The 121,896-nt window shown below is 58.1% G+C and overlaps 5 protein-coding genes across 10 annotated transcripts; 2 read left to right on the forward strand and 3 right to left on the reverse strand.

The window, feature by feature from the left end:
- Nucleotides 1–4,319: 4,319 nt before the first annotated feature.
- On the forward strand, nt 4,320–12,514 carry ZFAND2A (zinc finger AN1-type containing 2A). Of its 2 annotated transcripts, XM_061208614.1 has the most exons (7): nt 4,320–4,579; nt 5,802–5,900; nt 6,361–6,455; nt 8,066–8,197; nt 10,653–10,804; nt 11,488–11,571; nt 11,912–12,514. In XM_061208614.1, the coding sequence occupies exons 2-7, from the start codon at nt 5,846–5,848 to the stop codon at nt 11,925–11,927; spliced, it is 534 nt and encodes a 177-aa protein (XP_061064597.1). In that variant the 5' UTR covers nt 4,320–4,579; nt 5,802–5,845; the 3' UTR covers nt 11,928–12,514. The 2 variants fall into 2 exon arrangements, 1 of the variants encoding a protein (XP_061064597.1); XR_009703232.1 differs by lacking the exon at nt 11,912–12,514 and having other exon boundaries at nt 10,653–10,903; nt 11,488–11,568.
- Nucleotides 12,515–22,929: 10,415 nt separating this feature from the next.
- Nucleotides 22,930–121,678, forward strand: C13H7orf50 (chromosome 13 C7orf50 homolog). Of its 5 annotated transcripts, XM_061208024.1 has the most exons (6): nt 23,391–23,463; nt 32,359–32,459; nt 32,756–32,887; nt 113,593–113,753; nt 117,794–117,875; nt 121,019–121,678. In XM_061208024.1, the coding sequence occupies exons 3-6, from the start codon at nt 32,759–32,761 to the stop codon at nt 121,202–121,204; spliced, it is 558 nt and encodes a 185-aa protein (XP_061064007.1). In that variant the 5' UTR covers nt 23,391–23,463; nt 32,359–32,459; nt 32,756–32,758; the 3' UTR covers nt 121,205–121,678. The 5 variants fall into 5 exon arrangements, with proteins under 5 accessions (XP_061064004.1, XP_061064005.1, XP_061064003.1 ...); XM_061208021.1 differs by lacking the exons at nt 23,391–23,463; nt 32,359–32,459 and adding an exon at nt 22,930–22,998 and having other exon boundaries at nt 32,758–32,887; XM_061208022.1 differs by lacking the exons at nt 23,391–23,463; nt 32,359–32,459 and adding an exon at nt 23,017–23,204 and having other exon boundaries at nt 32,758–32,887.
- Nucleotides 59,749–61,517, reverse strand: GPER1 (G protein-coupled estrogen receptor 1). Its single transcript, XM_061209247.1, has one exon. It carries the CDS (start codon nt 61,311–61,313, stop codon nt 60,249–60,251), a length of 1,065 nt encoding a protein of 354 aa, XP_061065230.1. The 5' UTR covers nt 61,314–61,517; the 3' UTR covers nt 59,749–60,248.
- Nucleotides 71,965–72,835, reverse strand: LOC133103667 (homeobox protein OTX2-like). The gene is given in 2 exon segments (XM_061209162.1): nt 71,965–72,597; nt 72,599–72,835. Coding segments are annotated over 2 exon segments (870 nt in total).
- GPR146 (G protein-coupled receptor 146) lies at nt 79,643–91,180 on the reverse strand. The gene is made up of 2 exons (XM_061208796.1): nt 91,047–91,180; nt 79,643–81,399 (listed from the first exon to the last, which is right to left on the reverse strand). The coding sequence occupies exon 2, from the start codon at nt 81,391–81,393 to the stop codon at nt 80,398–80,400; it is 996 nt and encodes a 331-aa protein (XP_061064779.1). The 5' UTR covers nt 81,394–81,399; nt 91,047–91,180; the 3' UTR covers nt 79,643–80,397.
- Nucleotides 121,679–121,896: the final 218 nt, after the last annotated feature.

Raw genomic sequence — 121,896 nt, forward strand, 5'->3', positions numbered from 1 at the left:
TCGCCTGTTTAAGCAGCTGGACACGCAGGCGGGCAGGGAACAGGTTTCATCCTTTCTTCAGGCATAATGGCTTCTCCTGCCTGTACCCCGCTTCCTTACCACAGACACCATTCTGTCCCCTCTGCTCTTCACCCCACTTCAGCCTGCCTTGTGCCCGTACCTCTGGGGCCACTCTAAAGGCAACAGTGACCAACGTGTGACCGACATGTCACAAAACACGGACACGCAGGCTTCCCTCTGTCCCCCAGCAGCAGGAGGCAGGTGACCCATGCTCCCCCCCAGGTTCTCTCTCCTCCCTCGGCTTCCACGAGGCCTTCCTCTCATTCCCGGTCAGCTAGGCCTGCGCATCTTTCTCTGATCTTGAAACGCTGGATTTTGCTAAGGCGGACCCTCTCCTCCTCCGCGGGTGTCCTTTCCCGAGGCCATCTCGGCACTTATGGATTTAATTGCCACCTTTATGCTGTCGATTTCCAACGTTGTTTCTCCAGGCCAGACCTCTTCTCTGACTTCCACTCATGTATCCATGTGCTTATTTGCCAACTTCCCCCTTTTGTCCCATAGCAGATATGGATACATCCTAAATTGAAACATTTTTTTCCAAGTGTCAGTAAGAATGCTTTGGCTACAAAAAAAATTGTCTCAGGTTACAAGAAGTCCAGAGGCAGGGAAATTGATGGTCAGCTCAACAATGTAATCAATGACCCAGGTTCTCTCCACCTTTCTGCGCTGCCCTCTCTGTTTGACTTGATCCTTAAGCTTTGCCCTTCGTGTTAACGAGAAGGCCACTATTTTCAAGCGTCACAAAAAATTCTTCTAGAAGAGGGCTATGTCCTAATGGATGTCTCTCTTTTACTAGGAAGGAAATCTTTTCCCAGAAGCCCCTCTCCCTGGACCACATGCTGATGCCCTGACTACAAGGGGAGCAGTGAAGGTGGGTAAGGCTTCTGTGTTTCCATGGTTTCCATGGTGACTGTCATCTCTGTCACCTGGACTGCAGCCGCAGCCTCTTACCTGCTTGCCCAGCTTCTGCTCCGGCCTCTCCCCCATCTGCCTGTCTGCCACAAACTGCGGATGAACACGTTTTAAAGTACAATGTGTGCCGCCGGTATAACGTCAATGTGTTTTCTCTTCTCCATCAAGACTAGGCCCTGGGACTTCCCTGGTGGCGCAGTGGTTCAGAGTACACGCTCCCAATGCGGGGGGCTTGGGTTCAATCCCTGGTCAGGGAACTAGATCCCACATGCATGCTACAACTAAGAATTTGCACGCCACAACTAAGGAGCCCGCGAGCCGCAACTAAAGACCCAGTGCAACCAAATAAATAAATAAATAAATATTTTTAAAACCACAAAAAAGACTAGGCCCTGCAGTGACACTCATGGCTCCACGGAAGGGTCCGTCTAGACCAAAGAAATCGTTGCTCAGATTTGAGTTTTAAACCTAAACTTTTAAGAGCTCATAGCAAGCCTTAGTCTTAGAAGCAAGGCTTTCAAGGGAGAGGAAAGGGAACCATGAACCAAAGTTAGTGAGATTCACCCTTAGAGCAAGAAACCCAAGGCGATGATGTGAGAGAAATGCCCCGCAGCATAAGGAGAACATTACTTCCAGGGCTGGGGCGAGATCTGACGGGCTTTGAAAGGGAAGACGCCAAGCTTGTCATGCTGCCTGGGTCCCTGAGAATGGACCCCGGCTCATCCTGCAGCCCTCAGATGTGGGACTTGCAATGACAAACAACCTGGGCTTGGAGGGGGTACTCTGAAGGCGTGGGGCTCCCACCTGTACCTCTGGGAGAGGCACGCACCTTCTCTGTGCCAGCACAGGGAGAGTGCAGTGGATGGTGCCTGGGGTGCAGCCAGGCAGGGAGAGGACCTCAGCTGGTGCCCCAGAGCCGCAGTCCCCGCACACGAGCTAGAGGAGCTCCCCAGCCCCGCGCGCCCTGGTGTGGACGGCGGAGAGGGTCACTGAACCTGAAACCGGGGGTCAGGACAGTGCACGTGATAAGCTTGGGATGAGAGGTCACGACGGAAGTCCTGACACCGGCAGCAGGTGCTAGCACCTGACCAAAGGCTGTGGATAGGTCATCACCCGCAGAGGCCAGAGCCTCCACCCTTCACTGCCACGGGGTTACTTGCGCATCTCCGAGCCCAGGCGCCACAGAGGGAGACGGGAACGAGGGATTGTAGGAAGAAAACTTGAAATGACTGCGGTTTGAGCTGGACGGTGACCGAGGTCACCAAAGCAACCGGATCTGAACAGACCGGTGACGGGACAGGGCCCGTGTCTGCCGGCGGCAGGCGTCTGGGGCTCCAAAGGAAAGTGGAGCTCAATTTTAGAAAACTGAGAAAGTTGCAATTATTTTTTGTTCAGCTGTGTAAAGTATGTGTACTTTATACATATTGTCTCCTGCCCACCCCTCAAGGTCATGCTTAAAACTTTTCAGCAATACCCCTTTGCACTCAAAATAAAGCCCCGAATCTTTTTCATGACGCTCTGGGTCCTATGACCTGGCACCTGGCTGCGTCTCCATCCCCACCCCTGGCCGGTGGAGGTAGCAGAGGGGAGTTAGGAATGTGGACTTGGGGTGGGGTTTGAATCCTGGCTCCTCTTGGGCGTGTCCCTTGTCACCTCTGTGCCTCAGTCTCCTCGCAGGTAAAACAGGGGTCACAACAGTGAGCCGTTGGTGAAGGGCATTGTGGTCTCTTGATAGAGAATCATGTGTCTGGACACGCGCTCTGGCCTCTTCTCTCAAGTAGAACTTCTTGAGGTTTGCTAACTAAGGCTCCGAGGTCCGCCTCCCCTCCTGTCCCCCGGGTCACAGTAGTAAAAGGTCCTTCCTCCCCTTTATCGTGATGTGGTAAATTACTTAGGTGGATGGTGGTCACCTAACTTACGCTTTTGGCATCTCTCTTTGTATGAAGGCAGATGTTCAGTTAATGACAAAAACACTGCATTTAAAAATTCTGACTTGATGGTCTTTTGTTCTCACGACAGTTTGGTGTGGTCTTGGCTGGATCAGGACCAGGAACAGCAGAGGTGGGCCAAGTGCTCGCCTGTTACACCCCCGGGGTATCCACTCTCACATCTTCTCCTGACCTTCCCTGATGCTGGGTGTGAATTCTGGTTCTTCGGGTTAAAGTCAGGGTTAAAAAATAAATGGGGAAGGCAAATCATTCCCTTATAGTGGAATGCCAACTAATAAATGTAGAGGAAATGATGGAAATTTTTAAAAGCACTGTCTGGCAATGATCATAGCGATCCAGACAGAAGCGACAGATGGAGTCGAGGTTGTCAGAGGTTCGTGAAGAATAACACACACAATGGTGGAATCTCGGAATCTCTCCCTACAAGATACTAGTTAATTCACAAATGAAAAAGTGGAGAAACTTATCAAACCTCGGGATGACGATGTCGTCAAGATTAACGTTACCCACGCTGGGAGGGGTTGCAATCCTGTGCCGGCGATGAGCGCAGTACCATTTCTGTGATGTAACCACCAAGAAAGTATGACCTGAGTCTGCTCCTGAGGAAACGTGGATGTACCCTGCGTGAGAGTCACGTTATATGAATGAAAGTCTGTGATCTTTAATAAAAGCTGTCGGGGACAGGAAGACAATGAACGGGTAATTGGTGACGGGCTCCTGGAGCACAGAGGAAAGAGACATCGACGACACGGTTAGCAGAAACCTAAATGGGGTCTGCGGGTCGGACCTTAACATAGTGTCACCACTGATTTCCGGGCTGGGTGGCTGGAGTGGTCACGTAGGAAGCACACGCGGGAGTATTGGGAGCGGGGGGGGGGGGTAGGTGATGGGGCATCATGTCCACACCACGCTCTCACGTGGTCCAGAACAAGGGTAAGGAAAATGCGCACATACACGTACGCACACACGGTCGATCCTTCATGGCTGTGGTTTCCACATCTGTGAACTTGCCCACAAGCTAAAGTTCATCTGTAACTGCAAAATCAGTGCCTGTGTGCGTGAGCCGGCTGGACGCACTTCCAGCGGAGCCTCGCGCCGGGTACCGGCCGCCCGCGCCCCCACCTCCGTGGCGCCCAGCGCGGGGTATCCTCCCTCCGCACCCCGCCCAGCCCGCCCTGACCCAGCGCCCCGCTCCGGGCGCCGGCCCAGTGCGCCTGCGCAGAGCCGCCTCACCGTGACTCCTCAGCCCGAGAAGCCGGCGGACTGTTCGAGAAGAGGCGAGGAGTGGGCGGGCCGACGGGACCGCGGCAGGCGCGATTGGTCGGCCTAGCGGTGACGTCCAGGGGCGCGCCGGGAATGCCTGGCCGCGGAGGGCGCGATTGGTCGGCTCGGCGGTGACGTCGTCGGGGCGCGCCGGGGACGCCCGGACAGCGGGGGCTCTCTGACCCGGCGGCTGCGAATAAATGGCCGGGAGGTCCGGGCGGCGCGATGCTGGGCTCTCCCGCGGACTCGGACCGGCTTCGGCCGTCGCTCGGATCCTGTTTTCTTCGTCCCTTTGGCCTTTTCCCCCGCGGCTGACCGCGGACAGGGAGACAGCTCTTGGTCTCTGCCACCTTCCGCTCCTCTCCGCGGCTGCCCAGGCCTCCGACGAGGGCCAGGTACGGGGCTGGCCTGGGGGTGCCGGGCGGGGGTCGGACGGGGCCGCGAACCTCGGACGGGCAGGGCGTTAGTGTCCTAGCAGAACGGGGCTCTCACACCGCGGCTGCGGCGCCGAGAGCGCGACCACGTCGGGATTGAGTTCGGCGTCTCGTCGGTCCTGGATCGATTGATTTCCGAACGTCCGCTGGGCGTTGCTGATCCAGAATGGGCAGACCCGACCTGGGCCCTGCGCTTCGCGGAGCCGAGAGTAGGGAACGAAGCTGCAGTGGGAAGCCGAGCGAGTGGGTCCTGGGAAAGGAATTACAGAGCAGAGGAAACGCGGTTTGGGTGGGGCCAGGTGAGGGTGTTAGGAAAGGCCCTGAGTGACGCTTTAAACCGGGCCCTGAGGGCGTCAGCGGATGTCAGCTGTGGCCAGAGTATCCCAGGCACCCGGGACGCTCCCGGGAGCGGGAGAGCTGATGGGCAGGTCCGGAAGAGGCCCTGGGGACGTGAATTCTGGGAGGGACAAGAGTCTTGAGAGGTTTGGTGGGTGCTAGATCCCGGAGGGGACCCTGTGAGGCGTGCCATGCACTTCAGTTTTCTCTCAAGTGCAGTGGCATCACCGTTTGTCCACCTGTTTTCCATTGGTGAGTTAACGACTTCTCCTTCCCCTGGTCAACTCCCGGTTGATTGTCAGTAAGGAATAAATTCTGAGTAAAACTCAATGCATAAGGGAGTTAAAGAGAGCAACAGGGGACTGAGTCGAATGTCCCCGGGAGAGTGTAGTTAAGTAACGTGATTTAGCACCTGGTAACAGAGTTTTGTTTGTCAAGTATATTCAGTAGATGAAATTGCGATTTAAAGTTCACCGAGGCTGTAACTTTCCCTAGTAGCTGTGTAATTGAATATGGGACGTCTCTGTCAATATGAGTCAAAATATGGATTAATGAAAACTTAAATTGGGGTTGAGCTTGATAAACTAGGAATTAAAAGAACTGAAAAACAATCTGCCTCCTAAGGGGGTTGATCCTGAAGGAGCTTGTACTTACGCTAAAACTCCCATTTTCTCTTTGCTGAAAGACAAGAATTTGTGACACTTAGGCCCCTGCGGGAGCCCAGATGACTTGGGCATTTAATGCTCCTGCGGTGTTTGTTTACTTATGTCAGCTGTGCGATATAAACCCTGGTGACTGAAATTCAGACCATCCTTGCTTTCCTCCTAATTATTTCTAATTCTTGCAGGTGACATTTCACTCTGTCATCTGTGTTTTGGACATTTTCTCATAATGGAGTTCCCTGATTTGGGGAAGCATTGTTCAGAAAAAACTTGCAAGCAGCTAGGTAAGCACTTCTAAGAGAACATTAACAGAAAATGGGTGTCTTGTCATCTATTTGGGAGAAGAACTGGCCATTGTCTTCATTAGCTGTTGTTCTCTGGGCCTTGGCCTTTCTGGCTTTTCGGTAATGAGATGCTGGCCTGAGGTTTTGGTTCTGTACAGCTAGGTACAAGGCTGGCTGCCAGCACCGAGCGGATTTAAATGCTCTGCTTAGATACGTGGTACCACGTGAGGTGGGATCTCTTGGGAGAGGACAGCTATACCGGCTCTTCAGTGTTGCTGGCATTGCCAAATTCATGGCCCCCAATTTTTTTCTCATGTGGTACCTCGAGGATGTATTTGATAGGCGTAATATGAACTCAGCAAAGGTAAATACCTGTTTAATATGATCTATGATTCTTCTGTTCTAGTCTTTAAAACACTTTACTGTTTTTTGTGTGTTTTTTGTTCTTTTTGTTTTTTAGATTTTCTTCCGTTAGAATGTGATGCATGTAAACAAGATTTCTGTAAAGATCATTTTACCTATGCTGCACATAAATGTCCCTTTGCATTCAAGAAGGTAATGGGTCATACTTTATTCTAAAGATTCTCATCCTCACTCTCCAAAGCTGCGCTGCCCAAGACAGTGGACACTAGCCACATGTAGATAAAACTTAATTAAAATTAAATAAATCTTAAAAGTCCTGTTTCTCAGTGACGCCAGCCACGTTTCAGGTTTTCAGGAGCCATGTGTAGACAGAGCAGATGTGGAGCTTTTCCATCATTGCAGGAAGCTCTGGACGGCACAGCTCTAAAGCAACAGATTATTTTCCTGGAATCAAATTGTTGTATCTAAACCTTCAGAGCTTACTTTACATGTTAAAACACTTAGTTCCTTTTATTCAGCACACAAGGAAAAACAGCTCTGTCTTCATGGGACACAAGAAATGCAGTGCAACGCTTGATGGGGGCTCGAGTCTGGGAAGAATTGTAAATGCTTGCTTATCTGGGTACCTTTGCAGCCTTGGCGTCCTCCCTAGGTGATTCAGACAGTTCGTGGTGGAAGCTGGAAGATGGCTGTAAGGAAACAGACTTGCCTAAGTCCAGAGGTTTAAGACCTTGGGTATTGGCTTTTCAGGTGGTCCCAGCCTGAACTCACTTTGTTTTGGGTGCTTCAGGGAGCATTTTCGTGAGCTCTCCAGTCAGCACTCTGCTGCTTTCCCAGGGTGGCAGTTGGAAATGCGGGTGACAGTGCTACACCCTTTGTCCAGTGTCGGCTGGGGTCTGGCCCTTTGCTGATTCATGGGGGCGGGGGAGGGTGACTCATGTTCACCCGGCACCGGTGAACAGGCCAAACTACCTGGTCTGTTGCCTTGACCTTCCTGTGTCCCTGGATGGGGAGAGTCTGCCTAGAGGTGACTGAATGATGCTTTATTTCTTAACTTGGCCAACTTGCCAGCTGCAGGAGCACCCCTGGGTGGCTTTCCAGCTCAGTTCCCCGACAGCTGGCATCGCGATTCTGTGATTACCTGTTACTCGCCCACATGTCACCTCAGTGTTCTTGAGCTAAATTAGCTCAGCTCCTGCCCTGGCCCAGAGGGATTTTAACCGTGCTGGGTGTTCCCTCCAGAGCCCCCCCAGTGCTGGGCTTGGATGGTGGTTCTGAGCCTGAGAGCTCAGCCTGGCCGCGTGCGCCCTTGAGCTAGTCTACCCACGTGGCCACGGCGGAAGCTGCAGGGAGTGTCAGGAAGTCCCCTGGCAGGCGAAGGAGCTGAGGCTCTGCACAGCTGGAGGTTTTTCCTGGCAGCCCGACCCTCAAGGTGATTGGGCAGCTTCACTGCTCACTACACAGTGCTGGACAGATGGCCCTGCTGCCCTGAGCCTGTCCTTCTGGATTGGTTCACCAGCTTCCTTCCTGGGCTGCACTTGCCCTCTGTCTCAGGGTCGTTTCTGCGGATGGTTAATAGTCTGTTTCTTCAGTTCTCCTGGGTTCCACTTACGGCAACTGTCTTCAAGCCCTGGGGGTGCCTTGCTGCCGATCCCCCGTGCTGACCGCACTCTGCTCTCGTGGGGCTCGGATGTCAGTGTCTGTACTCTGCTTGCTTTTAAGTGTGCTGTACCACCGTGCCTTTGTGTGTGTGTGTGAGTTTTGATTGTCTGAATCTGGAATATCATATTTGTTATTTTTAGGATGTTCAGGTCCCAGTGTGCCCACTTTGTAACAGCCCTGTCCCAGTAAAAAAGGGCGAGATCCCAGATGCGGTGGTCGGCGCGCACATGGATGGAGGCTGTAAACGTCACCCTGGGAGGAAGAAAGAGGAGGTGAGGGCGGAGTCTGCGTGAGCCGCCGGGGGCTGCTTTCTCTTCAGAGGAAAGAAGGTCAATTACCCAACCCGGCTAATTAGTTTTCATAGTTTTGGTACAAAATAAAACCCTAACAATTGATCGGTGTTTTCCTGGGTTGTGAACAGCATGGGTTTTTACAGTTATATAAACATATTTCCTAAATATTAGGGTCTGTGTTAGGATTTGCTTTCGTTACAGGAATTCCTCCCAAGATGGAAAGTGAATGTGGTTTTCTAGAATCATTCTGTTAGTGTGTGGTTTTTCCTAAGCTCCGCCTAGGAAATGTCAAGGATGTGAAGTCAGACGTCGGCGCTCCTGCTTTGGCAGTGTCGGTGCTCGTTCTGAAGTCCCGCGTCTGTCCGTTTGGAGTCAGGAGCGGCCGCCTGCTCCACTGGGGCATCTGCCTCCCCCACGGGCCTGAGCTCCAGCTCGCGTTTGTCTCGTTCGCCCTGGAGTGGTGGGAGATGCCCGTCCCCACGGCGCGCTGCCCGCCGGGCTCCAGCACCCCGGCTGCGGCTCTCCTGGGCGTTCGCTGGCGTCGGTGCTTTTCCCGCTTCCGCTGCTGTTCAGGGAGTTCCCGCGAGGGCCCGGCTGTCCTCCTTGTCCCCGCGTGTGGCAGCTTCCGCCTGGCTGACCCTTCCAGACTGGGAGTCGCCGTCTCCTCTGGGCTCCCGCTCCTTGGGGCTGGGCCTCCCGGGCCGGCCTCCGTTTTCCCCTCAAGTTCCCTTTTCTCTGTGTGACCCACGTGCAGGTGGTCTTTCCCACGTCGTGGTCAGTCGTGCCCACGTGCCAGGTCCGCAGCTGACCGCGCGCGTGCGCCTCCCAGACACGCGGCCTCCTCCCGGGTCCCGCGTCACCCGCGCTGCCTCTGCTGCTGCCGATTTCTGAGCCTTTGGGGATTCTGTGTCACAAGTATGCTGCTTGTTGACCCTCCCTGCCGGTTCATAGTTCAGCCTTTTCGTGTCTGCTGAGTCCGTGACTGCTCGCCCATGTGCTTTTCCTAAAACCCTGTGGCCGTTTCGGGCTTCCCTGGCGGTCCAGTGGTTAAGACTCCGCGCTTCCACTGCAGGGGGCTCTATCCCTGCTCAGGGAACTAAGATCCCGCATGCCGCGTGGCACAGGCAAAAAAAAAAAAAAAAAAAAAAAAAGAAATTAAAATCTTGTGGCTGTTTTCTTTTTATCTTTTGCCCTTTGGGGTTCATCCTTTTTCAGAACATCTCTTTGTGGTCACTTTTATAGAACTTCAGGCGGAGTCAGAGCCGCCACCTGTGGTCACTTCTCCATCCTCAACCAGAGTCCAAGGAGACTCGGGTTGGACATGGCCCTTGGTAGGTGGCCCGTGGCAGCTGGTGTGCTCCTCGGACTGGAGACTCTCGGAGCCCCGCACGCGTCCCCAGGCCCAGCCCAGCACTGCACGCTCCCTGGGGCCTCCGGGTTTATTTGGGTGGTTTCCCTAGGATGCGGGGTGCGCCACCCCCTGCTGTCTTGGCCTTTAGAGCTTATCTCCAGGGCACTGGCTTCTGACCACCTTACCTCACGGTTTCTGTATGTTACACTAAATACAGAACAAATGCAAGTATGAAAAATTACCTGGAACAGGAGAGGGTGAAGTCTGTCCCTGAGCTTCCGTCCCAGACCCTCTGGTTGGAGCCCCCCGACCCCTTCCTGGCCCCATCTCCTCCAGCCCGTTCCTGTTGCTCACGCTTGCCCTGCCTCCGAGCCTTCCGGAAGCTCCGACCACGGCCCCGCCCATGTGCCCCTCCCCCCCCCCTGCCCCCCAGGTGACCAGGTCCTCCTCCCTCCCGGCTCCACCCGCACTCCCCACCTTGCGCTGCCCCTCCTCGTCTCCCGGGCCCCGCTGGCACCTGCACTGTTGCCACGCACTCGGGTCACTCGCCCTTCTTGGCCAGAGGGCTGCCCCCAGGCTGCCGGCCCCCCTCCTCCCTGACATTGACACCCGCACAGAGTTGGAAGTGCCTGGGAGTTTATATTACCCCGAAGACCCCGCAGTAACTAACGGCTGTGCCAGCTCCCCTGCCCCTGACGGGACACAACCTGCGCCAGCTCCCTCTAGGGCTGTGCGTGACCCCTCGTGCCTGGCCTCCTTCCCTCCTGAATGTGTCCCCGTCCCCCGCCCCCCTGTCTTGTTTCTTTTCCTGGGAGTACCCCCCCCCCAAGCATCTCGCATGAGACCCCAACTTAAAATGCCGCTTTTGTATGTACCACTTGTTAAAACCTTGCTGCCTCCTAAACTAGTATTTCCTTGTTTACCTGACAGAAAGACATCTCAGTGAAACCCCGGCGCCTTCATTCTGTTTAGCTAAGGACCGGTTCTAGTGTAAATGCCGATGGTCTTATGGGGGGGCGGGGGCTGGTTGAATGATTGCTCGGCGAGGCTGCTGGAACGCTGAAGCAACTTGTCCTTTCTCAGATTTTCACGTACCGCTGCTCAAAAGAGGGCTGCGGGCGGAAGGAGACGCTGCGCGTGGCTCGCGCCGAGGGTCGCGGCGTCTTCTGCATTCAGCACAGACACCCTCGGGACCACGGCTGCGCCCGCGGAGGCCCCCCTGCCAGCACGGCCGGGTGAGGAGAGGCCCGGCTCGGCCTGCCTGCGCTTGGGACGACCTGGACCCGTGTGGCACGCTCAGCTCTCGGTGTTGACCATTCGCTGTAGGGCTTTGGGTGAATATGATCTTAATTAAAAGTGGATTCCAAATTGAAGCCGGATTCTAGTCGTTGTTTGCTGGGACTGCAGTTCTGGAGCCGGAAGTGCCCGCTCACCGCGCGGGGCCATGGGGAGGGTCTCCCCCGGCCTCCCCCTCGCCGAGGGTGCTTCCCGTAGGCTCGGGGTCCTCTGGCTTGTGGACGCGTCACCCTGGCCTTTCACCTCCTGTGGCGTTCTCCCCGTGCACGGTGCTGTCCAGGTGTCCCCTGTGCATGAGGACACTGGTCTGTGGGGTCAGCGCATGGCGAGCGCACCCTCCCTCCAGATAGGTCCTGGGTGTCGACTCCACCCCACCTTCTGATGGGGGCAGTTCAGCCCCTTCACCGGTTATTAACAGGGAGAACCTTCCTCGGGCCGGTGGAAGCGTCTGCCCCCACCTTCCGTGGGTAGACATGGAAGCCCGAGTCACCTGTCACTTCCACTCGGCTGTTTCTCATGGTGTCTGTGCCCGAGCCGGGCTGGGGGGTGACCTCGTCCCTGCGTGCGTGGCTCTCGGCACCGGGAGGGGTTGGCTGAGCACTGACCTGACCCTTCTGCGCAGGTGCTCGGCGGCAAGGGCCTCGGATGCCGGGCCGTCGGGGGCTTCACGCGAGGGGCCGGGCGGCTGGCTGACTCGGCGCTTCAGGTACTGGTCCGGGGGGCATGCGGTGTTGCTGCTGTTGTGTCAGATGGGGCGGTTCTCTGTCCCGCCGGTGAGTGCTGAGCGGTCGTGGTGCGGCTCATGACTGGCCACCTGGAGCTCCGCGCTCCGTCACAGCCGGACGGGGTGGAGGGGGACGCGCGCCCGACCTTGGGCTTTGTCAGCCCCGGGTGCACACGCAGGTCCCTCCAGCACAGGGTGACGAGAGTGACACTTTATAGCTGGTTTCTGAAGCACTGTGTTTGGCGAATGTCTTTTATACGATCACCCGCTTCTAGTTAATCAAGACAAACCTAAGAACGTAAGCTGTTTTCTTCTCTTTCAGGTGGAGAGTAAAGTGACGATGTGACTGTTCAAACTGGCCTCTTTCCAAACGTGATTTGCACTTTGTGGCCACTTTAATGCTCTAGCACTTGCACGCTTCCCACCACGAGCAGCTCTGCCCTGAGCTGACCTGGTCACAGGGGCTTCTGTCCCTTAGCTGACCTGGTCACAGGGGCTTCTGTCCCTTGACCTCTGTCCCTTAACCCACCGACGGTGGATCTCACTGTGTCTTCCTCACGTGGCTTGTGTGGTGATCAGCCGTCTGAGCCCAGGCACGGGGGCGGGACTACACCTTCCCTGTTAGGGGTCCTTGTCCGGAGGTGGCCCCCAGCCCGCCGCTCCTGTTCCACTGAGAGAACAGCCTGTGACCCTCTGACTGCAGGCATTGGGGTGACACCGAGGGCTTTGGGGCCTGTCAGGAGAGCCGTCATCTCCCGGGACCTCAGGGAACCGGATGAAGAGAAATACCATCCCAGTCGTAACCCCGGGGCATCCAGCCGTGCGTTCCAGACATCCCACTGCTTGCGGATTAACAAAAATCCAAGCAGTTACTCTTTCTTCTTTGGTTTCATAGCCTCAAAACACAATGGTTGTGACCAGCTAGAGGGGTGGGATAGGGAGGGTGGGAGGGAGATGCAGGAGGGAGGGGGTATGGGGATGTATGTATACGTATAGCTGATTCACTTTGTTGTGTGGCAGCAACTAACACAGCATTGTAAAGCAATCATACTCCAATAACGATGTTAAATATATATATATATATACATACACACACACACACACACACATATATATAATGGTTGGGGGGTGTATTCAGTTCCCATTCAACAGGTGGGTTATCCAGCTCTTTCTACGCCCTGTCCTGTTAGTGGCGTTAGATCTGGACCCGTGGTTCTCCAGCTGCGCCAGAATCGCGCGGGGGCCTGTTAGAGCAGTGCCACCGCCCCCCACCCCACCCCAGCGGAGTTCCTGACGCTGTGGGTCTGGGGACTACGTGGACGGAGCCCTTCCTGTGGTCCAGGTCCAGTGCAGCGGTCACTGGCCACCAGGGAGCACGTGAAGCCAGCGTCCAGCGTAGCCGCAGAGCTGTTACCTTCATTCAGTTATTAGGAAACAGTGTTGAGTATGTCAAGAACATGAATATGTGAATCTGGTTTTTCAGCTGTAAATTTTATAAAATCTAAATACAGATCAGGTCTTTCTCATGTTAGGTTAATGTCCAAATTGAGACACTGGGCTTTGAAGTCAATGCCAAAAAAAAAAGTGAAATATCTCATTGTTAATAATATTTACAGGTCGAAACAGTATTTTGGATATGATTGATTAAATAAACATTAAATTGAGTTTTACCTGGTTTTGTTTTGTTTTTTAATTGTGGCTACTAGAAATTTTAAAAGTAGGTAGGTGGGGCTCACGTCATACTTCATTTTAGTGCCATTCTTGATCATCCAAACTAAAGGACAAAAGACGTGCACGTTTTATCAGGAATTATCAACTTAGGAGTCCACTTGTGTTTCTTAACCGTGATTGGAGTATTTAAGTGTATTTAAGAGCTTTCTGAGAAGTTAGTATTTTCCTTAAGGACCTGTGTGAACAGACGCTTAAGTGGCGCAGAGGGTGAAAGGTCAGGAAAGCAGTCAAGGTCACAGGCATCCTTACGGCTGCGTGGTCTCCCAGGACCTGGGCGTGTCATCGCTCCTCTGCCCGGCTGCTCAGAGAGGGTTTCCTGGACGGCCTTGCTGTGCCGGAGGGGACGTGTTTCAGAGTTTGGTGGAAGGTGCCAAGTTGCCATCCAGAAAGTCACGCCAGCTTCCTCTCCATCAGTTTCCCCACACCCTCATCAGCTGTTTCATTGGCTTAGTTTTTTCTTAATGTGATGAAAACATGGTGTCACCGTGCTTTAAAAGGGTACGTCTTACATTAGTAAAGTTAAGCATTTTCTGAGAATTGCCCATTCGAGGAGTTTAAGGGCATCAGTGGGCGTGGCCAAGGGACAGGGAAGCCACAAGTGTATTTTAAATTTTCGTAGAAAGTGCTAACATGAGGAGAAAGTTCAGAGAATTCCTTTGAGTGTCACAAGTTTGCATGCATTTTTGAGAGAAGGCTTGGCAGGAAGTCGTGTGGTTTGTGGTCACCCGTTGGGCAGGAAGGGCTCACTTCCTTGCTGCTGGGGCGCTTCAGTGGAAACGTTTGCAAGACGTGGGATGATGAGGTCGTGGCTCGGCCGCTTGATGAGTGACCTTGAGCACGTTGTGTAACCTTGGCTGTAGTTTTCTTCACCTACAAATGGCAGCCTCAGGTGGGATGGGGCGAGGCTAACAGGCACTCTAACAGGTGCCCCGAGGCGCAGGGCTCTCCAGGTGTGCAGGCTCTGTCTGGGCCTCGGTGCCCGGCGGTGGGCCCACCACTGTCCTACCGGACGAGTGGGCGTCAGGTCGGCCTTTTCAGGGAGTCCATCGCGTCTCGAGAGGGTCTGGCTCGTGGGGAGGGAGAGCCAGGGATCAGCTGAGCGTTTTCTCCCACTGGCTGGGGTCTTCACCCACGTGCAGCCCGCCCCCCCTGCCGAGGCTGCGGTCCTGCCTCTCAGTCCTGAGCAGGGCGAGGGCCCAGGCTGCCGGCCCAGTGTCTGTGACTGGTCCCCCGGCCGAGGTGGTGCGCGGCTGCGGTATCAGAAGCGCCCACAAGGTGTCACCAGAGGGCCTCCCGAGAACTGAGAGCTGTGGACTAGGGAGGACCCTCGTTCTTGCTGGAAACGGGGCCCAGGATCCTGGGAAGGACAGACTCAATCAGCCCATCAGCCCCAAGTCAGTGTTTTCAGGTCCTTCATGTTAAAAGTGATCGGGGTTGTTTTTAAATGTATCTTTAATCCGGCTTCCCCATTCATTCTTGGCAGTAATGCTACGACCAAATCTGAAAGGTAGGTTCTGAAATTAGTTCCGGAAATGTTCTTAGTTTTCCAAGTTTTAAGCTTGAGAATGAGGACCGTGGACACTTACTCAACTTGGCAAATGTCATGAGACGTGGTGTGTTTGGGGAAGGTGGTGAGAGAGGGACTAGTCTGACTTCTCTACTTGGTCCGGTGTGAACGTTCCCCAGATAAATGTTCATTTGTTTGCTTTATGTCACTGAAAGGCTGTAAGAACAGCAATCACAGTTTGCTGTACGAGGTGAGTAGATGCCCTGGAAGAGCCGAGAGGGGAGCGTCGGTGCTGCAGGAGTTGAATGTTGTGTGAAGGGCGTGTTTGCTGTTTGTCCTCAGTTTCTTCTCCTTTGACTTCTCCCTCCCTGTCGTTAGGGCGTCTGGGGGCTCCCCTAAAGCCCACATTTGTAGAATTCACGCACATCCCTATCTACATGATGAGCCGTCCTTAGAATGTGTTAAAAGCTAAGATCTTGGGCTTCCCTGGTGGCGCAGTGGTTGAGAATCTGCCTGCCAATGCAGGGGACACGGGTTCGAGCCCTGGTCTGGGAAGATCCCACATGCCGCGGAGCAACTAGGCCCGTGAGCCACAATTGCTGAGCCTGCGCGTCTGGAGCCTGTGCTCCGCAACAAGAGAGGCCGCGACAGTGAGAGGCCCGCGCGCCGCGATGAAGAGTGGCCCCTGCTTGCCGCAACTAGAGAAAGCCCTCGCACAGAAACGAAGACCCAACACAGCCATAAATAAATAAATAAATAAATAAATAAATAAATAAATAAAAAAGCTAAGATCTTGCGATAAATGCTACACAAATTACCTTTAAAAATGGTCTTTTTAAAATCCCATGCCAACGGCAGAGCAGCTGGTTACTTTCACATTCTGGAGAGTTCTTTGTCGTTCTGAACTAAACTGAAGATACTTGTACATTTATGCAGACATTGCCTGGAGAAAGAGCCATTAGCACGGTCACTGTGTCCGTCACGGTCAAGGAGAAGCTTATGGGACCCCAGGGAGAGGGAGAGCCGCCAGGCGTTGGCATACACCGTGCCCAGTTGTAAATCACTTGCTGGGTGGTGATTGGCTGCCGTTAGCTGAGTGTTTGCTTCCTCACGTCCACCTAAGCTGTGCCACCTGCACTGCCCACCACAGACACGGGCCGGGCAGGCAGCCTGCTTCCCAGGAACCAATAGCCTTCATTCCCGCAAATGATAATCAGAAGATAGAATGGGGGCTTCCCTGGTGGCGCAGTGGTTGAGAATCCGCCTGCCAATGCAGGAGACACAAGTTCGAGCCCTGGTCCCAGAAGGTCCCACATGCCGCAGAGCAACTAGGCCCACGAGCCACAACTACTGAGCCCACGCGCCACATCTACTGAAGCCCGTGCGCCTAGAGCCCTGCTCCGCAACAAGAGAAGCCACTGCAGTGAGAAGCCCGCGCACTGCAACAGAGACCCAACACAGCCAAAAATAATAAATAAATAAAATAAATTTATTAAAAAAAAAAATGGAAGAGAAAAATCCAATTTACAATGGCAATAAAGATTAAATACTTAGGAATAAACTTAAGATATATGCAAGACCTAGATGAGATAAAACTTTAAGACACTCATGAAAGACACAAAAGTAGACACAAATCAGTGGGAAAATAGTCCTTGTTCTTAGGAAGAGTCAACCTCATAAGGTGTCCATTTTGCCTAAATTAATTTTAAATCTAAGATGATCCCAATAAAAATACCAACAGGCTGTTTTCTGGAACTAGACCAGTCGATACTCGAGTTTACAGGGAAAGTCAACGTGATAGGACAGCACAGGCAGCCCTGGAAAGGGGGCCGTGAGGGCCCCTGCGGCCTCCGTGATCACGACAGTGTCCTGCTGGTGCAGGAGGAACAGGAAGGAGTGCAGAGCCCGGCCAGGTGCGTCTGGACAGAGTGTGTGAGAGGAGGCCTTCTCAGAGCACTGGGGCCAAGATGGATTCTTTCAAAGTTGGTGTTGGTTCAACTGGACAGCCATTTAGAAAAAGGTAAAATTCGACATATACCTTACATCACCCACCAAAAAGGACTCATATCAGAAATCTGAATGTAGAAAATGAAACCAAGCCAGTACTAGAAGAAAACACGGGTGGTCTCTCTGAACCTGGGTGTGGGAGGGGCTTTCTCGCTCAGGTTCGGAAGTCAGGTGAGGGGAAGGGAGGCCTTCCCGGGATGCGGAATGCTCGCATCAGGAGATGGTGTTTGCAGCGCACATCACAGATAAAGGTGGATTTCTCTAACACATAAAGAACTGGAACATTGAGGGGGAAGGACCAGAAGCCAGATAGAACGATGGGTGAAGGACGTGAACTGACCGGAAAGGGTGGATCCTTAAAGGGGTGTCTGACCTCACACGCGTTGGGAGATGCGAACGGAAACCGCACCGGGTTCCTGTTCCTCAGGTTGGATTAGCAAACATGCAAACCTGAGCAGCTCTGCTGGCCAGGCTGGGAGGCGGCAGGCACTTCCACACCCTGCTGGTGGGGATGCCAGATGGCACAGCCGTTACAGAGGACAATTTGGCAAAATCTGGCAAAATGAATGTCTACGTAGCGGTCCCACTTCTAGGACCCCAACCTGGTTTACCACCAGCAATCTTCAGAGGCACACGTGCACTGCAGCCCGGTTTACAGTTGCAGAATTGGAGGCGATCTCCACGTTTGCCCTCACGTGGACAGTGGATAAGTGACCGTGGCAGCCCCCCGCCCCCCCCCCCGCCACCACCACTGTAGGAAAGGACGGAGAGGATGTCGGTAAACCGACCGAGATTTCCAGGATTTACACTGTTGGTGTAAAGGAGTGCGTAGCATGCTACTTTTTTGGGCAAGACAGAGGGGATAAATACCCGAATACCTGCTTACTTTTGCCAGGAGAAACACAGGATAAAGCAGAAACGAATGAAACTGGGTACCTGAGTCGGGGGCGGGGGAGGGAACAATACCCTCCGGTGAGCCTTTTCCATATTCAACAAAAGCAACACAGGCACGGAGGGCCGGAGGCGCCTGGAACTGGAGAGGAACAGAAGCAGACGAACGCGGGTCTCTTTCACGTGAACAACAAAACCACGTTACAGGCGGAACACACGCTTTGTATTGTAAACACATAAAACTCACCACCCTAAGCATCTTAAAGTGGGTAATTTAGCGCCATTTAGCGCATTCACAATGTTGCAGCGCCACCACCACCATCTGGTTCCAGAACATTCTCCACCCCCAAAGGAGACCGCGTACCCATTAGCCTTCGCTCCGTTCTCCCGTCCCCCCTGCCCCCGGCGGCCACCTCCGGTCTCCATCCCGTCTCCATGGATTCGCCTGTTCTGGACGCCTCCTAGCAACAGGATCCTACTCTGTCCGGTCCTCAGGACTGGCTTCTTTGACGACGTCACCCGTTCCTGGTTCATCCTCAGGGTGACGCGTAGCAGAAGGTCACGCCTTCTGTGGCCGAGTAGCAGCCCGCCGCGTGGATGGGGCACGTTTCGTCCCTCCGTTCACCCGCTGGCGGGCGTCTGTGCACTCGCCCCTCCCCACGGGCACCGACGCCCTGAGGAGCCCCCGAGTGGAGCAGGGCGCGGCCCGGAGCTGCTGGCCGGTGGACACAGGCTTGGAGTTGACACTGGTCCCAGTGACCTGACAGCGTCCAGGTGGTAAGTGGGGTCCTGGCCCGAGCCTGTCTCACGGCAGGTCGTGTGGCCGCTCAGACTCCCTCGGGTCACCCGTCCCTAAATGCAGGTTGATGGGGGGATGCTTGCGGAATAGCCGACAGAAGCTTCCCGTCAGAGCTCCGGTCTGTGGAGCAAAGGCCACATGGCAGCCACTCGGATCTGCCCTCTGGCCAGGTGCGTCCGTTAGAAGCGGTACCTGGTCCTGGGTGGAACTGAGAGGTTGGGCCCCACAGATAGGAGTGATTTCCAGATGGGTCGTGGTGGGTGACAGTCAGCTGCGGTCAGGTGGCTAAGCAGCAGCCCCAAACCACAGCTGCCACGATTATAAGCTGTGCTGTGTCTGTCCAGACAGAGCACGGCGCTGGGCACCCGGTTTGTCCCTGTCTGCATTCCCACGGGAGGGACGGAGCGCGTGTTGGTGGGTCGGCTCAGGGCCATGTTAAGTCTCCTGCTCCCTGTTGGGTCTAATGGACGGGGACCTCACCTTCCTCTGGTCACTGTGTTGATGGTGTCAGGCCGGGCGGAGCTGGCGGAGCATGAGTGGTGTGGGCTCTGGACGCCCCCTAAGACGTGTGCATCGGAGCCCCGGGCTTTGGGTCTGCCACATCACTGAGGTTTTAGGGACTGGTGGTCTGGGGGAGTTAGAACGCCCCTACAAGGCCCGGCCCCTGCTACTGCACCTTCCACCCCCTGCTAGGAAGCTTCTTGATACCCCCATGAGCCGCCCACTCTTCTGTAACCTCCTCCCCGTGAGTGGGGCCGGCCGAGGGACTTGCTGCTAGTGAACCACATGCAGCAAAATGATGGGGTGTCCCCTCTGAAGTTAGGTTACGAGACTGTGACTCCATCATCTCTGGGCCCCTCTTGCTCGCTTGCCCCGGGGGAAGCCCATGCCGTGCTCCAAGCCGCCCTGTGGGGAGGCCCACGGGGCAGGCGACTAGGGAGGCCTCTGGCTGACGGCCAGCGAGGAGCTGACCCTCAGCCCCACAAGCCCCGAGGAGCAAATCCTCCCAGTAGCCAGGTGAGTGAGCTTGGAAATGGACCGTCCCCCAGGCCAGCCTACCCAGGAAACCACAGACCTGGCGGCCGCCTTGACCCCAGCTTTGTGGGAGCCCTTCTGGCCACGGCACAGAGCTAAGTCACGCCCATATGCCTGCCCCGCAGAGACTGTGAGCTAATAAATGTTTGTAGTTTTCAACCACTAAATTTTGTGTTAATTTTGTGCAGAAACAGAGAACGACGCAATCTTCTGTCACGAAGAAAGAGCCCCGCTGCCCTTGCTCGGCCCCTTTGGGTTGCAGGCAGCATAGATCACATTTAATGTGACCACCACCCATTTATGGGCTGGTTTTGAGTGGGGCCCAAAGCAAGAGATCCAGTTTGTAGTACAAGTGGTCCTGCACTTGGGTCACATAACCTGGAAGATCCAATAGTGCTAGAGGCACATGCGGTGAGTGAGACCCTGGCAGGGGGCGGGGTGGTCTCTGGCACAGGCCCCCAGAGTGTGGAGCAAAGCCAGGCCTCTGCTGCAGAGAATCACACATCAGGCTAAGAAGCTCCTGATGTGCTACGAGGCTTAGTAGAGACTGAGCCCCTGACCAGGGGCATCATGTTAGCACGCGACTGTGAGACCCTGGGTCAGATCCATTTTACTTGCTCCACTGGTCAAGGTCGTTTTAAGACTGCATGTCCTCCAAGCGGCATGGACCCTAAACGATGAGATGCTCGCCTGAGTTGTTTTTCAGGAACTTGGAGTCAGTTGTGTCTGGTTCCAGCTGAGCTGGTTAAGAATGGATGGGGGGACCACCGACCCTCCAATGGCCACGGTCCTTTCCATGACCTTTTGAAGTCAGAGAGCTGAAAACTCCACCCTCAAGTCCGTGCTCCCGTTTTTGAACAGTGCAGAGGCCTGTGGCTTAGTTACACCCTTGCGGAACGAGATTATCCCAGCTTTTTCCAATCACCTCTGCCCATGCTCCCCACCCTTCCCAGGCCTCAGACCGCCCTGCTTCTTTATCCCATAAATACCCTGAGCCCCTTGCCTTCAGGGAGGTGGTGCTGAGGCTTGTTCTCCCGGCTCCTTGCTTGGCTGATTTCCTGCAAACCGCAGCATCTCAGCGTTTTGGCATGCTGTGCTTCGGGCAAAATGAACCTGGTCCAGTAGTAACTGGGGCCGTCTGCCTTCAGATCCATGAAGCCACGTTGGGTGGGTGTGTCAGCAATCCAGTGCATGCTGACAATGGTGGTTTTTCTTGGTTTTCTATCACATTGTCTCCTTGTGTACATAGCTATTTCCTATTGAGCACGGGTCATGCTATATGAGCAATTATAATTTGGGGTATAGGACATTATGGTCTTCTACAAAGACTTTAACTTTTCTTCTTTCAGCAGGCTAGAGGCACCAACAGTAAACCCTGAATCACTTAAATGCAGTTTCAGAAATTGAAATGAATTCAGAATGGATTTTATGAAGTTCCTGCAAGGGCTGGTCTCTGTTCACATTCACACCAACATTGTAGCCTTTCAGGGTTTCGACCCAAAGATGGGACACTTACAAGAACCCTCCCCCTTGGCAGCCCTAAGCCCGCAAAGCTGACCAAATCTTTGTTCAGGTTCTCAGCCTTTCAGCTGTTTCTTCCGAATTGACTGACCCTTGAGTGAAAAACGGCCCCAATTGGAAGGCTCACTTCTCTGGGCTCCTCTTTCTTCCCTTGTTATTGGTCCCATAATATTTCACTGTCAAATTAGCACTCTGATGTCATCAATATATATGTATTTGTTACATATATTTTTGAACATTTTTTTAAGCTGCTCTCAATGGAAGGCTGATCTGAGTCACCTCTCCCTTTTACTGAACCAAACTTGGGTCCTCTTGCCCCGGGGGGGGGGGGGGGCAGAAAAGCCAGGCTACTGACACTGGGTTGTGGTGCAGGAAAATGCAGGATTTATTGCAGGCGCCAAGCAAGGAGGCCTGGCAGCTAGTGCTTAAAGACCTGAATTCTCCAAAGTCTTTCAGGGAAAGGTTTTTAAAGACAGGGTGAGGGAGAGGGTTGTGGGGGCATGACCAGCTCATGGACATTCTTCTGATTGGTTGGTGGTGAGGTAATCGGGAGCCAACATCATCAGCCTTCTGGTTCCAACCGGTCTGGGCTCTACATGCTCGTGGGCAGCATGCAGTTACCTTCTTCCACCTGGTGAGGTTTCAGTATCGGCAAAACAGCTCAAAGGACGTGGCTCAGAATATTATCCATAGCCCTTGAGGAGGAACCAAAGGTCCTTGACTTTAATGGCTAAACTATTATTATTTTGTCTTGCTTGACTGTTTTCCTTTCTGCATTTTCTCACTTCTCAGATTAAACTTATTCTTTGACTAAAGCTTTTCTACAGACAAGAGGCAGGCGGAGGACATTGGGCGAGTGGGGTCTGTTCCCTTCCAGGAAGGCTCCATGGAGTCCTGCGTGGTTACATCCCTACGTTACCAGAGCTAAAAATAAACGCAAAAGTAAACAATACAAGGTAAACATATTTATATTTTTATGTTCTATATTAGTTAAGCTTATGTATGGATGAGAACTTTCTATTTCAGTGGTCATGAAGCCAGTCGGAGCAGTTTGAAAACGGAATGGTTTTTCCTGGAGTCGGTAAAGTTGGACATGCTTATACCTGTGGCCCGGTCTCCATATGTGCCTTACAGAGACTCTCACATATGTGCACGAGAGAAAAGCAGGGTGTCTGTTATTCGATTAGAAACAAGTTAGTTGTCCGTAGAGAGTGGAACTAGAGACTCCTGGCTTGCTGTCGTATCTCCCACCCCCAGAACCTCCCCTTGATGGCACAACTCCGTCCAGCTGTCCCCAGATTAAAAGTCCGCCGCACCGGCTCTCCCTTCCCTCCCGTTTTCGGTGTCGAGACTATAAAATATTTCTAAGAACCGAACAACGATTTAACTCGTGGTTAGTTTCACCGGCGTGGCGTAGCCTCCGACCTCAGACACCCTCCGCGGTTGGGCCCGCGTCTGCCTTCATTCCCTCCCCAGGTGACCTAACCTGGGTTTACAGGTGTCTGCAGACACACCGCTGCATTGGCAACCTTGCGCGCAGGTGTAACGCTGGCGACCTCGCAACCCTGCGCCCACTTTTTAAGTGACAGCAGTTATAATCTACATCCTGCTTGAGACCAAGCCCCGTGGACGGACAGGCGTCGTCCGCTTTGAGTCCCGGGAACCTTGGGGAAAAACCCGCTTAGCCCGCGACCGGACGGTTGCCTGGCAACCGGCGGCTCCCGGCCCGGCGGCGCCCAGCGATGACGCCACAGGCCCGCGCCCGGCCCCGCCTCACCCCCTCGTGGCTGCCGCTCGCCATTGGTCGGCGGGGAGACGGAGGCGGGCCCCGGCCAATAGGCGGTGCCGCTCCGGTGGGCGGGACCGCGTTACCTGGGCGCCGCGTCTGCCGGAAACCGGCGTCGGCAGCCACGCGCAGGTAGGCGAGGGCGGTGGGCCGGGGGCGCCCCGCTTGGGTACGAGGCCTGCCGGGCAACCGGGGGCGCGCGGGGGGCTTGGCTGTCCTCCCGTCGGCGGCCTGAGGAGGACGCAGGGCCCCGAGCGCCGGCCGCGCCGGACCTCCCCACAGCCCCATGGGTGCCTCCCGCGTGTCCGCGCGGCTCCGGTAGAAGCAGCCCCGAGCCAGTGAGCTCGCCTGGGGTTGGGGGGAGCGGTGCTGATGAGGAAAGGAGACGTTGCTGAGCATGGCGGAGAGAAGTGAAGCGGGGCGGGGCTCCGGGCGGGGGAGGGGAGGAGAACCCTGGGGGAGGGTCCCAGAACGGGTGGGACCTAACCTGGCTTAGGTATTTCACAAGCCCTTCAGGATGCTGAGTCGGAAATGGCCTGGAGGGGCTAGGGGCGCGGCGGAGGCCAGAGACCAGTTGGAGACTTTCGAATGATCCAGGTGGGAGACGTGTTTGGACCGGGAAGGTCCACTTCTGGATGTGCTTTGGGGGTGGGGCCACCGGGGTTTACTGTGGGATGGACGGGTGTTTGAGAAAGAGGAGTTGTGGGTGACACTACGGTTTTTAGCTTGAGCTGAAATACGCATTTCACCAGCTGACCTTTTATTGAGGGGACAGACCCTGCAGGAAGATCAGGTTTGTGGAGGATGATGGGGAGTGTGGATTCGACACGTTTTAGTTTGAGACGATGTGTGTGTAGGTGATACACATGAGTTGACAGTGTAGTTGTGCGGTTCAGGGAGAAATGGGGACGTCATCAGCCTGTGGTTGGTGTTTAAAGCCACACGACTAGGTGAGATCTCGGGGGAGTGCTGAGCCCGGGGCCCTTCTGTGTCCAGGGGGCGGGGAGGTGAAGAGGTGGGAGGAAAGCGGGAGAGCGTGGTGTGTCTGGGAAACGGAGAGGAAAGGGCAGTCAAGAGGAGGGACCAGTTGTGGCAGATGCTGCTGTGAGGTCAGTTATGTCCAGTCAGTGATGAACAAAGATGAGCAGAGCCGGACTGGAGGTGATGTAAGTGATGAGGTCGCATTTTAATCAGGGGTAACTACTGCAGCAGGGGCCTTGGACTTGTGCAGGGGAGAGGGCGTTTTAAAGGGAGGGTGAGGGAGTGGCGGGGGGCAGGGGCGGCACTCTGTAGAGTGAGTTGGGAACTGGATAATTACAGTGAGCGGAAGGGGGTCGGTGGTGTGAAACCCTTCGGGGCTTGCTGACCTGGGGGGGCGGTGCTTCGGGAAGTTAGGCTCCTGCCCTCCTACAGAGGTGGGGCTGGGGACGGGGCTCTGTCTTCAGGTGTTGGCTGGATCCTTTTGGTAGCCTTGTTTTCTCAGGCAGGCGCTTTTTAGGGGGGCTAGAGTCACTGTAAAGATGTGGCCTTCAGCTGCTAGAAACTTTTCAAGTCTGTACAGGCCCAGGTTGAGGCCTGATGAAGGAGAGCTCAGAGGTGCCCGGCCAGGCTGTGATCAGAGAGTCTGTCGTTAGCAGACGGGTGTCCTTGGTGGTCGTTGGTGGTCTCAGTAAGAACCATCTGGCCAAGTCAGGTGGCAGCCTGATGGGAGAGTGGCTGGAAAGGAGGTAGGGACCGTGCCAGTGGACAGCTCCTGAGGGTTTTCGTGCAGAAAGCACCAGAAACGGGGTGGAGAGCACGTGGAATCAGGGTTTTTAGATGTGGGACCTTGTAGTTGACTCTGTAGAAGGACAGCTGATGGGGGAGGGGAATTGCTTAGAGCCATGCATGCCCCTGGCATCAGAGCGCGGCAGAGGCTCAGCCCTGCTCGGAGCAGGCACCGTTCTGCACTGTAGCACGAGGGAAGGGTGGGAGGGTCTGAGGGGAGCTTCTGGAAGCTCAGTGATCAGGAATGAACGGAGGAGGGGAGGATGTGATGGAGGTCTGAGAGCTTGAGAGGCGAGAGGAAGAGCCGGTCGTCTGGGCGCGGGGCTTGCTGGGCACCCCTGGAGGCTGGGGCTGTGCCATGTACAGTGAGACCGACCGCGTGGCCCTGGGGACTTCCCGGCCAGGCAGGAACCAGAGCTAGAGTTGGGGCTTTGCCAGGAGAGGGGCTGAGAGTGTTTGTAAAGGCGCGATTGTAATGATGGGCCGTGGAAGTGAAGTTGTGGCAAGGGGAACATGGGCGGTGAGGGGCATTGAAACGTGTAGGGTCAGGGGACTGCGGGTCCTCGTGAGGCTGGAGGATCGCTGAGCCCCAGGGCACCGAAGGGGGCTCCGTGGGTGGGATGCTGGGTGTTACGGGGTTTAGGCCACAGGAGGGAGGGGTGGGGCCAGCTAGCAGAAGAGCAGAAGCTGGAGGCCGCTCATCCGAGTGGGGACTTGGAATAGTCCTGGGTCAGGGCAGACAGGAGCGTGGCTGTGTCCTGGGCGCCCGAGCTGGGGCTCCAGGCGCTGATTCCTGTGGATTCCTTCAGGGGGCCTTCCCTGGACCTGCCGGCTCACGTCAGAGGTGACTTAGATGCACCGGGTGAGAGGGGACGTTAGGGGCTACGAGTGATACTTTCAGATTTTAAAAAAGATTTTTTCCCTGAGGCTGATTTATTGTTTTAAGGTCCTGTGGAGTTTCTTTTCAGCCCAGAGCCCGGGCAGCCTCAGCCTGTCGGTGCTGACTTGTCCTAATCAGTGACTACAGCCCAGCCCAGCGCTTTGCTGTCTTCCTCCTGTTGGTCTGACCTGGGTTGTCAGCTTTCTGCTGGTGGGGTTATTTGCTTGCTTCACTGAACATTTCTGAGCTGATATCTTAAAATGTCTTTTCTTTCTTTTTTTTTTTTTGGCTGTGCCACATGGCTTGCGGGATCTTAGTTCCCTGACCAGGGATCGAACCTGTGCTCTTGGCAATAAGAGCGCGGAGTCCTAACCACTGGACCACCAAGGAATTCCCAAAAATGTCTTTTCTTTTATTGTAGAAATTGCTGGAAAGTATAAAGGAAAAAAACCCCACTCTTATAATTCTACCCCCTAAAATGGTGGTGTTTTAATGTATTACCTTCTAGTTTTCTCCTTTGTGCACATCTGCACGTAATTGTTCTTAAAGACGAGGGTCGTGTTACACATACACAGGTTTATAGTCCATCCTTCCAGTTTACGTTGTGTCGTGAGCACCCACTCGAGTGATGGGACAGTCGAGATTACAGTTGTTCACGGGTGTGTGGGCCGGTCCCTCAGCGTGAAGGAGTCATCCATCCCTCAGTCTGCTGTTGGACAGTTACAGTGTTTTCCACTTTTTAATATTAGAGGTAGTATCATCCTTTATATCGTGTCATTCTCATCCTTACATAAATCTCTGTCTGTGATTATTTCATTGGGGTAAGTTCCTTGACAGAACCACTGGGCCAAAGCACTTGATTAAATGTTATCCAATTACCTTGAGAACGGCTGTACCGATTTATTCTCCATCAGCAGGGCATGATCATGTCCTTTTCATCATCCTCTGGCTAACGCTGAATAATGTAATTTTTAAAAATCTTTGTAAAAGACATTTCATCTATCAAATTAGCTAAGTGATGTGTGCATATGGCTAAGAAACTCAGTGGTCCTGGAACTTAACACAATCCAGCAGGCAGACTGCTCCTCAGAGGCCAGCACAGTTTCATCCTTCCACTGTTTCTACTGGAATTACTTCCATATTTCTGAATAATAGGCAAATTGGGTGACTTTTTTTGATTTACCAATTTTAGGCCCAATCTGTTGATTTTCCCCTGTTGATTTCAGTGTCCTCATCTGTGTGCCCGCCTCGTTGGTCACAAGAAGTACACGAGTTAACACATGGAAAGCACCTGGAACAGGGCCTGGCACACGGGAAGCTCTCAATCAAGGCCAGTTTTAGGGATGGTTACAATGATGATCAGCTTTAATTCCTGCCCCTCCAAGTCCTCCTGACCACCAAGTACAGGGAAATCTTAAGTTGGTGTTGCTCATAGAAATTAATCTGAGTCACTGGGATTTTTGCAGAAAGGCCTGTAAGGAAAGAAAACACAATAAAGGGTCTCGATGCTGTGACACAGCAACGCCAGGCCACCCATGATGGCCGGTGGACAGAGTGAGGGCGGGGAGGTCCCACCAGGCCGGGGGACGCAAGGAATGCCTTTGACGGCACAGGTACATTTGCTGAAATGGTGGTGGTAGGAAACCGTATTTTTCCCTGTTTATTTTTACAAACAGTACTGGGGCATTATGTGTTTTAATTTACAGCAAATAATTTGGGATTAGAGGGGTTTTTTAAAAGTATATTCACAGAGTGTGCAACCATTACCACAACCTAATTTTAGAACATGTTTCTTTTCCCAGAAGAAACCTGGTACCAATCAGTCACTCCCACTCCTCCCCTTGCCCAGCCCTAAGCAAACACTAATCTGCGTCTGTCTCTGTAATTTGCTTATTCTGAACATTTCATGTAAATGGAATTATACAGTCTGTAATGTTTTGTGACTGGCTTCTCTCAGCATGTTTCCACGGTTCATCCATGTCGTAGTAGGTGTCAGTGCTTGCTTCCTTTCTGGCTGAATAATTTGTTGTGTGGATAGAATTCAGTTGTTCATCAGTTGATAGACATTTAGGTTGTTTCCCCCTTATGGATATTATGACTTACACTGCTGGGAACAACCAAGTTCAGAGTTCATGTGGATCTGTTCATTTCACTGATTATGTACATCTATAGTTAGTACTGCGTCACATAACTGTTTGACTTCTTTTTTAAAAAAATATTTATTTATTTGGTTGTGCCGGGTCTTAGTTGTGGCAGGGGGGCTCCTTAGTTGTGGCATGCGAACTCTTAGTTGCGTCATGCACGTGGGATCTAGTTCTCTGACCAGGGATTGAACCCGGGCCCCCTGCACTGGGAGCGTGGAATGTTATCCACTGTGCCACCAGGGAAGTCCCAACTGTTTGACTTTTTGAGGAACTGCCAGACTGTTCTACAAAGTGGCTGCACCATATTCTGTCCCACCAGCAATGCTGAGTGCTCCAATTTCTCCACATTTTCACCAACATTTCCTATTATCTGTCTGATTTTAACCATCCTCGTGTGTGTGAAGTGTGTCATTTGACTTGCGTTTCCCTAATGAGGACCAATGTTGAGCTCCTTCATGGCCATTTGTATCTCTTCTTTGGGGAATTGTCTGTTCAAGTCCTTTGTCCATTTTTTTTTAATTTTTTATTTTTTTTTAAAGATTTATTTATTTTTATTTATTTATTTTTGGCAGTGTCGGGTCTTTAGTCGCGGCACATGGGATCTTCGTTGAGGCATGTGGGATCTTTTGTTGCAGCATGTGGGCTCTTCATTGCGGCGCATGGGCGTCTCTCTAGTTGTGGTGCTCGGGCTTCTCTCTAGTTGTGGCATGCGGGTTTTCTCTCTCTAGTTGTGGCGCGCAGGCTCTAGGGCGCGTGGGCTCTGTAGCTGTGGCACGTGGGTTCCAGAGCGCGTGGGCTCTGTACTTTGCGGCACGCGGGCTCTCTAGTTGGGGCACGGAAGCTCAGTAGTTGTGGTGCATGGGCTTAGTTGCCCCACAGCATATGGGATCTTAGTTCCCTGACCAGGGCTTGAACCCATGTCTCCTGCATTGTAAGGCCGATTCTTTACCACTGGACCACCAGGGAAGTCCCTGTCCATTTTTAAAGTGAGTTGTTGGCCTTTTTTGTTGAGTTATGAGTTCCTCATACATTCTAGATACAAGTGTCTTGTCAGATATGACTTGCAAACATTTTCTCCAGTCCTGTTGGTTGTCTTTTTACTTTCTTGCTGGCATCATTTATAGCACAAAATTTTCAATTTTCATAAATCCAACTTATCTTTTTTTCTTCTCCTTATGTTTTTGGTGTCGTAATGAAGAAACTGTTGCCTAATCCAAGGTCATAAAGATTTACTCCTATGTTTTCTAAGAGTTTTATAGCTTTAGCTCTACATTTAGGTTTTTGCTCCATTTTGAATAATTCTTCTATATAGTGTGAGGTAGGGGGTCCAATTTCATTCTTCTGCATGTGGATATCCCATTGTCCCAGCACCACCTGTTAAAAAGACTGTTCTTCCCCATTGAATTGTTGTGGCCCCCTTGTTGAAGACCAGCTGACCGTAAATGTAAGGAAATGTCTTTCCTACAACAAACACTCCTTGTCTCAAAGGTATGCATCACCGTCTCTTGGGACTAAAAAAGAAAGCTTTTTATAATATGGAAAAGCCTCTCCCCCCTTTTTAGCAAGTAGACTTAGTGATTAAACTTTATTTATTTATTTATTTTTGGCTGCATTGGGTCTTCGTTGCTGTGTGCGGGCTTTCTCTAGTTGCGGCGAGTGGGAGCTACTCTTCGTTGCGGTGCACGGGCTTCTCACTGCGGTGGCTTCTCTTGCTGCGCAGCACGGGCTCTAGGTGCGCGGGCTTCAGTAGTTGTGGCACATGGGCTCAGTAGTTGTGGCTCGCGGTTCTAGAGCGCACGCTCAGTAGTTGTGCACGGGCTTAGTTGCTCCGCGGCATGTGGGATCTTCCCAGACCAGGGCTCGAACCCGTGTCCCCTGCATTGGCGGGCGGATTCTTAACCACTGCGACACGAGGGAAGCCCCCTGATTAAACTTTTTAATGATAACTTTCAGAATGAATGTAGATTTAACTTTTATGGTAACCAGTGTGTAAATATTTGCTAAACTTTTCTTACTTCTCCAACAAGGTAATTGGCTGGCAGAGCCCTTTGTCTTTTCAAAACCCTGTGTCAACAGTCTCATTCTTTCAAGATGTCTTATTACACTGCTAATTGAAGCTTGCAGCTTGGGATACTTTCTTAAGATAAGGCTTAATTAAAGACCTTGGCGCCTGGCAGTTTTCTGATTGCACAGTAGTGATATTCCTTCCGTGTGCTGTCATCGGTCACGGCCCCAAAGAGGGCAGAGGGACCCTTCACCCTGGCTCCGTGTCCTTTCCGCCGTGGCCCTGTGATTGTCTGGCTTGGTTCGTGGTGCAGCTTGATACTCTGGTTCACCTTACACGTTCCTTGCTCCAGACAGGGAATCTTAAGGCAGTCTGGCTCTTTTTTATAGAGAATGGTACTTAGAACTCAAATCTGGGTTCTGGGCCCTTTCCGTTGTGATCACCCTTTTCATAATCACCGTTTCCCATAGCCCTTTCCTTCATTCCTTTTTTTTTTGCCTAGCATCATCCTCATTTTCTGACATGTTTGTCTCCCCCATCAGAACGCGAGCTGCATGTGGGTGGGCACTCTGGGCTGCGTGGTCCAGCCTGGAGCCGCTCCTGCGCCTGGTCCGCACTCTGCGGTGGAGGCGGTGACCGACGAGTGACGGAGCGCAGGGGCCTGTCTGGGGTGGGGCTGCTGGTGACTTGGGCGCGCTCCCCCCCCCCCCACCCCGCTGACATGTTGATGTCATTTGTCCGTCTGCCCCTGTGGAAAGTTTTGCTTTGGGGAAGTTAATGTCTCAGTAAGTGGTTCGGTGAGACTGATGCCTGGGTGAGAGGACCTGAGGGCAGGCAGCTCTGCTCCGGGCGCCCCTCCTGCACCTGCGCACCTTGCTCCTCTGGACGCTCCCTGGCCCGGGGCCGCCTCCAGCCCTTCACACGCTGCCTCCTCTGTCTGCCTCTGGCCCCTCAGAGGCCCCGGACGCCGCCCCGCCCCGTGGCTGCCAGCCTCGGGGGCACCTGCTCACTCAGCCCGGTTCTACTTTCTCGGCAGCGTTTATCTCTGTGTGAAAGCGCTGGCTCGTTCACTTAAATAGGTCTGGATTTCACACCAGAAGGAGGCTTCTCCGAGATCAAGGCTCTTACTTGCCTTGCTCTTTGCTCTGTGTTCAGCGTGCAGCAGTGCCTGGCACAGAACTGGCTCTCGATGAACACTTGTGGAATGAACGAGTTGCATTTTCGAGCATTTGTGGATGGAGTCCAAAATGAATTCTGGTGTCAGAGGAAGAAGGCATTGGGTTTGTGTGTCCATTCCCGTGCAGACAGCCTGGGACAGCATGTCCGAAATGAAAATACCTGTATTATAGAGACATGAGTGTGAATATTGTGGGTGTATGTAATATACATGTTACATGCTTGCATCTATATAATACATACAATACACATACATGTAAATGAAGCCAGTGGAGTGACTTTAGGATAAATAAAACAAAATACGTTCTTGTAATTTGTTAGAATAAAAGCTGATACTAGCAGGCCTTGTAGATAAAGTTTTAAAGGACTAGTATTAAAAAAATGAAGTTTTTCAAGTATAAAACCTTGATAAAAGCAAAATGAAACTGAGCTGTGGGTGTGGGAGAGTCCCTTGCAATCCCATCCCTAGATAGAAAGGGAAAGCTTTGGTTTACGTCCTTCAGACATTTGCCTGTAAGTACGTGCATAGCTTTCTCTGTTGTTATTTTCTTAAACAAATACAAAAGTGTAATACTATTCGTAGTGTTCTGTTCCATCCTGTATATGTAACGCTACCTCATTGATTTCAGTTATTGAGTGGGATTCCGTTTCCCGGTTTATGCTGACTTACTCATCCCCTGCTTGATTGACGTGTGACGAGAAGCGTGCGCGCGCGTGTGTGTGTGTGTGTGTGTGTGTGTGTGTGTGCGTGGCTTGTACGAGCTGGCCATGGCCTCTGTGCCAAAGCGCCTTCTACCTTGCACCTCGGGGTGCTCACGCTGTAGCTGCTGGGACTCCGAAACTTTCCTGTGTTTTCAGCTCCTTTTGGGCTCCATCCAAAGGGGGCGGGGGTGGGGAGGAGCCGGTCGGTTCCCGTGTCTCCCTCAGGGTGGGCCTGGGGCCCTGCGAGCGGCCTCCCCCCATTCCCAGCCCTCACGACACCCCTCGTAGGTCCCCGCAGCCAGTGCCCCTCAGGTGGAGGCCTCTGCCCTGACCCCTGCCTAGTTTCTGGTGCCGCGACCATTTCCCTTGGCTCCCATCATCCGGTCCCACAGGGGAAGCTGGGTTTGCAGTTCACGTTCACGGGCGTTCTTCTGTCCTTGTACGTAGAGTTCTAGATACTGCTGTGCTTGAGGAGGGAGATGTAATCAGAGCCTCTTGGACCTGTGTCGCTCCTTCAATGCGGCCCCGGTCGGGGCTGCTTCCACGGTCCAAGGGGGCCACCCCGGACTCATCATGGCCACCTCCAGCCACAGGTGACCGAGGGCCTAGTGACTGCATGGTGGTCACTGCCAGCCCGTGTAGGGCTGCAGCATCCCTAGTTGATGGGGAAGTATGAGTTACTCCGTAATAGTAGAAAATGAAAATAATCCCAGCTAGTCATTAATTAGGGAATAGACAAATGTTCGCAGTTTTCACTTTTGGAAAATTTGGATACTGTCACTAAAAATGCTATTTCTTTTCCTCTTTTTTTTGGTGAGGGGGCCTGCACTGCGTGGCAGGCGGGGTCTTAGTTCCCCGACCAGGGATCAAACCCGTGCCGCCTGCAGTGGAAGTGCGGAGTCCCAACCACTGGACCGCCAGGGAAGTCCCTTCTTTTACTCTTAAAAGCTTATGTTCATGTTGAGTTAGAAACAGAGTATATAATCCGTCTGTGATGGCAGCTATGTTAAATAAAACACTCAGAAAAAAGACAGGAAATCCACCACAATGGTAAGTTGTCCACAGGTGATGAAACAAGGGAGTTTGAATTTGTAACAGTGACTGTATGTTTCCCACACTTTCTGAAATAGCTTTGTATCTTTTATAACGCCCTCCCCTCTCTGTTAATTGAGAATTCTTATTTCCTGTGTCTTTATAGTTTACTTTCTCTGTTGTAGGATGGCAAAACAGAAGAGAAAAGATAGCCAAGTGACAGAGAAAAAGAACAAAAAACTGAAGAAGGCGGCAGCAAGAGAGATGCCTCTGGCACCTGCGGCCCCGCCGGGCACTGAGGGGGCCCCAGCCGAGGTAGGTGACGCGGGCGCGCTGGCCTCGCCTTGTTTCCGGACCTGGAGGGGGACTCGGTGGTCACATGGCAGGCGTCAGGGGGTGGACAGGCCCCCATGGACATGTCCGGTGCCTTTTAGAGGCAGTTGTAGGGCAAATAAGACTTGCAGTAAACTGTAGGTTGGAACCGCATGACTGCCGTTCTTCAGCCACCAGACCTCAGGTTGCTGTTGGGGTCCCCGGTGTGACAGGGTTTCGATGGCATGGTGGCCCGGTGGAGGCCTCATTTGGCCTGGCCGCAGCTGGGCCTTTGAGCCCGTCAGACAAGGGAGGGCCCTTCACATGGCACTGCGTGGGCCGTGGCCTGGGGTCTGTATTTACGAGATCACATCTAAAAGTGTTCAAGATCCGCCACAGAAACATGTGTCTACGTTTAAATTTGTTTGCTGTTACCACTCAGGTTCTGAGTGTTAATATTTTTCTTCTATATTGAGCTGACTCTGCAATTCCTAGTGTGTAGTTGATCAAAACGGCATAAGATGTTACAAATCTTGACAAGTTTTTCAACATGAAGTAAAAGTTGATGGGCGGCTCATGTCATGTGGGGCGGCTTTTCTGGGCCCTGAGTGGTGGGTGAAGGTGCCGACCGTGCATGAGGCTGACCTGGTGCGGCTTCGAGCCTGCGTCCCACGTGAGCGCCTGGTGACCCTGTGCTCGTCCTTGGTCCACGGGGAGGGAAGTGTCGTCGGAGCCGCCCGCATAGCGTGTCGAGTGACTTGGGCCGTTGTCAGACTTACCTGTGAGCATCTACCATTAATTGGCGACTAGATCAGGTCCTCGTTCGGGTCTTTCTGAAAGGAAGCGATGGAAATCCCCCGACAGGATGGGTGGTGCGTGGCTGGTGGGTTTCATCACTCTTTTTTTTTTTTTTGGCTGTGTTGGGTCTTGGTTGCTGCGCGTGGGCTTTCTCTAGTTGCGGTGAGCGGGGGCTACTCTTTGTTGCGGTGCGTGGGCTCCTCATTGCGGTCGGTGGCTTCTCTTGCTGTGGAGCACGGGCTCTAGGCGCGCGGGCTTCAGTAGTCGTGGCTCGCAGGCTCTAGAGCGCAGGCTCAGTAGCTGTGGCGCACGGGCTTAGTTGCTCCGCGGCATGTGGGATCTTCCCGGACCAGGGCTCGAACCTGTGTCCCCTGCATTGGCAGGTGGATTCTTAACCGCTGCGCCATCAGGGAAGTCCCGGTTTGCTCACTCTTACGCCCCAGTGTTTCCAGCTCTGCCTTTGTTTCAAGCCTGGGCCGTGCACGCTGCTGAGACTCGGGGCGCATGTACCCCCTTCATATAGCGGAGGGGCTGGGGCAGGAGGGCCTGTCCGTCGGCCAGCGCCTCCTCGACTGCAGGCCCAGCCGTGCCCTGGGGTGGATCCCAGGCCACCGTGCTGCGGGCTCCGTACAGGACTGCTGGTCCGACCCCCAGGACACCGGCTGGCTGGGCAGTTCTGTGCCAGGGGGATGCGTGACGGCACTCTTCCTCCGTGGTGGGTGGGCAGGTGCAGGGCCTGTGCCGAGAGAGCAGCTCCACTGGGTCCGGGGTCGTCTCCCAGCTGCCACCTCTGGGTGTCGGGGAGGAAACCAGGCCGGCACTTAGGACCGTACCTGTCCTGGGTGCCCCTTTCTCTGCCTTCTCTCTGGCCGAGAACCGCAGGTCTGTTGCCACCCGAGCCAGGGCGCCTCTCCCTGTGCAGAAGGCCCGTGCTTACAGGACCCAGGTCAGCCAGCCGGGCCGCATAGCTGGCCCCCACGTCCTGCTCTCACCCGGGCTCGTAGCCAGTCCCGTGTCCCCTGGGCCCCTTCTCGTCGTCCTCGCCATCTCTGCCACTGGAGCCCCAGTTTTGTCAGGCCTTTTTGGTTTCTAGACCCTAGAGGGAAACTGGTTTTTTAGAGCTCTTCCAGTTCCCATTCGGTGGTCTGGCCCCCAATCCCTGCAGAAGCTCCAGTACGTGTGAATTGCTTGGGCCTTTCCTGGACAGTTTCCTACTTTTTCTAGACTCCTCCAATTTCTTTAAAACGAACTCCAAGTGACAAGTCCTGGTGACTTGTAATTTTGTTATCCATCTCTCGCTTTCTGAGTGGCCGCTGCTTGCTGGCCGCTGGTCACTGGCAGGGCCCCACAGCTCTGTGGGTTCCTGATCGATGCTGGCCCAGCATACAGGTTCTGCCTGAGATGGGTAATGATTCTTAAATTCAGGCAGTTTTTTAAAAAGTGATTTTTTTTTGTTATTTAAGTACATGTTGATTAAAAGAAATGTGGAAAACAAAAGCAGGAAGAAGAATTTGGGTATGTTTCCTTCCGGTCTCTCTTGCTGCCTCGGTTTTTGGTTGGTTGGTTGGTTAGTAACTTGTGCACATGGTCCCCATGGGGTCTGTGCTCTGCAGCTTCGCCTTGGTCCCCAGGGGCGCTGGGGGGTCTCGGGTGGGTCCCTGCGCGGTTGGGGCTGGGCTCGGGGCTGGTGTCCTGAGGAAATGGAGACTGTGCTTCCTCGAGACCACATCCTGGTCTCTGCTCATCAAAATACTCTCACCCGCTCGCTCTCCGTTCTCGTGGGAAGCTGGGGAGCTGCTGTGTTAGGCCTTTTTAAAGGAGGGACCCTTCCGTCTGCAGAGGGTGGGTGGCCAGGGCCTGGAGAGCGCGTTCCCGTCGCTGGGAGCCCGTGGAAAAGTACTGCACCGTCCCCGCCCCAGCTCCTGCGCCAACCCCCGCAAGGAGCCCCAAGGAGCCTCTGTCCCCTCTTGGGCCATGGCGCTGTCCTCCCGGAAATGCCCGTCCAGGGACCCTCGGGTCCCTGTGCAGTCACTTCCCACAGCCCAGGCCCTGAGCCCGCGCCAGGAGGGCTGAAGGATCCCCGAGGGGGGATGCTTCACGCACTGGGAGCCCCACGGGGGGGGGGGGGCGCTCGGCGGGGGGGCCCCATCCCTCTCCTGTCCTGTGCCGTCCCCGCTGCCCTGGTGCTCTTGTCCACAGCGTGTGACATCTGTGCGGCTGAGCCCCCCGTCCACTTCTTGCTCCTGCTGTTGACCCGAGGGGCGCGTGGGCTGCGATAGTGGAGGAGGGGGTGGCCTGTGGTGCCCCCGAGGCGGGGACGAGTCCTCCCGGCGCTGGTTCTGTGCTGCCAGCTGCTGCTTCCGGGAGGCCCTGCCCCGCGCCTGTCCTCTTCCCTGTCCTGCTGGGGGGGGCTCGCGAGATGGGGGGTTCGAGGGCCTTTTCTCTTCCAAGGGTGGTGCTCGAGCACAGGGGTCTCGGAGTTGGCCCATGTCTGCCCGTCTGGTAGCTTCTTAACCCTCCCCGTGAGCTGGGCTTAGGGCCGGGCAGATGGGGTCCGGTTCTGTCTTCACGTCCCTGGACCCCTTCCGGAGGAGGCTCCGGCTTGACAGGGTCGGGAGGACTGGTCTTGCGAGCACGGCTGTGTGGGGGTGAGGGGTCCGCAGGCCTCGGCCCCCCACCCCGCCCTCCCTGGGGAGGTACCGCCCCAGACGCTGAGCCGGACCTGGGGGGTGGGGAGACACACCAGAGCAGCTGTCACCCTTGGAGCCAGTGACTGCCGCCTTGGACAGGGCACCTAGGCTGAGCTGGCTGCCTCCTGCTGCTGTAAATACACTCAGGCTGTCTACAGATTGGGGGGGGCGGAGTGGGGGGAGCTGGGGAGGGAGTGAGGGGAGCTGGGGGGGAGCTGGGGGGTGTGGGGGGAGCTGGGGGGGATTGGGGGGAGCCAAGGGCTGGTTAGCTCAGCTCTTGGCTCTGGGTCTCGCTAAGAAGAACCTCTTATGTCTGCAAAGCACGTTTCCGTTCACAGAAGCACTTTGACCTTGGGTTCTGGCAGCCCTGAGATGCCAGGGGCGGAGGTGTGGGTGCGCTGCCACTTCACAGGGGAGTTGGCCGGAGAGGCCCGGTCACGGGCATGGTCCCTGGGCAGCTGGTGGGGAGGAGAGGCCCTTCTTGGGTTTCCTGACTCTGGTCGTACAAGGACACGGGCTGAGGTGTCACCACGCTCCCCGGCCGCCTGGCCCAGACCATGTGGGGAGTGCGTCCGGCTCGCCCTTGGCTGTAAACGCTGACGTCCAGGGAGGAAGAGCTCCGCACGTGTTGACCAGATGGCCCTCCGCTGGTTGGAGTGACCATCTGGAGTGGGGAGTGACGCGTACTTTTGGAGGGATGGGCGCCACTTTGTGCCTTTGGAACACCGTGTGCGCCACCCCCAAGCCCCGGGCTCCCGAGGGCCCAGCGCAGCCATGTGCGTCTGTCGTGTCCTCGTGGGCCCTGCTGACACGTGACGGGGGCAGCTGGGCTGTAGGAGGCCACGCCGTGTCCTTCGTGTGGAAAGGAAGCAAAGCTCAACATGGGGCATCTTTTCTCCTGCCTTTTCAACCTGGAAAAATCAGAGGAATTACACAGGCATTAAGCCCACAAGTGCTTCAGAAACATCAGACGAGGTTGTGAACTTCATGGCCTTGAGAATTTGCTCAGCAAAATGACTTCATACCAATGGTATTTTGCCTCAAGAAATGTTTCTGGTCTGGCAGCAGACTTCTGGTCGTTAAACTAGCCGGGGTGAGGGGTTGCTGATCTTTACAGACAGCTCCCTGGGAGCCCGACTTGTTTTTCTTAGCAGAAATTCCCTTGTTCCACTGTTCTTGTTTCCTACTTTGTGAGCACTGAGTGCTCGGTGGTCAGCCCCTGGGAGCTGTAAACTGTGGACTTGCGGGGCTAAGAGGGGTTCCGAGACTGGGACCCTGAGACCATAGAGGCTCTGTGATGCCCCGAGGCCCCGTCCCTGCCTGGGGGAGCCAGCCTGCTACCCCCACCCCCCCGCTCCCCGTGTCCCCCTTTCCTTTGGACTCATCACACTGTACTCTCCATTACCTGGGTCTAAACATTTGGGTTGTTGCCAGTTTGGGGCTGTTTTGAGTGTGCTGTGTACAAGGGCCTCTGTTTTCATTTTTCTTGGGTAGATTCCTATGACTGGGAAGGATCATATGGAAGTGTGTGTTTACCTTACAAAACTGCTAAGCTGTCCTCTAAGGAGGCTGCGCCACTGTGCACCCCGCCAGCCGCGTGGAGGGTTCTCGGTGCTCCGCGTGTTTGCCACCACTTGGTGTTGTCGGCCTCTCTTGTGGGTGTAGTTGCGTCTTACTGTGTGTGTGGTTTTTCAAAACAGCTTTATTGAGGTATAATTGACAGAGAGTAGACTGTACATATTTATTTATTTTTCAATTTATAGAGGTATAGTTGATTTACGATGTTGTATTAATTTCTGCTGTATAGCAGAGTGATTCAGTTATACATATGCATTCTTTTTCATATACTTTTCCATGCTGGTTTATCCCAGGATATTGAATATAGTTCCCTGTGCTCTACAGTAGGGCCTTGTTGTTTATCCATTCTCTATATACTAGTTTGCATCTGCTGACCCCAAACTCCCAGTCCACCCCTCCCCCACCTCCCCTCCCCCTTGACAACCACAAGTCTGTTCTCTATGTCTGTGAGTCTGTTTCTGTTTTGTAGGTAAGTACATTTGTGTCGTATTTCAGATTCCACATATAAGTGATATCATATGGTATTTGTCTTTCTCTGTCTGGCTTACTTTGCTTAGTATGATAATCTCTAGGTCTTCATGTTGCTGCAAATGGCATTATTTCATTCCTTTTTATGGCTGAGTAGTATTCCACTGTATATATGTACTACATCTTTATCCATTCATCTGTCGATGGATATATAGGTTGTTTCCGTGACTTGGCTATTGTGAATAGTGCTGCTATGAACATAGGGGTGCATGTATCTTTTCGAATTAGTGTTTTTCCAGATATATGCCCAGGACTGGGATTGCTGGATCATAAGGCAACTCTATTTTTAGTTTTTTGAGGAACCTCCATACTGTTTTCCATAGTGGCTGCACTAATTTACATTCCCACCAACAGTGTAGGAGGGTTTCCTGTTCTCCACACCCTCTCCAGCATTTATTGTTTGTAGACTTTTTAATGATGGGCATTCTGACCTGTGTGAGGTGGTACCTCGTTGTGGTTTTGATTTGTGTTTCTCTAATAATAGCAGTGTTGAGCATCTTTTCATGTGCCTGTCGGCCATCTGTGTGTCGTCTTGGAGAGAGGCCCATTTAGGTCTGTGTGCCTGTGTGATGCTTCTCTTGGAGACGCAGCATTTGAAATCTGATACATGATGCCTCAGGGCCCCAGAATTCATGTCCTGGCATTACAGCGTGCACTGGGTACTATCCATCTTTTATTCTTACCAATCTGGTGGGTGAGGAGTAGAATCTGTTTTTAATTTCTATTTTCCTGATCCCTAGTGAGATGGACATTTTTCAATTAGTTATTAAGCATGTCTTCTATGAATTTCCTCATCACATCTTTCACCTATTTTTCTGTTGAATTGATTGCCTTTTGTAAAAAAGGACTTTTTGTGTGTCTAACACATGGACTTTCTCCCCATGTGTCTTTCGTCTCCTGAATTTGATGTTTCCGTGGGGCTTTCAGTTGTGTGCAGGCGAGTGTCTGTCAGTTTTGCTTTGTGGTGTCTGTTTTTGTTCTTTTTTTTGTTCCCTTAAAAAGTCCTCTCTTCCACAGTTACAAACATTTTCTTATATTTTTCTCCACTTCTTGTAGTTTTTTTTTTTAATTAATTTATTAATTTATTATTTATTTTTGGTTGCATTGGGTCTTTGTTGCTGTGTGTGGGCTTTCTCTAGTTGTGGCGAGCAGGGGCTAGTCTTCGTTGCGGTGCGCGGGCTTCTCATTGCAGTGGCTTCTCTTGTTGCGCAGCACGGGCTCTAGGCATGCGGGCTTCAGTAGTTGTGGCTCACGGGCTCAGTAGTTGTGTCTCGCGGGCTCCAGAGTGCAGGCTCAGTAGTTGTGGCGCACGGGCTTAGTTGCTCCGCAGCATGTGGGATCTTCCCGGACCAGGGCTTGAACCTGTGTCCCCTGCATTGGCAGGCGGATTCTTAACCACTGCGCCACCAGGGAAGTCCACTTGTAGTTTTTTAAATGAATTGAAATTTGTGTTATGTGAGGTAGGGATCTGACATTTTTTTTCTGTCCTTTTGATAGAACATGTTCTATCATGTTCTATGTTCTACTAATCTGTTTGTGTTCTACGAATCTGTTTTTCTTTTCTTTTTCTTTTCCTATAGTGCTTTAAAAACAATATTTATGTTTTTATTAGGTAATGCAGGACATGATACAAAATTCAAAACATTCTCCCACTAGGCCAGAGTTTTATCAGTTTCTTCTGTTTCCTCGCACTTTTATGGGTGTTAGTCTCTTTCCAGACATTTTTTTGTGCATAGCCATGTCTGTGCGTGTGTTTACACAAGTGGTAGCATGTTGTCTGTCCCGTACTCTTTCTCACTTTATATGTTATGGGTGATGCTGCTATGAACACAGGTTTTTGTGAGACGTATATTTTCTTTCTTTTTTTTTTTTAACGTCTTTATTAGAGAATAATTGCTTTACAATGTTGTGTTAGTTTCTGCTGTATAACAAAGTGAATCAGCCATATGTATACATATATCCCCTCCCTCTTGAGCCTCCCTCCCACCCTCCCTATCCCACCCCTCTAGGTCGTCACAAAGCATCAAGCTGATCTCCCTGTGCTCTGCAGCAGCTTCCCATTAGCCATCCATTTTACATTTGGTAGTGTGTATATGTCAGTGCTACTCTTTCATTTCGTCCCAGCTTCCCCTTTCCGCCCTGTGTCCTCAAGTCTGTTCTCTACGTGAGACGTATATTTTCATTTTTATATTTCTAGGAGTAGAATTATTGTGTCGTATTTTCCCCACCTCTCTGCCAAGCCCTGCTGCCCACGGTTGATTTTGGCTATGGCCCCTCTGATGGGCGTGGGGCGGTGCCCCTGGGCTTTGATTGGCGTTTCCCTTGTGACTGATGTTGGGCATCTTTTAAGCTGCTCATCGGCCGTCGTCTCTCTTTGGAGAAACGTCTGTTCAGACCCATTGTCCATTTTTGAACTGGGTCCTTTGTCTTTTTATTGCTGATTTGTAAGATCAGAAGTGTCTTAGTTTCTTGTGAATCTCTCATCCGTCTGTTTATCCAAACTGACCATGTGGAGGCTTTTTCTAAAGCAGACAGTCACGTGTCCTTTTCAGGGTAGTTCTGTTTTTTAAAGTGCTGGTTGCCAGGAGATTCAGTTCATATATTTAAGAATTGAAATGGGGATTGTTGGTGCACAGAGACGGACACAGCAACACTAACATAGGCGGAGCTCAGGAGGGTCTGGGGACTGAATTAAACGTCCAGGATTGTGATGGGAGCTGACGGGCCGGATATAAAACTAACCACTTTACAGCAACACTTCAGTACACGAACGTGTTGTGTGACCGTCCCTCTCTGTCTAGCCGCACGGCATCGTCCTCACCTGGAGGGAGACCCTGAACTTGCGGGGCGCTCCCTCCCGACCCTGCCCCAGCCCCGGTTCCCCCACGTTCTGTCTCCCTGGGTTACCTCTTCTGGGTATTTCCTGTACAGGGAGCATACAGTATGTGACCTGTGTCACACATCGTGTCTGAGTTCCCTCACTTAGCATCAGGTTTTCGAGGTTCATCCATGTGGTCGTGTGTGTCAGTGCTTCACTCCTGAATTTTCGTGGCTGGATAACATTCCTTTATGTGAACACGCTGCATTCTGTTTAGTTACCGGTCAGGCTGTGTCCGCCTGTGGCTGCTGTGAACGGTGCTTCTGGGGACATTCGTGTGCCCATTGTTGTTTAAATACCTGTTTTCAATTCCTGGGCTATAGACCCAGGAGTGAAATTGCTGGACCATATGGCAGTTCTGTACTTAACTCCTAACCACCAGACTTTTCTGCAGCATCTGCCCTGTTTTACATCTCGTTCCACTACCAGCCTCGTGTAAGAATTCCACTTTCTCCACGTCCTCGCCAGCACTGTTCTCTGTCTGATTCTCACCATCCTGCTGGGTGTGAAGTGGTGTCTTCTTGTGGTTTTGACTTGCATTTCCTCAGTGGTCAATAATGTTGGGCATCTTTTCATGTGCTGATTGGCCATTTGTATATTTTCTTGGGGCAAAGGGTTTGAATAGACATTTCTCCATTTTAAAAATTGTCTCATTTATTGAGTTGTAAGAGTTCTTTATGATTTCTGGGTACAATTCTTTTATCAGATATGTGGGTTGCAGACATTTTCTTCTGTCCATTGCCTTTTTACTTTCTCTCTCTCTTTTGTTTTTTTCTTGTTGTTTTTTGTTTGTTTGTTTGTTTGTTTTGGCTGCATGTCTTGTGGGATCTTAGTTCCCCGACCAGGGATCGAACCCAGGCCCCGGGCAGTGAAATCGCCAAGTCCTAACCACTGGACCACCGAGGGAATTCCCATCTTTTTACTTTCTTGATGTTGTCCTTCGAAACACAGACATCTTAAATTTCGATGAGTCTAATTAATCTGTTTTTTCTTTTGTTGCCCATGCTTTTGGTGTCATACATATCTAAGAAACCATTGCCAAATCCAGGATCATGGAGATTTATAGGAGAAGATGTATCTTCTTCTGTGTTTTATAGTTTTAGCTCTTACATTTTAGTCTTTGATCCATTTTGAGTTAACTTTTGTGTATGGTGTGAAGTAAGGGTCCAGCTTCATTCTTTTGCATGTGGGTGTCCGGTTGTCCCAACACCGTTTGTTGAAAATACTCTTCTTATTGAATTGTCTTAGAATTCTTGTTGGAATAGCCTATCCTTTAAAAAAGTTGTATAATATTCTGTTATCTTGTTGTACCATAATTTAAGTTGCTCCTTGCCACACTGTTTAATACTTTAGTTCTTAAAAATACGTTTTAATATCTAGTACACTAAGTACTTATTGTTTTTTGGGACAGGGTTCTGGGCCTTTGTCATATTTTCTTTTCGGTTTGAATTTTGCAATCCACTTTCAGATTTCCTGAGAAATCTTTCATAGTTTATTGAGGTTGTTTTTTTATGTCATTCAGGAAGGTTTTACGGTTTTCTCTGGAGAGATCTAACTTGTTTCTCAGAGAGTACGTGACCTGGACAGTGTCCCTATAGCACACCTGCTGTAGACTTCGTTTGTCTGTTTTCTGTGTAACATACCATTAAAATGCACCGTTGTGGTGAAGGCGGGTCTGTGCAGGACTGCAGGCCTGTTGTGATCCAGGGTGGAAGATGTCCTGGGGTTCTCGGTAGCCCTCCCCCTTCTTCCTGTCAGTCCTGACTCAGCCACGTGCTGTGCTCCTCTGCCTTCCGGGCACATTCTCTCTGCCCCAGTTCCTTTCTGAAATTGATCTTCTTGGCCTGGCCAACCTTCTGATTTTTCTTCTTCTCCCTGTTTTCTCACATTCTCCATGTTGACCCTTAACCTAACTTTTCTATAACCGATAAAACTTAGCAGCAGCTCCCTGAGATCAAATTGGGACACGTGTTCAGCAAATACATATTAAAAATCGGGATTTTGTGCTGCTAAAAACAGATTTTATTTAATGTTGTGTTAATTTATATGTTTTAACATGTAATAGGTTATGGGAGTGTTAATTATTACATCTTTTTTTCAACGATTTCTGATAACCTGCTGAGAGTTTTCTAAAGGCAGGTGAATAAGGTGAGGTGGGGAGTGGGGTAGAGGTTAGGGAGCTTCAAGGTGTCCTCCTAGATATAGTAATTTGCACTGGCTTTTTCAGCCTATACTTGTAGCCAAAAAATAGCAGGTATGTCAAATTCTACTCGTTTTTAGATGGAGCTGTGGTTAACTTACCACGTCGCTTAGTGTCAGGTTTACAGCCACATTGGTTCCTGTTTGGGTGGAAAAATCTCACGCAACATAGAAAATCTGATGGTGAGTGGCTTCTGACCTTGGAAGTAGTTGATGTTTTTCACCGATTTCCTCTGATTTGCACTAAGTAGCAGACAGCGTGTGGGTGGCTTTGGGAAGCTGAGCCTGGCCACCGGTAGCCCTTAGGTCGGATGTGTCCGCGAGGATGGTGCAGGCTTTTCTGTCCCCACACACGCCTGGAGAGCACGGGGTAAGATTCAGACTACAAACGCGATGGAAAACACACAACCCCTCCCCTCAATAAAAACCTCTCCCCAAAGAACCAGTTACGGCTTATAAACTCAGACACATCTTTTTGAATCTTTTTTATCTCAAAAGGTGAGCATTTCTCAAGAAACCAGAGACTTTAACGTGATTCGGCCAGATCATTCACTCTGAAACGTTGACTGCAGCCCAGTGTGAGACACACGTCTTACACGTGTGCACAGTGACACAGGGACGACACAGGAGCCCCGGTCCCTTGGCCAGAAGGCGTTGCTGGGGGCTGGGTGCTTGCAGCCGGTCGGGAGGCATGAGGTGGCTCCAGGGGCCCTCCCGGATCAGTCCCGCCCTCTGACCCTCCACCCGGGGGCCCTGAGCTGCGCTTCCGGCCCCTCGCCACCGCTGCCGGAGGCCACCTGAGCCCACGGGCAAACTCCCGGCCCTGTGAATGGCTCAGGCCGGAGCGGCGCCGCGGCCCATGGTTCCTAGGCGCCAGGAGCCTCCCCTCCGGCCGGCTCTTTGCTTTCCAGAAATGGTTGGTTTTGTACTTCGGTCGATGGTTTTGGTCGCCGTCCCCTCTCCCCCCTCGGCAGAGTTAGTCTAAGTCAACTCAGGATCTGGGGAGCCCCTCCTGGGGGGCATCTGGGGCTTGGCGGCCTGGGGTCTCTGTCGCAGCCAAGCGCTGCCTCCGGGGCAGGAGCCCCCAGGGACAGGCTGGCGGTGCCAGGCGTGGGGACGACGTTGACGCCCCCAGATTGGCGGTGGAGGGGCCCTGTCCTGGCCGGAGTACCCCCCACAGCCGGGAGGACACCCCCTCCTGGGCACCCCGAGTCTGAGCTGCTCCCCGGCTGCAGGGCAGCCCCTCCCCGGCCGAGGTCGCTCAGGCACTAGATCTTTCTGCCCCGAGTTCCAGGCTCTCCTGGTCTCCGACGACAGGAAGCCCTTCCCTGGGCCCGTGGCTTCACTGAGCTGCCGCCTCCCCGGGAAGGTCGGGGGCCTCTGGGCTCTTGGCCGCTGTTTGAAGGTTGCTGTGGGCACCGCCCCACACGGGGCTGATGACAGGAGGACCGCGGCATTGGGGAGCACTCAGGTGAGACCGCCCGGTGGGCAGGGGGCTGCTGCGGTCCTTCCAGGTCTTACTTCACCGCGCGTGCCCTGGAGCGTGGCGCTCCATCGTGGCGTCGGGCGGTGTTGGTGCGGACTCTTCTCGCTGTGACAGGAGCCGCGTTCTGAACGCCGGGCTGGGCCCCATGCCTGGCTGGAGGGTCCTGGACGGTTGGCCGAGGGGCTCAGCGTTCGTGTCGAGGGCCTGGGGCGCTCGCTTTTGTTAAAGAGAATTTATTTTTGAAATAACTGTAGGTTACATAGGAAGTTGCAGAAACTATAGGGAGGCCCGTGTGCCCTGTGCCCGGTTTGCCCCATTGGTAATGGACTGTGGTGTTGCAGCCAGGAGGGACATCGATGCCGCCCGCAGAGCTCACTCACATGCCATTAGTTTTGCCGGCGTGCGTGCGTTTCTGCACAGTTTTACCGCAGCTGTCATGACACAGAGCTGCTATCACCACTGGCTTCTGGGCCACTGCTCTGCAGCCCTTCACTATTCAGTGAAGGACACTCGGGTGGTTTCCAGTCTTGGCTTTACCACCAAAGTGCTGTGAACGTCCACGAACGTGTGTTCCTCTCTCTGGGGAAACCGCCCAGGAGCATAACGGCTGGTCGTGTGGTCCGTGCTCGTGTCAGTGCTCGGCAGCTACCCACCTTCGGGGCGGCCGCCCCCTTACATGCCCCCGTCGTGCGAGGGATCCAGCTTCTCTGCATCTCCACTAGTGTTTGGCGTCTCGCTGCTTTAATATTTCAGTCTTTCTGATCGCGGCGCTCGCGTTGATGAGGACGGCTGGAGTTGTCCTGGGAACTGGCAGGGGCAGAATTAAACTCTCGTTTTTGCAGAGTTTGGTGATATGTGTGCTGTCGGCCTTAACAATTCTGGATGCTGCTGGGTGGGCCGTACGGGAGAGCCTTCCCGGCCTGCTGGTGGTGCCGTGCTGCTGCGTCCATGTTCGATGTGGCCCTTGTCATCCCTGCTGTGTGACGTGCTTGTCCCCTCTTCCAGGAGCTCCTCAGGGCTGCGGCCCCAGGGCCCGTGGTCTGTTAGTAGGCTGGCCGCGAGCTTGTGTACCTCTGTCTCTAAAATGGGTTTTCTCGGCTCATTTGTTGACTCTGAACCGTTAGGGAAGAGTTGGAAACTGCTCAGCGTCCCGCTGCCGTGGAGACCCGTCGCCCTTGTCCCCTCCCCGCCCCCAAGTCCAGCTGTCCACACGTCGGTTTCTAATGCTTTAATTGCCGCTTGGTCAGCCAGGGCCATGTTTGTGAGCTTTGCTTCCTCGTGGTCAGCAGAAAATAGCTCAGCAAAACGTACTTTTAAAAAAGGAATGTTTATTATTTTTCCTGAGTTATATATACATGGCCAAATGGAAAAAAAAAAAAAAGAAATAGAAACATACAGAAGAAACCAGACAGATGAATCCTGCCACCCCGAGAGAACGCTGCGGTTTATACTTCGGGGTGTGTCCTCGGAGTCCTACAGCGGACACAGTGTCTTTTCCGTGTGTGAGGGCGCCCGCACCAGACCTGGGTGTCATAACGTCTTCCGCATTTCCTAGTGTGACAGAGAGAAAAAGGTCACTCACGGTTGTTGTGATTTCAGTTTCTTTGATTGCTACCGTGAACCATCACTTGTTTTTCTCTTGTGAGCTGCCTGTGTGTTTTTACCAGTTCTGTTACAAAGTTCACCTTTTCTGTATAGATTTGAGAAAACCCTTGTGCTGAGAGCTCTGTCCTAATGGTTCAGATATTTTTCCAGCCAAGTTATTTTTATGGCTTTTGCCCTAGACAGATAGCCCCTTGGCCGCTCCCAGGCTGCAGGGCCCCGTTGCCGGCCGCCAGGTTGGTGCCTGTGCCGGCCCTTTGGTTCCCTGGTCAGTGTAGGAAGGTGGGGGGCTCCCAGGAGCGCCAGCTGCTCCGTTTTCTGTAAGACCTGGAGGACCTCCCCCCCTGCCCCCCATCAGAACGTAGCCCGTTCGTCGCCCCCGCCCGCGACCTCCCTCTGCTGCCAGGGTGCACTGTGGTCTGGCTCCTCTCCACCGGTCTCTCACTTGGTCCAGCTGCCCGAAGACCAGCGTGGGGGGCTGCCTGGAGGTGCTCACGGGGCGCGTGTCTGAGCGAGCAGCTCGGTCTCAGGGTCCCTGACCCCGGGTAGCATCTTCTCTGGCCGCTTTTGCACTGTCTTCTCTACGGTAAAGGACGTCCTAGATCTGACCGCTTCCCCCCAAGCCCTTGCCCTCGGACCGCGCTCCTCCCAACTCTCCTCCCTGCACGCACCCTGGCCCGTGCTCCCTCCGACGTGAGCAGAGCCCAGCCTGAGAGCCTGCGTGGAGGCCTCCAGCCTCCGCCTGCCTGTCTGCCTTCCCCTCTGGCCACGGGCAGCCAGGACAGATGGCCTCTGCTGTCCCCTCCCGCAGTGCAGACCTGGGACGAGGAGGCAGGTCCTCATTCTGGCTGGTCCGGATCTCCCGCTGGTGCCCACACGTGCCCTGGAGTCCGGGAGGTCCCGTAATGTCCCCGCGGGCCACTACCCCGGCATCTAAGATCGTGGGAATGAAAGCCCCTCATCCCGGTGAGGCCTTCGTGCTGCGTGCCCTGCGCCGCTGTGCCTACTTCCTGAGTAAACAGCGTCGAAATCATGAAGGAAAGTTGAAAAAGGGAAGCTCCCCCCTCCTGCCCCCCAGTTCCGCCCTGAAAGCCCCACTCTTTCCCGCTCTGGTCCCTCTGTGAAGGCGTATCTGGCACAGGGGCCTCTTCGTGCAGGCTCAGTTTATAGTGTCATTTCCAACATCATCCTTAATTTAATTTTAAAAAACAAAGTCGTCCCCCACCTTATACAAGCAGAACACACCCACTGTGGAAAACACAGAGAACGTGGAGGCGCGCAGAGCGGTGTCGGCACGTTGACTGAGCCTGGGCCCTCCTCCCTGCCTGGCTTTCAGGTCTCCCCACCTCTCTTTAGCCCAGACGGTCTGTGACATGAGTAACGATTAAACTCTCACTGGTTTGTAGTCCTTTGGCCATTTTGGGGTCGGAACCACACTCTGACCTGGGGTCAGGCAACCCCATCCTTCTGCCGCATCCCTGGAAGCCCAGGGTTGCCCCCCCTCGTCCCCGAGGGAGGCCGGGGCCGGGACCACCCCCTTCTGTGCGAGGAGGGCCCTCACGCGGTGATGGCAGGGCTGCCTGGAGCCTGGTCTCCCGGGGGCGGGGGGTCTGCTGGGGGGTCTGCTGTGTCCTGGCGTTGGGAGGGGGCCGCAGTCACTCCCTGAACTTACACGTCACTGTGACCCCCTGGCCTGAGGTCCTGTCTCTGCTGAGATCACCTCCACTTCCCGCCGTTCACAGGAAACCACTTGGTTTATCGTTCTCGGTTAAGTGAGTTGACACCACATTTAGTTCAGGAAGCTTATTTCGTTAGAAGGTTCACTCATGATTATAAGGAATGTTAGTCACTGGATCATCAGACCACGTACTCGAGAAAGTTCTCCAGTTTTGGGTCTAAAATACCAGAATGGACAGATGAAGCTGAATATTTGTTCAGTCTTTTCAAAGTATTTTTGCAATGGAATGAAAAGCTTTCCCAGGATGGAGTGTTCACAGCTGGGAAAACAGTTGCTGCTTTGAAGATGGTTTTCCCAGGCACAGCGCTCATGTCTCCCGCTGTGAGGGGCAGAAGTGGCGTCTGGTGTAAACGTACGGCCCCTGGGGGGCTTTTGCTGGCCGAGGACGGCTGGTCTAAGCTGGGCCGACCCTGGGAACATACACTGACAGATGTTTGCCCAGATGCACACCTGAGCGCGGCTGTGGAGGTGTGGGTGTCAGGACACACCTGCATGTACCGGAGGCCCCGGCCTCTAGGTATGGATCAGCTCTGAGTGTGTGCTCAGAGGGGATGTCTTAAAAGGCAAAGGAAAGTGGCGGCTGAGGTCCTTGCTCACCACCAACGCCAGGTTTGGTCCGACGATGCTGTCTTTACGTCCTGCGCCTCTGCTGGCCTGACAGAGCCCTGCCCGTTCTTGAGGGCTTAGCACGGTGGCCACCAAAGCCAGGCGCCTCCACGCAGCAGCCTGCCTGGCCTGGAGGTGCAGGACGGCTGGAACCAGGCCCCACGTGGCACGGGGCAGGGGCTGAAGTGTGTGACTGAGGGACCTGGGTCTGGGGTGTGTATAGTGTGGTACCATGACCAGGAATGGGGCGGGTGCCAGCACAGGGCTCAGCATGCAGGAAGGGCCAAAAACTGGACACAGACGGAGGCTTACGGACAGACACGTGTCAGGGCACAGGCCAACTGCCGTGACACGGAGACCCCAAAATCCAGTGCCTTACGTAGGATGGAAATTTCACATTGTGGAGGCAAGCGGCCCGGGCTGGGGAGGCTGATTCCTGGGGTCGTCCAGGGACCCGGCTCCTCTGGCCTCGCCGTCCTGCCGCCCCTGGGCCGCTGCCCCGGTGTACGGTCAGTGGGAGCCCACCCCACGTGTGCGGTTAGTGCCGGGCGGGGGCAGACAGTGAGGGTCAGTGGCCTCATCTTCAGGAGCCGACCAGGAAGCTGCGGGCAGCCTGGGCCCGTGACCTCCAGCTGGGCAACCAGGAGCCCAGTCAGAACAGGCACCCGTTACTGGAAAGATGGGGGGTGCCGGGGAAAGTGTCCGCCTTTGTCGCCGGCCAGGGCTCGCCGCCCCACTTCCAAGTTCAGAGCAGGGCTGTGGGGTAGGACTTGGTACCGCTTGGCTCAGGTGGACAGAGGCTTACGCAGGGCGCCGGGTGGTCGTGACCTTGGGCACCACGCTTCTCTCTGACACCGTCAAGTGGAGACAGTACGGCCTGGTCACAGGGGTCGCCTAGGCTGCCGCGAGGTAACGTGCTAAATAGCTGACACGGTGCCTCGAGGACACGCTTGTATGCGGCAGCTGTGTGTGCTCTGTGGTGATGAGAACGGGAGACATATGTGTTAACGTATGTCCTTTCTGGAGGGTGGAATTAGTGTTTGTGTAGGGGCATAGAAACTGATTTGAGCAAATTTCTACATTTGTTGGGATTTAGCAGTTTTATGAATTAGTCCTCTCTTTACACTGAGTTCTGGCTGCAGGGTCAGACCCCCCAGGAGCCCCTGGCCCCCTCCCCCGCTCTGTGCTGCAGAGGAGTCACAGCCTGTGTCGGTGCCAGGAGCTCACGCGAGGGAGGGCAGGGGAGGGCAGTTTGTTTTTTAACGTAAGTAATGAATGAAAGTGTGCGTCCTGGACTTTATACCAGGAAGTCAGACTTGGTCAAGAGTCTCATCAGTAAATGGCTGATGATACAGCTGAACGCTGGAAACCAACGGACAAATGAAGGGTGACTTGTGTGACAGTGACCTTTGGGGCACGGAGCCTCCAGGTGACCACGCCTCGTCTGCTGCCGTGTCACCCTGGTGCCTGTTGACGACCCTGGAGGCTGGGGTCTCCTCCTGCTTAGGTAAGTGCGGTGAGTCCTGTTGGTCCGTGTGGGGCAGGCGGTGCTTTTCCACACGAGCTGCCCTTGCTTTTCTTTCACCTGAAAGAAAGCTGCACCCCGAGCCCTCCGGCCAGGCCGGCCGCTGGCCTCGCCCTGAGCGTCTGCTGTGTGGTCGGCACGGGGCCCTCCGCAATGGGCTCTGTTCTGGAGAGGTTAATGGAGCACCACGCCCCGGGGGACCAGAGGGGGGTTTCGAAATGTGCCTCCTGGTGGCGCGGAGGGTCCCCCAGGGCAGGCTCAGGGACCCCGTCAGCCAAGATGTGGACAGCGCACGGGGAGTGTGTGCGTGTGTGCACGTCTGCGTGAGTGTGTGCTTGCGGGTCTTTGTCATGAGGGCATGTGTGTGTGTCTGTGTCTGTGTGTGCACATGTGTGTGCAGGCACACTGGCGAGTGTGGGCTGGGCTCCGGCCCTGGCAGAGTCTGTGTTCCCCGGGCATGGGCGTGCGTTCCACCCCATCTGGCCGAGCAGGGCTCCTGGTCCTGGAGCCTGGGCTGCGTAGCCGGTACCAGGGCCCTGCCAACCATCGGGGTCTCTGGGGTGGAGGCGGGTTTTCTGAGCAGCCAGGCTGCTGGCACGCTCGTCCTCTTCTCTCTGGTCGCCCAGGTGCCCCGCGTGTCTGAAGAGGGAGTGGGAATTTGTAACTGGCAGGGAGGTTCCAAGGTTCCCGTGCGTGTAAACTGCGTTTCCCTGTAGTTTGTAAGAAAGACACTCATCCACGTGCCATTTTCTGTGTGTCTTGCTGCCCCGCGTTCTCCCCTGGCTGGAGCCCTGGGGGCCCCCAGGGACTTGGGTGGGGCTTGGGTTAAGTCAGCGTGGCGGGCTGCCCCCCCACCGCACCCCAGTGCATCTTCCCGCCCTGTCGCTCCTCTGTTCACGTGCAGCTCTTTCTTCTCAAGCTTACCCACTGAGGGGAAATTCTTTCCTTCAGACTGTATTTTGAGGCAAAAAAGAATCGCTGTCCTTTTCTCATTGAAGTTTCTAATTCTGGGTCTGGTGTTACCAGCGTCGTATCTAATTTCTAGCCTTTACTTGACCTGACTTTCAGAAACAGGTGCAGGGAGTGTGGGTTAGTGAAGGTGACCACTTTACCTGGGAAATGGTAGTGACTTTCGGTATTAAATTCTGATTTGAGCCTGGAGTTTTAAACTGAGCAGCTGTGATTTAAGTGGAAGAATTTCATTTATGGCCGCAGACAGGCATACTTTGTATGGTGGATTTCTTTCCTTCCATTTTATTTTAAAGTAAGCAAATAGGAGGTTCATACAGCTTAAAGGAAACCACACCTGGGTCGAGAAACAAAACTCAGAGCCTTTTTCATCCCCCTGCTTTTCTTTAGATTGTATCAATATCTTGTGTGATGCATCCCTAAATAATAGTTTGGTTTTGCTTGTAGTTGAACTTTACATGGTTGGAATTGCATTCTACTTTTGTATTTTGCTGCTTTTTAAAAAAATTTTATTTTATCATTGTTTGTTTATACCGCAGGTTCTTATTAGTTGTCTGTTTTATACATATTAGTGTATACGTGTCCATCCCAACCTCCCAGTTCATCCCACCACCATCCCCGCTTTCCTGTATTTTGCTTTTTTTTTTAAATAAATTTATTCATTTATTTAGGCTGCGTTGGGTCTTCCTTGAAGTGCGCAGGCTTCTCATTGCGGTGGCTTCTCTTGTTGCGGAGCACGGGCTCTAGGCGCGCGGGCTCAGTAGTTGTGGCATGCAGGCTCAGTAGTTGTGGCTCGCGGGCTCTAGAGCGCAGGCTCAGTAGTTGTGGCACATGGGCTTAGTTGCTCCACGGCATGTGGGATCTTCCCGGACCAGGGATCGAACCCGTGTCCCCTGCGTTGGCAGGAGGATTCCTAACCACTGCGCCCCCAGGGAAGCCCCTGTATTTTGCTTTTCTGACTAACGTTTATTGTAAGCGTTCTCCATGCTGTTGTTATAGCTCTAGATTGTTACTTTTTATTGGCGCAGGAACATAGTTCATCCATTAGGTCCTCTGAGTTGTTGGCAGTTATGGGTGACGCCCTCATACGTGGACACGGCTTCTCTGGGGTGTAGGCCTGGGGTGGAATTGCAAGGTCTTGGGATTTGCAGGTCTTCGTTTCTGCTGGACAAGCCCTATATGTTAGTCACCTCTTGCTGTGTAACAAATTACTGCAAAATTCTGGGGCTTCAAAGAGCCGGGCGTGGGGGTCTGGGTGGGGCCTCGCTGCGCCGTCTGGTTCAGCCCTTGGGCTGCAGCCTCACCTGAGGGCTCGACGGGGACCACCTGCTTCCACACCCCACCCTCGCTCCCCGTCAGCTCCTCGCCGGCCGTGGACCAAGGGCCTCTCCCACTGTCGGCCACAGGCTGCCCTCCGCTCCTCCCCGAAGGGTGCGTGCTCCATGGCGCCTGCTCCATCCACGTGAGGAGCCCTCTTCTCCCCCCGCGCCGCCCCGCGCTCGCCTTGGCATCTTGGCTCTCGGTGCCGCTGCCACACGCCCGACGTGTGTGGCTCCCACAGACTTTCCGCGTGCGCCACACCTGTCGCCTCGCCCCTCGGAAGACGCCCGGGTGCCTCACCGTGACCTCAGACTTAGCTGCCCGAAATCCAGGTCTCCATCTCCGCGAGCGTTCCATCCATCACCTTCCCCAGAGAAACAACGGCAACATCATTGCTCAGGCAAAAATCCTTCTCTTTATTCTTGTTAATTTTATTCTGGTAACATATGCATAACGTAATAAAATCAGCCACTTTAGCCGTTTTTCAGTGTCCAGTTCAGGGGCACTAAGTACGCTCTCACTGTTGTGCCGCCATCCCCACCGTCCGTCTCCAGAACTTTCTCGTCTTCCCGAACTGAGGCTCTGCCCCCATGAAACACGGACGCCCCTCCCCTCCCCCAGCCCTGGCCCCCAGCCTCTGCTTTCTGTCTCTGCGACCTTGACTCCCCCGGGGCCTTGTGAGTAGCACCACACGGTGTCTGTCCTTCTGGCTCGCACGTCCCACGTCTCTTCCATCCGGGAGTCCTGTTGCGTCCTGTTGACTTCAGGACGTACCCAGAGTCCCACCGCTCTCACCACGCCAAGTGCTCCCCTCCTGGTCCAAGCCCCCCGCCCCACTCGCCGCGGCGGCCTCTCCCTGCTCTCTGCGTCGCCTCCTTGGACGCGTTGGACGCATTCATCCAATTCCCCCTCCCCCGCCCCCACCCGCAGCCGCTGCTTTCGAAAAACTGTTAATGGGCGTTTCCCAGCTAGGCCTGTGGTGGCGTCACACTCCATCACTCACATCCCCTATTTAAAGCTTTCTTCCAGAAACTGGTCTGGGAGACCCCGGCCTTTCCGATTTTCCATGTCTTTAAGGGGCTGACTTTTACACATGTTGCCCAGTGCAGAGGTTACCACTGTTGTCAGGGTGGGGTGATGGGACTTCTCGGGGACCTCACTGGACTTTCTCAGCGGGACGTGCCCTGCAAGCCACTCTTCACGCCCAGGGAAGGTACGGCAGCCGCCCTGGGCAGAGTTCTGCGCTGTGGCTTCAGGGACAAGAACCGCTGCTGTTGACTCTGCGAAGGTGAAACTAGCGACCTGGAACCGTGGCTACTGTGATTTTCTTCATTTCTGGGCGGTTTACATTGTTGAGTCGGCAAAGAAAACTGTCCTGTCTGCTGAAGAGTGAATGTTCTGAGCAGGGGGTGGGGCCCACCTCCTGTCTGGTTGGCTGTGGGAGTTTGTTGTGACCTCCCTGGAAGAGCCCGAGTCTCCTGGGGGCGGGGGACCCACATGTGTCCGGGGGGGGCGGCCCGGCATGGGACCGAGGCTCCCTCCATGTAGGGGCGCAGCCCGTGCAGGAGGCCCGCGTCGTGCGGAGCCCTGTCCAGACCAGGGTGTGGCCCACCGTCTCCCGGAGCTCGGGCGGCAGGAGGTGGGTGAGTGCAGCAGTGGGGTCCAGGCAGAGGGAGGAGTGGGGGAGCAGGGACTCTGCCTGAAGGGTCCGCTCCCTCTTCAGAGACCTCGTGTCCGATGTCCACTGTCCTCGGGACCAGCCCCGTGGACAGACGGGGACGGCGCCCTTTCTAATGACTGGACTCTCCAGGACTCCCTGCAGCTGACTTCTTGTGAGAAGTTTTAGGTCGATTCCACCCACTTATAAAGGCTTAGAATTACAGTCAGGTTTTCGTCCACTTTTGTTCTCTGTTCCTTTGGCCTTTAAAACCCTTGTTCCCGGATGAGATGCCCACCCACTGGACAATGGCACAAATCAGATGAACTCAGAGCAGCTGACCTTTTCTGATGACACTGAACTGGGCGTTGAAGGCAGAGGCTCCCGCAGGTGCCCGTGGGGCGCGTGGGTCGTCCTGGGATGGAGGAGCCTTTTCTGGGCTCTCCAGGCCTCGTGGTGCTGTGTCTGCCTCGGCGCCTGGTGTTGAGGAGTCTGGGCGGGTCCTGCTCTGATGGCCGGTGCCCCCACTTCCTCGGGACCCCTGTCTTGCGGACCCGCAGCCGTTCCCTGAGGGCCTGCTGGTTGATGCAGGCTGCAGCGGGCCTTCTGGGGCCTGCAGGATGTGCCAGCGGGCAAGGTGGGCTCAGAGGCTCAGACACCTTTGACCAGAAGGCTGGTGGGCACTCAGTGGGGAGCGGGGTTGGCGCAGGTGACTCTTCCCTCCTCCTCCCCCCGTCCACTGTCCCTGGAGTCCCCCAAGCTGCGAGGCTAAGTGCCAACATCCCCTTCAGACAGGCCTCGGTGACGCCCCAGAAGGGCGCTCGGCACGCAGGTCTCCGTGATAACCATTGATGCAGGAGACGTTCAGACAGACGCCTCACCTGGCCGGAGAGGAGGCACTTCCGTGCGGCCGCCGCGCCCCGGCTCAGGAGGCGCTCTATCACAGACAGGAAGTCGCTGGTGAGGAAGTGGCACAGGAGTAGCTGGGACGTGCCTATTTCCCGGGGCTCTGAGCAGGCTGCCCCGGTGCCAGGGCCCCGGCGAGACGGCGGTCGGTCCGCGCCCCTCTGCCCTCGCGCCCTTCCTTCGTGCCGCAGAGAGCTGGGGGTGCCTGGGGAGGCGGTGGGTGAGGGATGCCCCCCGGCCCCGCCCGGGTGCTGGCCGCACTGCCAGCCCGCAGGTCCCTGGGCGCCCCATAGAGAGTCGTCACAGGGACAAAACCAGCCTTCGTGGCTTTATGAAGCGCCGGAGCATGACTTAGTAAATTCAGCTATAGTTTTTACTGAAGTCTTTTTCCCTTTATTTTTGATTTAAAAACATATCAAAAGACACCCCAGATGATTAGTTTCCCACTGTGGAAAAGAAAACTTGAATTACTAGGCAGTAAGGAAGAAGAGAGAACTTTATTGAGAACACTTGCAGTACACGTTTGCGGAAGCTTCTCGGATACCCGACGGCTTAAACCTTAACATTTTCAGGCAGTGCAGGCTGTCTCCCCTTTGTGGGCAGAAACGGACGGTGGCATCGAGTCGCGTTGCAGGGCTGCACGTCCAGCAGGGCAGGCAGCCGTGGGAGAGGACCCAGTGCTGCGCCCGGCTCTTTCCAGGGCAGCTTCACTGAGATGCAGCTTACCTACTGTCCCTGCACCCTTTCCACTTGGGAGCCACAGTGGTTCTCAGGGGCTCACAGGGCGGTATGGCCGTCATGGGTCGCTAACGAGAGACGCGTGCTTCACCCTGTCCCCGTTTGCAGCCCCTCGCCACCCCGTCCCCCGGCGCCGGGCACCCACTGCCTGCTTCCTGTCTGCGGACTTGCCAGCTCTGGCGTTGCACGCCAGCGGACTCACCCAGTGCGGTCCTTTCCTGCCTGGTTCTCACGGAGCACCGTGTGTTCAGGGCTCCCCCGTGTTGCAGCAGGTGTCAGTGCTTCATGCCCTCCCGGGGCCACGGAGCCGTGTGGACGGACCGAGTTGTATTCATCTGTCGGTGAACACCTGGGTTGTTTCCACCGCCAGCTACTGTGACGGGAGCTGCCGTGGACACTCGCGCACAGGTACTTGTTGGAGCATCTGTGCCGACCCCTGTGAGCGTGTACCCAGCATGGAACTGACACTGCACACACTTGTCCCAATTGCTTTGCCGCCTAAAGAGCTCGTGCTCCCTCTGTGTGTGTCCCCTTAGCGTGAGGGCATCACCTCACGTCCCCGCAGTGGCAGCGCGGCCCTCGGTCTCAGGGAGTCGAGCGTCCGTGTGATACCTTAGACTCCTGGGGGGTCCACTTCCACCAGCGGACCCCCCGCTTGTAGCGTTTCTTCTTCCTGGGGCCGTCCTCCCCAGGACCACATTCTGGTTTAGCTGCCCGTCTCCCGACCGTCCCTTAATTGGGAGCAGCCCTCCGCCTCCTTTGTCTCTCGTGACGTGGCGTTGTGGGTGGAGGCTGCCTCCTGTCCCTGTTTTGGACCTGGTGGTGCTTCCCCCCCCATTAGGTTCTGGCTGTGATCCCGGATTCGGACGTGGGGATGCCCTGCCTGCCCTGGGGTCCGTGTCTAGACTCCCGTTGGGTGGGCTCCTCGGAAGCCCCGAGTCGAGGGCCGTCCCGTCTCTGTGCTGTTGGTCACTGTTCCCTGCGGTAAAGCGGTCGGGCGTCCGGCTCCTGGTCCACCGAGTGCCCCTGCTTTAGCCGCGTCAGGGGTCTCGCCTGTCCCAGGCTGCGCGACAGTCGTGGGTGACGAGCCCCCAGGACCCTCCGCCGGACCAGTCAGCCGGCCTCTGCTCTGAGCAGGGCCCTTCCCGTCTAGTCACTCTCTCCTCCCTTCAGTCCTTCCTTCATTCCTGTGGGTTCTTGTATTTACTTCATTGCTCAGTTTATTTAGGTGATATTTATATGTTTGTTATCGGATGGACTCGTGGATTCTCGTTTTTCAGTGGTTGATGGTTACTTACCCGTCTAATGATCTCGATGCTCAAACTGCCCAGGTCGTCCAGTGGGAACCCTTGGGCTGGGTCCCTGTGTCCTGGTGATGTGACCCTGTCATCGTCCTGATGCTTCTCGCCTCCTGGCGGGACACCCCGTGCAGGATCCCGAGGCGCCTGCCTCCTGTGAGGGTAGGGGTGCTGGAGGCCCAGGCCTGGGCAGGGTGGGCTGGGGAAGGTACAGGCGCCCGTGGCAGCGTGTCCACACACACCCCGTCCGCGTCCAAGGTGCTCACGCCCAGCAGGCACACGCACACCACACGCCCCCGTGCACGTTCCTGCCACAGACACTGGGGCTGAAGCCCGAACTCCAGTTCCCACCCACTCCCACGGGTGCTCGCCGCCTGCCCTTCCCCCTCCCGTCTCCGCGTCCGTCAGGGCAGCGCCCTCGCTAATGTGCTCGGTCATGGTGGTTTAGGGTCCTCTCAGAGGTGCCCCCGCACCCCGGCCAAGAGGGAGGTTAGGGCCCAGCCTTCCCTCCGACGGGGTGGGTGCACAGCCCTCCCGCCAGGGCCCTCCAGGCTCGGGGCCTCCCAGGCTCGGGGGAGTGAGTTATTAAGCACAGAGGACGTTAGGAAGTCGCGTTCGGTGCTGACACCGTGCCTTCCGTGCTGGCTGCTCTCCATTTCTGTGCTCTTGGTGGGGTTCAGAGAACGTTACTGCCCAGGAGAGCGGGGTTACCAGGAAACAGCAAAGCCATCGAACGCCTTGACTTTATCTTGTGCTGCTCCAGCGAAAATCATGAAACCAGCCTCCGCTCTCAGATAAACGCTCCGAGAAGGACGTGTGTGAGCCGGCGGACGGCTGTGCGTGCTCGGAGACCGCTGGGGGCGCTGATCGTGGCTCTGCCCCCGGAGCCAGGGCTCTAGGGTCTCGGGTGAGAAGGGGCTCCGGTTCAGTAAGAACCTGTTCAGTAAGAACCCCTTTTGGTTAAGTCGGGGCCTCTGCCTTGTACCTGCCTTCCAGCGATCCCGCAGCCTGTCTTCCCCGCAACGGGCCCTCGGAGCTGTTGTGCCGCTGGTTTTGCAGATCAGGAAATGGGCTTCCAGAGCTGAGCGGCAGGTGCTGTGCGGGGGCCTGTTTGACTTGTGTCTCTGCCCACAGAGCTCTCGAGGCCTCGGTGCTTGCTGGGGTGTGTGTCAGGGGTGAGGAGGACAGGTTTGCTCTGTGATCTCAGGTGAACCAGGGACCGCGGGATGGAAGCTGCCTCTGATTAGCCAGCGGGGGGAGGGTGTTCTGTGAACACCCAGCCAGCCCACGGAGTGAGGGCTGCCCCGTCCCTGATCAACACTTTGGGGCCTCGGTCGGACGCAGTTCCCACCCAGATATCCTGATGTCAGGCACCTCTGGGGAAGGACGGGGCTGTGACCCCGGGTGGCTTTGTGTGGTTTCCGCATGGTTTGCTCCTACCTGTTGGAGACCAGGGGAAGCCGAGCACACAGGGAGGGGGCCTGGTTCCCAGCTGTGTCGTTACTGCTTAAGGTTTCCAGCGGTCAAGTCAGACTCTTGGGGCCACGCGTGCACCTCCTGGGTTTGCTGGAGGGTCAGGGACAGGCCCCGTTCACTAACACACTGTCCATGTCCCGGCCATCACCACCCTCCCAGCGGGGACGAGAGCAAGCGTGCACTTGATGGAGGCCTCAGTGCTGGGGCTCCTGCGATGGCGACTTGCGGGGCTCAGGAAACTTAATAACAGCTCTCACCTCGTAAGATGCGAGTCTGTGTGGAAGGCGCGGCTTCGGTGGGGCTTGAGCCACTGGAGACGGTGCTTGTTGAACGCAGATATTTCCTTGGGACAGATACTCTCTGTCGGAGGTTTGCACTCATCGAGAACTGTTAAAACTAAAAATGGCTCACTTCCTGTCACTTATACATTGTTCACCGACCTCCCGGCAAGGCCAGCCGCGTCCCGTCTTGGTTGTGCTTCTGGAGAGGAGGGGGCCCTGGGCAGGGCGGGGGGGCCCAGCCCTGCAGAGCCCCTAGAAGAGCGAGGCTGTGTGGTGAGTTTGCAGTAGAGATTATCCTGGTGCACAGAGAGCGTGTGGCACCCGTGTCAGGCACCGTCCAGGTGCCAGGAGCGTCCGGGGCTTGGGCCGGAGTCCCCGGAGTCCTCCGGGCAGTGAGGGCGCCTCCAGACGCTGGGGAGCTTTTTCTTGGTGAGGAAGGAGTGGTTCTGCTGCTGAGGCTCTGAGTGCCCCACCCCCCCGGCCCCTTAGGGAACTGCTCAGGTGGAGAATTTGGAAGAATCGGCCTGGCTGTACTTTATTGACAAAGACTGGACATTCCCAGACTCATTAAGTTTTCTTTTTTACGTTTTGACGAGAGGGGTCTGCGTTGTCATCGTTGTTACCGCTGCCTTCACCCCACCCTTCAGGAGGTGCACAGAGGCGTCCCTCCCCAGGCTGGCGGGAGGTGCAGGGCGCCCGGCATCCTGCTGCTTAGCCGTGGTGCCCGGTACACACACACGCACACGCACACACATGCACGCACACACGCACGCACACACACGCAGGCGCGGAAAGCGTTCCGCCCCCTTCAGTTCACGTCAGCTGCGTGAGTTCTGTTCCTCTAAAATGGCAAATTTCTGGCACGTCTGCTTTGAAACGAGGGTACTTCATCCCAGTGTCCCCCTGCTTTTCGCTCTCGTTGGCGGGTGTCAGAAACGTCTGCCGCTGATCCAGCGTGTGCGGGGGTCCGTGCCCCGTGCTCACGACCCAGACGGATGGACAGCTCTGTGTGTGAGTGGCCAGCGGGAGGGCGCCCTAGGGCGGCGCGGGGCACGGTGTCTGGCCCTTCCCGCCCCGCCCCGCCCCGCCCCCTACACGGCACTGCTGAACTTCACCTCGGCCTGCTCGGTGCTGTCCGGGACCACCGCCTTCAGGGCCGTGTGGCAGAAGCGGTTCAGGGCAGACAGGCCGGTCTTCTGCTCCAGGTAGAGCCGCAGCTTGTCTCGGAAGGTCTCCCCGAGGAAGCTGTAGACCAGGGGGTTGAGGCAGCTGTTGGAGAAGGCGGCCAGGTTGACCACGTGGCCGGCCAGCGGGTGCGCGTGGCGGGGGGAGCGCTGGCAGGGTCCGGCCCCGGGCGGTGCACGCTGCAGCAGGTGCACGCTGATGAAGACGTTCTCGGGCAGCCAGCACACGAAGAAGACCAGGACCACGGCCAGGATCATGCGCAGCGCCTTCTGCCGCCGCGGGCGAAGGCCACGGTGCCGGTGCGCCGTCACCAGGACCCTGACGATGAGTGAGTAGCAGAGGCCGATGATGGCGAAGGGGACCACGAAGCCCAGCGTGACCTCCAGCCACTGCACCTCCCTGACGTCGGCGAAGCAGAAGCAGACGTCCTCGCTGTGCCGCAGGTGCACGGCGGTGAAGGGCACCAGGGTGGCGGACACGGAGGCCATCCAGATGAGGCCGCAGCTCAGCCGCGCGCGGGGCTTGGTGCGGAACGGGCCGCAGCGCACGGCCTTGGCCAGGGCCAGGTAGCGGTCGAAGCTCATCCAGGTGAGGAAGAAGACGCTGCTGTACATGTTGACCTGCAGGAAGAGCGACATGAAGGTGCAGAGCGCGGTGATGTCGTAGTACTGCTCGTCCAGGTTGAACACCTCGATCAGCGAGTCCGCCACCAGGATGAGGTCCGCGGCCGCCAGGTTGATGAAGTACAGGTCGGGGATGGTCATCTTTTCCCGGAAGCGGATGTTCACCACCAGGATCAGGAGGTTGCCCACGAAGCCGATGGGGAAGAGGAAGATGGTGTAGAGGCAGGAGAGGACGAGCCCGATGGCGTGCTGCTGCTGCTCCGAGAGCGCGGCCGAGCTGTTGGCCAGCGTGCGGGGCAGCTCGAGGCCGGTGGAGCAGCCGTTGCAGGCGCCCGGCGGCGTCTCCATGCCGGGGCCGGGCGCCCGGAGGGACAGCCGGGCTCTCAGGCTTTGCCGCAAGGCTCCCAGAAACCGGATTTTAACGGGAACTCCATCTTGAGAAGGAAAGGTGCTGCCCTTGGAAGTGAGCCAGGCATCTGTAAAAGCGCAGCAGGTCCCAGGGGCACTTGTGCAACCGGAGGCGGAGGTCGGCGCCTGCGCTCTGGCCTGCGCTTCTGCCTGGCCTCTGGGTCTGCGGCTGTGTCCACGCCACACCCGAGCCCCTCACTCCCGGGCACCTGGGGAAGCAAGAGCAGAGGATTCAAGCTCGGCGGCTCCAGGGCTTGCTGATGACGCGGGACGGGTGCAGCACACGAGCACGCGGGGCGGGCCTGGACGTGTCCCCTCCGCTTGGAGGGCCGGCCGGCCCTGTGCTGGAGCAGGAGAGTCAAGCGCAGAACACGCCCCGTGCTCTCTCCCGAGGGCTCCCAGGGCCACTGGGTCTGAGTGGAGCTGACGGTGAGGCGTGCTCAGGCCCGCCGGACGCAGCTCGGGAGGGAGCACGGCTGGATGTTCGCGTGGAAGCCTTAGGAGGGTTGTGGTCAGGAGACGAAATAGTTTTATTTCGGCGGCTGCTGAAAGAGAACTAAGACGGGAAGGGGAAAAGCGGCCTTTTCTGGAAGGGAGTGGGCCCAGCACGCTTGGTGAGAGGTGGAGCAGAGTCTTTTTTCTTACAATAATACAGATCAAAGAAGTCTAGCATTTTTGGCTAACCCTAAGTTTGGGTGCCGAACACGGAACTGTTTTCAGAGCATGGAATGAGAGAACGTGAGAAATAAAGGTGGTCATTGTTTTAGGAAATAAGATTTGAATTTTTTTCACTGTTTTGCCAAACGATTGTAAAACCGAATGTATTTCTCTACTGCTGTGTGCAACCTAGAAACGCTGCGACTTGGAGGCTGGGGAGAGCAACCCTGCCAGACCTTTGCTTCTGACCGTCTCGCCCTGGTGGCCGCTCACGCGCTCGGCCTGACACGGGCTCTGCTCAGTGCGCTCCCCAGAGGCTCTGCGGCGTTGACCGGGGCACCCTGGGCAGGGTCTGCGGTCCCGGGCATCGCGGCTGGGGAGGGGCAAGGTGGCCCCGGCTTTGTGGGGCAGCCCCGTCAGCAGGGCCGGGGTGGAGGAGCCTTAGTGACCGCCTTGGAGAGTTTCTGCCTCACCTGGGAGGTGGCCAGGGATCGTTTTCAAAGTTGCCAGAGCAGCAGGTGCTTACTGACCTATTGCTTGAAAATAGAGTTTCCAAAAAAAAGGAGGAAAGAGATGAGTCGGGACCTTGGCGTCAGTTATTTTAAAAGGGGTCAATAACCTCTGCCTCACTGGGGTTGATAAACTGGATTTTACCAGTTGTGTCGTGTTCTTCATCTTTGGTAGGTAATCCCAGTTTGAACACCACAAGTGCCATTGTTCTCAGATTCCACCTGCGATGGTTAAAGCCTCTGTTTTTAAATTTCTCTGTAACACTGCTCAGAGTACTGGTTTTGCTCTTTAAACGTGGGGGTTTTGGAAAGTTTTGGACCGATTCTCAGGAAAGCCCAAGGCGAGCAGAGCCCTTGAGACACACCTGCCCTCCCCTGTGCTCGTTAGGTGCTGGCCGTCACTTCTTTCCTGGGTAAACGGGTCTCTGATCCTTGAGCAGTGCTGCTGTTTTCATGGTGGTCTGATGAAAAGATAAGCATGAACCTTACTGCTGACACACTTTCCTCATGGAAGTTGGCCACGAATTTACACATAGAAAGGGGAGTATAAAACAGTCAGGTATCATTTTGTTTCAGATTGCCACTGCTGGTCCAGATCTGGAAAAATGAACCACATTTTTGTCAGATCTACGAGGTGAGTATCTTTTATATATTAAATTAATCTCGGGTTGGCGGGCGTCCTCATTGAGGGAGTGAGTGAAGCGCCGCCGTCAGAGCCCTGGCGATCTTCTTGGAGTGAGAAAGATGCTTGTTTGAACAAACCAGGACGGAGCGCAGCTAGCGTTGTTTTCAGCCAGCGTCAGGGAAGACCCTTCCTGCTGAGCCACCCTCACTGAAGGTGCCCAGTCTGTGCTGCACCCAGCCGGGACGTCCAGCCCCGTCTGCCCGGCCCGTCCCCGTCCCGGCGCTGACCCGAACACAGACCCAGAGCCTGGGTCGCGCTTACCTGCGCCGCTGCCGCTGGCCACCCGCGTGTGTCCTCTGAGCAGACCCGTCCCCCGTCCCTCCGGGATGCGCTCACGGCTGGGGGGCGGCAGCGATTCTGGACTTGGGGGTGGAATCGGGACCTTCGCGGGACGCTGGAGAGGAGCGTGGAGGCTCCGGAGCCCAGCCCGTTGTCCTCGGCAGGCAGCCCGGTCGGTTGTCGGTTGGTTGGCCTCTGGCGGCCGCAGGCAGGCTTTATAGGCCCGCGGCTGGCGGGCGGGCACCTCCCACAGGTCCGGATGTAACCCCTTTTTTGCTGGGCCTTTTTCTCCCCCTCTGGCACTGAGCTCAGTCCCACCAAAGCGTCTTCAGGGAAGTTTCCAGTTGAACAGCTTTTTTTCACCCACTGATACAAACCTCTTTTTAAGTTTGAAGGGATTGTAAATGGGTTTTATCTTTTAGATAAAAATCTATCATGCTTTGTTGAAGCTTACATAATCTTGCTTGTTTTAGCAATGGACTGCCTTTAAAACTAAAACTAGATTTCCTAAGTTCGGAGAGTAGTATGTGAATTATACATAGAGAATTTCACCTAGGAGTTTCACAAGACACTTGTAGGAAGAAATGTAAACCCAACAAGTAGCAGGTATTTTCGGCAGGTGAGCTCAGAGTCGGGTAGATGCGTAGCCTCCGCTCCCCCTCCTTTTGCTCCCGAAGCCCCTGGAGGTGCCTGTCCTGCGGGTGTTGCCTAAGACCCCTCTTCCCACCGCGGCCCCCGCCCTCCCGCTGTGTGCCTGCCCTGGTGCCGGCAGGGCAGGCCTGACCCGACTTCCAGTGCCGACTGACCATGCGCCCCGCCTGCCGGCGGATGGATGTCACCATCGGCCTGGAGGGGCTGGCAAAGCCGCCGCAGGCGTCTCCGGACACGCTCAGCTCGGGGCCGAGAGCTCTGCAGGCCCTCCGTGCCCTGGCCGCCGGCGAGAGTTGCGTGGTTTTCATCAGCACTGCATTTTAATCCATCTCCTACCTTCCTCTTGGGGTCCCTTTTTTCACCTCTTTGGTTTTTGAAGCTGTGAGACTGAACTCCGAGTGGATGAATGAAGCACACGGCGTGCTATGTGAGCCCCCGCCTGGCGGGTCGGGAGTGTGGGGCGAGGGCGGGCTCCCTGAGCCCCGGGGCCGGGGCCGGCGTGCTAGAGCCTTCTGTTCTGTTCCCAGCTGAGTGCACGTGAGCTTGAAGGTGTTTTTTGAGCGATGCTGACTTAACATCCTTTCAGACACGTTTCCACAGAAGACAGTGTTGAATTTTTTATGGAAAAATACTAACGTTCAGGGTTCTTTCCAGCTGTGCTTCTAATAGGTTCGCTTTTTAAAGAATGGCGTGATCACATAAATGGGGCTGATTTGATTTTAGACCTGTTTCTGGCCAGCTGCACATGCAAGATGGCTTCAGCACTAGAAATGCTGGAGACGCCATCTTGAGAGCAGTGAGTCATGAGAAAGTACAGTTTCCCCTTGAGTTAAATAAACGACTAAAACACAACTTCAGACCCTGAAATAGCCGAGTCACGTCACTGAAGCACAGCCGCTCCCTCCTGGCGGGAGCCATGGCCGGCAGCCCCGCCTCTCGTCCGTGTGTCCCCGAACTCACCTGGGGCCGATGGTCCTGGGCCGAGTTGGGGCTGCTAGGCCACGGGCCCACTTTTCTCGTGGCCCTGGGTGGGTAAGTAATTGTCAACCCTCCTGCAGCTGGTCAGCGTGAGGGCCAGGCCACGGTGTTGGGGGGTGTCAGGCCACTGAACCCCAGTTGATGTTCACACGGGCAGGGCCCAAGAGGCCTCGTAGACGTTTTCGTGAGGCGTGAAGCCCGTCTGTACACTTTGACATCCAGCCTTGAAAGAGCGCTTATTCCGCACTGGGCAGCGTGGCGCCCACCGTCTCGGAATCCTCCGTGAGCTCCCCGTGAGGTGAGGTGGTATCCCCGTTGTATTGATGGGAAAACCGAGCTCAGAAGGAATGTCACCAGGGCCTCGGAGCTGGGACTCGGCCCGCCTGCGGGCCTCTGGGCCCGAGGTCCCCTCTCCTCGCCGGGAGCTTCCCACGTTGACCATCGGCCTGACACGTGCTCTTCTTGGTGCTGAAGTGCAGTTCTCGGGATCGTCCTGTCCATCCCCGAACTGGGTCAGTGGAGGGAACCTGATCCGATCAGCAGCTGGGTGGTGCCCCTCGCCCGCCCCTCGCCCGCCTCTCGCCCGCCTCACCCAGCGCTCTGCTCTGCGTGGGGCTGGGGGGCGGGCTGGGGGGCGGGGCGGGCCGGAAGCCGCGTCTGGCGCTCCCCTCGCTGGGCCCCTCGCGTCTCGACACAGCCGTCGGGCCCCTGTTGGTGTCGCGAGTCCCGGTCCTGCGCGTGCGCGAGTGCGTGTGCCCGACAGCTGCCGGCGTATCCGTGGCCCGGCCGTTTCCCGGAGGGCAGCCCCGTCGTGGGAAGGGTTTGCTGCTCCCCAGCCCCAGCGCAGGCGCCCATTGCGCGCACGGCCCCGCGGTATTTACGGTATTTACGACTCGAGGCAGCGGCCCAGGGCTCGGCTGGTGTTGACTCTCAGGCAGCTGGCTCCTCTGTGCCGTTGCCAGGAGCCTCCTGGACGTTTCCTTTTGGCCTTTGAGAAGGACCTGCCGGCGGCAACGGAAACAGGGGTCTGCCCTGGGAGGGGCTGTCCCGTCCCTGGGGGTTCTGGGTGGAATGCTCTAGAAGGCCAGGCTGCATGCCCAGGTCCTTGTCCCAGCCGCACGTTAGTGGCCCCAGCAGTGTCCTGGGAGGGGCGAGGAGCCCCAGGAGGTGGCTTCCCACCCCGTCAGTCCCGCTTTATCCCACACACCCTCTCCTGGAGTCAGGTGCCCCCCGCCGCCAGAGAGCCTGTGTGTTTGCTTAGCTCTTGGTTGGCTCTGGAGCTCTTTCTTTGGCTCTGTGTGTCCTGACGGGGTGCAGGATGCGGGCTGAGTGGACCAGAGCTGCGGGGACGGGGACAGGGACGGGGACAGAGGGCTGGGGGCCTCGACCTTCCAGCGGTCGGCCCCGCCCCCCCTCTAGCCAGAACAGCCCTTTGACCGTCTCGGGCTTTGTTTAAAGAAAGGCTCCTGCTGCTGAAAAGAAAGTTTGAGAGCCACCAGTTTACATTCTTGTGGCAGGTCCTAAGATGGTTCCTTTAGCCGACATACTTAGAAACGCAGCGTGAGCAAGTCCTCCAGGCTCGGCTGCCGTTGCTTCAGGGAGCCCTGCGCGCTCCGGGACTTGCTGTCGCCTCGTCTGGTTCTAAGACTGGCAAGCCGTTGGCGTCTGTTACTGTGAATTGATCGATTGAGGTCCTTTCCCTTCTGGCCTGCACTCCTGCCACAAACCATAGAGAACGGGATGGACTCTAGGAAAGGGCTCTTCTCAGGTGTTGGCACCACAGGCCGAGCAGCGGGTGGACCTGAAGGGAGGTGGGCTGCGGAGTCTGTGTGCCTGCCCCTGGGCCAGGAGGGGCCCTTCCCGGGCGCTGGGGGCACAAGGGCCGGGCTTCTGGGAGGCTGAGCGCGGTCCTGGAGGGGAGGGGCCAGGTCTGGGTAGCAGCCCCCGGACTCTGGCTGAACCTGCCTGTGGGGCACGAGCGTCCCTGGAGCCACAGGCTGAGCCCACCCCCGCCCCCCCAGCCCCCAGAGGCGGCCTGTTCTAGCCCCGCACCGTCTGTGAGCAGTCGTGACAGTGCGCGGAGACCCTAGGATGGACCCGCGTATCGAGGCTGCTCTGGACCCTGACTAACAGAGCCTGAGCACAGCTCTGCAGAGAACCCTGCCCGTCCTCAGGTCATAGCCTGCCCGCCCGGGTAAGCAGAGTCAGTACTCCGTAAGGACGATGGTGATACTGAAACACTCAACAAGGAAAATTTCACGTCCAGCATCTGGTAGTAAATGTGTCACACGAAGAAGCAGCCTTTCCACGTCGGCCCTGACGCTGCGTGTCCTGCTGATGGTCTGGGTGGGGGGCGGCTCACCCCTGACCCCCAGCTCTGTCCCTTGTGGGCGTGCTGCACGGGGTCCATGGTAGAGGTTTCATGAATATGTAAGTGACAGAGAAGTCGTAGATGTCATTATACACCTGTCTCAGCTGCGCGGCGGGCAGCACCCAGTGCGCCCCAGTGTAGAGCCTGTACTGGGGCCGTGGAGGTGTGTCAGTGCAGGTTCATCAGTCGTGACACCCGGAGAGGGACGGCTGTGCCTGTTTGGGGGCAGGAGATAAATGCGAAATTTAAAAATTCTTCGTATTTTTGTTGTGAATCTAAAAACTAAAAAAGCAAGGTCTTAATAAAAAAAAAAAAAACGAAGCTGTCAAAGGTAGAGGTTTCATAAAGCCAGAAAGATGCCTTTCCTTTGCATGTCCCTGTTCTCTGCTCAACCAAGAAAACCGTGATGTAAATGCAGTAAGACTGATGGATGTAAGCTTTGGAATAAGACTAATTACCCTCCCTTGGATTTTTATGTTTCCTGTGTTACTAGCCTTTCTGCACATACTGTCGAATAGAACACATGAGGCTTTTGAAACAGCTTTTTGCCGGTCTATCCAGCGCTCCTGGTGACGGGCCCCCGCTGTCCGCCAGGTCACGGACGGCGTGACAGGTGTGCGACGGTCACCACGGGCTCACACCCGTCGCCTTAGTGCTGGACACCTGTGCCTGTGGGTGATGTCCTCAGACCCACAGTGATGATACATTAAAAAGACAAAACCAACGTTTGTTCTTGCTGAGATCTGTGCGGGCCCCCGCTTCCTGGCAGAGCTGGAGGTCAACCAGCCACGACCGTTTAGGGCCAGGGTATGACAAGCCCATAAAGTTATTTGAGTAATGTTTTTATCTTCAAGATTCCTTCCTTGCCCTTTGGTTGGGGTATGGGAGAGATGTCGGCCAGCAGACAGGCTAGAACCTTCCACCTGGTCAGGTGTCAGCCCGCACTCACTCCCCACACCAGCCTTCAGGTGTGAGTATTGGTTTGGGCTAAGGTGTCATCCTTTTGCATAAACTGAGTTGAAAGCCAAAAAGCTCGTTTTCACTAAGCACCTTCCGGACAGCCCGGCATCCCTGTTGGCTCTCAGCACGCCGCTCTGGGTTTCTGCAGGGCCGGGAGAGTCCCCCGCCGGCCTGTGTGGCTTATGTCCGCGGGCAGGGGCTCCGACTTGAGCCCCTTCAGGGGGAAGCTGTTGCTGGCCTCCCCGGCCTGCACCTCTGCCAGAGATGCTCCGACACTCAGCAGGGCCCAGCCGCACGGCTGTCGGGAGGAGGGCGGCCGGGAGCCTGCACAGCTCTCCCCAGGCAGGGCCAGCTCCGCGAGGTTCCCAAGCGGCTCGTCCCTGGGGGAGCCTCCGTCCCTCTGCAGCTCGAGCCTGGCCTGCTGGAGGAGAGCCTTGTGGTAGGGGAGGTGGAGGGCGATGGTGGTCAGGGCGACCAGGAGCCACCAGCTGAGCGGAGGCCGCGTCCCTCTGGGTAGGAGCTGCTCGCCTGGCCCGCTGGACGCCGGCTGCAGGACGAAGGCCAGGCTGTCAGCAGGTCTGCCTGACACAGCGTGGTTTCACAGAGCTCCCCAGACGTGCCCAGCAGGGCCGCTGCCCCCGACGGCCGCCAGGCCAGCCCCTGCGGACAGGACAGAGGGCGCCACGGCAGGAACGCGAATGGCATCGCCAGCTGCACGTCCTGCGTGTTGAAGTAGCAGATGTTGGACAGAAAGGAGAGGACGGCACAGCCCAGGTTGGCCGTGGCCAGGAAGTCTGGCCAGCCAATGGCCGCGAGTGACAGCATCGTCACCAGCAGGCTGGGGCTGCGAGGTCCAGCGGGCCGTCTTCTGGGCCCCCCAGCCTGGCGAGGCCCCGGAGGAAGGTGGTCAGGTTAAAGAGCCCACGGGGACAGAGCCGCGTAGCCAAGTGCACACCTGGACGCGACACCTTGCGCGGCTACGACGTCCTCGCTGGCTGTGGACACGCGTCATGGGAGCCAGCTCTCACCGGGGGGACCTGGGCTGCCCTAAGTTAGGGACGCCCTGCGACCTCATTGAAAAGTTTTCTGGGTCCCACCCCGATTCCCGAGGAGGGTGGGCGGCCATGGGAAATGGTGGATCCCGGGCAGGTTCAAGCTGGGTCCCACTGGAGCAGGGTGGGGTACAAGAACCCCCATGACCCCCCCTCCCCCTCCCTCGGTGCTGATGGAGCGCATTCTGAGAACCACTATAGCGTGTGCGCCACAGAAGGGTTCAGTGCAAGGTTTCCAGGACGGGGTTCGAGGCTCTCCATTTCCAGCCGGTCGGTGCATCCTGCGGGTCTCATCGGGGCCTCTGCCCTCGTGGAGCGAACGAACAGCCAGAGTCCACGTTGCTTGAAGGCAGGGTGTCGCCGCCTTTGGACCCAGAGAAGTTCTGACCAGTTCTGGCCTCTCCCTGGGGATGGGGGCTCTGCTCAGGCCTGAGTCCTGGAGGGAGGGCTTGAAATAACAGTGCCCGCGGGCTCAGCCTTCCCGGCCTGGAAATCATTTTGTTTCCACGTACATGTCTCCCCTCCGCAAACTTTAACTAAATTGTTGAGGCGGGGAGAGAGCGCTGCTGTGGTTCAGAGGAAACTGAAGGCGACGAGCTGGAGACCGTTTCCACAGAACGCTGACGGTGGGCCGGCTCCAACCACGGGAAGGGCCGTGGCCAGGCGGCAGGTGCTGCGTGACTCGGCACAGGCCCTGCGTTTGCAACGGTGTTCTCAGGCACGCTGGCTGCCTGACGGCAGCCTCTGCATCCATGGGTTTGCTGTGGCCCTCCTCCTTGCTGTCTCTAGCACACGCGTGTGCTTGCACACACATGCCTGTACACGTGTGTGCAGCGCTGATGCCCTGCCTGAATGCTGCTTGCTGTGCTGGCTTTATTTTGACCCGCAGAGAGCACTGCCCACGTCCTCACCCTGCTCTCCACCCCACGCGCAGGCAGGGGGGTCTGGACCCTGGAGCCGCTCGTTCCCAGGTACGTGTCTGGCTTCCTCCGTCCGAGAGACACAGTGAATAGTGATGTTTTCCACGTGCCAGTGCTTAAGGCCGTGAGCGATTGCCAGGATGCTGGGTGACGTCAAAATTAAGATTGGTGACCAGACTGAGAGGAAATGAGTTGGCCTGTCTCTTTAATTAAGGCAAATTGGAAAAAAGATCTTGTGAACATCGACCCCAGGTCGGAAGACGGCATCAGGCTGTTCTGGTGTCCGATCTCCACGGTGGCCGGCGTTTCAGGCGTGCGCCTTGGTCCCTGCTGGTGGTGTGGGGTCAGGGCCACGCAGCTGTGGCCGTCAGCTGTCACCTGGCCTGGTGGCCGGGCAGGGGGAGGGTGTGTGTCAGAACCTGGCCCCAGCGTGCCTCCCGGGCTTCCCTCCAAGGCCGGGGCCTTCCTCGGGTGAGGGGAATCCCAGTTTTTGTGTGTGTGTGTGTGTGCTAGAACCATTTTAATATAATTATACATATCTGCCAAATCCAGGAAGAAAGGTTTATGCATATATAACTTTTCCAGTTAACATCTGCAAGCATAAACAACGATGATCTCAGTTTATAAATTCATCAGGGTCAGAGCAATTGAGCAATGTCTCTTTACTGCTAGGCTTACCAACAGCAAATTACAGATGAATTAGTGTCCTTTTGTTTCTCTTCTCTCACTCCTTGTCCAGAGACATTTTGTTGTAAAGTTTCAGTGCAGTTCATCTCCAGCCAAAGGTAATCTTTTTAGATAAGTACTCAGTTGCTCTGAATTTGCTTATAATTATAACCCATTTAATCACAGAAGAACCCCTGCAGAGGTGTTCAAGTTTGCATACAATAACAGGAGATGACAGTTTTGAAGTCTAGCACAGATTAAAAACCACAGATGTACCATTTATATAAGACACACACTGATCGTCTCTTAAACTACATACTGACTCCTTATGAACGTTATTTTTTAAATAAAGTAGTGGGTCTAGGACAATCAGTCGCACAATTCACACAGCCCTGGAAAGTTTTTCAGTGCCAGCTACCAGTTGGTCATGAAACGTGAGTGAGCTTGAGACACTGTCCATTCCTAAGATTCAACCAAGGATTGGCTGACACGTTGGAACACCTCTGCTTAAGAAGGCTATGTCCTTCCCTCCTTTCCCTCACAATTTAGTTTTGTTTGTTTATTTTTGGTGGTATTTGGTTGCACGTGGCTAGAATGCTTCCGATCACTTTGCGAATCAGTAAAACCAATGATCTAAAACTGTGATAGGATCTTAGGTATCAAACGGTTTGTACATTTCAGGTAGCTGGTTGGCAGGCCCCTCTAAGGCCTTTCATCTTTCCTTTTATGCCTCCCGCGACGTCGATCAGAAGATGAGTCTGAGCGTCATGCCATCTAACGCTTTTAACCAAGGCCTGGCTAACACTGGAACGTCCAGCTCAGTATGTTTAAAAATCACCCACAAAAAGAGGTTCTGCAGGTCCTCACAAAACCTGGAATTTCCACGAAGATGTCTGATCTTTATAATCCAAGCAGTCAGCATTGAAGTTAAGCTTCCAGGAGGCAGTTTGGTCCTTATAATCCAAGCAATCAGTGGTTGAGTTAAAACCCAAGCTTGAAGCTCCACATCCCTGGGTGGAAAGAGAAGCTGGGGACTGATTGAGATGCCTGGTGACTGCATTGGTACCCATGGGACTGAGTGTGGTCCCTGGTCCAGGAAGCTGGTGATGCATAGGGGTCAAATAAGATCCACAGTCCACGCCCCCAAAGTAGGAAGTTGAGCCAGCATATCCTTGACTATAACCTGAAGCCTGAGTATAGGTCATGGGATGGGACCTCTGCATGCAGGAAGAGGAGGTGAACAAGGGATCTGACAGTGGGGCGATGGAAGCTGGGCTCCAGATAGACACAGGAGCACTGCTGCTGGAAATGGCTGGGACTGAGGTGCTAGAGCGGGGAGGGAATTGGCCACTTGTTCCACTCTCTGAACTCACTTCCCGAGCAGGAGACGTCCTCTTTCTGGCAGGTCTCACTTTGTTTTGACCTCCATTCTGCTGCTGCTGCTGCTGTTGGCGGCACTTAGCTCTTCGATTCTTAAACCGCACCTGTACCCTGGACTTCGGGCAAGTTGGTTTTCAGCGCCGTCTCCTCCCGCATGAAAACATCTGGGTATCGGGTCTTAGCAAATAACGCTTCCAGCACATCTAGCTGCGCCCGGGTGAACGTCGTCCTCTCCCGCCGCTGCTTCCGAGGAGTGGCTGGGTAGCCCACCGAGGGGTGCAGCAAGTCCATGCCCGAAGTGGTCAGACTCAGCCCATTGACTGCGTAAGGCAGTTGCTTAAGATAAGACATCATGCTAAGGTTGTTTGGAGGCGCAAAGTCAGCCCAAATCCGGGGGACCCAGCCGGAAGGTCTCGCTTTGCCCGGGGTGGACAGATTCAGAGTCCTGGTGGGTAGGTTTGGAGCGGTGGAGCTAAGGCAAAGCAAACAAACAGAGGTGCTGGTTTACTGCTTCGGAGGACGCAGCTCTTCCACGTTCCACCACTAACTTAAGAAGAGTGAACCCCAGCTTTACGGCATCGTCTTTCTTCCCCCACGCCGTGGGCTCTCTGGCGGGGGGCCATGGACGTGGGGTCCGCAGACGGGAGTTGGTGTCCTGGCTTGGCCGCGGCTTGTTGCGCCTGGGCCACCTGGACTCTCGGGTCCTGGCCTCCCCATCTGCACGGCGGACACCCGAAGAGCCTCTTCCTAGGCTGGGTAAGCTTCGCGGACGGGAAGACCAGGCAGAGCCCCTTGCCAGGGGTGGGTGCTGGGTGCACTGGCTTCCCCATCCGGCCAGCCCACAGGGCAGGGCTCCGTTCCCTCTCCTCCCCAGGCACGTGAGCAGAGGGTAGAGTTCGTGGCTTCACATACCTTGCAGACCCAGATGGATGCCCACACCTTCCTTTGCTTTCAGAATCCGGCTCGGGGGCGAGGTGTCCTGGCGGGTGGGACCTGGGACCTGGCTCCCTGAGTCCCTGGTCTTGGGGGGCCCGCCTGGTGCAGCACGGTGGGTCTAGGGGCTCCGAGCCCTCCTCCCAGCGGGGCCCCGGCACACTCACCTGGCCAAGCGACAGCCGCCTCGCCAGCCGGGCTGACCAGCTGTCCTCGGCTCCATTTCTGGGTGTATTTGGGAAGATAACATGAAACGCTGGAGACGTTTTCTCAGGAAACTGTCCACGGTTCCGTCCCACCCACCCATTCCCACCCCCTTGTAGCCTGGGATCCACTGTAGCCTTGAGGGTCTCCCCTCCCCTTCACCCCCAAAGAGAAGGGGGGACAGGGCACAGAGAGGGGTGGATGAGCTCTCAGGAGTCGGGGCGCCCACCACGGGCAGACACGCTGGTAGCGCTTTCTGCATAGATGTGCTCCGAGCTGACGGTCATCCGCGCGAGGCGGTGCAGGCGTGATCCCGCCTTACGGCTGAGCTGTGAGTCAGAGCGATGACGCGGGGGTCGCTGGTGGCGTCCAGCCCTGCGCCTGGACTGCCGGACCCGGGAGCCGGAGGGTGTGTCAGGACGTGCCCACGTGAGGTCTGTCATCGGGGGGCGCCCGGCCTGTGAGCGCCAGGTGCCTGGCATCCTGGTGCCGGTCCTCGGCGGTCGGCGTCTGGCCTGGCCAGGTGGGGCCTGCTCTCGGCAGCCCCGCGATGCGGCCCGAGCAGGATTTGCCGTGTGGACGGACCACGGCTGGTTGGAGTGACGCTGGGTCGTTTCTGGGTTTGGGCTCTACGAGCAGAGCTGCCATCAGAATTTGTGGGTGGGTTTTCACCTGAGCGTAAGTTTCCTTTCCCCGGTGAGCGCCTGAGGGTGGGCTCGTGGGTTCGCAGGGGAAGCGTCTGAGGCACGTGAAGCCACCAGCATTCTCCCACGTGGCCGGCCACCCGCCCTCCTGCCGGGAGCCTCCCTTGGAGGCTCTTCCGTGAGGCTTGGAATTTCCCGGGAAGACGGGCCCCCGGCTTGTTCTGGTGCCAATTTCAGACCAAGGGCCAGGGCTTCTGGGGCCCTTCGCTCAGCCTTGCAAAAGGGTCACCAAGGTCCAGCCCCGGGGTCCCCGGGAGCGCCCGCGGCCTGAGCCCGGAGGATGCCGTGCCCTCCGTGGCAGCTCTTGGCCGCCGCCCCTGACACAGTCCTGAGAGGGTCTGTGAAGCGGGCCTCGCTCACCAGGATTGCCTGGGTCAGAGGGTGGGGAGACGAGCCCATCCCAGTGGTGGGGGTCCGTGTGGGGTTTGGGTGGTCCTGTGTCTACACGGAGCGGGCTCCACGTCCGGCGGGAGTGCTGCCGAGCCCCTCGGTGCTTTGTGTGCTCCTACACAGTTCTGCAGACATCTCAGGGGGTACGTAGCTACGGTAGCGCGGTGACCGTCATTTACTAACCACCCCCTCTGTGGACGCTTGCTTCTGAATCTTTGCCGTCATGGGTGCTTTTGGGTCCTGAGTGTGAACCTGTGCAGTCAGGGCCGCCCCGGTGGTTCTGTGCGTCCTTGGCTTGCCTGGACGGGGCACGGCCTCTGCCAGGCTCTCCTGCGAGCGCTTGTCACCACGCTGCCCTGTGGTCCCGTCTGACTCGGATGCTGACCTCTTGGGAACTGTCGTCTTGGGCTGCGTCTTCTGAAGGGCCGCAGCACGCTGACTTGTAACCCTGAAGGCACATGAGACGTGGTGACCGCCCCACATCCTTCGTGTCAGCCTGCTGGTGGGGGGCGGCGGGCGGGGCACGTGGCTCTCTAGCCCTTTCCACTCGGCCAGTCGCTCCCTGCCTCGTGCCCACCGGCAGGACCCGGCCTTTTAGGGCCTTCCTGGCTGCGTACGTGTCCGCTCCAGTCCCCATGCTACGCAGACTGGGGGCCGAGGGGCCGGGTGCGGCAGCGTGGCTGACACTGTGCACACGGACCCCCGGTCCCTCACGGGTCCTGCCTGGGGTGGGGGCCGTGGCTCACAAGGTGGTGACTTCCTGCTGCTTCTCCCTCCTCCCTCCTTCCCTCTGAGTGTCTGCATAGACTTTTAATTCCACTCTCACTGTCTTTTTTACGCTCAGATAGTCCCAAGCGAGGCTGAGGGGAGCCCCTGGCAGTCAGCTCCCGGTCCTGTTGACACGACCCATTCGTCTTCTAGCTCTTTCTTGCTTTCTGGTGAAGAGAGATGCCCGAGGCCACGTCTCTAAGGAACCCTGACCCTTCGAGTGACCCTCTGTAGATTTGGAAACTTCCTGTGTGCACAGGTGACGGGCAGTCCCCGCGGGTCTGGCAGCTGGCCGTCGTGATCAGGCCCCTTCCCGTTCCACCACTCGCTGTTGCCTCTTTCTCGATAAAAAGCTTTTCTAAAAAACCCCAGCATTTTTTACAAGTCCACATTATCTGACTGCTTTGCTTTCTCTTTACTTTCCTGCTGTGGCTCGGCCCCGGCATGCAGTGCTCTGCGTTAGTGACCCGACTGCTGGAGGTCAGAGGTTGGGCATGAAGTCCAGTGTCGGGCTGCCCCCGTGAAAGCCGGGCCCCATGGGCTCGGTGCCGCCGGGGGCTGTGTGTGTGCGTGTGCGTGTGCACGCGTGTGCGTGTGCGTGTGCATGCGGAGCGGCACCCATGGGCTGAGCTCACCTCCACTGCTGTGAGGGCGTGTCTTGTAAAAGCAGGATTTGCTGTGAGTTCTGAGAGCCCCGAGGCTCCTGGGCTAGAGCATCCGCACAGCCTGGCTTCTGAAGGAAAATCCGGGACGCGGGACGGGGCCTCCTCCTCCTCCGGGGTTAGCGCGTCACGCTGTTAGGAGCTGCCCGGGGCCAGTCCCGCAGGCCCGCCTGCGCGGAGAGTGAAGGGCCGCGGCGGCCACTGGAGGGCGCCCCGCGAACACGCCTGCTCGGAGGCTGGCGGTCGGTCACCCAGCCGCCCGTTATGCTGCTTAGAACCTAAAAGCGCAGTCAGTCCATCGGTGTCCTGCCTCGTGGGCTCACGTGCTGGTGAGGCCGGGCGGTTTTGCAGTGGCCCTGCCCCCTCTCCCCGTGGAACAGCTGAGAAACCCACAGGCGTGAAGGAAGCGCTGGCTTCTCAGTGTCCAGGGCGAGGAGTGTTGACAGATGGCACAGCCGTGTAAGCCCTCCGAGCAGCCCTGGCCTCGCGGGAGCCCTGAGCGAGGCCAGTGGGTGTCTGTCCCCTTGGGAGGGTTGTGTGCGTGACGTGCAGAGCGGGAGTGAGATGCTCTGTCACCGTCTGTACCGCGGCTCTGGCCCTGCAGTGACGCAGGCATGTGGGACCCGACCGCCGCTGGCCCCGTGGATGCACCACGGGCCCTCGGACGGCTCGGCGGCTGACCCACGTAGGGCTTACGGGCCCCCGCGGCCGCGGGCGTCCAGACCCATCTGGTGCAGGGTCAGCTGTGCAGGGGACAGAGGAGCCCCGGAGTAACTGAAGAGGCTGGGGTTTAAGTCATGGCAGGAAAAACCTGTTTTTGTGATACTTTCTGCTGTTTGCCAACATGTCACACACCCCTGGGAATACATACATAAGAATTCAGAAATTGGCTAATAACGATCAAATACTTTAATCTTCAAACCTGTGGGTCTTCTTCAGCAGTTTCCTCTTTCTCAGACACATATGCAGCAATTCAGGCCATCTGGGTGGATGTAACAGGTTAGAAATGAGAAAGCCCCCAAATTTCCCAACTGATTTTAAATTCAAGAACTTGATGTGTAGTTTAACTACTTAATGACTTATTCCTGGTTTATCCTTTGTCAAGTGCCTTTTTTTTTTTTAATTTATTTATTTTTGGCTGTGTTGTGTCTACCTTGCTGTGCACGGCTTTCTCTAGTTGCGGCGAGTGGGGGCTGCTTTTCATTGCGGTGCGCGGGCTTCTCATTGCACCGGCTTCTCTTGTTGCGGAGCACGGGCTCTAGGCGCGCGGGCTTCAGTAGTTGAGGGCATGCAGGCTCAGTAGTTGTGGCACGTGGGCTCAGTAGTTGTGGCTCACAGGCTCAGTAGCTGTGGCACATGGGCTTAGTTGCTCCACGGCATGTGGGATCTTCCCGGACCAGGGCTCAAACCCGTGTCCCCTGCATTGGCAGGCGGATTCTTAACCACTGCGCCCCCAGGGAAGCCCCTCAAGTGCTTTTTATAGAGGAACAAATGTTTGATATCTTGATATATCTGCCACAATTAGCAGAAAACCCAGTTTCGTACAATAAATTTTATAACCTTCATGAAATAAATTCAAGGTTAAACTCACCTTTTGGGATCTTAAATAATGAAGCATGGCAAGGTAGGTGAGCTTTCGTCTATTGACAAAAATAAGATCGTTAACTTTAAAATCATAGTCAAGAAGTGTCAGTAGCAGAATTAACGACCTTGGAACATAAACTGGAAAACTTCTGGTGTCTTGCAGATGCGTTTGGAGAATACAGGAAGGATACAGGATTGGTCAGTTAAGCAAACAGGGTTGAGGGGCGTCCCTGGGGGTCCAGCGGTTAGGACTCTACTTCCACTGCAGGGGGCACGGGTTCGAGCCCTGGTCGGGGCACTAAGATCCCACGTGCCGTGTGGCCAAAATAAATTAATTAATTAAAACACACAGAGAGATTAAAAAAAAAAGGATTGAGTGTACCATTCACCTTGGCTTTTTCCAAGTAGTTCCTCCTTCTCTTCTAAATGGCTCGAGTCTATGGCCATACCACCCCGAACCCAAAAATCAAAACGGCTCAAAAATTCCCTGCATTTTTTGGCAATGTGGCAGGAGTACTGGGAATCAAACCAAACATACTGGGACAGCAGGAAGTGACCGAGGTGAATTCCGCGTGAGATCGTCCAGCAAATGTCCACAGAAAGTAGGCTCTGTGTTGTGGCACCAGCAGCCGAGGCGAAGGTGGGCTTGTTCCTTGAGGTGTGGGGGCCCTGCGGGGGGATCCGAGATGCGGCAGGAGCAGCAGAGGGGCCTGCACGTGAGACCCCAGTACGTCCCTCTGTCACGTCTCGGGGCCCTCTGTCACCAGCAGAGGTGGACGCCGGGACGGGGGGGGGGGGGTAGGGACAGAAACGCGTGGCTGCCGCTGTCTGACACCTCCCCACCCAGGAGGCCCCCCGAGACTAGACAGCTTGCAACCAAAGCCACTGAGAAATTGATAAGAAATAAAGTGATTTCAGGCCCCCCGTGCTGTTTGGGGAAGACCAGCTGGGCTGAGCGGTGCAGGACTGCAGGCAGAGATCTGGGCGCTGGGCGTTCACCTTTTCCCAGGAGCCCTGGGAGCAAAGAACTGAAAGGGAAGCGGGGGGAGGGGCTGCCGTACCTGCCGGGACCCTGCGGGGCGCCCTCAGCACAGCCCACTGCGATCCTCATCGTCATCTTCATCTTCATCATCGATCGTTGGGGCAGCTGCTGGAGGAGCCGAGGGGATGGGGAATTTGAAGACAAATCCCACCACAGCCTGGGGCCCTGGAGGCGGCTGTGCTCTTGTCAGCGACCGGAGCCGCCCAGAGACCTCTTCAGTCCCTCCCACCCCATCCCCAGGTTTAGTGCCCAGAACCGTCCCCAGGGCCACATCGGGCGGGGCGGGGACCATCCCTAGCGTCCAGTGTGTGTCTGTGATTCTGCACAGGCTCTTCAGCCTGGAGGGGAAACAGTCTGCACGTAGAAAAGCAATGCAACTCACTCAGGGCTCAGTTTCCCAAGAGACTGGGACCAAATGGGGCGATTTCCCCGGTAGATGCCACAGAAAAGAGCCAGCCTCCTCCTCGGGGCAGCTGGGTGGTTAGAAGTGAACAGGCGTGTATTTATGTGGCAGAAGCCCAGGGGCTGGGGCAGCGCCCACCATCACATTCATCTTTCCTCAGAAAGGTACCCTCGTACCTTTGCTGCGAACTTGAAAAACGAATCTTTGTTTCTAGGGAGTTTGGGGGTTTCAGAACTGAGGGTCAGAGGGTTGTGGGGCGGTAATTTCTTCGTGAAGACTTGGGGTGGGGGAAGGGAGGCTCCTCTGAGCCCCGCCCTATCTGGTCTGCGCCGTCCGTCTGTCTGTCCCAGGAGCAGGCAGCACCCTTGTGGCCCCGGTGACGCCCGCCCGTCCAAATCCCTCTTTCCCGTCGGCAGGCCCATCGGCTTTCGGGCTAGGTTAGAAATCCTAACAGCACTTTTCTTCCTTCGGTTTATTTACTTTTGTGCACACTTTGGGGACTTGTTTAGGACGGACCCACGCTGGCCCAGCGACAGCGGACGTGACCCGGGGGCACACCTGGGGGCAGGAGAGGCCCTGTCTGACTCTTCTCCCACCACGTCCACGTGGACGCCAAGTCGCCAGCAGCCCCGGCCCCGCGAGCCCACCACCCACCCATCCCCTGAACGCGCTTCCGTGTGTCTCCTTCATTTTAATACCTTCTGACTTTCCTACCAAACATCTCTTCATAAACAACAAAACAAGAGGGAGGGGGGATGGAGTATTTTAACAATACAAAGTATAAATAGTGGCGTTAGATTTTCATCACTCATTTGAAAGCCAGACATGAGGCTGAGGGAAGCAGGCTGCTGCAGGCGTGGACCTGAAAGGCGCCGTAGGAGACAAGCACACGCCCCGCGGGCGGCCAGGTGCCCCGATGGCATAGCCCATCCTCACACCTGGCACCTGCTGCTCGGACATCATGGCCTTGGCCTGAGGGTGGCTTCTTGTGGGAGGACACGGGAAGCTCCAAGGGGACTCACCTGGTTCTGCCTGGTCTCCTGGGGAGAGGGAGGGAGGGAGCGGGTGATGCAGGGCCAGCGAGTCTCCTGGATGCCAGACCCGGGAGGGAGGGAGGGAGGGAGCGAGCGAGCGAGCAGCGGGCGCGGGGGACCCGGTCACTGCGGGCTGTGCCTTCTGCCACGCGCCGTCTGCCCCTCGGTTGGCCGAGGCCCGAGGAGCAGCGTCTACGCCATCGCCGGCTGTGCCCCCGCTTCGTCCAAGGAGCAGCTCTGGTGCCCACGTTGCAGCTTCTTCATCAGCCGCCGGAGTTTGCCGGGGAAGTTTCTGTCGATGTGGCGGTAAAGAAGCGGCACCACAGCGCTGCTGGCGAAGGCCAGGAACCTGGACAGGTCCTCGGCGAGGAGCAGCGTCCCCAGGGGGTGCCCGTCCACTGGCCTCCCCCGCGCAGCCAGGACCGTGCGCCCCAGGAGCGTCAGGTAGTGGGGCGTCCAGAGCCCGAACTGCGCGCACACGGTGGCCACCAGCAGCCTGTGCGCCGAGGGGTCCGGCTGGCCCGCATCCCGGTCGAGCGGCGTGTCCTCCTTCCGGATCCGCGTGAGGAGCACGAGCGCGTACAGCACGGCCAGGCCGGGCACCAGGTACCCGCTGAGCAGCATGATGGCGTCGGCCGCCTCCGTGTCCCGCACCTGGGAGCACTCGGCCAGCCTGGCAGCCACGTGGCTGCAGATGTAGAAGAGCAGGGAGGAGAAGCCGGTGAGCAGGGCGCCGCCCCACACGAAGCCGCACACGTGCCTGGTGTTGTAGACGCTCGACATGTAGGTGCGCGGCAGCGCCCGCTCGATGTAGCAGTCGAGGCCCAGCAGCGCCGTGGAGTACAGGGTCACCAGCGCCGCCACGTTGAACAGCACCAGCAGCGTGACGTGGACCTCGCTGCCCACGTCCCACACGGCCCAGCCGGCAGCGCCGGGGCCCAGCAGGTGTGCAGGCGCCAGGGCGCTGAGGACCAGGCCGGCCGCGGCCATGTTGGCGAAGTAGACGTCGGGCATGGTCATGCCGCCCGGGTCGTGCAGGTTGACCAGCAGCAGCAGGGCGTTGTAGCCGAGGCCGAGGGGGACGCCGACAAGCAGGTAGAGCAGCGAGAGGGCGGACAGGGCCCGCTGGACGTGCTGGCAGGGGAGCTGGTCCTCGCCGCCCGTGCCGTTGAGTGGGCAGCTCCACATGGCGGGCTGTGGGGAGAGCAGCGCGTGAGTCCTTCCCTCGACCAGACCTGGGCCCCTCCCTGCCCCCTGAACCAGCTGGGACGGCCAGAAACTGTGCTGCATGCGTGTTTTCTGTGACCCCGAGGTGGCACGGCTGGAAGCTGTGAGGACCCTACCGGCCACGGGAGCCTCCCTGGCCCTGTTTGCCAGGGAAACATACAGCTCTTGGAGCCATAACATGCCTGCTGTCACCTTTTGGTGATGGGCGGTGACTGGGTGGGCCACGGCGACAAAAGCCTGTAGAGGAGGGGGTGGACCCGAGGCCTGGCCTCCCGCGGCCCCGTCGGCCCCCTCGGCCCCCTCGGTGGGAGCTGCAGCCCTGCTGGCGCATCCCTGGTTTCCCGCATCAGTCGCGGAATCCTGCGAGCCCCCTGCTCCGCCCTCCCCTCCGTCCTGCGCCTGGGCCGAGGCGTGCCGGGTCGGGGCGACGCAGGTCCCGAGCTGCTGCCCGCCTGCCGGCTCCGTCACCTCTGGGAGGGGCACGGCCGCTGCAGGGACACGGGCCCTCCCTCCAGAGCCCTGGGGTCAGGGGAGCCGGCAGGAGCTCCAGGCAGGTGACACACCCTCGTGGGGTCCTCGGAGCCCTCTACGTCCTCTTCTTGCCGATTCAGTGCTGGCTCCCTCTCTCCCATCTCCGTCCTGAATGCCTGCAGGCTCCTGCCTGCTGAGCCATGGCCTGGAAAGTGGCTGGGGGCCGGGGAGCCGGTCCACCAGAGCGGCCTGTGCGTGCTGTGACCAGCCTGCGGCCCGGTCCCCCTCCACTCCGGCCTCACACGGCTTGCAGGGCGTCCAGCGGCCCCACCCGGGCCTCAGTCCCTACCCTCCTGCCGTCCACGCACTCTCACTCTCCCGCCACACCTGCCCTGCCTCACTCCGGGCCCCACGTCTCCTGGTGCCTGGGCCGCACTTCCGCGCGCGTGGGCGTCCATCTGCGGGTTCTTGCGACGCCCCTCCTCCCGGGGCAGGTGCAGCGGCTCTTCCCTCTCCGTTTACAGCCAGTTTGAGGCACAAGGGTTGTGTCTGGAAGGACCAGCGCGTGGGATGGGCGGCCCTGCCCGCTGGCTCCCCCCATGGCCCCACGGCGGGTACCCTGGTGCCCCCGCCCCTCCTGGGGATCCCCATCCACGTGGAGGGCGGGCTCAGCCAGGGGAAGTCAACTGAGCAGAGGTTCTCGGAAACCGAGGACAGAAGGGGGGCCCTGTGGGCTCGTGGGCCGCAGCCGAGGGCAGGGGGAGCGCTGTCGGCGGAGGAGCAGAGCTGCTGCCAGGGGCCCTGCCCTGGCCGAAGAATGGCTCAATTCTTGGGAGGTGGTCACATGGAGTAAACCTACTGAGAATTTCCTTCACAGACTCACGTGCTCGTACGGCCGGCTCGCTCGGCCCGAGACAGGCTGTGAGTGTCTCGAGAGTCAGTGCCGGGTTTTAGATTAAAAACCTGCCCGAGTTTGTTTTCCGGCAGCTCATAAACACAGAACTTAGAAACTCTGCCCCGTGAGCTACAAGCAGCTCTGTGTGCGTCCTCTTAGTTATCAACCGTGAGGACACTTCTGATTTCAGATGCAGATCACGAGCTAAAAGTACCAGTTTTCACTTGCTTTCAGTCGTCTTTGCTTTTTGTCCCTACGTTCTTCCTGGAGGCCCCTCGTCTCCAGGTGTCATTCAGCGGGCCCAGGGCAGGGACACCTGTTGGGGGAGCCGCCTCATGCACAGATGAAGGTGCCTGGCGTTTTCTGAAGTGGGGAGGCCCATCCTCACCTGCGTGGGCACGCGGGGTGAGAAGAAGGGAAGGAAGCAAACGGGTGACACCGCTGGCACCGAGGGCACTTGCAGGCCGGGGGTGGGTGGCCGCCTGGCTCAAGACTGTGCGTGCGGCGCCTCTGGGCTTGCAGGGGAGCTGGGGGATCTCATTTGGGGATGCTCGGCAGGTGGCACCGTGACACCCCCAGACCTGCAGAGCGGCAGTGAGTCTGGCGGGAGAGCGGCAGTCGTGTCGGGAAGTGACTGCCCGCCCTGGCGGCAGGGCAGCCGGTCAGACCTGCTCGAAGCCCAGCCGGGTATCCCGAGGACGTCGGTGGGGGCGGCCATCCTGCCCTGCCCAGGTCTGGGTGCTGCTCCTGCAGGATGCCCTGCCCCGCCCCAGCCCCCGCCGCCTGCGGTCCCCCCACTTCCCTTTGTGCTCTGGTTTTGCAAGTGCAGGAATCTGGAAACAAGACTCTCCCCCCCCACCCCCCACCCCCGAGGCCATGTGAGGAGGGGGCCTGAGAACAATGGCTTGGCTCCCACCCTCCACACAGGCTGGGGCTGGGCTGGGCTGGGCTGTCTTTCCAGTTACCAGCTCTGTTCACTTCCTTCCTGAGAAAGAGGAACTGGAACGGCTGCCAGCGCAGAGACCACGATTCCAGGAAGGGCCCTCTCTGCGGTCCTGTCCCTCCCAGAGGCAGGAGAGAAGAGGCCAGGTAGGCCCTGAGCAGCCGGGCTCCTTCTCTCCGGTGCCTCGGTGGGCCGTCCTTGGTGGTGCCGAATGTGGAGCGCTTGGCGGTTTTCATTCTGAAAGCTGCCACATTCTCCCCAAGTGGCAGGATTAATAATCCAACTTCTGAGGGCCCCGTCACCTGCTGCAGCCCTCTCAGCTCCAGGGGTCAGGATGAGCAAGGACCCCAGTGGCCTCTCGTCCAGGCTGGCCTTAGGAACAGGCTGATCCTGTCGCCCTGTCCTTGGGGCCTTCCTGACACCTCCTGGTCAGAGCTGCCCACGCTGCTGCCCGCTGGGCCCCTCGAGGCTCCCGGGCCTGCCCGCTTCTGCGCCCTCACTCCCTCCCCCCTCCCCTCCCACCCTGCCGGCTCCCCTGCTGCTGCCACCGGGCTCTGCCCTGTCCTCCCGGCTCTGCCCTGTCCTCCTGGCTCTGCCCTGTCCTCCCGCCCTCCCGCCTCGCCTCCTCCGGGCCCGCCTCCAGACTCGCTGGCCGGGGTGGCCGCCTTCCTCTCGTGCTTTCGCTGCGTCTCCGCTCTCCAAACCTCCCCCACGCCTCCTCCAGCAACACCCAGTTGCAGCGCCCGCACCAGGCCTCGTCTACAGCCCCTTCATCAGATGAGACACCAGGAGTGGCCCCGACCTCCTGTCCCCCCACGGCACTGCACCCAGGGGCCCTCCGTGGACTCCCACTCCCGCCAGCCCGGCTGGGTCCCGGTTCCGTGCCCGAACCTCTCTCCTGCCTGGTCGAGGTCCTAGCCTCCTCCCAGGGCCCCTGCCTGACCTCCCTCCGCTGGGCCCAGGGAACATACAGGTGTGTGCACGTCCACCCAGAGATGACCCAGTTGCTCTCGGATCCCGGCCTGCGGTCGCCTCTCTTCTGCGGCAGGCGTGCCAAGCCAGGGCTACAACCAGCCTCGGTCCACGGAGCAGGGGCGCGCCTGATGCGTGCAGGCGTGTTGCCTCGGGGATCACGGCGATCCAGCGGCAGGACCGCCGAGCCCTGATCATCTGCTCGGCCGGCGCGTGGCCCTGGGCCGGGGGAGCGGGCTGGTCGGCACCCGTGTCCTGGCCCGGCAGAGAAGCGGGAAGCAGCTCTGCAGGCCGGCACTGGCACGTGTCTCGGGCTGTCCGCGGTGGTCCAGTGACAGCTTTATCCTGTGGCTCCTGTAAGGGGATTGATTACTGCTCTAAAGGTGACTTGCATCCCCGCCGTCTGAGGGTTTTGTCTGTCTTGTTCCTGATGATGCTCCTGAAGCAGCAGCCTTGGCCCTGCAAGCACGGCGGTCTTCCCAGCGTCCGCTCCCCTGCCTGGTCCCGGCATGGCTGCTATGCAGCGGGCGTCTGGCCAGTCTTGTTCGAGGGGATGGAGAGGTCTTTAGCTTCGGGCCAGGGTGGTTCCAGGCTTGGGGCCAGCAGTGGAGAGGAGAGAGGAGGGCGGCCAGCCTGGCAGAGCAGAGGCTACCTCGCCCGCGCGAGGGCACCGCCGGCCTGAGACTCCGGGGTGGAGGTCATCTCCCTGGGCCGGGGCGGAGGGCTCCGCTGGCTCAGAACGTTGCCCCTGACACTGAAGCACCTGCTCAGGGTCTTCCTCTGCAGGCTTGGCTGCATGCATGGCACAGGAGGGTAGCCTTGGGAGAGGCTGGAGCTCAAAAATCATGCTTCTTTCAGAGAATCTGAGAGGACCAGTAAGTCGGGCAGTGTTGGGCCCGATGAACGAGCTGGCCTGCGCGTGGCCTGCTGGGGCTGCTGCTTTGTGAGTGTGAATGGGGACGCTCTCAGGCCTCCCTACCCACCCGCTGCATGTGGGGCACCGGGGGCTGAGGGAAGCCTTTAAGGGAACAAAGCCGAGCTCACCACTTCTGCAGCACAGAGGGTCCCCTCTCGGACCCCAGTGGCCTTGCCCTCTGGAGGGAACCAGGCTGAAGCCCCAAGGCCAGAGGTTCATGGTCAGACAAGGTGGCGTCCACCTGTGGTACTTGGGCAGCGGCACTGCCACTGAGCTCAAGCTAGCCCGTCAGAAGGGCATGGTGATAGGGCGGCCACCTCCAACGGGGCAGGCGGGGCGAGCCCTGCTCAGGGCTGCTGGACGTGGAAGTAGTGGTTTTGTCTCCACGGGAGGCCCAGGGCACGGAGCCGTTTTGGGGCTCTGTCCCACCCGCACCCGTTTCTGAGGACTCAGCTGTCTCTAGAGCCCCCTCTCTTCCTTGATCCTCAACTGGAGTGACTGTCATTCATCACAGATGTTCCTGTGCATAGAAGTACTGATAGTTTTCTTCCAAGACCCTCTCTGGGTTCCAATGATTATCTTTCAAGAAGACATTCTCCCAGACTCGCCAACTTCCAGCCCTGGGAAGGCTCAGCCACCCCGTGGTCACGCTGTGTGCCCCTCGGGTGGGAGCTCCCCCGGCTGTGCTGGGTGGGAGGCTCGCCGCGCGGCACTGAAGAGCTGTCTGCTCCAGGCTCGGGCGGGGAGGAGCGGAGACACCATGAGAGGGAAACCCACAGCCGCCTGGCTCCAAGGTGGACGCCGCCGTGAGTGCAGAGCGTGCGGCGCTGGCCCGAGCGCCCCAGGGCAGCTCTCCTGCTGTCTTCAATTCCGGAGAAGATGGTCCCCCGCTCTGCTCTGGGCCCTGAGCAGGCACTTCCAGGATGTCTGCCGGCGCTCTCTGGCACCCAGGAGGCCCTGTCGGATGGCCCTGTGGCCTGGGTGGGTGCCGGGCCGTGCTGACTGGAGTCACATGTGGGCAGAGAGGGTCTTGCAGGACACGGGCTTAGTGTGGAGGTCCGCTCTAGGTGGGCGTGGCTGGGCCTCAGGAAAGGTGAGCTGACAGGCCATGCCTCTGCTCAGCGGCCCAGGAAGCCCTAAAGCCCAGGAGGGGCCGCAGTCTCCGGGGCAGCGGGGGCAGCGCAGTGAGGCAGCAGCTCCCCCCCAATGATCCGTGACTGGGGGGCCCTGGCGGGGGACTGGCCACAGGCCTGGTCAATGGAGCGGAACAGCCGGGGCCAGGTGTGAAGCGGTGCCCACCTGGGGACCTCGGGGCCCCAGGGCGCATGTCCAAGCCCTGCTGCACCAAGGGCCCTGCTTTTATACTTTGAGAAAGCAGCTCGGATGCGCCCCCTGGCCTGACTCAGTCCTCCCCTCGGGAGGGACCCACGCTGCCTGCTGAGAGCTCTTGCCTGAGGGCTGCGGAGGGAACCAAGCAGTGGCCTGTGAACTGGGCCAAGGGGCCGAGACCAGGACTCCACGTGGTTGAGGACCGGGCTCCCTGCGCACCCTGCTCACAGCTGCCTGGCTTTGGTCCCTGGGTCAGGAGGTTGTCGGGAGGGTGGAGTGAGTGCGGTCGGCGGATGAGCCTGGCCCGTCCCGGCGTGGGCAGCGGGGCTGCAGCTCCTCACCCTCCTCCACATTCCGTTACTGCAGAGGAAGCGGCTGCGTGAACTCTCGCTCAGACTCTCTGCCAACTGACACGTGGGGAGAGGAAGCTGGGGGAGAGAGGACAGAGAGCTTGAGTGCGGTCACAGGCCCAGTGCAAGTGCTCACGGGGAGAGGCTGCGGGCCCCATCAGACCCCACATCACAGCTGAGTCCCCGGGACCGCACTAGGGCCTCGGTAACAACACAGGCAGCGAGTCTCTGGGGCTGTGCTCGCTGAGCTGGGGTCTCCTCCCCGACGGCGCCCCTGCTTACAGATGCTCCGCGGTCCCTTCTTTCATTCTCTGCTGGCAAGGACCGCACGTCAGTTGGGGTAGCTGCTGGAAGAGTTTTGAGGCCAGATGTCAGCGTCTTTCTTCCTTGATTTTTTTTTTTTAAAAAAGAGCCCAGAACGGTATAAACCAACCCTTCCAAAGTGAATGTCCACAGGTAACTAAAAACCTTGCTCAAATTCAGGGCTACAGTGCACGGTGATCTCTGTGGAAGTTGGAGGATGCCAGGAGCGCGTCAGAGCAGCAGCCTGGCGGGGGGCGGGGAGCGGGCGGCCGTGGCGGGCAGGGGGTCCTGAGTGAGCGTGTGCGCGTGCCCGAGTGTGAGCGTGTGCGCGCACACAGCCCACAGAACGAAGAACCAGCTAACTCCCGTCCGAGGTCGCTGAACTCGGCCCACTGCACCCGTCTGTTCCCACCTGCCGAGAGCTCCCTGAAGCGGGAGCAGTCCTTGATTGGTGCCCTGCAGCCTGGCTGGCTGTGTCCGGGGAAGAGGAGGCCTGAGATGGTGTCACAGGCTTTCCCCAAAGTGCCTGGGCAGTGCAGCTCGGCCTGGCTGACGTCCTGGAGACCCGCCGCGCACCATACCTGGACTTCAGCTGAATGCTCTGGAGCCATCAAAATGCGCTGAAAATGACTCCTGAATGTTTATTTCCTTTTGTAATAACGGACAGAGGCTCTAGCTACAATTAACATGCAGCTGGTAGGAGCCAGACGCTCCGGAAAGGCTGATGTTTTCATAGGTCTTCAATGTAGAGAGCTTACGCTACTGATTCCTATCACAGACGCTGCGCCTTCTTGGCTGTGGTAAGAAACGGTCCATTACGTAGATGGGGTGTTCTGATTTTTGTAGCCTATTGCTTTTTAAGGTTCTGAACCGAAGAGTGGTGAGTGTGAACCACGTAGCCTGCCTCAGGCATAAACTGAGCTGCCTCTGGCTCTCCGTGGGAGAGAACGGCACGTCCGCCGCTCGGGAAGGGCTGCAGGAACGGGGACCAACGGCCCGGGACGCCCGCCCGGGGCCCCAGGCTCCTCACCCTGGAAGAATATGGGACACGTGTTCCTTTGTTTGTGGAGCACTAGTTCCTTGCCTTTTTCTTGTCCCCCGACTACCTTGGTTTGAGGCTAATGCTCCTTCCAGGTAATCTCAACCAGGGGAAAACAGAACCAGGAAGACTCGCTCAGAAAAGTCAACGGCCACACTGAGAACAGACCGGGCCTCCACGCAGGCTCGGGCAGACTGGCACCCTGTTGGGCTCCCCCACCCTGCCCTGCCTTTCCCTGGTGTGCTCTTACCTGGGGGGTGCTCAGAGCCACAGATCTTATCGCTGCCCGTGGTTCTTTCCAAGGGAGGAACGCTGGCAGTTATTTTTGCCCATTACTCTTGGTATAATGGCGACAGTTGCTTCCTTGGTTCTCATTAAAACTGGGAAACTCCTAGGTGCGCTCCGCCCTCCCACCGCGTGTGTGGGAGGCAGGGGACCCCGGGGGGACACACGGGACAGGCGGCCCGTGTCACCCTGTCCCTCCGCTACTCAAGGGGTGCTCTGTTGGCAGGTCTCGGGGGCCGAACTCGGCCCCTTGGCAGCATCATGTTTTAGCTTCTCAAATTAGAAAGTTCACTTTTACTCCCTAGACTGAGTGCCCTCTGCTCTTTGATGCCTGGCTGGTATTTTGGGGTCCTGGGCCTGTGAGACCCCGTGGACAGACGCAGCCTGGTGCGGCCCAGCCGTGCAAGAGGCTCCAGCCATAGAGAGCTGAGGAGCCGGCGGCGAGCACGGGGAGGTGGCTGGACACTCTGCTGAAGGAGGAAGCAGCCTGCTTCTGTCGCGTGCAGAACCCAGCAGCCCTGACCCCAGACACAGCCCTGGTGTGCAGCTGGGGCGTGAAAGGCCGGGTGGCAGGTTGTACTCTCAGGGTCCAGATGACATCCTAGGGCCTGGAGGATGGATGCAGCTTCCCCAGGGAGCACCTTCCTCTCCCGGCCCCGGAAAGCGGCCAGTCCCTCTTCCCACCTGTAATCACGCACGCATACCCCCTGGCAGGAATCTTTGCAAGTATGTCACTTCTTCGTTATATGATAGGTATAAGCAGTTCTCCGTTCTAACCTAAAACCCCCCACACCCACATCCAGTGGACATACGTGCCTTTCTCCCGTCACCCGCCTGCCAGGGGCTTCTGAGTTCCAGGGACCCCAAGTCAGTGCAGAACGAATGCTGTGCTCGTCTCTCCTCAGGGTGTTTCCATACCCCCCAGGGAAGCAGGACAGCAGCAGTCAAGGGCAGGGCCCCCCCAGCTTCCTGTCCGTGACTCGGCACAGTACGCACTCACCAGATGGAAGCTATGGTTTTTCAAAGCCTATTATCTTAGAGAGGACTTCTCCATTTAGGAAGATGCTGGAGGTTCCGGTGTGGAGAGCTGGACCCTGCAGCGGGTCGTGGAGTGTGTGGCCGTCCCCTCAGTGTAATTATCAGTAGGGCCTCTTTGCCTCTCAGCGGCGCCCTGGTGGGGACCCAGATGGGACGGTAGCGTGTCTGGCCCCCGTCATGCGTGAGCAGCCTGGAGCACGGTCAGAGACACCGTGCTCACACTCTCGTGTCTGCAGCGGCCGGGAAAGCAGGCTGCTCGCCCCTGGGTGACTGAAGGCCAGCCCCGCTAGATGCTGCAGACAGACGGAGAGCGGGGAGGAGGGGGCCCGCTGCTCGGCCGAGGCACGGAGCTGGCTGTCGGCAGGCGGCCTGGAGCTGCCAAGTGAGTGCACATCCAGCGATGGGGGGACAGTCTGTCAGGTCCAGGCTCACCCTCTGTCTCCCCAAAGCCCGGACAGACTGCGACACTGAGACCAGGGCCCCACCGAGACCATGAACCCGGCTACCGAGTTGATGTCATTAACTTGGTGTTGGGTTTCCTGTCCCGGTACATGGGCGCTCAGAGGCGGGGGCACTGCCTTCTTCTCAAGTTTTGAAGGAGCCTCATGCCCAGGGGTTTTTATCTTTTTATCAAGTGTCCTAGACCATTAATGACACTTGGTATTTCCATTTAGACGTCGTTCCAGAAGTTCCTAAGATTTTGTAATCATAAAAGGGGACGAAAGTTACAACCAGGGTGACCCAGGAGCAGGCGGTCAGTCCCCGGCAGGACATGTGAGGAACCGGCGGTGCTGCTGAGCCTCCTACGCGGCCAGCAGCTCTCAGCTGCCCCGGACAGGTGAATGACCGCAGGGCAGCGGCCCCGCCTGGCTGGGCTCCGCACGGCTGGAGGACAGCCACGGGCGGGGACAGCGCTCCCACCCGCCGGGGCACAGCGCCCGGGCGGGGCCGAGGGGACCCGAGAGTCAGAGCGGAGCACCGGCCCCGGGCCGCTGCGTCCCGTGCTGCTCCCGCGCGGGCCGAGACCCCGAGGGTGCCCATCCGCCCCCACCCCGCATCCGGCGCCCACTCACCGGCTCGCTGGGCCGCGGACCGCGCAGTCGCCGCGAGGGGGGCAGCTCGGGGCTCCGAGAGAGGCGGTGGGGCTGACGGCGCGCACGCCGCGCGGGCCTGTGTACACACGTGACCGCGCCGCTCCCGCCCCGCCCGGGAGTCCGCCCCGCCCCCGGGGGCGCGCCGGTGGCCGGCGCTCGTTCGGCCGAGGGCTTGGGCGGGCCAGATTGCTGAGTCAGAACGCGCTCCTAATCCGCAGGGGACGGACACCCCGCCCTCGCCCTCGGAGGTTGTAATCGGGGCCTGCCAGGCGCACCTGCTCCTCTTCCCCAAGAGTGCTTGCTGGCTCCAGGTTCACCCCTTACTTCCTGGCCTGAGGAATTTCTTTGTAAACAACTGGCCGCAGGAAAGCCGTTTAAAGAGACAGTGCGCTGTTTGCAGTCTCAGTAATTCCGTAGCTGCTGTTCTAATTGGGTGTTGGGAAAGTTACAGAACAAGGTCGTTTCCTCTGCTCTAAGGCTTGTGCTGTAATAGTGCTCCTGGCAACGCGATCTGGCTCCAGAGCTAAGAACATTTCTGAAAATCCAAGTGTGCTGTGTGACCAGGGGTTGACAGAACAGGAATGATGAGAATAGTAACCAAGGCTGGCCCTGGGTGTCATGGTCCTGCCGGCTGGGCTCACGGCTCCACCTTGGGCCATCCTGCTTGACAGGACAGCTTCCTGACCAAGGGATCGGAGAGGGAAGTTGGGGGTCAGCTGGGGGACCAGACTGCCTCTTGCTCTCTGTCAAGGTCATGTACAGACCCCTGGGGTACAGACCCCTGGGGCCCCCACGGGGGCCCCACCCTCCCCTTGGCCCTGTTGTCATTACTGTAAGTTGCTCCTCATCCCAACACCAGGTCTTTGTGGCAGCAGGCAGGCATCCAGCCGTGGGAAGGCTAGTCCCGTCAGCCGGCACTGACATCCAGCAGCGAGGGAGGACGGGCTGTGTGCCAGCTTCTGTTCTGGGCCATCAGAGCAGCCTTTCAAGGTATATGCTCCATGTTTCATCAAGTCGGAGACTCCGTCAGTGCTGCACACGCCAAAACGTTATGGACCGCTACAAGAAAACAGTCTGACGCTGTCTCTCGTAAGAAGCGTGCTGATCTTAGAGTCGTCAAAGTGAGGAAATATGCCTTACCATCAGTGGAGTACGGTGCCCTGCTCATTTTAAATTGTACTGAGGCTCAGAAAACTTAAGCAGCGTGCCCAGGGTCATGCAGCAGAGTGGAGCCCGAATTTGCACTCAGGTGGTCTCTGCTTTCTAGATCAGGGCTCGGGACTTTGGGGCGTCCTAGCGATCTGCCTAAGACGTGTCGTTGTCTACTTGTTTGAAAGGCCCAGGACCCCAGGATTCCTGGTCAGAGTCCCTGGAACGCCAGGCTCGGCAAGGCTCACCCTCTGGAACGTGGGCTCTGCCCACGGGGTGCTCCCCGCCTGGTCAGCTGCTCATCGTAACTGGGAAAAGCAGGCGTTCGGCTCCGTCCCGGCCCCTTAGTCCTCGGGTCACCCCACTGCCTTATCTGCAGAGAAAGACTTCCTCCACCAAGCAGGCCCCGGCCAGGGAGAATGGCAGAGTCTGTGTGTGTCGGGGGATCTTCAAAGTGGACCCACCCTCCAGCTGAGCCCAGATCAGTGTTCTCTAGCTGGGAAATGTAAACACGCTCCGCGGGGCCTCAGCTCTGTGGCCTGCTGCTAGCTGCTCCCAGAGCTCAGGCCAACTCCTGCGCAAGACCCAGGTGTCTGCAGGGACAGCTGTACCGTCCTGGGGGCGGGAGGTGTGGGAAGCTGGTCCTGGTTCCTGGGTTTCCAACTGCATTGTCTAGTGTTGACTTTTGAAAACCGCGTCGGCCTCCCCTGCTGTTTCTGGTGAAGGCTCCCAAGGAGCGGTCAAGTGCTGCCGGGCCCCAGGCCTCTGCCTTTGTAGCTGCACACGCAATGTTCACAAGGCTGGTGCCCTAACTGCGCGCCACACTCTGTGGAGTAGAGACTCCGGCCGGTGCTCTGCTGGGCTCGTGGACACGCCTCTCCGTGGATGTAGACTGCTCCCCAGTCTTGAGCCTCGGCCAGTCTTCCTGGTTGTCCTCGAGCGGCGGTCGATCCCACGCCGGGGGCTCTGGACTGCTGGTCAGGGACTCGAGGGTCACCTGCTGCGGGGGCCGCACTTGGTCCTTCCCTCGGGGGCGGCGAGGGTGACGGCTACCCTCGCTGACAAGGCAGGTGGGTCTTTCTTTTTAGGAGTTATGCACCTTTAGGAGATGCACCTTTTTAGGAGTTTCACACCTACGAAGAAGTGTGATTCTATGTGAAACGTGGGTCAAGGGCAAGGAACGTTTAAAGTTCCCTTGTTAGTTCTTGCGAGTGTGGCTTGTAGTGAGGTTATGTGTTTTGATGTCTCTGCGGTTCTGTTACTATAAGTCGTGTTGCTCAGGCCCCGGTACTTGACTTTGATAAGGAGGCGTGAGGGCCTGGTGAGAACCCGAGTCCCACCCTGGAGGAGCCGGGGGTGGACGTCAGTTGACAGCTGGGCCCGTGGTTTCTGTGTGGTCATCCTGGGTCGTCACCCTTGTCAGTGCAGTTGCCTCACTGCCCCCCCCCTTTCTAAATCCCATCCTACTCGGCCTCTGCCGGCACCGCTTCTGTCCTCCGTGGAAGCGGATCCTCTCCATTATTAACGTGAGAAGCGCCCGGGGTGGGTGTGTGACAGGGTCCCTGCCCTCGGCGTGCAGGGCCTGGAGCGGGGGCCACCCAGACTCCAGGAGGGCAGTGGAGCGGCACCCGGTGTCAGCCCTGCCCGAGATGTGCCTTTCCTGGCCTGGGGGAGACCAGTGGCTCTGAGAGGTCAGCACGCTGACGGGGCCCGCCCTCCAGGAGCCCCAGGCCGGCGTGAGGCAGGCCGTGAGCCAGGGCTCTGGTCCCCGACGGGGAGCACCAGGGACACCGGGAGTCAGCAGGGGTGCAGCTGGGCCAGCCTGGAGGAGGGCCACCGAGGCCCAAGTCACGGCCTCAGCCACGCTCGGAGACCTGGTGCCGGTGCTCTGTCCACCCTGAGGCCAACGAGCGCCCCGCACACCTAGCAGCCCCGGCACAGCCTTCGTGGTGCTTCTTAGGTCTGGAAAATGTGGCCCCTCCCGGGAGCCCCTGGGCGGCCGCCTGATGGCAGCCGGCTGGGGGGTGGGGGAGGCCTCTCTGGCTCTCAGGTGTCCCGACGCTCGCCCGGCAGCGGCCTGCCCTCCCCTGCCCCGTGGCCGTCTTCTCCTCCTGGTCTCCATGTGCGAAGGACCACCGACCCCAGCGGGTGGGCCACGAGCCGGGCTGTGTCTCCTCCGTGTCCGAGCCGGCGGCAGTGGCGAGGACGCGGCCCTGTGGACACACACTGCGCGGAGGGCCCCGCTGTCCACTGCGATTCCGGCACCGCACCGCCTCACCCTGCTCCTTCTCCACACCCCTCGCCAGCCCGGCTGCCCCGGCTCTCGCAGGGCCGCTCCAGCCGCGGGTCGGGAGACGAGGGCAGACCCCCACCCCCGCTACGGGGCACGCGGATGCAGGGGGAGCACGGGCACGTGGGGGCTTCGCGCCTGGGCGCCCCTCACCCAGCAGCAGCAGCGCGGATCATCTCGGGGATCGTAGGTTAACCCGCGATGTGCTTAATTGAGGTTCGTCGCGGCCCCGGCTGTTCAGCCACGTCGGCTCTTGTGTCCAAGAGAAACAGGCGCTGAGCCTGCTCATTCTCCACACCACACGAGGGTGCAGGACGAGTCGGGTAGTCGTGGGCAAGGTCGCCCACGGTGCCACAGTGCCCGTGGGATCTGGGAAGGGGCCCCGATCGCTGGCCTTGTGCCACAGTCTTTACGGAGTGATTTCCTGCACTTGAGTGGGATTCCCAGTGGCCACCAGGCCCGGTTTAGAGAGGCCGGGCTCCAGGGGATAACAGACCCCTGACCAGAGCAGACAGCTGGGGCTCCGTGCGGCCCGGCAGCCTCATCCGTGTGCCTCCCAGCTCCCGGGGACGCTTTGGCAGCTCCGCTTTGCAGGTGCGGAGACCAAGGCCCCGCGAGGAACTGACCTACACAGGGTCCTGCCACGGTCATGGGCTGGAGCCCAGGTCAGCACCAGGTCTGTGGGCTTTGGTGGCCCCTCGTGCTTCCTGTTCTGAGGAGCAGGGATCAGTCCATCCTCTGCGGTGGGCACAGCGCCTCAGCCTTTGTGCAGCCCTGCCCGCGGGCCCCAGGGTGCTCCCCCGCGTGGATAGGGCGGGTTTCCCCGTGGCCGTCTGAGCGGTCCTGGAGGGGTAGAGCCAGCGTGGCTACAGGGCCACGTCCGCTCGGGGGTTTTCTCGAAGCTGGATCTTCCCTCAGAGCCGAGGATGTGGAGGAAGTTGACGGTGGGAGCCTGTGAGAGGCCGAGTCGTCGTCTGACTTTGGGAGGCCGGCCTCCGCAGTGCAGCCTCAGAGGCTCCTTCCCAAGGAGTCAAGTCAGCGCTCCCCAGAGTCAGGGGAGACCTAGGCACGTCACCCAACTCTGCTGATGAAACTTTTCTGCCACACTTTTAGCCAAGAAGAGCTCACGGTCCGGCTTCCAAATAACGCAATCAATGACAATATTCCATTACTTAGAAAAAGCTGTTCCGCTGTAGTCATGTGTGCTTCTATTTGTGTGTACTGCCTGTGTGTGTGTGTGTGTGTGTGTGTGTGTGTGTGGTATAAAACATACAGATCACATCAGAGCCGTATGCTGAAGTGTTCCAGGTGCGTGTGAAGAAATGATGAGATGTCTGGGGGTGAGGGGAGGAGGGGGAGATGGGCCACACCGTTGGACACAGGGGGTCACCAGACTTCCCTTAATAACAGAAAGAGGAAAGAGGGAGGGCGGTGGGCCTGAGCACGTCGCGGGCCGCCTGCTGGGACCTGCGTCCTGCCCCATACGCGCTCACCCCTCCACTCCTCCTGCAGGAGGGGGTTCACAAAGCCCGACTCACTGTCTTGCCGACGGTTGGTGGGGAGCCTCTGTCACGCCCTGTCCCTCGAGGGAGCCCGTCGGTCGCTGCCAGATTGAGTGCTGCTGCTGCCGGTTAGGACCTCGCGTGCATGCACCTCGAAGCTGGGGTTAGGAGGGGAAAGAACCAGAGTTTTTATTCTGGGAGTTTATTTTCCTCTTCCCAAACCTTTAATCGACGTTAAAAATAGTGCACGTGGGGCTTCCCTGGTGGCGCAGTGGTTAAGAATCCGCCTGCTAATGCGGGGGACGTGGGTTCGAGCCCTGGTCCAGGAAGATCCCACATTCCGCGGAGCAGCTAAGCCCGGGCGCCACACCTAATGAGGCACGCACACCTAGAGCCCGTGCTCCGCAACAAGAGAAGCCACCGCAATGAGAAGCACGCGCGCCGCAACGAAAAGTAGCCCCTGATCGCTGCAACTAGAGAAAGCCTTCATGCAGCAATGAAGACCCAACACAGCCCAAAATAAATTAGTTAAACTAATTAATTACTTAATTTAAAAAAATAGTGCACATGACACAGTGCTTCCTGGAGAGCAGGAGCGGGGTCCCCGGAGGGGCGCATGGGCCGGGGTTTCCTCTCAGCAGCCCGCGCTGGGGGCATCCCGGAGTCTGCTGGCCACCTGCCATTCAGGCGTGGCCCCAGAAGCCAGGGCACCGTCCCCAGTACAGTGAAGGGTCCCAGGCCCAGGTCTGGCCGAGCCATATGGGGAAGGCAGTCTGCCCCATGCCAGGATCCTGCCCGAGGACTCAGAGGAGGGTGGGTGGGGGTGTGGGTTTTTACCCCACGTGACCTGTGGAAATGATGGGGGGTGGGTCCGGCAGCCTCCCCTGCACAGAAAAGCGTGGGCTCAGGGCCGAGGCTAGATGCTGGACATTCGTGCAGGCTGGTTCCCCACCCATGGCCTTGCTCCCTCTGCCTTGGATGGATGGCCATCACTGAGGTGTGCAGTAGATTTCAGGACGCGAGATCAACATACAAAAGTCAACTGTATTTCTGTGCATTAGCCATGAACGCTGAAACTGAAATTTAACATGGCAGTGTGGTGCCATTCCTACCAGCCCAGCCTTGCTGCTGGTTTTCCTTATCCTTTGGGCATTTGCACTCTTCATGGAGCAGGTTTTTCCATGCAGGAGCCACTATTTTTGTTCAGGGGTAAGTTGGGGTTTTTCAGGTGCCTCCTTCCTTATTCTCTTTCCTAACCCTATGCAAGCACCTCTGGCCGCCATCATCTCCTGGGATGCCGGAGGGCTGCCACCCAGGCTCTTGGGCCCAAGGGTAATGCCTCCTAGAGGGAGACTGCACTCTAGTTCTCTGGCGTGGCCTGAGGTGTGGGTGGCGTGCTTGGTGGAAGGCGGCGGGGGGGGGGGGGGGAGGAGGTGAAGGGGAGAGGTGGGAGGACTGTCGTTGCTCCTTGGAGCTTGGTAAGGAGGGTGGGCCTAGGGCTTGGCAAGCGCCACTTATGGCAGGTTTAGAAATTTCCAAATAAATCTGTTTATTAGTGGTAAGCAAAAACAAACAACAGTGTGGTATTAATGGAGGGAGAGACACAGATCTGAACAGAGACCCCAGAAACTGTCCCACATCAGCAACTTGATTTTCGGCAGAGGTGTAAAAGTAATTCAGTGGAGAGTCTTTTCAACAAACGGTGCTGCAGTAATAAGACATACACAGGGAAAAAGTGTGTCGATTCCTTGGGCTCTTCTATGTTGACCATCATGCCATCTGTAAATATAGACAGTTGTATTCCTTTCCAATCCGAGTGCCTTCGATTGCACTTTCTTGCTTTCTTGCCCTGGCTGGAACATCTAGTGCTGTGTTGAATAGCAGTGGTGAGGGTGGATCTCCTCACCTTGTTCCCAATCTGTTGGGAGGGGGCAGTTTTACATGTCACGTACCAAGTTGAGGAAGCTCTCCTCTGTTACTAGTTTTCTGAGAATGTATATCATGAATGAGTTTTGGATTTTGTCACACGCTTTTTCTGCATCAGTTGATATGATCATGTGATATTTCTTCTTTAGCCTGTTGACATGACGGGTTTATTAGATTGATTCTTGAATACTGAACCAGGCTTGCGTCTGTGGAATAAACTCTACTTGGTCATGGTGTATAATTTTTTTTATACGTTGCTGAGTAGGATTTTTGCGTTTATATTTATGAGAGATTTTGGTCTATATTTTTCTTTTCCTTTCATTCTTTTTCCTTTCGTACTATTTTTGTCTGGTTTTGGTAACAAGGTAACACTGGCCTCATAGAGCAAACTGGGAAAGGGTTCCTTTGCTTCCATTTTCTGGAAGAGCTTATATAAAATTGGTGTTAATTCTTCTTTAAGTGTTTAATAGAATTCTAGCGAAACCACCTGGGCTTGGACATAAGGTTCTGGAGTCAGGCCTGCCGTCGCTTTAGTGACAGCCAGGCCCTGCGATGGCCGTCTCTGGAGGGGCTGGCGGGCCGGCTGCACCAAGGCCTTCAGCAGCACTTTGCTTCCTCTTGCTTGTGGCCGACGGCAGACCCTGCTCCCCTGGGGCTGGGGCTCCCCCCATACTCACACGCACACTCACGATTTCCACCCGCCAGATGCTTCCAAGCAGGGCCTGACCCGCTGGCGGGACCACGTGTGAGGGAAGGGGTTTGTGCGGGAGCTCTGGGGGCTGCGAGCAGATGTCGGCATCCAGGCGGGTGTTCCAAACCCCCTGCAGCATTTCCTGTGATTTCACCAGTGGTTGGTTCTCAGGAGGTGGCATGCCCGGGAACGCTGGGCATGCTGGTCAGCCAGACGTCCCGGCTAATAATGTCTGCGTCGGACATATTTATTCTTTGCTGAATGACTCAGAATGATCCCTATGACCTTGGGGTGCTGGTTTTGAGAGCTTGTTCTTACTTCCTCGGGGGAGGGTTTGGGGGCGATTTCATGCTTCTAGAACACCAGCTCGGCAGAGTTCTACTCTGCCCCCCACACCCCCAGCCATCCTGGCTTCTCTTCTGCGTCACGTGGGCCTTTGTGCCCCCTCCCCGGGATGTGGCTGCCTGCTCCCTTTGCCTGGACCACCTCTCTCCCAAATATCCACGGCTGTGCCCTCACCTCTGGGTCTCAGGTGTCACTGTCCTGACGCTGTTTCCTTGACCTCCGTCCTCCTCCAGCCATTTTAAATTACAAAACGTAAGTCAACCGACTCTCTGTTGTCCCTAATTTTCCTCCTTAGTGTTACAGCCTTTCAAGGCAGTCTAACTATGGCAGGGGGTCTTAGTTCAGGCTGCTATCACAAAATGCCATAGGCTGGGTGGCTTATAAGTAACACATTTATTTCTCATGGTTCTGGAGGCTGGAAGTCCAAGATCAAGGCCCTGGCAGTTTTGGTGTCTGGTGGGTTCTCTTCCCGGTTCTCCTTGCTGTGTCCTCACATGGTGGAGGGGTGAGGAGCTCTCTTTAGTGACAGCCAGTGCCCTCTCTTATGAAGGCACTGATCCCCTTCATGGGGCCCCCATCCTCATGATCTAATTACCTCCCAAAGGCCCCACCTCCTAGTGCCATCACGGGGTGGGCGGTAGGGTTATGATACATGAGTTCTGGGGGCACTGGAACATGGTTTGTGGTAGCAGGCGTTCCCCACAGTAAGCTTAGCACTTAGAAGAATATCTCATGTGAAGATGTTGCTTAACAAATGTACGTGGAATGCATCCAGGTCTGTCATGTACCCACTCTTCCTGACCGGGAGCTGCTGGGCCAAGTTGCCTGGGGTTCGAGGGCCTCTGTGGCCCCTCAGGGTAGACCCAGTGCTGCTGCCGGGGTCACGCAGCAGGCCACACCGTCCCACTCCACCAGCTGGACTCTGGCCACAAAGGCCCTCGGGGCTGGACCAAGCGCCTTTTCTCCTGGGGTCCCTACAGGGAGCCCCAGGGTGCACTGAGTGGCCCTGTGCGTGCTGCTCTCTGACACAGGCCCGGGACAGACAACCAGGGGGCAGCACAGCCCAGCAGCACCTTCTGGGGGTGAGCTCCACCTGCTTCCGTGGGAGGCCTTGCGGGGACAGAGTGTATCCTGCAGGCGGGTCCCTGGGCAGAGAAGGGCCTGGGAAGGAGCTGGATCCCGGCCCATTTCACACCCTTTACCTCGTCTGCACGGTGCAGGCAACAGGGCGGCTGGGAGCGTGAGACGGGCAGTGGGCACGAAGCTCCCTCTGGGCTGCATGTCCCCGCGTGCGGTGTCCCACCCTCACCCTGCCCCAGGCCAGCTCTGCCCCTCCTGCTCTCTCCTTTGTCCAGTCTCCCACGGTGGCCCATTAGAGCCACCAGAACAGTACGTGAAGAAACCAGATTGGGGGTTCTTGGGTTGCAGGGCTGCCACAGGAAATGCACTGGGAAATCAGCACGCAGATCCTCTGTGACTCGGAAGACCTCAAGTGGAGTCCATTCCACGAAACTGGCTTGTGGCTTCGAATCTTGAAACCGTTTGTGTTAGCATTTCTGAGTCTCGGTTTCCTTATCTGTAAAGTGAGGATGCTGACGCCAGCGTCCCGGGGCTTAAACGGGGTCACAGAGGTGAGACTGTGGTGGTGGGCCAGCCCCGCCCTGCCCTCCACTCTCCTCCCCCACCCAGCTCTGGCCCCTGCCTCGTGCCTGCCCCTGTCCCTAGCAGCACTCCTGAGCGAGCCTCTGTGTGCGGACCAGCCTTGGGTGCTGGGGAAGTGGCCAAGAGGAAAAGCACAGAAAGATGCAGGCTTGGCTCTGGGACCTTGGGAGATCCTTATCGGGCTGGGAAGCTGGGACACCCACACGCAAAGTGGGAAGCCCACACCCGCCAGCCAGCGCACGCCAGGGGACAGCGTGTCCTCACGCCAGGGTGCCAGAGCAGCCCCCCGAAACCAGCCCCGCCTCCAGAGCCTGCTGCAGGCCTTGGGCGGGTTCAGCAGGCTCCGGCTGCGGGAGTGTGGTTTTCCTCGGACTATAAAAATCGATTTGCAGTTGTGTCTTAGGGGAAGGACACCTTCATTCATTTACTCCATGAGCCTTTATTGAGCACCTGCTTTTTGCTGGGTGATGTCAGCGCCTGCGGTGGGCAGACCCGGCCTTAAGCTTGTGGAGCTCACAGTTTGCGGCGGTGGAGCTCTAGGGGGTGTTCAGCGGGTGAGGCAGAGAAGGCTTCCCCGAAGCTGAGGGTTGACAGGCGCTCGGAAGTGAGCGCGCCAGTCAGGGGAAGCGCATGCGCAGACGCCCTGGGAGGAGACAGCAGGCCAGGTTCCCCGGCTGCAGGGGGTGGAGATGGGGGGTGGGGACCGAGCCTGTGGTCGGCAGACACGTCCGTGTTAACTGTACCGCGTGGTTTTCCTGCCTCCCCTGTGGGGACCTGCCAGGGAGCCCGGGCCACTGCGCCGTGAGAAGAGCCACAGGCAGACCCCTGGGCGGGGGCTCAGCGTCTGCCACTCGGCGGCCGAGCCGTGGGCCGGGAAGTGCCGGGAGCCCTGGGCTGGGCCTTCCCCTGGCCCGGAGGCCCCTGCACCTCCCCCTCCCCCGCCCGGGGCCTCGCGGCAGCCGCCGCCCACTCGGCGTGGGGGGGAGGGGTGGTCCTCGCCCCCCAACCCCCGTGCAGGGCCGACCCCGCCCACCGCCTGACCCCGCCCCGCCAGGAGTCCCGCCCACACGTCCAGCCGCGCGCTTGCGTCACCGCCCAGCCGGCTGGATCTGGTTCCAGCCGAGCCTAGCCGGCCTGACATGCGCAGTGCGCGGGTGCTGCGGCGGCTGGGAGGTGCCGCGGTCCCGGGCACACCTGGCGGCCTGGGACGCGGAGGTCAGTGCGCCGGGCCGGGAGCGGGCCGTGGGGGCTGGGGGGCGCGGGGGTCCGTCCTGCAGGGCGGGGCGGGGGCTCGGCGGCGCCCTGGAGACCCGAAACCGGGGGGGGGGGGCGGGGAGGAGGAGGAGGGGCCCGTCCCGCCTAGTCCCGCTCCCAGACGAGTGGGTCCGGAGCGCCCCGCCCTCCGGGCCCGGGGTCCTGAACCGCGGACAGGCTGCGTGGGGCCGGGGCTCTGAGACGCGACTCGACGCGACGCGCCTCCCTCTTCCCGGGCGAGGCCTCGGGTGCCCGCCGACCGTGGGCTGCTTCTTGCGTCCCGGGACCCACGCCAGTCTCCTGGGCTCTGCCGGCCCCACCTTCTCTCTGTAGGAGCGGGGAGTGGTCTGGACCACGTCGCTGCCGCCTCCCCCAGGCTGGGCTGTCATCACCGTTGGCGACCCGCCTTCGGGGCCTTTGTAGCCGTAGGCCTTAGCCCTGCAAGGTCCACCGCCACAGAGCGCATTGAGTGTCAGGGCTTGGGGGCGGAACCCACCAGGGCATCTACCATTTTGCTTGTGAAATTACCTGGGTATGCATAACTCTTTACTTGGCAATGTGAGTGTTTAGTTTTTTAATTCATTGTTAACACTCAGGAATTTTTATGAAGTGTGGGGGGAAGAAGCCCATCAGTAGTTTCCTAGTGTGATGAAACGATGTTGGAAATCACACTTAACAGCGGATGGAGGTGACATCGTGAGGTACTACGTGCACGTTTAACGAAGCCTTTGGATTTTCCCGTTTCCTTCTTTTGGAACCACTAACATGTTTTGTTTTGTTTTGTTGCCTGAAGAGCCTGCAGCCTGGTGCCTGCGGGGCTGGAGGGCAGCTGGGCCCCTGTAAGGCCCGCGGTCGAGGTGGGTTAGGACGCGGCCCCAAACGGGTGTATCCGCTCTGTGCCCGGTCGTGCACTTTTCTCTCCCGAGGACGCAAGGCGCAGAAGCCGCTGGGGAAGAGGACAGTCCAGAGTCTGCTGGGTTGACACGGGGTGAAAACGTAATTGAAAATCTTGAGCAAAAGTGGGATTGTTTTTGCTTTGAGGGAAGCAGTGTCGGACGCTGTGGGAAGCCTAGCGCCCCAGGCCCACCTCGAGTATGGGGGAGAGAGAGGTCTTTGTGGTCTTGTGGTATGTTTTTCATACGTTCAGAATCTGATTTTCATTAAAATGGCAAGATCAGTACCGTCAAATTAGGAACGACTGTCCGCGAATCTTTCAGAAGTTGTTGGAAGTTATGCCCTCTGTGTGTTAAACGTTACATCTAGACTCGCAGTTCATACGCTTGCTGTTCCATTCAGCTCTGGCCACGCTGGCTGTCCATCTCCCGGAACTGCATTTCCAGGTTAAACACAAAATGCAGTCTGAACTCCTGGTCAGTCACACGTTTCCAAAGATAAAGGAAAGCAGCTTCTTGTAGGGAGGAGGTGGGCGTGGCGGGGCCTGCAGAGCGGGGGCAGCTTCTCTGAATACGTGGAGCAGACCCTGCGTGACCTTTGCCTTCCGATACCGGGACAGTCCACATTAGGCTGTTGACCGTGCAGAGCACAGCTGGGCCCCAAGCCTGTGTTGGCCTTTCAGCAGCGAAAGCGATGGGGAGGGTTGTAAATCATTCTCCTGCCTAGAACCAAGGAGGGCCCACGGGCCGGTCCTACGCGTGGACATCAGAGCTCCTGCAGAGACCAGCCAGCCAGGGCCTGTTTGCTCCCTGGATATGGGCGAGATCAACCCAAAAGCTTAGCCGAGATTCTGGGAAGCGGTGAGAGCGGGCGGCCCTTGGGATCTGGGGGCCAGGAAGGCCTGTGCCCCCTCTGCAGCTGGGAGGGGGTGTGGGGTCCTGGCCCTGGGCCACTGTCCTGGGCCTGCTGGTGGGAGACCTTGGGGCTGTGAATGAAGGTCTCCATTGGGCAGTGGGGGGTGGGGGGGGGCGGCGGGTGGCAGCCTCTTCCTGTTCTCAGGAGGCCTTAAAGACTGGGTGTGTAGGAGCCAGGTTCCTGTTAAAAGTCAGCCAACGAAAGCCAGCCCCCATAAATGCCTGGTAAGAAGAATCGCTGGACCCCCTCAGCCCACCCCCACCCCGGGGCTCATCGGGGAAGCAGGGTAGCTGCTCTGGAAATGGAAATGCTGCCAGAGGAGTAGATCGTGTGGCCCTCTTAGCAGCTTCGTTCCTGGTGGCCTGGAGCTCTCCCTGATGGAATGTGCTGCCTCTTCTCTGTCCTCCTGCCCCCTGTGCCGCGTGGTCTGAGGTCTCCGTGCCGCGCCTCAGCAGCACTGAGCACGAGGGCCTGCCCCCGCCCCCAGCCTGTGGGTGCCCCTGTTACACCTGAGCCGGGTGCTTCTTCCCCTGCCCCCGCAGACCTGCGTCCCCCGAGGCCCCAGGCCTGGGCTTGTCGACACGGCGCCTGGTGGGGGAGGTGCTGGGTGCACCAGGTTCCCGCGTCCAGGCCCTGGGCCTCGTGTGCCGGTGCTGACCTGCCCGTGCACCTGCTGGCTTTGGCTCTCCTTTGACCACGTGTCCCTGCGGGCTCTCCCCCCGGCTCCTCCCTACACCGCAGCCTCTGAAGGGAGCCGAGGGATCTCCCCCGTCCCAGCTCTCCCCCGAAGCTGTAGCCTGGCTTTGCTCCATTGTCCACCCAAAGGCAGGAACGGATGGACAGCCTGTGAAAAGGTAAAATGAGTAAGTATCTCAGGATTCTCTGCTTCCAGAAACGAATCTGATCTCTGTAAACACAGTTCCTATCTCAGGGCAGTTAAACCACGCCTCCTGCTGTCCACAGGCCAGAGGGGGTCCTGCCCCCCCCCCCCTCGCATCTTGCAGGTGTCGGCCTTGCGGAGAGGCTGTCCTTGCTGGCCGGGACCCCAGTCCAGAGGAGATGAGAAGTTGATCACAGCACGGCCTTGGGAGAGCCAGGAGTCCTGCCATCATCCAGGCTGAAGCTCTGGGGGACCTTGAGAGAGTTTTATGAGGCTGGTCATCTACTCCCTGGCTTCGGCACCCTGATCTGTGTTTCATGTGTCTTCTGGCTTTTCAAGTGCACGTTGGCACGTAACAAACGTTTATTTTAATCCTTGGGTTACAAGAGAAGCAGAATGAAAGTTAAGCCTTCTGGTCGCCGATGCCCCCGGCCCGCTGAGCGTGCAGCCGTGCTCAGAGATTTTGTTCTGATGATGGTCTCTGACAAGGGCCAGTGTTTCCAGCCCAGATGGGGGGCAGGTCCTGCTGGCAGCCAAGGCCACGGGGTTTGAAAAGGTTGATGCAGAAGACCTTCCCTAGAGCCCTGGCCTGTCTGCGAGGGGCCACCGTCCCTCGGTGGCACAGCCCCCCGCTTGGGCCATGGCCGTGGCCGTGGCGACCCCCCACCCCTCGAAACCCTCACCTCTTCCTGTGTAACCCAGGAGCTGGGCTCCCGCGGGATCCGCGTGTGTCTCTGGCCAAGAGGGTCTGGCGGTTTCGTCATATCGTCCAAGGCCCACGTGGAAGGGGAGCCGGCGGTGATGGGCTGGGGAAGGGACCGCCTTCCTCCCAGGTGCCGTGTGGTGGTAGAGCCCAGGGCTGCGGGCAGGGCGGCGCTGGGCAGGGTTCTTGTGAGGGCTCCGTCTCACTGATTCTGGGACCCAGTGGAGTTGAGCGTTTCCTTGTGCTGTGCGTGTTGACAGCAGATGACAGTGGCCCTGGGGGGTGGGGGGCGGGGCCAGGCTTCATGTACTGTACGGGGACCTCTCACAGTGTCACCTCACGCGGATCTGCCCTGGGTGCGGTAATGAAGCGCGGAGGCTGTATTTTGTGATCTGGTATCTGTTTCAGCGTGGGCCCCTGTGCTTGTGTATCCTGGTTCACACATTTGAAAACGTCTGGTCTCTGCAGCATCTGGATGGAGGAGCTGTGCCCTGCTCTGAACGGCCGCTCAGCCCGGGGCAGCCGCCGTCCCTGTCCTCCAGGAGCTCACTTACCTCCGGCCGTGCGCTCCTTGAGGCCAGAGCCCGTGTCTGCCTCAGCACCGGCACCGGCAGCGGCAGTGGCAGCTCTGCAGGGCACCGGGCCCGCCACCCACGGCCCACAGCGCTCGCAGCGTCCCTACTTCCCCAGCCCAGCCGCTCACGGGGTTGATCAGAGCAGCCTCCTGCGTCGTGTGCACGCTTTTTGAAGTTGTTTGGAATTGGGTTGTTTTTTTTGGCCGAGCTGCAAGGCTTGTGGGATCTCAGTCCCCTGACCGGGGATTGAACCTGGGCCGCAGCAATGAAAGCCCAGAATCCTAACCGCTAGGCCACCAGGGAACTCCCTGGAATTGTTCTAGTTTTAATCAGAGTACTGCAAATAGAATGAAGAGGGTACATATCACTGTTTCTATTTCTCAATTAGCAGAGGAAACTCAGCATCACTCACAGGTTGGGGGAATGAGCGTTTAAAGAATTTAACAATTTGTAACTGAAATCTTAGTGTCTCCTGTGTGTTTCTGCTCTTGTTCTGCAGGGAAGCTGGGGCGGGGAGGAGGGGCGGGGGAAGGCTCATGGTGTCTGTGTTGCCTTCAAGTTGCGTCTAGTTATTTCAAAACACAGTTTTATTAAAATATTGTAGGAAACACTCTCTCTTTTGTTCTTCATCATTTTCAGGAAAGGAAAAAGGAATTGATTGGCTACCATGAGTTTTCCTTTTGACTTTTAATAATTGCAGTAATGCTTCTGATTAAGGTTTAGTTTTCAAGCTGAAGCAGTGTCTCCAAGGAGCTGCAGGCGGGGACTGGGCGTCCTGCCCACGGATGCCTGGCTTCAGAAGTGGAAGGAAGAGGGGGCTGTGTGGCCTGGGGAGGCGCCAAGTCTGGGACCAGCTTCCTCTTAGGTGCCCTCCCTTCCACCCCTGCGCTCCCATCGCTTCAAGGTTCAGCCGGCTCCATGGGACTTCCGGGAGAGAAGCCGGTGCTCCTGGCCTCGGCGGTGTTTGGACAGAGACCTGTGGTTAGGGATCACTCTGCGGGGGGTGCCTGGCGGGACCTGCTCTCTGACCACCTCTGGAGAGTCGCCGTGCCCTTGGGGACGCTGTCCGGCCTGTGGACAGACAGCTGAGCCGAGTGATGGGACCGCCTGTGCTGCCCGGGCCCCTGCCCCCGCCACCTCAGGGTCACGTTGACCGTAAACCCAGCCCTCACGCTGGGGTCAGGTCACGCCTTACAGCTCGTCCCCGGTTCAGGCTCCTGTTTCGTTGGCAGGATTTTTAACGCACGCCTTTCTAGTCCCCTAATTCTGTGGTTGGTGGGCTTCGCCTGGACGGAGTGGGTGGCTTAGGGGCCCCACCCCGGCCTCCGCTGTCAGCAGGCTGGCCGATGACCCTGTCCCCGTGTGTCAGTGGTCAGCAAGGAGCAGCCCCCCCGACCCCCGACCCCGGCCTGGAAGTTCCCCCCGGGGGGTGGTCCCTGCAGTGCTGGCTCCAGCGGAGCCCAGGCTCCTCATCAAAGCACCTGCGCGGCCACCGCTGCCCAATGGCACTTGCGGGGTGATGGAAGGGAAGCTGGACCCCGACGCTGAGCTTGCTGCTCGTTGAAGTAGGAGGCTTCTGAGGAACACGTGGGTGACGGGCACTGCCCTCTCCCCACCGGGTTGGCCCCTCTGAGCCCACGCCCCTGGGGCTCCCCCAGCTCTGCTGGCGTCAGGATCACTCCCCTGAGAGCTTCTAGAGAGATCCCGCTGTCAGTCATCCTCTTCCCTCTCCCCCCCATGCCCCCCAGCTGAGCAGGACCTGGCTCGGGGCCTGAGCTCGGAGGCGGAGAGAACGGCCCCTGCGCGGAGCCCCGGCAGCACGGGGCTCAGAATTGCCCGGCTCCACGCGCTCCTGCTCCTCCTGAGCTGGTGGAGGACCAGAGGGTCTGCAGGCAGGAGACCCCCGCCCGGGCTACGCTGTCCCCCGCAGCTGTGTGGTGTAACCCGTGAGCATGAGGCAGCAGGGGCCCCCCAAACACGGCCCGTCTCAGGTCACCCCAGCTGACCCTTCCTTCCTTGGCTCCTCCCCAGACCCGTGACCCCCAGCGTGGAGAGCCAGACCCCCCCCACCCCTTCCTGTGCGTTGGGGCCTCCGGGCGAATCCAGTTCAGAGCCCTGGGCGGGAGCTGACTAGAGGGTCCGAGCCAGGCCAGTGGGAGCCCACGCGGGAGGTCGGGGAGGTCGTGGTGGTCTAGGCGCTCTGCCCAGAGTGGGGCCTGAGAGGCCCTGGGGGGAACCACACTGGGACAGAGGGGTCCCCAGGACTGCCCGTCTCCAAATGCACACACAACTCGAGAAAGCCTCACCTGAAAGCCTGACACATGGTCGGGGTGCAGGGGGACCCCAGAGAAGGAGAACCGACCCATCTAGCAGATGGGCCCCTCTGTGCCCTCCCGGGTCTGTGCTGGGCCTGCCCCACCCTCCCGGGTCAGCCTCGGTTCATAGATGAAGACTTTGCTCCTTGAGACTGGAGGGAAGGAAAAAGGTGGCTGGAAGAGAGGCCCGTCTGTAACCTGGGACGCTCTCACAAGGCAGTGGGGATGGGGGGCCTCTTGTGCCCGGTCGATGGAGCGTTGCAGGACGCCTGCCCTGTCAGTGTCTCCTGATGGCCCCGTGCCCGCAGGCCAGGAACCGAGGCCCTGGTGCTACTCCCTGAGTCTTGGCCCCAACCCCCCACCCCTGTAGTGTCACCGGCAGGGGCAGGGCAGGCCTGTCCCCATCACGGAAGTGGCTGGGGAGGTGCGAGGCAAGGGGTCCTCCCGTGGTGGCAGCGGTCCCACGGTGACCGTCCTTCCAGAGTGTCCCGTTTTTATCTGCATTCCTGGCCAGTCCTCAACGAAGGAACCGGGGACTGAAGTCCCGTCTGTGGTGCCAGCGGTCGGTGCCAGCCTCGCTTCAAGGGGTCCAGGGGTCACGGAGGGAGAGGGGGTCCCCCTGCACATTCTGTTGCTGCTTCCAGTGCCTTGAAGTTGCAGGGCCCCCTGGGCTCCCCGGGGTCCTCCTGTGGGGGCAGGGTCGTGGGTTTCCACTTCCTGGTTCTGGCTGGAGTGTGACCGGTGACACCGCCTGTCTCGGGGTCAGGGCAGGGCCGGTGGCCAGAGCACGAGGCCCGCCAGGGGTCCAGACGCCCTGCTTGTGGACAAGGGCTGATGGGCCTCCTGGCCTGAAGGACCCGAGCCTGTCCTTCTTCAAATCAGAGGATTCTCTGCCTGAACTGAGCCTGTGGAAACCTTTCCAAACCAAGGTCATGCCGTTTCTGCTCAGTCTCTTGCCCAGAGTCACGGGGCTGGATGTTTCCTTCGTGTAGTTGTGTTTTCTCTGTGTCGCTGTTCCCGTAAGAAGTCAGCACGTTTCCTTTTATTTTGTTGTTTATTTAGTGCATTTCCTGGATGTACTCAGTGCCTACGTTGCCCAGAAGCCGGTAAGGATTTAAGTGCTAAATGCATCTCTGATCACCCATGTGCTACGTTACTTAATACGGTGCACGCAGACATTCATGCATGGACGCAATTCGTGCCTGGACCTCCAGGGCCCTCCAGGCTCCTCCAGGCTCCACCACGGTCCTCCATGGCCCTCCAGGGCCTTCCGCGGACCTCCGGGGTCTTTCGGGGCCCTCCAGGGCGGCCATGGCTGATCAGCTTGGGTGCACATCCTGCCAGAGGTCTGCCACACAGGTTGACTTGTTTTTGTGCCCTTTGAAACATAACCCTAAAGAGCTCTAACTGGAGAGGGGGATACGCTGCTGAGATTTAAGTTTTCACCTCGCTTCGTGCGAGGGCCTGTGTTTTGTGTGGAGCGGCAGCGTGGTGTGGTGCTTCCGAGGAGACCCCAGCGGTCAGCTCCCCGTGGTCGTGCGAAGTTGGGGAGACCGGGTCTGTGTTCCAGCACTGACCCTGCTGCCCCCAGGCCTTCCCCAGGAGTGGGCCTGGCCTGCAGCGAGTCCCAGGGTGGCCACGGTCCGCAGGGCTTTCTGGGGGTGAGGCTTCTCCTTCCCCTGAAACTTGGTCCCCAGAAGGGCCCTCCCAGGCTGCGGTTGTTGACTCCTGCGTTCCTTCCAGATGGTCTTGGTGTTTTCGTGGGCTGTCCCCCCGCCAGCAGTACCAGCGGGAGGGGCAGGGGCCCCCAGGCCTGAGTGAGTTTAGGAAAAGGACGCAGGTCCCACAGGGGGACCGTCCCTGGGGCTTGGGCAGGTGTGCAGGGCCCAGGGGGTCAGAGGTGCTGGCTTCCTCACGCGGTCCACACCAGGGTTTGGCCTGGTAGCCTATGTTGTTTAATTGGAATCGCCAGCATTTAAAGTTTAGGAGATTCACCTGCAAACATGCATTTCCAGCTTCTCTTGAGAGTGCAGTTAGCTCAGCATTTGCCCCGGGCCCCCCGCTCCCCTGGCTGCCGCGCCCCTGTGTCCTGCCTGGCCCCCGGCCCCCGGGCCCCATGGCTCCGAACAGCTCCGCTCGGGGGCCACGGAGTGTGGGCTCCCACCGCTGCCACGTCAGGGGCGCCACCGGCCAAAGCGAGAGTGATTGAAAGAAGCTCTTTTTGTAGTTTCCAGAGTCCATGCCTAATACAAGACCTAGGTCGTTAACGCTGGACGTTCCAGCAGCCCCAGGAGAGGCGGTTGGACCCTTCAGGTGCCCCCCTCCATGGGATTGCCGGGGTCCACGTCCCCTCCCTCCCAGGCCCACGCTAGAGCCCTGGCCATGTCCCCCTCCAGCCTCCTTCCTGTGCCCTTCCGTGGGGACAGTGGCACCTTGGGCCATCACTGGGCCCGCAGAGCACCCAAGAGCCCTCAGGGAGCGGGACCTGGCTCCCGTCTCCTGTGTAACCGGGCTCCTCCAGCCTCGGGGAAGCAGCCAGCACCCCATAGGGTCAGAGGGGGTTGGGCGGCAGGGGCCCGGACCTGGATTTGGAGGACACCACCGTGTCCTAGTGACAGCAGGAGCCATGGTGGGGGGCTGGGGGCGTCCACCCTGGGGGCAGATGCCTCTGACCCTTCCATTCCCTTCCCAGACCTGCCCAACCTGCTGGCCTCCCTCGGGGGTCAGTGTTGGCCAATCCCCAGCCCTGACCCTTCCCCGGGACTTAGGGCCTGGTGGCCGGTGCGATGCCCCCCTGCGTGGCTCAGAGGGGCAGGGCTGGCCTGCCGCTTTTAGTGCCAGCTTCTCTGTGAGCCAGGGGGTGTGTCTCCTAGACCCCAGCGCACCCCACTTCGGATTTGTGACAACGTGGAAGGGCCTGGAGGGTGTAGTAGTGCTGGAATAAGTCAGACAGTGTTTTTTCACTCATGTGGAATCTAAAACACAAGCGGGCAAACCGAAGATACAGAGGTCAGGGTGGTGGCTACCAGAGAGGAGGGACGGGGGAGGGCGGGGCAAGTTAGAGGCTCAACCCCAGGGTGACAGATGGAAACTAAAGGTTTGGTCGTGAGCACGCTGTTGTGTCCGCAGAAGTAGAAATTTACATAACGTTATGAGCCAGTGTTACTCCAGTGAAGAATACCCTATTTTAAAAATCTGATTTTATTCCCTGTCAGCGGAAGTCTGTGACTGGCGTTGGTGTTTTAGGCATGGTTGTGATTTTTAAAGCAAACACACACCCCTCGGGCAGCTGTGTGGTCAGAGCCCCTGCTGCCCCGTCCTCCAGGCTGTTCCAGCCTCCTGCCTGTCCCCCTCACCGTCCCCCTGCCTCTCCCCCTCCCTCTCCCTCTCCCCCTCTCTCCCCCTCTCTCCCCCTCCCTGTCCCCCTGCCTCTCCCCCCTCACCATCCCCCTGCCTCTCCCCCCTCACTGTCCCCCTGCCTCTCCCCCCTCACTGTCCCCCTGCCTCTCCCCCTCCTCTCCCTCTCCCTCTCCCCCCCTCACCGTCCCCCTGCCTCTCCCCCCCCCCTCCCCCCTCACCGTCCCCCTGCCTCTCCCCCTCCCTCTCCCTCTCCCCCCCTCACCGTCTCCCTGCCTCTCCCCCCTCCCTCTCCCTCTCCCCCCTCACCGTCCCCCTGCCTCTCCCCCTCCCTCTCCCCCCTCACCGTCCCCCTGCCTCTCCCCCTCCCTCTCCCTCTCCCCCCTCACCGTCTCCCTGCCTCTCCCCCTCCCTCTCCCTCTCCCCCCTCACCGTCCCCCTGCCTCTCCCCCCTCCCTCTCCCTCTCCCCCTCACCGTCCCCCTGCCTCTCCCCCTCCCTCTCCCTCTCCCCCCTCACCGTCCCCCTGCCTCTCCCCCTCCCTCTCCCTCTCCCTCTCCCCCCTCACCGTCCCCCTGCCTCTCCCCCCCCTCTCCCCCCTCACCGTCCCCTGCCTCTCCCCCTCCCTCTCCCTCTCCCCCTCCCTCTCCCTCTCCCCCTCTCTCCCCCCTCTCTCCCCCCTCACTGTCCCCCTGCCTCTCCCCCTCCCTCTCCCTCTCCCTCTCCCCCCCTCACCGTCCCCCCTGCCTCTCCCCCCCCTCTCCCCCCTCACCGTCCCCCTGCCTCTCCCCCTCCCTCTCCCTCTCCCCCCTCACCGTCCCCCTGCCTCTCCCCCTCCCTCTCCCTCTCCCCCCTCACCGTCCCCCTGCCTCTCCCCCTCCCTCTCCCCCCTCACCGTCCCCCTGCCTCTCCCCCTCCCTCTCCCTCTCCCCCCTCACCGTCCCCCTGCCTCTCCCCCCTCCCTCTCCCCCCTCACCGTCTCCCTGCCTCTCCCCCTCCCTCTCCCTCTCCCCCCTCACCGTCCCCCTGCCTTTCCCCCCTCCCTCTCCCTCTCCCCCTCACCGTCCCCCTGCCTCTCCCCCTCCCTCTCCCTCTCCCTCTCCCTCTCCCCCTCCCTCTCCCTCTCCCCCCTCACCGTCCCCCTGCCTCTCCCCCTCCCTCTTCCTCTCCCCCTCACCGTCCCCCTGCCTCTCCCCGCTCCCTCTCCCCCTCCCTCTCCCCCTGCCTCTCCCCCTCCCTCTCCCTCTCCCCCCTCCCCCTCACTGTCGCCCCCCCCCGCCTCTCCGCCCGACTACAGTGCAGTGTGGGTCAGGTCTGCATGGAGCACTCGTGCAAGGCGGCAGGTCGCCACTCTCCCCAAGAAAGGAGCCCTGAGCCCCATCCGGAGGCACCTCCTGGGCAGGTGGGCTGTGTGTCCCGTGTCAGGGCTGCCAGGAGTCACCCAGTACAGCCCTGAAGCTCCATGGCAGGTAAATCCCAGACGGTTTAAGGAGAAGGAGGAGCTGGGGAAAGCAGCTCTTTTGTTTTAGAAGATTCCGGAAGGAGCGGGAGTGGAGTGGGAACACAGAGGTTGTCAGGGATTGGCATTTATGACGGCCTGCCTGCCGGGGCATGAGAGGGGGTCCCGCTGTGCCTTGCTCTCCGGGATGGGGGCCGTGGACGCTGGGTGTGCGGGGCCGGCACCAGGGCCTCCCTGGAAGTGCTGGGGCCGTGGCCGGGTCCCCAGGGCTCCCGGCCTGCCTCACAGTGAACTCGCTGGGTCCGGCCTCCGGGGAGCTCAGGAGACCTTGGACTCTGCTCTTGTTTGGTTTGCGGGGTGGGGGTGGGGGATCGCATCACAGGTCCCAGTGCCTCCTTCCTGCTCAGCCCCAGAGAGACTCTCCCAGGCACCTCCTGCCGCCCCTGGAGCCTGGGGGGGGGGTCCTCGGCGGGCGCGTGCAGCACCCGCCCCACCCCGCAGGACTTCCCCCGGGATCCCGGGACGAGGGGCCCAGCGTGGGCCACGGGGTCCAGGGAGCCGCGGTGGCACCTGCTCCCGAAGCCCTGATGGCGGTCCCCTTGCTTCCAGGGAGCCGCGTCCCCGGAGGAGCAGAGGGTCCTGGAGAGGAAGCTGAAGAAGGAGCGGAAGAAAGAGGCCCGGAGGCGGCTGCAGGAAGCGGGCATCTCCGTGGCCCAGAGCCCGGCAGCCAGGCGCTCGGGGGCCGCGCTGGCCTTGGACTACCTGTGCAGGTGCGCGGCCCCGGAGGGATGCAGGCAGACGGACGCAGGCTGGGGGCTCGGGGCCCCCGGGGGGCGGCTGTGTCTGTGGGGCCAGGGGAGCTGCCTGCTCCCCGCCTGGGCGTCTGGCACCTGGAAGCGCAGCTTCAACCGTCGCGGTCAGGGTGACAGGTCAGTAGTTGCGGGCACTTGGGCAAGGCTACCTCTAAGCCTCCATCTCAGATCAACAAAATGCAGGTAAAGAGTCTCACTCACCTGCCCCTCATAGTGTTGTGACAACCTGACAAAATGATGGCCTTGGAGCCACCATGAAAGACTCACGGGCCATGTGCTGAAGATGGCATCTCACCGCCACTGTCAACCTTGTCACCCCACCTACATCACCACCCCCACCGATGTCACCACCGTCACCATTCACGTCACCACCACCACCAACCACGTCACCCCCCCCACATCACCATCCACGTCACCACCCCACCGTCATTGCCACCATCAGCATTGTTGCTGTCACCACCATCGCTATTGTCACACGTCGCACACACCCCACATCTCCCTCTAGGAACCTGTGTTCTTTCGTGGAATCCTTGAGATCCAGCCAAGGGTTGGGGTTGGTGGCTTGGAGCTGGTTCAGGAATAGAGTTTCTGGGGGCCCTGCAGAGGATTCTGGAAGGGCATAGGGGCCTGAGGACGTGTGTGAACCCAGCGATAGGCCGGGAGGGGCACCGTGGAGACAGAGGGGCATTTCAGAGCCCCGTCTTCCGGGAAGGAGGAGCTGCCCGGCCGCCCTGGCTCTGTATGAAGCGGAATCTTCCAGATTCCGGGACCAGGCTAAGCACCGATGAGTCAGCTGCACAGGCAGCCCAGGGTTCGGGCCTCCCCCTCCTCCTTGCCCCCGTCCCCCTCCCGCTCCCCCCTCCCGCTCCCCCTGCTGTCTCTGAAGCCCGCGAGGCTGTGGCAGAGCATCAGACGCTACCCCGCGTCTCTCCCAAGCCTGGGGCCCCGCTGGGCCCGGGCAGGGCTCCCACCTGCTGGATGGACTGGGGCTTGCCATTCCCCCAGCCCCAGCCGGAGCCTGCTCTGGCACAAAGGGGGGCACAGGCCGTAACCGGGACGGGTGCCCTGGGGAGCCTCGGGCCTTGTGCTGGGCCTGCCGGAGCCCCCGGGAGCAGCCCTCCTTCGGCTCTGCTGGGATCTCCGAGCGCGCCGTCCCTTCCTCGTGGGGGCCTGCTCCCGTTAAGATCTGCCCGCCTCCCTGTAGGAAACACGCCTTCGATTCAGTGCCTCCCTCCCCGCCCAGGGAAGTCCGGTTGCCTTCCTCGCCCTGCAGGGGCCACCGTTGGCTGGCCGGCGGGGGCCACGTGGAGCCCAGTGGGAGGGGAGGCCCAGCCTGCACACCGGCAGAGGGAGCTGCCCGGCAGCCTCCCCTGACCCTGGGCCTGGCCCTGGGCTGTGTTCAGGGGGTGGGGGGTACGGGGGTGGCCAGCAGGCCCCTCGTTGACACCTGGTCCCGTCCCGGCACCTTCCACCTGCAGCTGAGGTGCTATTTTCCATGGTGGACACGGCCGTACAAAGCAGCCAAGAGAGGCACCTGCAGGCTCCGCTGTCACTCGGGGGAGTGCTCTGAAGACGGTGGTCCTGGGGAGGGGGCAGCGGACCCACTCAGCAGCTCAGACGGCCCCGCCCAGCGCTCCCCAGGGGACCAGAAGCTGTGGGGTGCTGTGGCTTCAGAGCAGCTGTCACATCTGGGTCCTGCACCGCAGGCAGCGCCTGTACTTGCCTCTCACCCATCTGGGTCGTAGGAACATCCTTCGTCCCTGACCTCACGGTGCCGATAGCCGCGTGCTCATGGGAGCCGCTCGCGGTGCAGCACCCCCTTGAGAGGGTCGGGCTCGGCCCTCAGCCCCCGGGGCCTGCGCTCCCTCCCTGCTGACCTCTGACCTCTCACTTCCTTCCCCTGCTCACCAAAATCACGCAGATGCTCCATCTGTGGGTCCCTGCCTTCTGGGGAGGCATTTCTGGGAGGGGCTGGGGGCCCCCGTGGTCACTCGGTCGTCATTCACGTGGTCCTGGTGTGTCTGGGAGCCTCCTCTGTCCGTTGTGGATTTCCGTGGGGCCGCACACCCCCCAGGCCTCCAGCCGGGTGCCCTTTGCTCCCCGTGGGCCCGGGCAGCCCATCTGAAGCCAGTCCGATGCTCCAGACACCCGAGCCGCTTCTGGGGCCCGGCGGACCACAGGGTTGAGCTGACCTTGGTCAGAGCCCTGGGGTCAGGGAGGAGGGAGTGCTTCGGGCCGATACCCAGCTCCTCCGCGTCACCAATGCAGCAGTGAGGGAGCCAAGCCTGAGGTGGTCCTTCCCTCCCAAACCCTCTGGCAGCTCAGGAGGGACCTTGAGACCCTGGGAGGAGCGAGGTCTTCCAGGGCAGATGAGTTGGCCAGGGCGCGATGTGGGTGGAACGACACAGTAACCGAACTGGGGCCAGTGCGGAGGTGTTCTTTATTGTAAAGACTGCTTGACTGTAGCGAGAGCGAGAGCCCTCTGGAGACTGCAGAGGAGCAGATGTGAGGGGCCGGGCCGAGCCCAGGGAGCTTAGGGGCACACGGGCAGCAGGGAGGTCATGGGAGCCGCGCCAGCAGACTTGTGGGAAGCGGTGCGCTGCAGAACCACGGGGGGCCCTGGGGACGTGGGCACCAGAGAGGGCTGCTTGCCCGTGCTGGGAAGGAAGCCCCCTCCTCCCCACCCCGTGTGTCCGGCATCTTCTGTGTAACTTTGTTCCATCTGGGAAGGAAACATCTTGAAGGGCTCATCTCCACTTGCGCAGGCAGAGGATGAGGGGTGGGTTTGGAGCCGAGAGACAGTTGCGTCATTACTGGCATCAGGGAGAGGTCCCACGGGCGGCGGTGGCCCACACAGACCGCCCCCTCCCCGTCGGGCCAGCAGAGGAGCCTGAGAAGACGGCCAGGGGCCGCTGACTCCCCAGCCTGGTGGCCGTTCCTCTCTCCCTTTCTCCCTCCCCTCCCTCGAGTCGCCCACCTCCCTCCCTTCCCCCTCCTCCGGGTGCAGAAGGCCGAGCCGGGCCCCGTCGTGGGCACACACGTCACCCCTGCCTCGCCGCTACGCGCTGGAGCCGGGACTCGAGGCACAGGCGGGGTGTTGGTCCCCCAGGGGGGCAGGAGCTGTGGCCAGGTCCGGCTCGGTGGTGCCGCGTGAAGTGCCCGTGGTCCCCGGGCAGACGTGGGGCGGGGCCTGGGCGGCTGTGCCATCACGTGACACGGCACGTGGGAAACGCCACAGGCGTGACGCGTCCCGAGAGAATGAACCGGCTGGGCGGTTAGGGAGGCCGACCCTCCCGCCGTCCTGCAGCCCCGGTGCCCGCACTCTGCCCCCTCCACGGCCGTCAGCGCCCGGGTCCCAGACACAAAGACCTCTGGCCGTCTCGGGGCCTCCGTCCCAGCGTTCGGGTCTCCCCTGGGCACTGGCTCCCGACATGGCCTGCTTCCTCCTCCTCGGGCCCCTTCAGCCTGGGCTCCACGGGACCAGCCGCGCTTTGCCGCAGCGTCCTCGTCACCTGGGGGCCCGGTGCGTCCGAGGCCCTTGGGTGGCGACGTGCAGGCTGGGCCAGTGGGACCCCTGCGTGGCCCTCGGCGTCAGGGCTCCTGGCTCCTCCCTGACGCCCAGCTCACGGCGTGAAGGCCGTGCCTGCTCCAGTCGGCAGTCCTGCCGTCCTGCACAGTAAACGTTTCTGGAAGAAGGACTGAGTTTGTGAAATTCAGAGTGTTCTCGTTAGAATCGTGAAACGATGGACGTGCAGAGCTGAAAGAAAGTGGCCTTGTGTCCCCCAGTCCTGCCGTCCTGGCCGAGGGCCCCCGGCAGGCGTGCGGAGGTGACGGTCCTCCTGGCGCAGACCCCTGAGAGCCCCCTCGCGCCCTTGCGCTGGGAGGGTCGTCTGCAGATGTCCCGCCCCCCCCAGCCAAGGAAAGGCCCCCCAGGCCAGTGGGTGCAGGCCTTCCGGCTCCTGTGCAGGACCTGAGATGTCGTGTCCTTGCCTCCCCAGCTGGGCCCAGCAGCACAAGAACTGGAGGTTTCAGAAGACGAGGCAGACCTGGCTGCTGCTGCATATGTATGACCGTGACCAGGTGGGCGCACACTCGGGGGGGGGTCCGTGCACACTCGGGGGGGTCCGTGCACACTCGGGGTGGGGGAGGAGGTCCGTGCACACTCGGGGCGGGGGGGGAGGTCCGTGCACACTCGGGGTGGAAGGGGTGAGGTCCGTGCACACTCGGGGGGGGGTGAGGTCCGTGCACACTCGGGGTGGGGGGAGGTCCGTGCACACTCGGGGTGGAAGGGGGGAGGTCCGTGCACACTCGGGGGGGAGGTCCGTGCACACTCAGGGGGGTCCGTGCACACTCGGGGTGGGAGGGGTGAGGTCCGTGCACACTCGGGGGGGTGAGGTCCGTGCACACTCAGGAGGGGTGGGGTCCGTGCACACTCGGGGGGGTCCGTGCACACTCGGGGTGGGGGGTGAGGTCCGTGCACACTCGGGGTGGGGGGAGGTCCGTGCACACTCGGGGTGGAAGGGGTGAGGTCCGTGCACACTCGGGGGGTCCGTGCACACTTGGGGTGGGAGGGGTGAGGTCCGTGCACACTCGGGGGGGTGAGGTCCGTGCACACTCGGGAGGGGTGAGGTCCGTGCACACTCGGGGGGTCCGTGCACACTCGGGGGGGTCCGTGCACACTCGGGGTGAGATCCGTGCACACTCGCGGGGGGTGAGGTCCATGCACACTCGGGGGGGGTGAGGTCTGTGCACATTGGGGAGGATGGGGTCAGATCTCCCAGTGATGGGTGGAAAGGACCGGCTGGCAGGGCCTGGTCGGACCACACTGGCCCGAGGTCTCCAAGCCCCTCTGTACTCGGCCTCCCCTCCAGCGGGGGGTGTGGGAAGGATAGCCCCCTCGATCCCCGCCCCCCTTCCCTGGCCAAGAAGCTCCTTCCTGAGGCCTGTTCTTCCCGTGGCCTGGCCGGGTTATGATTACGAAGAAACCGTGGAGCTCGTGGAGGCCCTGTGGGAGCACCCCATCCAGCCCTTCGTTTTCCAGAGGTGAAACCCGGGCTCAGGGGGAGGGACCCGCTCGGTGCTGGGGAGTCAGAACCCCTGCCGGCTGTGCCCAGCGGCCGGACTCATCTGTGGCGCTCCAGGCTCCCAGCTGCAGGAGGCAGCTGCCGTTCAGGAGGCCAGCGTCCGTGTGCTTGGAAGTTCCGCCCTCCGCCTGTGGATCCTCGTGGGGTGTGGCTATAAGGCCGGGGCTGGGTGATGCCATCACCCCCAGACGCTCCAGTGTGCGCCTGCTGCACGTCAGGGCGTCCGACAGGACACTGACCCAGCCTGAGTCAGGGCGCCACGTCACGTGGTCACTACTAACTCCACGTGCTCGGTGGCATCCTTGGGTGGGGCCTGTCGAGAACCGCACTCACCCGGCGTCTGCCCCTCTGTCTGGTCCGGTCTGGCACGTCCCTTATCTTACTGACCCTCGTGACCCTGATGTGCTTGCAAGGGCAGTTGTGTGGCAGGGCGTGGCCAGCGTGGTTGGTTAGATCCCCACCCGGACTCAGGGGGAAATGTATGTGTTCGTCCTCGTAGCTGGCCCGTGGTGGCTTGGTGTCGATGTTGATCACATGACGCGGGTGGTGGCTGTCGGGTTTGTTCCTACAAAGTTACTGATTCTTTTCAGTCACAGGCACGTGTCTTTGGGGGCTGCCCCATCTCTCGTCACTCTCATTAGCCCTCGCTGACCCTGTCTGGGGCTTTTCTGTTTCCTTCATCCCGTCTCCGATAAGGAAGAGCTTTGCTGCCCCCCGCTCCAGTGGACTGTGACTTCCCATATCAGCGTGGACTCTCCTGTTTTATTCAGTAGGTTGTAATCCATTTATCTGGGGCCGTCGTCACCATCTGTGACGATTGTGTAGCTTTCATTACGATTGTTAAGTGGCTCCACCAGCGGGGAAGTTGAGGCGGACTCTGCCCTGCGTGCACTTGATGGGGGGTGGGGGACCCTCCGTGGAGGAGGCACCTGTGAGCTGAGTTCTGAAATCAGGCCGTGGCTGTTGGGCGGGTGGGGGACAGCGGGGTGCAAAGCCTGGGCCGGGCCAAGCCAGCGACGCTGCAGGAATCAGAGCCCCAGGCTGGGGGGTGCTGCCCGCTCCTCCTTGCCCAGGACCACCCTGCACTCCTGCATAGCCCCACGCCCACTCCCCACTGGGCCAACTCAGGGCACCTGCCCCTCCTCCCTGTGGCCCTCAGGTTTTGAAGTCAGTGTGAGTCACTAGCTGCTTTTGAAGTGGACTTCCAGTCGCCCCTGTTTTTAGCCCCATCTTTACTCTCACTTCCAGAAGTGCCCACACAGCCAGTTCTGGAGTCCCGGGCTTGGGGGCGGGGATGGTCTGCAGCATGATTTGCGTTTCTCAGCTTAAGCTTCACCTTCATCAGATCTGCTGAGTCACCATCATTCATCTCCAGACCCAAAACGTTGTCACTCTTATCTTTTCCTCTATTTTCTTTGTTCTAAGAGATTTATCTCTTTATTATTTTTATTATTATTATTTTTAATAAATCTATATTTTTTTATTTTTGGCTGCATTGGGTCTTTGTTGCTGCATACGGGCTTTCTCTAGTAGCGGCGAATGGGGGCTACTCTTCGTTGCGGTGCGAGGGCTTCTCATTGCAGTGGCTTCTCTTGTTGTGGAGCACAGGCTCTAGGCGCGCGGGGTTCAGTAGTTGTGGCACACGGGCTCAGGAGTTGTGGCACACGGGCTCTAGAGCGCAGGCTCAGTAGTTGTGGTGCACGGGCTTATTTGCTCCACGGCATGTGGGATCTTCCCGGACCAGGGCTCTAACCCATGTCCCCTGCATTGGCAGGCGGATTCTTAACCACTGCGCCTTAACCAGGGAAGCCCGATTTATCTGTTTAAAAACGTATCTGCTTACTGTGGATTTAGTGGCATTTCAGGAGGGCGTGAAAACTGACGTCTGCCAGCCTCTGGAACGCAAGCCGGAGTCTCGGGGGGAAAGAACGGGAGCCAGCAGAGGACAGTGGGCTGGCCGCCCTTTCCACCTCCCCCAGCCCGTCGTCCTGGAGCAACTCCTCGGGGCCCGGCCCAAGGGTGCTGAGGGCTGGACGGTCCCCTCGCAGGCCCGGGGCCCGCACGGACATCCTGCGTGGACATCCTGCGTCTCCACGCGCCACCCGCCCAGCCCTGACGACTGTTCTCTGCCCCGTCCAGGTCCCCGACGAGCACTTCTCCACCCTGCTGGCCTACCTGGAGGGGCTCAGGGGCCGGGCCCGCGAGCTGACGGTGCAGAAGGCGGAGGTGCTGATGCGGGAGCTGGACGAAGCGGGTGCCGGCGCCGACGCCCCGCTGCCGGGGAGGACCCAGCGCGTCCGGCAGGTGCTGCAGCTGCTCTCCTAGCAGGCGGCTCAGGGGTGGGGGGGGTGGGGTCCCTGGTCCTCCTGGCTCCTGACCCTGGGAGGGACCACTTCTCTCTCCTGATTCCTTGGCCAGAAATTGTTTATAGGGGATGACAGTTTTAACCCCTTCACAGCAGAACGCAGTCACTCTGAAATAAGCTGGCCTCCCAGTGGCCCTCAGGCCCCCAAGGAAGTTGTTTATTGAGGGAAATGCCTGTTTTTGTCCCAGGGGTGTCTTAGAGGTCACCAGAGCTGGCCCTCCCCGCCAGGTGTGATCCATCCGTGTGGGGGCTTGGGCCCCCCCCCCCATGGGTCTGGCGGTCCCTCGGTGCCGGCCGCCTGGCCACCTGCCTGCGTTCACCTAGGGGCCTGGGCTGTGGCTCATCCACCTCGCCTCCCTCAGACAGGACACGGCTCCTCTGGCCACTTACAGGGAAAACCTGGGTGTATTTCCAATAAAAACTGGCCTCTGGAGGCCGTGGCTCTTGTCGTGTGACTCATTCCCTGCCTGTGGGGCGTGGGCTCCGTGGCCTCCCGGGACGGCGTCCAGGCGAGCCCCTCGTGTAGTCTTCTGGCTGCAGGCTGACTCCTGCTCTTCAGGCCGTGTTTCCAGGTGTCGGCAGGGGCCACGCGCTGCCCTCCCGCACCTGCCCAGCCGGGAAGCACCTGCTCTGTCCCCCGTCCCCGGAGGAG

Source organism: Eubalaena glacialis, chromosome 13 (genome assembly GCF_028564815.1).
Source record: "Eubalaena glacialis isolate mEubGla1 chromosome 13, mEubGla1.1.hap2.+ XY, whole genome shotgun sequence".
Taxonomy (NCBI): Eukaryota; Metazoa; Chordata; class Mammalia; order Artiodactyla; family Balaenidae; genus Eubalaena; species Eubalaena glacialis.

Excerpts from the sequence above, each read along its gene's own strand:
- ZFAND2A (XM_061208614.1), top strand. The coding sequence starts at position 5,846 with ATGGAGTTCCCTGATTTGGGGAAGCATTGTTCAGAAAAAACTTGCAAG. Across the intron at positions 6,456-8,065 it reads GTCCCTTTGCATTCAAGAAG|GATGTTCAGGTCCCAGTGTG; the intron begins GTAATGGGTCAT and ends TGTTATTTTTAG. Across the intron at positions 8,198-10,652 it reads CTGGGAGGAAGAAAGAGGAG|ATTTTCACGTACCGCTGCTC; the intron begins GTGAGGGCGGAG and ends GTCCTTTCTCAG.
- C13H7orf50 (XM_061208021.1), top strand. The coding sequence starts at position 32,759 with ATGGCAAAACAGAAGAGAAAAGATAGCCAAGTGACAGAGAAAAAGAAC. Across the intron at positions 32,888-113,592 it reads CTGAGGGGGCCCCAGCCGAG|GGAGCCGCGTCCCCGGAGGA; the intron begins GTAGGTGACGCG and ends CCTTGCTTCCAG. Across the intron at positions 113,754-117,793 it reads GCCTTGGACTACCTGTGCAG|CTGGGCCCAGCAGCACAAGA; the intron begins GTGCGCGGCCCC and ends TTGCCTCCCCAG.
- GPER1 (XM_061209247.1), bottom strand. The coding sequence starts at position 61,313 with ATGGAGACGCCGCCGGGCGCCTGCAACGGCTGCTCCACCGGCCTCGAG.
- GPR146 (XM_061208796.1), bottom strand. The coding sequence starts at position 81,393 with ATGTGGAGCTGCCCACTCAACGGCACGGGCGGCGAGGACCAGCTCCCC.